Below are 125,000 nucleotides of genomic sequence, written 5' to 3' on the forward strand. Positions count from 1 at the left end.
TCATTATCCTAACCCCCCCTTCCCTACCAAAATATATGCATGGGATGGAAGGGGTACAGAAAGAGGGATGGCTAACAATAATAATAATAATAATAATAATAATAATGATAATAATAGAACTTCCATATTCTGTCCACCATAATGCGTGTACTCTAATCTGATAAGGACGCCCAACCCCTTGCAGCTCAAGTGATGATCAGGTGTAGTCAAATTGGAGGGTTGTTATGACTAGTAATCATGGAGACTCATTTCTACTTTATAACTAAGGCTCGTTGAATTTCATGCAACCATAAGTTAGTATTTAATGTGTAAGAGTTATTTAGCTGCCTAATGAAAAGAAACCGGGGATAGTAACAAGTCAACAGTACAGTACCCTACCACGAACTAATATTTTATCTGGTAAAGGCTAACAGTGAGGGTACAGATTGAATGTTTAGTGCTACGTAATGATGAGGATGTGTGTGTGTGTGTGTGTGTGTGTGTGCAACCTCTGAGGATGTTATTCTTGTTTACGTAACGCGAGACTCTTGTGGACGTAGCTTCTTTTTTTAGGCACGTCGGCGGGCGGCATCCTGTGGGATAACCCGATGGCGTTGAAAGACCATCAACCCTCTCACACACGCTTTTAAATCATACTAGTGTTACAGGCTTACTTTTAGATTATTTACGAATCAGTTTAGTACCAAGTTCAAAAGGATACCGCGGTCAAGCAGCTCCCAGAATGAAGTCGTAAAAATTTTCCCGGTATCCTACGGCAGGGAATCCCACACAAGTACGTCTGGCAGCGCGGAATGTAAACACTGGCTGTCCGGTGGTGTGATGAAGAGACTCCCATATTTTCAAACTTTTTTTTTTTTTCTGAACATGTTTTTATTCTGCACAGAGGCTATATGGGGGAGTTCCAATAATACGAGCTCCTAAATTTTAATATCACTATCTCAGGAAGTTTTTATTGTTGGTCATGGAGATTTGTCAAACTTTAGTGGTTAGATAAAACCTTCATTAATGGCTTTACTTCACTATTAGAGGTCGTTAATGAAGCTGAATAAAGTCCTTTGCTGTTGGCATACTTAAATGAAATAAATCGTGCTGATGGGGTTACATGGTTCGTAAAAGAAGAGGTGCTAAAAAGGAAATAAACAAGGAACTAATATGAATGAGAAAGGAAGGAGGGTGTCGAGTAGATGTTAAGGTAAGAAAAAAGTGGAGGAATGACAAGAGAGAGAGAGAGAGAGAGAGAGAGAGAGAGAGGAGAATTATCAGTATGCATGTATGTATATATGTATGTATGTACTGTATGTATGTATGGACGGTTTGCATATGCCTGCGTACACCTTATTCTTGTCATGGTGGACCTTAAGACCTGTTCCTAAGCGATTTATTTTACACCTTGATAATGTCTTGCACAGTAATTAAGTCCTTCTGATATCGACATATTTTGCATTAATATCATAAGAGAGACTATGAAGTTGGAATGCGCAGAATGAGTCGCACAGGACGTGGTGTTACGGAATTTCTTATAAGGATGGGAAAATAAGCTGATGAGTCACTTAAGGTAGAAAAGATGCATTGTTCTTCAAGGTAAGATAATGGGGACGCTCTCTCTCTCTCTCTCTCTCTCTCTCTCTCTCTCTCTTTAATTATGCCATTGTCCTTCAACATTATCCTTTTCCCAACACCTAAACGTCCCAGCTTGTGCCTGTCTGTCTATCTATGTCTGTCTGTCTGTCTATCTATCTGTCTGTCTGTCTATCTATCTGTCTGTCTGTCTGTCTGTCTGTCTGTCTATCTATCTGTCTGTCTCTGTCTGCCTATCTATCTGTCTGTCTGTCTGTCTGTCTGTTTGTCTAATTCAGTCATTTATCCTTTAGTAGTATCGTTTTCCTACCACTTGACTCTGTCTCCCTCTCTCTCTCTCGCTTTTTTTCAGTCGTACTATTATCCTCATTGTATATAATTCCATCCTTGGTGCATTAGAGAGAGAGAGAGAGAGAGAGAGAGAGAGAGAGAGAGAGAGGTCAAGGACAGGCAGAGAAAATGACTATGCCTGAACATGGAAGGCCTACCTTAAGTCAGCAGAAAAATTACGATTGGAGAGAGAGAGAGGGAGAGAGAGAGAGAGAGAGAGACTTAATTAGTGTTGCATACAGGTATACAAGAGTTTACCTGGAAATCCTCACAACTTTTCCGCCTTTGTTGTGTGTAATTTTAATTCACCGGGTCGGTCAGGATCACTTGATGGTCGTGATCGTCAGCTTTTACCCTCCCGGAAGGGAGCTGAGAGCTCATATAGTCCGATCTATGGGCAAGGCTGTGACCTTCACACACGCACACACCAGTCCCCTTGCTCAAGGGGGACAGTAACCACCCACTTCGTCAGTGAAACTTTTCGCAACCTGAGCGAGGTGCGTACTCCCGTCCACCAGTTGGCAAGCGAGAGCGTTACCACTGCACCAGCGAGCGGTGTGTGTGTGTGTGTGTGTGTGTGTGTGTGTGTGGTTGTTACTGTGGGCGGAAATGACGATATTCTCTTTGTTTTATTTGTTGATTTTTATTTTATTTCATTCGTGGCAAGATTTATTATTATTATTATTATTATCCCTGAGGGGATATTCTCCCGCATTTGATCTGATCAGCTAGTCAGGTCAGGTGCGGGTAAGGGGATGGGTCTGTTATGATGTGGCAGGGATAAACCAGTTCTGCTGTCGGGCCCTGCTGTGGATGTTACTGATTGCATTGCGCAGTTGACCCTTGTGCGGTGTGGTGCGGTGAGGATCTGTCCGTTCTCCCCTTTGGGGCTAAGATGCGAATGAATGTGTTTGAATGGATGAGTAAATGGAGAGTGTGTCGTCCTGTCTCGGCTACCTCCCTTTCCTTAGGGGAAGCAGCCTAGATATATAGATATAGACTTCTACTTCTTCTGCTACTACTACTACTGCTGCTACTACTACTACTACTACTACTAATACTACTACTATTATTATTATTATTATTATTATTATTATTATTATTATTATTATTATTATCATTTTATGTTTAAGGTGGGTAGAATATAGGGAAGAATGTTTACAAATTCTCACAGCCATATAAAAAGTCACATTGTAGGCTCCACAGCTTCGTTTTCTGGGCGACTTATAATCCTTATGGCAACTCAACACTTTCCTGCATACAATTTATTTCGTTTTATGATCGGCCTATTGCATCATACAAGAGGATACTCAGGTGTAACGTGTGGGAAAAATCGCTGAGGGAAGAGTGTTACGGAGTCTGCAAATACCACTTGTAAGATGACCCTCCGACTCTTCCGTACGCTAGGCGGGGCTCGATTTAGTGACTATAGGATTAGCAGTTTACCCATCATCACGTCGTCTTTCAATTATCTTTCTTGCCTCCTAAGCGTTCAGTAGAAGTCTCCAACCCTCTTCAAATCTATGTGTTGCTGCTAAGATGACTGAAGTCGTATGGAGATGAAACTGATCGAGGAGTTGAGGAAATTACGTTGAAATCACTCTTCTTGATTCTCCTCCTCCTTCTCTTCCTCTTCTTCTTCTTCGTCGTTTTTTTTTTCTTCTTAAGTGCCATATCTTACCTGTTCTCTTTTACTCTGTCATGTCTAATTATTTCTCTGTTTTCTGAAGGAGTGTGGGTGGCAAAACCTAACACCTTTTGTTTTATATTTAATTTGCATTCTTTTAAAACAAGAATTTCAGTCAAATCAGTCATGGCTCTAGCATCTCCCGGTCGGTTCGTAGGGGTGAGGGGTGGAGGGAGCAGCATATATATATAAAGTGTGTGCGGACGCTGCGAGTCACTCACTAGTGGTGCGAGTGTCTGCCAGGATGGTCGCACTATGGGGGCAGTCGCTGGGACCCGCTCTCTTTCTCCTCGCTTTCTTCATCGCATCTGCTCACGGTATGTGTTTTACTAGTACTTTATTGGCGGGGTACGCATTACACACAGACGGAGAGCTCTGAAATAATGGATGATAATTTTAGAGCGGCAGTGGAAGGACAGTAAGCAGGTACGAGTGTTTGTTGTATTTTTTTTTTTTTTAATGTGCTCGACTCTGGGCATAGGCTTCACAGCCTGCTCCCAAGGCCCAGTAGTCCTCCTACATTCCATACACCTCTACATGTCACCGCTTCGGCGCTAACATCCACCGTCCATGTTGAATACATGCTAGGGCTGTCTCAAACAGGTCTGGTGTACTGGTATTAGCAGGGGTGTTTTCACGACATGTCGGCGGGTCTTCTGGTAGATCGGTAAAATCTGCTTTACATGAAATTCAAATCCCTAAATTGTTCCCTGTCCCAGCGGGGATTTGAACCCAGTCGGGTAAGTGGAAGGACGTAAGTTAAAAATTTGTGGCTGCCTGCATATCGAAATTTGTGTCTGCCTACTTATCATCCCTCCTGCTTTGCATGTGATGGCGGGGTAAACATTATACACATACTCGGAAATCAGGTGAAATAAAATGCTGACGATTTTTGTAGTAAGCTTGAAAGAGAGGAAAGTAAGTATCTGCTGTAAGTGGAAGAAAGGAAAGCAAATATCTGTGACAAGAGAAGGAGGAATTTGTGATGGCGGGGTACACGTTATATACACACACGGAATATTAGTGTAATAAAGCACTGATAGATTTTAGTAATAGCAGGGGAGTAAGGAAGAAAAGTATAGTATATATATGGTTAGCTGAATAAAGGGAAGTGAGATTTTCAGTTACTCATCCTTACTTCTGTTTTACTTGAAGTGACTGGGAGGACCACACACACACACACACACACACACACACACACACAGAAATACCCACACTCTTTTTCTGGTGGTGAAGGTGGATACGTAAATACAGGAACGAAAATTGTGTGACATGAAGGGATGAAATTTTTGTTTGTAGCTGTAGAAGAAAGATGAAGTATTTGTGGTATTCAGAGAGAGAGAGAGAGAGAGAGAGAGAGAGAGAGAGAGAGAGAGAGAGAGAGAATCATTTGCAGTAGCGACCTCGGCCAAACAGATATAGGAAAAAAAGAATGAAAGTAAGAAACAGTGAAAATGATGAAAACTGAACAATAAATGAGAGAAAGAGAATGCAGTATGCGTAAGAGAAAGAGGAGAAAGATAGAAAGTTGGTACAAGTATGAGAAAGACAATGTGGCACCAGAAAAGGAGTGTGCATGTGTGTGTGTGTGTGTGTGTGTGTGTGTTATGACAAGGAGTGAAAATAAAGGGGAGCATGAAAGAAAGTGAGAAACAGGGTGAAAATGATGGATTCTGAGTGAAGTGTTACAAAGAGCGCAGTGTGAGTACCGTCCCCGTCCCGGTCCCTTAGTAACAGTATCATGTCTCATCTCGCATTTAATAACAAGAGCTCTGCATGTAGTTCTTGTGTGTGTGTGTGTGTGTGTGTGTGTGTAGTGGACCTTGTTTGCTTATTCTCCTTTCATTCTCGTGAGTTTTTTTTATCTGTTTATTTACTTGTTTTTGTCCTTGGTTGACTTTTTGCTTATTTTTTCTTTCATACTCGTGTTTTTCTTCTTTGATGTTTGTTCGACGTTTACCTATTCTCCTTTCTTGTATTCTCGTGTTTGTCTTTAGGTTACATTATTTGAGTGTGTGTGTGTGTGTGTGTGTGTGTGTGTGTGTGTGTGTGTGTTTAAAATCTCATTAACTAAAGTACCCTTGTCTTATCACACTAGAGAAGATGCTGACCAGTATCCTATGTGACGCAGGTCCCTTAACACCTTTTCCTAAGCTATTTATTCTACATGACACCCCAGTATTTCCTCTTACTGATTCGAAGTAGGTCAGAAATCGATATAAATAGCACAGAAGAGATGTTATGTTGAGGTATAATATGCAAAATGAATCGCAAAGGAAAAAATGCTAAGAAATATGATTGCTGGCTGATGTTCCTATGAAGCGGTCCACCATCTTCCATTTTGGGAGAGAGAGAGAGAGAGAGAGAGAGAGAGAGAGAGAAATGGGTCCTTGAATTAAAAGTTTACGTGTTGCAATAGCAGGTACTTGATGTTCAGGACTCTCTCTCTCTCTCTCTCTCTCACACACACACACACACACACACACACACACACACACACACACACTGGAAGAAGCTTATTGACACTGACACACGGGTGGGAAAAGTCTCGGAAATATGATACATCCTCTTTTTTTTTTTTTTTTCCTTTTTTTCCCTCCATATTTATCTGCATGACTGGGAATGTACTTTTTTTTGGGGGGACTCCCGGTAATTTTTGGCCTTGTGGAACTGTTTTTGGGGAGTACTGTGTGTGTGTGTGTGTGTGTGTGTGTGTGTGTGTGTGTGTGTGTGTGTGTGTTTTCTCGTTATGTGATCGTATTTTTTTTTGAGTGGATTATTATTATTATTATTATTATTGTTATTGTTATTGTTATTATTATTGTCTATCATCATCATCATCATTATCGCCATATATTACTAGACTACTACTACTACCTCCACCACCACCACCACCACCACCACCACCACTACTACTACTACTACTACTACTACTACTACTACCACCACCACCACCACCACCACCACCATCACCACCACTACTACTGCTACCACTACTACAACTACTGTACTACTACTACCGCCACTGCTACTACTACTACTACTACCACCACCACCACCATCACCACCACTACTACTGCTACCACTACTACAACTACTGTACTACTACTACCTCCACTGCTACTACTACTACTACTACTTCACGTACCATTACAGTGCATATTTCGGATCATCTGTTACGTCATTGTACCCAAGCACCCAACACCTGTCGTGCGTCACGCCATTAACGCGCTTCCTCTTGACTAGCATTCCGTATCTTCTCTCTCTCTCTCTCTCTCTCTCTCTCTCTCTCTCTCTCTATCTCGTGTTCTCACGTCCAGCCTGTAAATTCCAAACTTTCTCTGTATTTTTTCATTTTGCTATCATCTCATTTTACGATCATCTCATTCTACGATCATCTCATTTTACGATCATCTCATTTTACGATCATCTCTTTACGATCATCTCTTTACGATCATCTCTTTACGATCATCTCATTCTACGATCATCTCATTCTACTATCATCTCATTCTACGATCATCTCTTTACGATCATTCATTTTACGATCATCTCTTTACGATCCCCTCTTTCACGATACAATAACACTCTCCTAGGACTCACTCTCAGCTTAATAAAATGGACTTACGTTAGATGGAAGAAGATACCAGTTACATTAGTGCCATCCCGTGAAGGCGTCCCTCTACACACACACACACACACACACACACACACACACACACACACACACACACACACACACACACACACACACAACCAGAGGAAGATGTGTTTAGGGTTTTGGACCCCTTTATGTGTAGCAACTTCCCTTCAGGGATTTTTTTTGTCGTATTACACCTTTGCATTGTCTAATAGGCTTGTAATATCATTCATACATCGACATTTTGTATCAATACCGTACAGTACGATGCTGAGGTATAAGGTATAGAGTGAGGATGTTAAGGTATGGAGTAAATCGCTTAGCAAGAGGTGTTAGGGATTCTCTGTGTAAGGCATAAAGATGAGGTGTAAGGTATACTCTGCATAAATAATGTCAAAAAGGATGTTAACAGGCCATATCCAAGAATAAATCGCTAAGGAGGAGGTGTTAGGGAGTTTTCTTCATACAAGAATCCAAAACTAGGACAAGATCATGAATATTAAAAAATGCTGAGAGAATTGACGTATGTACAGAGAAGGAGATTAGGGATGAGAGAAGCATAGTCTGGTGCTCATTGGTGTGATGTAAAAGCTAAGAAGAATAACAGTCTACGTAAAGAGTTGATGATGATGATGATGATGATGATAATGGAGTAGGAGGAGGAGGAAGAAGAAGAGGAGGAGGAGAAGGATGAGGAAGAGATTAAAGAAGAGGAGGAAGAGGAGAATTCAGAATGGATGAAAATGATCAGGAGAGAAAACAAAAGAAAAAATGAGAGAGAGAGAGAGAGAGAGAGAGAGAGAGAGAGAGAGAGAGAGAGAGAGAGAGAGAGAGCAGCCAAACAAGAATAATGACAGTAGGAAAAGATTGGAGTCATTTTCCAGGCCTGCCCAACACAATACAAGCGGCCGCGTTGAGTTGCCAGCTGGGTAGGTAGAGTCTGATTTTTACTTTGTGTGTTCGTAGGAGGAAGAGGCTAACCCACTTTATTATTATTATTATTATTATTATTATTATTATTATTATTGTGGTAGGTGCGGGCGCTCACCATCCACTCACTCGATGTAGTGCTGCTCTCGGGTGTCTGCCTTTTCCTCTCCTCCATCCTTCTTTCTTTCCATCCTCTTCTGTCTTCCTTTTCTCCATTCCTTCCTTGTCCTTCTGCCAACGGGTAACTTTACACTCCCACTTCTGTCTTTCCTTCATACTTTCCTCTTCCTTCTGCCTGTGGGTGACTCTACACTGAGTGACAAGCCAAATGGTTTCCTGTACACCAGGAAACCATTTACTACACTGGGTGGTAACCATATAACCAAATTTTGGCGCCTGGTGGTTTAGTGGGTAATTATTGCGCTCCAATCGGATTGAGCCGGTGAAGGTTTATATCCAAGGGATGGTTGGGGTTTATTGCTCACGTAATGTCACTCAGGGATGAGTGAGGCTGGTACACTCATCTTAAATATCGAGACCAACTGCCTAGCCCCGGGCTCCTACGCTCTTCATGGGGCAGTGTCGGATTGAATGATGGATGGATGGATGGATTATTATTATTATTATTATTATTATTATTATTATTAGAAGTTATTATTATTTTAGTAGAGGTGGTAGCAAATTGATCACATTTAAATTCTGAATATAAAGGATCGAGCTTATCCCATCTCATTTTATTTTTTTTAGTTTTTAGAGAGAGCGAGAGAGAGAGAGGGGGGGGGGCATTGCACTCTAAAACCGGACTAAACAGCAGACGGAGTTTGCCCAGACGGAGTCGACCTGTGTGCATGTGGCTGGTGAATGGGTGTGCACAGGCGACCTTAGGACAACACACACACACACACACACACAATTTTTCAGGAACAGGGAGGCTTGGGTAGGCGAACTGACAGGATGGGCTTTGCGTGCCAGGGGTGTAAGTATAATTTATTTTTGATGTTACCAGAGGCGTATTTATTTATTTCTTTATTATTATTATTATTATTATTATTATTATTATTATTATCATTATTATTATTACTATTCTTATTATTATTATTATTATTGCTGCGAGAATTAGAAGTAAAGAATGAATGTATATTAATTTTGAAACTTGAAATTACAGTGTCACGTAGCTCAGTAATCAATACATTATAATCCTGTGGCCTAGCATCATATCCACGGCACTTCTTCGTGACTAACACCATATTCTAGTGTTGTTCTCTTGTTACTACTGAGTATTCAAGATGGAGACAGGTCAGTTTTAGGTCAAGTTTGAGTAGAAGGAGTATAGAACTGAAGAGGTTTATGAAGGCCGTATCTAACCCCCTATTTCAATAAGTCTGCCCTTAGCTGAAGAAAATCGTCTGGGTTTTACAAAGAAATAAAACAATAAAGTGAGATGCGTCGTCGGGGTGAAGCTGCAAAAACCTGAGGGAAAAAAGGGTCAGTGAGGCTGCTCTTGTCCACATCTATTTATTTTATTTATTTTCTTGGGGGGGAGGGCAGCGAAATGGCGGGAGACAGGACGACATGGAGGCGATTTGTTTGTGGCCACCTTCAACGGGATTAAGGCGTCTGGCAATAGATAGATAGACATATTGGGAGGGGGCTGCTAGGGAGGATTTGTGTTTATCCTGGTATTTATATTTATTTATGGGGGAGGATTATTAAGCAGGATTTTTATGTGGTTATCTTATCTATTTATATTTATTGGAAGGATTAACAGACAGGATTTATGTGGCTATCTTGTTATTTATGTTGATTTTTGGTGGGGAGGATTATCAGGCAGGATTTATGTGGTTATATCGTTATTTATATTCACTTTGGGGGGGAAAGATTTTCAAGCAGGATTTTTGTGGTTATATGTATCTATTTACTGGGGAGGATTATAAAGCAGGATTTATGTGGCTATCCTGTTATTTATTTTTATTGGAAGGATTATCAAGGAAGATTTTCATGCCTTTCTCACTGTTGTTGCTTTGTCGAATGTGAGATTGAATTTGTGATGTTTTGTCGTACGAGGAAATACTGCCTTGGTTCCAAGTGAGATTTTTTTTCTTAACACGTTTCATTTCTTCGTCCTTCTCTTGGACTAGTTTTTCCTTGCTTTCCTGCACTGAATATAGAGAGATATGTAGATAGACAGGCAGACAGACAGACAGGGGCACATAGATATATAGATAGACAGGCAGACACACATAATTCATAGACAGACAGACATAGATGTACAGATAGACAGACAGACAGACATATAGATATATATACGCATTGCAAAAACAGACATATAGATAGACAAACAGCCACATACATACATAAATACATACAGACATACAAACAAATAGAAACAAAGGGCGGAAAGTTACAAGGACAATATACAGTACTATTTGTGTGTGTGTGTGTGTGTGTGTGTGTGTGTGTGTGTGTGTGTGTGTGTGTGTGTGTGTGTGTGTGTCGCTTGCTTCAAGTGTACCTCTCTCTCTCTCAGCTGGGACAAGGAATGATTTTTTTTTTTCCGGCCTATCGACCATTGGGGCCAAAGCCCCTGGTCATTAAGGCCGTATATATATATATATATATATATATATATATATATATATATATATATATATATATATATATATATATATATATATATATATATATATACACACACATACGTACACACACACGCACCAAGGAATGAGGTTGTCATTTGCATAATATTACGTAAGACTGCGTTGTCGATGAGTAGGGAGGAGGAGAATGTACCTACCTTCTCCTTGTTTTGCTTATATATAATTAGATCTTCTTGTTTATATCAGGGTGATGTGTTGGCAATGTTTCTTGAGCTTTATGGACTTTATTTTATCTATCTCTCTATCTATCTGTATGTCCATCTATCTATCTGTCTGTCTATCTGTCTATTTATCTATTTCTTGGGCTTGGGTAGGTAGGAAAGAGAAAGCGATGTATTTCGTCAATCTTTTATTGTCGGGTATTTTCGTCCTTTTGCAGCTTATTTCCCGTAGCTCAGTGGCAGAAAATGACAAACGGCTCTACATCCTTCCCATAGCACTTGTTCGTGACTAGCATCGTGTTCTGTTAACTTCATGTCGCAGCCCGTTGATAGAAAAGGACAATACTATGGCTGTACATCCTTTCCACAACACTCTTCGTGACTAGCATCATATTCTAGTGTTCATCTATTGTTACGTCTCAGGATTCAAGCGAGAGAGAGAGAGAGAGAGAGAGAGAGAGAGAGAGAGAGAGAGAGAGAGAGAGAGAGAGATTTGGCCAGGTTAAAGTGGACGGAGGCTGGTCAACTTTGCTTTCATCCTTCTCTCTCTCTCTCTCTCTCTCTCTCTCTCTCAAACTGGTCGAAGATGATATCCGGGAACAGGTTTGTGATTTTTTTTTTCCTTTCTTATATAATCTCTAAACTCCATCCCACCCCATTCTTAGGCGGGAAAAGAAGTCTGGATGATGATGATGATGGTGGGGGTGGTGGTGATGATGGTGGTGGTGGTGATGATGATGATGATGGTGGTGGTGGTAATGATGATGGTGATGATGGTAATGATGATGGTGATGATAATGATGATGATGGTAATGATGATGACGATGATTATACATGATGACGGACATGATGAGTGATGATGATGATGATGGGATGAATGGTGATGATGATGATGATGATGATGATGATGATGATGATGATGATGATGGTGGTGATGATGGTGACGATGATGATGATGGTGTTGGTAATGATGGTAGAGATAATGATGGTGGTGATGGTGGTGATGATGATGATGATGATGATGATGATGATGATGATAATGCTGATTTTCTTTTCGCACTGTTTAATTAGGCATGGGAAGGTGGAAGGGAGAATGCATTAAGTTATTTCCAAGTTGTTTTAATTTTACGTTATGCAACCTCTCAAACTCCTACAACTTAATTAAAAAACTTAACTAAAAAAAAATCTGACTAGGTGCAATAACACAATAGAGTTACCCTGAGCATGAGAAGGTCAGAGAAATAGTTTGGCGTGAGAGGAAAAGAAAAAGTGGTTGTAGATATGGATTTGTCTGAAACAAGTTTTTATTACGCAAGGATTATAACTGCATGACTTTTAAAAAGAAGTTCATGGGTAGGTAGGCAAGAGAAAATTGGTCTATTTCAACTGTATTTTTATCCTGCCCTCTACGTATATTTTGAATTCGCCATACAAAGTTAATTATTAAATATTATGACCTAGCAGAAGGCTTATGAGAGTTCCAAAAGCTATATAAATATGAGAGGATAGTGGGTGATGTCTTAGGCTGTTAGTGATTCTCTCTCTCTCTCTCTCTCTCTCTCTCTCTCTCTCTCTCTCTCTTTCTGAGGACTAGTTTTTGTGGCAGAAGGCTTTGTGATTATGTTTTCAAGGGAGTCACTGGAGGAGAATTTATTACGCTGCTTGTCTTGTGCTTGTATTATTATTCTTTTCGGGTCGGTGATGTGTATGCGAGGTTAGTAAGGTAGTTTGCTGGGATAGCGTGGCTGCATAGTAATCAGAGTTCTGTTTTTCCTTTCATTCGTCTTTGTTTTCTTCGTCTTCGTCTTCATCTTCGTCGTCGTCGTCTTCGTCTTCTTCTTCTTCGTCTTCATGTTATAGGTAAGGGAACGTACAGAGCACTGATGGTATGAGAGAGAGAGAGAGAGAGAGAGAGAGAGAGAGAGAGAGAGAGAGAATATACCAAGTTCCTCCGATATAGCATTTATTTCCTTCGTATTCGCAGTCAGACCAGTTTTCGTGTTTTCAATTTTATATACTTTTTTTTTTTTACGATGAGAATTCAGTATTATTGTCTTTTACTTACCCAAAGGACGATGGTAAAATTAGTTTTTTTTTTTTTTTAAACAAAGGACTACATCAGATTTGGGAGGAGGACTGGACCGCAAGTAAACATTATTTGGTCGATTACGCAACGATACTGGGTTTTTTATTTGTACTCTCTCGTTTTTTTATTTGTGTATTATTATTATTATTATTATTATTATTATTATTATTATTATTATTTTTAATATTATTACTGATAGTAGCAGTAGCAGCAGCAGCAGCAGTAGTAGTAGTAGTAGCAGTAGTAGTAGTGGTGGTGGTGGTGGTGGTAGTAGTAGCAGTAGTAGTAGTAATAGTAGTAGTGAAAGACATTGTATAGTAGACAACTCTTGTACAGGCAAGAACAAATGTTCGTTGACACTTCTCTATCGGCTATGGCAATGATGTAAGATGACCTGGATTTGTGACAGCAATATGAAGCACACAGCGAAAGAGCATGAGAAGAAAGAATACTGTTTATTTCCTGGTGAAGATTGGGAAATGCGGAAGGCAGAACTCATGCAGGTGGAAGGCTGTCCTGAAACATTTGCTCATGACTGTGGATTGCGTAAACTGTGAAGGAGGGGAGAAATGGCAGGGTTGTGTTAATGTAGCGTTCCTTACTTGTCCTACTTGCTTATTTGCTTTCCTGGCCTCGGTTCCTGCCCACGCCCATGTGTACGACGTAGAAAGTCTGGGAGGGTGACGGTGTAGGTAGGAAAGGGTGTTGGTGTAGGCGGGGATGGGTGTCGGACCGTCGGTGTAGTTAGGAAAGGGTGTCGGTGTAGTTAGGAAAGGGTGTCGGTGTAGTTAGGAAAGGGTGTCGGTGTAGTTAGGGAAGGGTGTCGGTGTAGTTAGGGAAGGGTGTCGGTGTAGTTAGGGAAGGGTGTCGGTGTAGGTAGGGAAGGGTGTCGGTGTAGTTAGGGGAGGGTGTCGGTGTAGTTAGGGGAGGGTGTCGGTGTAGTTAGGGAAGGGTGTCGGTGTAGTTAAGGAAGGGTGTCGGTGTAGGTAGGGAAGGGTGTCGGTGTAGTTAGGGAAGGGTGTCGGTGTAGTTAGGGAAGGGTGTCGGTGTAGTTAGGGAAGGGTGTCGGTGTAGTTAGGGAAGGGTGTCGGTGTAGTTAGGGAAGGGTGTCGGTGTAGGTAGGGAAGGGTGTCGGTGTAGGTAGGGAAGGGTGTCGGTGTAGGTAGGGAAGGGTGTCGGTGTAGGTAGGGAAGGGTGTCGGTGTAGGTAGGAAAGGGTGTCGGTGTAGGTAGGAAAGGGTGTCGGTGTAGGTGGGGAAGGGTGACGGTGTAGGTAGGGAAGGGTGATGGTGTAGGTAGGAAATGGTGTCGGTATAGGCAGGGAAGGGTGTCGGTGTGGTTGGGGAAGGGAGGTATTGTAGTATCGTATAGTATTTGTAGTTCGTATGGCAAGGGGGACGATTTTCAAACACACTTCTCTCCCTAACTTAGATTTTGATTTTGTAGTTGAAACCCCAGGCTCTTTTGAACATGAACCTTGGTGGACTGCAGGCTGGAGTTTTCTTTCGGCCGTCCACCATCCCCCTTTTGGAGGATAGGGAGGGAGTTGAGTGGCTTTGATGTATCCAGTATATTGATGTAGTCAGGTGCGGAGTAGAAGTAGAGATACGTGGGTGCTGAGGCTAACCTATGCCGCATATCAGCGTCACCAAAAGAAAAAAAAAAAAAAAAAAAAATCACTATTTTCCATTTCCTGAAACTCGATAGACAAAACTGAGTGCACTACTGTCAAAGCGTTTTCTATCTCCCTCTCCAGCGACCAGTTCTTCCCCAGATTTTTATGAGAGAGAGAGAGAGAGAGAGAGGTGAAAGTGTCAGGGGAAGGGGATGAGTCACCAAAAGGGTCAAGGATAAAAAAAAAAGAAAAAAAAATATGGAAGGGAAGGACACGGCCGAAATATGTCAGGTGAGATTGAGTGAAAAAAAAAAAGAAGAAAAGCAAGATGTAGTCAATGATATGGTGGCTTCTACTACTACTACTACTACTACTACTACTACTACTACTACTATTGCTATTATTATTACTACTACTACTACTATGTGTGTGTGTGTGTGTGTGTGTGTGTGTGTGTGTGTGTGTGAAATCCCAGGGTGGAGCAGTCCCAGTGTTTTCTCTGTGACTATACCCTGCTTGTCTATCCTTTGTCATCCTTTCTCTCTCTCTCTCTCTCTCTCTCTCTCTCTCTCTCTCTCTCTCTCTCTTTCTTTCTTTCTTTCTTTTTCTTTCTCTCTCTCTTTCTCTTTCACTGTATTTCCCTTTTTTGTCTTTCTCTTTCTCTGTCTGTCTGTCTGTCTGTCTTTCTCTCTCTCTTCCTCTTTCTTTTTGTTTCTCTCTCTCTTTCCCTTTCTCTTTTTCTGTCTTTCTCTTTCTCTCTCTCTCTCTCTCTCTCCTGCCTGGACTTCGGCATGATGTATAACCATAATCAGTGACAGGAAGCCTCTCCCTAAACGCACTTCCATTTCCCTCCCTCCCTCCCTCCCTTATTCTTCCTTTATTCTCTCTCCCTCCCCTCTCCTTCCCTTTGTTTCCTCCCTCCCTCCCAAACACGCCCTTTTTCTTCCTTCTTTCCTCCACTCCTTATTCTTTCTTTTCTTTCCTTCCCTTCCCTTCCCTTCCCTTTCCTTCCGTTGCTTCCTTCCCCTCGCTCAGCTTCTCCCTCTGTTCTTTTCCCTCCCCTTCTCCCTCCCTCTTCTCTCTCTCTCTCTCTCTCTCTCTCTCTCTCTCCAAACAAGGGTTGTAACCGCATGACTAGACTGCACATAATAGCTCATAATTAAACACACACACACACACACACACACACACACACACACACACACACACACACACACACACACGATATGAGTTTGCAGAGAGAGAGAGAGAGAGATTTGGGGGGGGGGGGACTAACTCAAACACCCACACCCTAAAACGAACACCTTAAGTGCATTCACCCAACACTATCCACTTCAGCCTCACTCCATCCCAATCTCAGTCCTACACAAAAAAAGTTATATATATATATATATATATATATAATGAAAAAAGAAGCACAAACCAAAAGAAAACCAGTAGAAAAGGAAAGAAAAAAAAGAGAATGTTGTGACCTTGAGAAGCTACTGCGCCTGGCGAGACCTGGCAACCACTCGACCTTCACTTGTTTCTAACCCTTCTCCCTAACCCGTATTTATAAACCTATATGACTTGTGTATGTTTTTTTTTTTTTTTAATCTTTTTCCCTTCAGTCATACAACTACTAAAAAAATTCATAGCCAGAATACAATAAATATTCTGGAGAGTACGTGTACAAGGTTGATTTTTGGGGTTTTCACTTCTCTCTCTCTCTCTCTCTCTCTCTCTCTCTCTCTCTCTCTCTCATGGCGCTAGTAATTCTGCTGTCGGGTTATGTAGGCGATCCTCCAACTCCATATCCCCTGAAAGGAGGAGGATGGACTACAGGAAATGGACAACTTCAGGTAACTGGGTTTACGTTCACATCAGAATCCTGGGCCGCGTCAACAAAAACTTTCACTCATACAGCTCGCGAAGACCACAACAATTTTCTTTTTTCGAACTTCCTTCTTCCTTTTCTTTCTTCCTACTTTCCTGTTTTCTTTCTTTTTCTTCCTTCCTTTCTATCTCTCTTACATTCTTTTCTGTGATAAATATTAACTTGCGGATCTTCCTGGTGGTGAAACCTTAATATTCTTTTTAACTAGCTCCCCCGGCGACAAGAACACGCCATGTTGTGTATGTTTAGATAGGATCAAATGAGGGGGTATCCATTTGCCTCTCTCTCTCTCTCTCTCTCTCTTGCTGTACCTAATTATTCTCTCTCTCTCTCTCTCTCTCTCTCTCTCTCTCTCTCTCTTGCTGTACCTAAGTATCCCTTCCTCTCTCTCTCTCTCTCTCTCTCTCTCTCTCTCTCTCTCTCTCTCTCTCTTTCTTGCTGTGCCTAATTATTCCCTTCCTCTCTCTCTCTCTCTCTCTCTCTCTCTCTCTCTCTCTCTCTCGAATCTCTACTGAAATACTATAATCAGTTAAAAAATAAAATAGACAAATAAATAAGTAAATAAATAATGAACGAAAAGGGGCACACACCAGACTGTCCTATCTCAGATTTCTTCGTTTCATTTTTCATTAACGTTATTTTTTTTTTTCGCGTTATTCGTGACATCACACACGAACAGAGACCGAAAACGTGATTGAATGTTTTGTTTTTTCTCTCATTTCTGTTATTGTCAGTGTGTGTGTGTGTGTGTGTGTGTGTGTGTGTGTGTGTGTGTGTGTGTGAGAGAGAGAGAGAGAGAGAGAGAGAGAGAGAGAGTAGCAAATGCAGAATGTAAAAATACGTTATGCAGTGAAGGGATTATGAAACTCATGGGAAGGGGTGTATTTTAGATGGCAAGAGAGGCTTCATTGCATCTCCTCGTGATTTGGTTTGCTTATTACATCTTATGGTAGGTGGAGGGGCCCATCATCCACTTACTTGAAGTAGTGCTACCTACTTTCTCTTCCATGTCTATTATAGTTTGTTCTGAGTCTGTCCTTCTCTCTTCCTAAATCTCCCATCCTTCCTGTCACTATTTGCTAAGTGACTACAGTGAGTGGCAAAGTGAAATGATTGCAACCTGGGAAACCATTTACAGTACAACGCTGGGTGGTACCACGTAACCAAGTAGCCAGGTGGCGTGGAGCCTGTTATGATGCCTCTGTTTGCTGAGTGGGGACGCAAATGCAGCGTCCACCCGAGAACCAAACCTCTAAACAAATTCCCGCGCCTCGCTGTATTGAGGTGCTGTCAGCCGCATGGGAACATCGGTTCACTGCATGGGATGTCCCTGCAGGGGAGGTTGCTTGCCTGTGGTTGTTGTGTACCCCCGATCAGACAGACTGGGGCAGTACAAAACTAACAAAAACAGGAGCAGACTGGTGTCGCATGGAGAATAAATCTCTAATGAAGTGCTAATAAGGCTTCTGTGTCACCAAGATTACGGCTCAAATCTATTGCACTTGCCCAGAGGCAGACGAGACCTAAAAGAAAAAAAATGAAACTGATTATATCTATCTATCTATCTATCTATCATCTATCTATCTATCATCTATCTATCTATCTATCTATCTATGGGAGTGTAAACTCCCATTATAATTCTTTCTCTTTAACTAGACGTTGATTTTCGTCCTTCTGTAACTTATTTTCCGTAGCTCAGTGACAGAATAACAATACTATGGCTCAATATCCTCTCCATAACACTTCTTCGTGACTAGCAACATATTCTAGTGGTACACGGAAGGATAATATAATGCGAGTCACCTTCACAGTTGAGTCAGCGACAAACACACAACACAATCCACGGAAACGCAACGCCTTTATGCAAATTTGTTGATGCATAATTTCAACATATGTCCAGTCACTCCAACTCGAAATGTATTATTATTATTATTATTATTATTATTATTATTATTATTTTTATCATCATCATCATCATCATCATCAGCAGCAGCAGCAGCGGTAGTGGTAGTGGTAGTAGTGGTGGTGGTAGTGGTAATATCATTTTTATTAACGAGCCATTTACAGAAAAAAAATAAATAAATAACGTAGGGAAGTCTTGAACCCTGTCAAATTTCATTTTTTTTTTAAATCTTTTTCAGCATGAGTGTTTTAATCTTAAAGTATACACCCTGTCTTCATGATATACCCAGAATAATGAAGTTTGATGAAGTAAAATCTTTGGAGCCTAATTTGTTACGCACGACTCAGTCACAAGATTTTTAGGCAAATGTTGAGTGTTTTTGCCTTCTGTGTAATTTTTATCAGGGACACGGTTCTTGTGAATAAAATGAAGTCTTCTTCTAAAAAAAAAAAAGAAGAAAAAGAATTATCTGTGGTACTTTATTTCCCGAACTTTCCACAGCGCTATATCTTCTCTATCTATCTGTCTGTTTAACTAGACGCCCTAATCCTGTGAGGGGTGGTCACAAACTAATCGCCTCCATGTCGCTCTAACCCCTGTCATTTCGCAGTCCTCTCCCAACTTTTAACCCCCCTCGTTCCTATACCTATCTGCTCCATCTTTCTATCTCATCCTCGGTCTCCCCCTTCTTCTCCCCCCCTCCACCTCACTCACATACACTCTTCTCGTTAGTTTTCTCACTCTCATCCACCATTCACATTTTCACATTTCTTAAACACCTACACCCCCATCTCTCATATACCTATCTACTCCATCCCTCCATCTCATCCTCGATCCCTCCCTCACTCTCCCTCCTCCCTCCACCTCACTCACATACACTCTTCTCGTCAGTCTCCTCACTCTCATCCACCATTCACATTTCTTAATCGTATTCCGCATCCCGCGTGACATCAGCTATAGCCATAAAGGGTGATGCAGCAAACCGTGTATCAAGCAGGTCTGGTTCTGTCACTGCAACTTTCATCCTCGAATAAGGAAGGTGGAGTGATACACATGGTTATATTATTAATGCTGATTACGTGAAAGTTCAGCTTGCCATTAATGTTTAAGTTATTAACGAAACATGTTAAGGATGGCAAAAGTGCAGAGAGAAAGTTAAACACACACACACACACACACACACACACACACACACACCGCTCGCCGGCTCAGTGGTAACGCTTTCGCCTGGCATCTGTTAAGGCTGGGGTTTGCGCTTGCTTGGGGTCCGAAAAGTTTCACTGACGAAGCGGGTGGGTACTGTCTCCCTTGAGCAAGGGGATGGGTGTGTGCGTGTGTAAAGGTCAAGTCTTTGCCCTTAGATCGGGCTATTTGAGCTCTCAGCTCTCCTTCGTGAGGGTAAAAGCTGATGATCACAACTAACCATCACGTGATCCTGACCGTCCCGGTGAATTACACACACGGGAGCATTTGGGATGGGAGGAGATTCAAAGTTCTACATCCATTACTATATTCCACAGTTTAATTGCAAAATGCTTGACTCGTTACGTCATAGGGGCGATTACGTTTTAAAATGTTTGCCAAGGCTTTTTTTTTTTTTTTTTTTTTTTGCATATTATTATAACTTGTCTGTAAAGCTGAGCTACTTGCATCACTGCCATAATTCCAGCCCAATATCTCGGACAAGGATGGATACCGAGTCTGCAGGAGGGACAAGTTTGCAAAGCCGGATCCCGTTGGTATCAAAACTGCAACTGGTGTACCTGCATGGGAGGAGAGGTAGCGGCTTGCACTTTGCGGGGATGCGTTGGTAAGGGAAACTTTTTTTTTTTTTTTTTTTAATTTCTGTTCTGTTTTGCAACTGATCTCTTCATGTGCCGTCCCATGGTTGTTTTATCAGTATTTGCACCGTTTCATAGTTGTCTGATTTCAGTTTGGTTGTGCAAATAATTATTCTTGTATCAATCCGTTTTGTCTTTATTCCGTCGTGCAAATAATTGCTTTCCTACCGTTCCGTGGTTGTCTGATTGATTGATTGAAATATTTACTGTTGTCAAGGTATACAGAGTACATACACAACAAAAGTAGGTTGTGGGTTTTGCCACACACCTTCTTCAGCAAACTGAAACGTGAACCCAGTGGACATCAGGCTGAAGGTGTTTTAATCCTGCAATCCACCATCCTCCTTTAGGGGGAAAGGGAAGGAACTGAGGGGCGTCTGCATTATCTGGTAGTGGAGTCACCTGCCGGTGCCACCACGTGCAGGCGTCCCCAGCACCTTCGTATCCATGAGATAAGTAAAAGACCACTACTGACAGACCAGGCATAATTGCTAAAGACCACCCCTGACAGACCCGGAAGAAACCTCCTGCGAACCCGGCTCTGTGTGGAGGAAGGATTGTAACACCTGCTGGTGTGAACTCGGCCTGAGTATGTGCACCGGGAAGGACTGTCCAGAGGAGGCGCCGAGTCTGCCTAAGGGCCAAATGTGTAAACCCGGATCACGCTGGTTCTACAACTGCAACTGGTGTAACTGTTTGCGTGGATTCGCCGCTTGTACCCGGCGACTCTGTTCCGAGCATGAGAGTAATGTACCGATTTCCCCTTGTTGTTGTTGTTGTTGTTGTTTTTTTTTAAATGGGTTTTGGGTTTATGTTCGTACGTTTGGGTACTCTTTGTGCGTACCTTTGGGAATTGGGAATTTTATATGGGTTCGTGTGTGTTTGGGTATTATCGATTTTTATGAGTTTATGTGGGATCGTTTGGGTATTGCGAATGTCTTACATTAGTTTTCGGGTTTGTGTGCGTACTTCTTTTTTTAAGGGTTTAAGTGCATACGTTTGGATTTTGTGGATGTTTATATTTGTCTTCGGGTTTATATGCGTACGTGTTTTTTTGTGGGTTTATGTGCCTTCGTTTGGATATTTTGGATGTCATATTCGTTTTGGATTTATATGCGTATGTTGGGTATTTTGGATTTATCGTTTTGTACGTACGTTTGGATATTTTGGATGTTTTATATTCGTTTTGGGTTATTTGTCTCGTTTTGTATTTTTTTTTAGATTTATGTGCGTACGGTTTGATATTGCAAATATTGTTTTATATTTTGAGGTTTGTTTTTTGTGAAGGAAGAAAGATTCAAAGACTAGAAGCCCGCAAGATTATTCTCTCCAAATTCAACACGCGTTCAGTTCGAGATGCCTGGACACATTGCGTAAGACTGAGGGTTATAGGTATAGGGAAATAAACAGAGGAAGACAGTTCCAGAGATGACCTGTTGCATACATGAAGGACTGGGAGTGATGGGAACTCTTGCGATAGACAGAAAAGAGATGAGAGTTTGCTGCTAAACGGGTGCAATCCACCCGCCATAATGGAGGAGGAATGTAGGCAGAAATTCAGAAGAGCAGTGACCACTGAAGCATTGATAGAGACTAAAGATGGGATAGTGCGGTACAGAGGTTGAAGGGAGCCTTGTTGAGAAGAGCTGCATGTGGGGAGCCTACCCTTCCCCCCCCCCCACATGAGAGTTGTACTCTACACAAGGGCGAATGAAACAGTGGTGCCGGGGTAAAGAGGGCACGGGGTAGGTTTAGCACACCTAATCTCTTGGAAGCAGGTTTTGCAAGTGAGATAATATGATCTTCCAAGATATGTTTGTTTTTATTGGGGGGAGTTTATGGGCATACGTTTGAGTATTAAGAGCTTTTGCATTTGGTTTGAATCTATTAGTGTTGCAATTTTTATGCTTAGCAGTGATAAAGTGAACTGAGCATCTCTGTTTCGGGTTTCTGTGCTTGACTCTGGGTGGTGGGCATCTTTATATTGTTTGAGTTGATGTTTGTACGTCTGGGTATTTTGCATCTCTACATTTGTTTCGGGTTCATGAACTTATATTTGCATGATCTGTTTTGGGAGTATGTCCGTGACAGTGGATTGTATTTCGTTTCGATTTTTGTTCGTACAGCTGGGTATTGTCCATATCATGCATTTGGCTTTATGTGCGTACGTGTGATTTTTTTTTTTTTTCCCTCGGTGTTGTGGATCTAAACGTGTCACTTGCATCATACTCGAAACTTATTACAACTCAAAATTTAAGATAGGGAGATGGCACCTTTTGGTCAAGTTAAGACAAAAAGTTTATAAAAACAGCCTGAATAAGATGCTTCTCAAACAGCACCTCAACAGAAAGCCGAAAAAGATAATACGAAAACGGCTCAATCAAGTTTTCGTTGTGCGAGTAGGGGAAGACTCGTATCTCAACAGAGCATATTATACGGTAACTAATTTCTCAAACACCACCTCAACAGCCAAGGAGGAAAGGGACTGTGAAGTTGGCTCCGTTTGGCGGGAAGACTGTAAGATATGCCGGTGCGAAGAGGGCAAGAACACTGTTTGCACCCAGGGTTGTGTGCTGCCGGCGCCGAGTCTGCCTCAGGGCCAGGGGTGCCGGCCGGGATCGATCTGGGAGCAAAACTGCATCAAGTGCCAGTGTTTACCTGAAGGGATACCTACCTGCCTGACAGATAATAGATGCAGAGAGAATGGTATTGTGCTGTTGTACGGCTGTATTAAGTGGTATTGCTGTGTTGTATGGCCGTGTTATGTGGTATTGCTGTTGCATGGCTGTATTAAGTGGTACTGTTGTTGAATGGCTGTATTAAGTGGTATTGTTGTGTTGTATGGCTGTATTAAGTGGTATTGCTGAGTTGTATGGCTGTATTAAGTGGTATGGCTGTGTTGTATGGCTGTATTAAATGGTACTGGTGTGTTGTATGGCTGTATTAAATGGTACTGCTGTGTTGTATGGCTGTATTAAGTGGTATTGCTGTGTTGTATGGCTGTATTAAGTGGTATTGCTGTGTTGTATGGCTGTATTAAATGGTACTGCTGTGCTGTATGGCTGTATTAAATGGTACTGCTGTGTTGTATGGCTGTATTAAGTGGTATTGCTGTGTTGTATGGCTGTATTAAGTGGTGTTATGGTGTTGTATGGCTGTATTAAGTGATACCGTGTTGTTGTATGGCTGTATTAAATGGTGTTCTGGTGTTGTATGGCTGTATTAAATGATGATGTGGTGTTGTATGGTTGTATTAAGTGGTATTGCCGTGTTATATGGCTGTATTAAATGGTATTGTTGTTGTATGGCTGTATTAAGTGGTATTGTTGTTGTATGGTTGTATTAAGTAGTACTGCTGTGTTGTATGGCTGTATTAAGTGATATTGCTGTGTTGTATGGCTGTATTAAGTGGTATTGCTGTGCTGTATGGCTGTATTAAGTGGTATTGCTGTGCTGTATGGCTGTATTAAGTGGTATTGCTGTGCTGTATGGCTGTATTAAGTGGTATTGCTGTGCTGTATGGCTGTATTAAGTGGTATTGTTGTGTTCTATGGCTGTATTAAGTGGTAATGTTGTTATATGGCTGTATTAAGTGGTATTGTTGTTATATGGCTGTATTAAGTGGTACTGTGTTGTTGTATGGCTGTATTAAGTGGTATTGCTGTGTTGTATGGCTGTATGAAGTGGTAATGGAGTGGTGTATGGCTGTATTAAGTGGTATTGCAGTGTTGCATGTCTGTATTAAGTGGTATTGCAGTCCTGTATGGCTGCATTGCAGTGTTGTATGGCTGAATTAGGTGGTATTGCTGTATTATATGGCTGTATTTAGTGGTATTGCCGTGTTGTATGACTGTATTAAGTGGTACTGCTGTGTTGTATGACTGTATTAAGTGGTATTGTGGTGTTCCATGGCTGTATTAAATGGTCTTGTGGTGTTGTATGGGTGTATTAAGTGTTGTTGTGTTGCTGTATGGCTGCATTAAGTGGTAATGTGGTGTTGTATGGCTGTATTAAGTGGTATTGCTGTGTAGTATGGCTGTATTAAGTGGTATCGCAGTGTTGTATAGTTGTATTAAGTGGTATTGTGTTGTATGGCTGTATTAAGTGGTATTGCTGTGTAGTATGGCTGTATTAAGTGGTATCGCAGTGTTGTATAGTTGTATTAAGTGGTATTGTGTTGTATGGCTGTATTAAATGGTATTGTGGTGTCTTATAGCTGTATTAAGTGGTATTGCCATATTGTATGGCTGTATTAAGTGGTATTGCCATATTGTATGGCTGTATTAAGTGGTATTGCCATGTTGTATGGCTGTATTAAGGTATTGCTGTGTTGTATGGGTGTATTAAGTGGTATTGCCGTGTTGTATGACTATTAAGTGGTACTGCTATGTTGTATGACTGTATTAAGTGATATTGTGGTGTTCCATGGCTGTATTAAATGATGCTGTGGTGTTGTATGGCTGTATTAAGTGGAATTGCTGTGTTGTATGACTGTATTATGTGGTATTGATGTGTTGTATAGCTGTATTAAGTGGTACTGCTGTGTTGTATGGCTGTATTAAGTGGTATTGCCGTGTTGTATGGCTGTATTAAGTGGTGTTATGGTGTTGTATGGCTGTATTAAGTGGTATTGCCGTGTTGTATGGCTATATTAAATGGTGTTGTGGTGTTGTATGGCTGTATTAAGTGGTATTGCCGTGTTGTATGGCTATATTAAATGGTGTTGTGGTGTTGTATGGCTGTATTAAGTGGTATTGCCATGTTGTGTGGCTGTATTAAGTGGTATGGCTGTTGTATGGCCATATTAAGTGGTGTTATGGTGTTGTATGGCTATATTAAGTGGTACTGTGTTATATGGCTGTATTAAGTGGTATTGCTGTGTTGTATGGCTGTATTAAGTGGTATTGCCGTGTTGTATGGCTGTATTAAGTGGTATTGTTGTGTTATATGGCTGTATTAAGTGGTACTGCTGTGTTGTATGGCTGTATTAGGTGGCATTGCTGTGTTGTATGGCTGTATCAAGTGGTATTGTGGTGTCGTATGGTTGTATTGAAGAGTGTTGTGGTGTTGTATGAGTGTATATAGTGGTATTGTTGTTGTTTGGCTGTATTAAGTGGTATTGCCGTGTTGTATGGCTGTATTAAGTAGTGTTGTGTTGTATGGCTGTATTTAGTGGTGTTATGGTGTTGTATGGCTGTATTTAGTGGTGTTATGGTGTTGTATGGCTGTATTAAGTGGTGTTATGGTGTTGTATGGCTGTATTAAGTGGTATTGCTGTGTTGTTTGGCTGTATTTAGTGGTGTTATCGTGTTGTTTGGCTGTAATATATGGTGTTTGTTGTATGGCTGTATTAAGTGGTATTGTGTTGTATGGCTGTATTAAGTGGTCTTGTGTTGTATGGCTGTATTAAGTGGTATTGCCGTGTTGCATGACTGCATTAAGTGGTATTGTGGTGTTGTATGAATGTATTAAGTAGTATTGTTGTTGTATGGCTGTATTAAATGGTGTTGTGGTGTTGTATGGCTGTATTTAGTGGTGTTGTGGTGTTGTATGGCTATATTAAATGGTGTTGTGGTGTTGTATGGCTGTATTAAGTGGTATTGTGGTGTTGTATGGCTGTAATTAATGGTGTTTGTTGTATGGCTGTATTAAGTGGTACTGCTGTGGTGTATGGCTGTATTAAATAGTGTTATGGTGTTGTATTGCTGTATTAAGTGGCATTGTGATGTTGTATGGCTGTATTAAATGATGTTGTATGGCTGTATTAAGTAGTGGTGTTGTGTTGTATGGCTGTATTAAGTGGTATTGTGGTGTTGTATTGCTGTTTTTACAGTTCTTCATTCTTCTTTCCTACCCTTATAGTTTACCTTAATTTTATTCAGCTCTCCCTCCCATTTACCTCTCTCTCTCTCTCTCTCTCTCTCTCTCTCTCTCTCTCTCTCGCTCTCTCTCTCTCTCTCTCTCGCTCTCTCTCAGCACACCATTCTTCCAGGCGATATGGATAAGACTTTCTGCTCTCCCGAGGCGGTGTGGCGAGAAGCGTGCAATACGTGCTGGTGCAACCTGGGGAAAATCGCATGTACAGACGAGGAATGCAGTAAGTTATCATCATCATCATCACCATCAGCAGAAGCAGCAGCATTTTCGACGTCTTCATTATCATCTTCATCATTTTCCTTATTTCTAGCATCACCACCATCATCGTCATCGTCATCACTGTCAACGTTTATCATTATTTTCTGCATTACCATCGTCGCCATCAGTTATCGTCGTCATATGTCAGTCTTTTCATAAAACCTCTCTCTCTCTCTCTGCATGTTTCCTCTATCCAGTTGTCATCGACTCGTCTTGCTCATATGCCCTGCACCACATGCTCAACACGAAATGAACATTCTTCCACATTGGTAATATACAGCATATCCTTTAAAACTAAATAATGCAACTTAAAAAGTATATATTTAATCCCAAATTAACGACATGAGGCATATCTTCACTTGTTTATGTCAGGCAATTCAATTAATTGAGGTAATATACTTTATAGCGGGGTTTAGCGCGCGAAAACTACAGCCAACACGTGCTTATCCAAGGCACGTGGGCGTTGTAAACACAATGAAGATATTTCATTTCGGCTCGTTTTAAATTGTAGCATATATATCCATTTAGCGAGAGGCTAAATATTCTAGAGATTTAACTGATATTTCTGATGCATATGAACAATATATTTTGGATGATAAAGTGTTAGCTGAGAGCAAGGCTCCTGCCGCCTGCGGAATATATCGGAAGCGACACGATGAATCAGTGGAGAAAGGGGGTATAGGACAGATATGCATTTTGATATCAACTTTCTTAGTGACAGACAGCTCGTTTATAAAGTATGTGCTGTGTGGTAATAATAATAAGTTATATGTAGAGAGAAAGAGAGAGGTGAAAAGATTAGTAAGGGAAAGATGAGAGTGGATGAGGAATTTGGAGTGTAATGTGGAGGGACTCTTAAGAAAATGTTCTGGAAAGAGGTAAACAGATTTAGACAAGGTGGTAGTGAAGTTAATCGGGGAGTGAAAGATAAAAATAGTAGATTACTTGTGGAGAAGGGAGAAAAAGTGAGCAGATGGAGAGAACACTTTAATGAATTGTTGAACATAGAGAATGAAAGTAATGCGAGTTTTAAGTGGCTGGGGAATGGCAGGAAGAAGGAGGGATGTGAGAAGAGAGGAAGAAATCAGTAGGATGGAAGTTGTAGAAGCATTGAAGAAAGTCAAAATGGGGAAAGCCCCAGTAATTGATGGAGTGTGTGGTGAAATGCAGTAGTAGAATGGATGTGGAAGATGTGCAGGTTGGCCTGGGAGGAAGGTAAAGTCCCAGAGGGATGGAAATCAGGTATAATTATTCCCTTGTACAAAGGAAAAGGGGAAAAAGAAGTTTGTGGTAATCATTGGCGCATTTGTCTTCTTAGTCTAATAGGAAAAGTATATGGTAGGATACTTACTGACAGAGTTAGGGAAATAACAGAGGAATTAGTTGGAGAAGAACAGGGAGGTTTTGGGAAGGGAAGAGGTTGTGTAGGTCAGATATTCATTCTTAGATCTTTAGTGGAAAAGTTTCTAGAGAAGGGAAAGATGTAGTATGTGGCCTTCATGGATTTGAAGAAAGCATATGACAGGGTGGATAGACAAGAACTGTGGAAAGTATTAAGAATATATGGAGTAGATGGAAAGTTGTTGAATGCTGTGAAGAGTACCGATATGTATGAGGGGGCTAAAACTGCAGTGCATGTGGATAGTGAACAGAGTGAATTTTTCTATTTGAAGGTTGGGTTGAAACAGGGATATGTCATGTCTCGATGGTTGTTCAGTCTGTACATGGATGAGGTTATAAAAGAGACACAAGGCAGGACAGTGGATGTTGGAGCAGCTGTAATGAGAGAGGGCAGTGTTTGGAAACTCCCTGTACCTTTGTTTTCAGATGATACACTGTTGTTAAGTGAAGATGAAGGGAGCTGCAAGGCTTGGTGGATGAATTTGGGAGAGTGTATAAGGAATGGAATCCAAATGTGAATGTAGGGAAGAGTAAAGTGATGGTCTTTAAGAGAGGTGAAGTCAGTGAATGTACAGTGAGGTTGGATGAGGAGGAAATGGAAACGGTGAGTGTGTTTAAGTAGTTGGGTAGTGTGATGAGTAAGGATGGAATTTGGAGGGTGAAGTACTTGAAAGGGTACAACAAGGAAGAAAGGTTGCTGGTTCCTTGAAAGCAGTGATACGAAGCAGGGAAATGAGCATGGAAGTGAAAAAGTTACTACATGACAGTATTGTGATACCAACTCTAATGTATGGAAATGAAGCTTAGACATTGTTGGAAAGACACAAGTCAAGAGTGAGAACAGTGGAAATGAGTTATTTGAGAGGAGCATGTGGAGTCACATGGAGAGACAGACTGACAAATGAGGATGTGAAGGAGCATTGTGGTGTGGATGTGGATATGGTAGGAAGCATTAGGAGAAACACACTGAGGTGGTTTGGACATGTGGAGAGGATGGAGAGTGAGAGACTGACCAGGAGAGTGTATGTTAGTGAGGTGAAGGGGGAGAGAGGGAGGGGGAGGCCAAGGATGAGATGGAGGGATGGAGTGGAGAGGAGTGTATGTGAGTGAGGTGGAGGGGGAGAGAGGGAGGTGGAGGCCAAGGATGAGATGTAGGGATGGAGCGGGGAGGTATTTGAGGGAGGGGGGGGTGTGAGCTGCGAGCAGGGCAGTGAAATGGAAGGGGACAGGGTGACGTGGAGGTGATTTGTTTGTGGCCACCTCATATGGGATTAAGGCGTCTGGCAATAGATAGACAGATTGATAGACATTTGTCTTCTAGCATAATAGTAAAAGTATATGGTAGGATACTTGTTGAGAGAGTTAGGGAAAGAACCGAGGAATTAGCTGGAGAAGAACAGGGAGGTTTTAGGAAAGGAAGAGGTTGTGTAGATCAGATAATAATTCTTCGGTCTTCAGTGGAAAAGTGTGTTGAGAGGGGAAAGAAGTTGTATGCAGCCTTCATGGATTTGAAGAAAGTATATGACAGGGTGGATAGACATGAAATGTTGAAAATACTGAGAAAATATGGGTAAATGAGTCAGGGAGATTGTGTAAGAAACGGAATCTAAAGGTGAATGTAGGGAAGAGTAAAGTTATGGTCTTTGAGAGAAATGAAGTCACAATATGTACAGTGAGGATGGATGATGAGGAAATGGAAAATATACATGCCTTTAAGTACTTGGGTAGTGTGATGAGTAAGGATGGAAGTTTGGAGGGTGCAGTGCTTGAAAGGGTACAAGAAGGAAGAAAGGTTGTTGGTTCTTTGAAAGCAGTGATAAGAAACAGGGAAGTGAGTATGGAAGTAAAAAAGTTGCTGCATGAAAGTATTGTCATACCAGCTCTAACGTATGGAAGTGAAGCTTGAACCTTGTTGGAAGGACACAAGTCAAGAGAGCAGTGGAAATGAGTTATTTGAGAGGAGCATGTGGAGTTACATGGAGAGACAGACTGGCCAAGGAGGAAGTGAGGGAGCATTGTGGCGTGGATGTGGATGTGATACAATGCTTTAGGAGAAATACATTGAGGTGGTTTGGCCATGTGGGGAGGATAGAGAGTGAAAGAGTAATGAGAAGAGTGTATGTGAATGAGGTGGACCGGGGGAGAGGGAGGGGGAGGCCAAGGTTGAGATGGAGGGATGGAGTAGAGACATATGTGAGAGAAGAGGATGTAAGCTGGGCAGTGAAACGGCAGGGGGCAGGGTGACATGAAGGTGGTTTGTTTGTGGCCATCCCTTCTGGGATTAAGGCGTCTGGCAATAGATATATAAACAGACATTTGGCTATTTGGAAATAAAGGTGTAATTGGTAGAGGTGTAACTTAGGCTACTTGTGGTAGCAATGGTCTTTGAGTTACTACATGTAAGCAGTTCAGTTGTGAATTAATGCTTATAATATACCATAAGCAGAAATATATTCAAATTTACCTTCTCAAACTGGTAAAAATCGCAGAAGCCACAAATGCAAATAAAAGGCTCCAATATCACCACACTTCTTGACAGTTTTCAGCAACTGTTGGGGGATGATTAGCTGGTTTTGCACTTGGTTTAGCTTCCACCGTATAGAAAACATCAGCTGTACAATGGTCAACCTTTGTCTAGAGATTCCTTAAGAGGGAGCATGGTGTCATTTTTTATGTATTAATCTAACTGGAGCTAAATTGGCAGAGCAACTTTGTAATTTAGAGTTAAACATAAATCTGTCTATCTATTGCCAGACACTCTAATCCCATCCAGTAGTAAATATTCTGTAATTGGCTGTGGACTTGATTGTAATAAAACATGTCACTATAGGCAACTTAATGATTTATTGTATGATTTGCTCCTGGAATGGCTTACCTTCACTTGGTATCATGCACTATTAGTAAGCAACCCTCATCTTTCTCACTATCCTCTGAAAGGAGGATGTTGGACAACAGGAAATAGGTAACTTCAGCCTGCAGTCCACCAGGTTCACACCCTGATGAGGTAGAGGTCATAGCAACAGCTGCATAATTTTAAACTGTGTACAGTAACCTCTCAACTAACGTGAGTTTAAACATCGCGTTTTCATTTTAACACGAGCAAATGTTTAAGGAGATATATTTAACTAACAAGGGTTTCTCGATTTAACGCGACTTTACACATACGTGATTTTTCATATTAGCCTCGCGCGCCTTGGACAGTCCCGAGCTGATAGACCGTCTCGGGGACAGTTTGATTTATTCAGTTGGAAAAAAATATATATTGTATCTGTTTCATTATGGTAAATTAAGTCTTTACATATCAGGACAGCAGAGCAAGGAGGGACAATAGAGCAAGGAAGGGGAGCAGCGGGAGGTGGGGGAGGGCTGGAGGTGGGGGAGCGGGGTGATGAGGGACAGCAGCAAACAATGAGTGATACATTGATGAAGTGATGCTGTGTGTTGTTATTGTTTGTGACCTACTTACCAAGATTAAAATGTTGCTTTTACTGTATGGTTTCTATGACCTGCTAATGCATTAATAATGTTGAGGACCTTTCACAATGCCGTGAAAGAAGTAAAATTGAAAGAAAATCCACATAAAAAAAGAAAACAGTATTGTACGTGTTTAGAGAGAAGTAAACAATGCTTTGGCCCAACTAGGGCCGAAGTTTAGAGTAGGGCTTTTAAGTTTAGAGTAGGATAACTTCCCAAATGGGTAGACTTTCCCAGAGCCCAGGAACGTAACCCCCAATATTACCATTGTTTCTTATGGGAAAATTATTTTAAATAATGCATTTTTAGATAATGCGACCTCTCCAGGAACATAACCCATGCGTTATATGAGAAGTTGCTGTATTTTAAATCTACTTGTAAATTCTCCAATGTAACACTTACTTATGTGAATTCCATAGAGGATCGTGGCCCACTGTCGAACCAGCCAGAGTTTGTCACTTGTTTGCCGTACTCATACTGGCATCAAGGCTGTACCTGGTGCTCGTGTCACCAGCCAGGAGTTCCCCATTGCATCAGCATCTCCCAGTGTTCCTCTACAGGTTTGGATTGGACTGGGGTGTGATTATGTTGTTGTTGTCTGTTTCTGGTTATAATTGGATAGTTGTTTTCATGTTGGTGTCTGGTTGTGCCTAATATCAGTCATTTTCATGTTGTTCTGCCCCTGCTTGTTAATGAACAGATGTTTTCATGTTGTTGCTCTTGTCTGTTTTGGGGTATTATCTGGCAGCTATACCACGTTGAGTACACCGCTTCCCGTCCGATCAGCGAAGTTAAGCAACGTTGGGTCTGGGTGACCGCCTGGGAACACCAGATGCTGTTGGCATAATGTTCTCCCTACGTGTCAAGTGGGGTTGGTGGAGGATTAGTGCCCCTTCCTGTAAAACAATTAACTCTAAGCCCTTGGCCACCCCGTTTGTGATACATGGCGTCTGGCAATGAATGAATGAATGAATGTTTTCCTGATGTTTTTTTTGTCTGTTTCAGCCAAGTATCTGTCATTTTCATGTTCTGTCGTCTGTTTCTGCTTATTATGGACAGTTGTTTTCATGCTTTATTGTCTTTCTGCCTATTATTGGACAGTTGTTTTCATGTATTATTGTCTTTCTTCTTATCAGACAGTTGTTTTCGTATTTTATTGTTTTTCTGCTTATTATCAGACAATTGTTTTCTTGTTTTAATGTCTTTCTGCTTATTATCAGACAGTTATTATTTTGTTTTATTGTCTCTGCTTATTATATGTTAGTTGTTTTCATGTTGTTGTTGGTTTTCCGTTACTGGCAGTGAATTGTTTTCATGATTTTGTTTGTCATTAGTTATTTTAATTTGGGAGTTTTTTTTGTGTAGTTTGTAGCCAATAGCCACAAAGTGTTTTTAAGCAGTTGTCTGTATCTAATGTCAGGGATTTTTTTCCTTTTTATTGGAGTATTATGTTGTTATTGTTGGTGTCTTAGTATTGTGTTGGTATTGTTCTCTTGTTTTACTATATTGTGTAGGCTAGTACAATACTGACCTGCAACTCTACTATAATTGGTTTGTTTTCACATGACAAAGACCTCTCAGCTTAGTTGATAGCAGATCGTCATATTAGAGGATTCATTTGATTAGTAACCAAGGAGACTCATTCCAACCTCATAATTAAGGCTCATCGAGTCTCATGAAGCTGTGACTTGGTATTCAGTTTGTGACCGTAGCCCACTTCCTTCATACAGAAACAAATCAACTATGGTTTTGATAATGCAAGACCTCATAATACATTTTTGATGAATAATAACTTATAAATACTTATGTTTTGCACTGGAATAATTTTCCTATGAAATATACATACAGTTCAGGATCAGCAGGGTGGTCCATAACATCCTTTTACATTCTGACACATGATTTCTTGGGTGTTATGGGGACAACTGAGTCAGCATTATCATTGTCTATCATGCATTAATTTCCAGTTCACACTGCCACACCCACACACAGACCAGCAGAATGAGCCATACCCAATACATTTAAGAGACTGCCAGCCGAGTTTCTGTTGGCGTACTGTTTGTGGACCATTCTGTACTTATCCACTTTTTATACAAATCCATGTACAATTTTAATCATGGCTTAACAGGGCCCGGTGTTGACCGTTGTTATGGTGAACACCCTGTTTGGACGAAGGGTTGTCATGTCTGTACCTGCCTCAATAGTGAGCCTGTTTGTAATATTGGTATCTGTGGTGAGTACCATCTGTTTTCACCCTTTTATTTTATACACGTTGAGCTTTGTTCCATTTTGTTTTTATGAGGGTAACTGCATGGAAAGAAGAGTGTAAGTGGTGTGTGTGTGTGTGTGTGTGTGTGTGTGTGTGTGTGTGTGTGTGTGTATTTACCTAATTTTATTTATCTGATTGTGATATACAGGAGATGAGCGACGTTCGTGGGGTCCCGTCTCTTTCTCAGTAAGTCAAATTTTGCTTTAAACTCGTTTATGTTTTTAGACTGGACAATCTCTTTGTCCAGGCTGTTCCACAGGTCTGTGCATCTATAAGGAAAACTATATTTCTTGATATCCTTCAAGCAGCTTGGCTTCTTCAGCTTCATTCCGTATCCTCTTGTTGCTCTCTTATCTCATACAAACAGATCTTCTCTGTCAATTTTATTTACTCCCATCATGGTCCTAAACTCTGCAATTATGTCACCCCTCTCTCTCCTTTTCCCTTAGGAAGGCAGATCCAAGTTTTCCAGCCTCACTCTGTACGACAGATCTGCCAGACTGGGGACCATCTTGGTCGCTGTTCTTTGTATTCTCTCAATCTTGTTTATATCTTTCTTTTTGTGTGGGGACCACACTACTGCTGCATATTCTAACCTGGGGCAGATCATGGCCACTATCAATTTTTTCCTCATCTCCTCATCCATGTAATGAAATGCCACTCTTATGTTAGTCAAGTGTTTATACGTCTCTCTAACTGTCTTGTTAATATGTTTTTCAGGTGACAAACTATCCTGGACCAGCACTCCTAAATCTTTCTCTTCTCTCACTTTTGTGATTGGTTCATTATCCATCAAATAATTCAGTGATGGCCTATTGGTACTTTTACCCATTTCCAATTTTTTACATTTTCTTTGTGTTGAATATAATTTCCCACTTCCATCTCCAATCATGTATCCTGTACAGATCCTCCTGCAGCAATTTACAGTCCTCCTCAATCTCTACCTTCCTCAAGATCTTTGCATCATCAGCAAACAGACTTGCATAGCTGTTCACTCTATATACCATATCGTTTATGTAAATCAGGAACATTACTGGCCCCAACACCGAGCCCTGTGGGACTCCATTTGTTACTTCCCTCCATCCAGACATCTTGTCCTTTATTACTGTCCTCATCTGTCTGTCTCTCAAAAAGTCTCTCATCCATTCCAGGAGGTTTCCCTTCAGTCCTCCTGTATGCTTTCATTTCCACATTAGTCTCTTACGGGGTACCTTGTTGAAGACCTTCTTCAAATCTAAATGCACACAGTCCACCCAACCGTCTCTCTCCCATAGCACATCAATCACTCTTGAGTAAAAGCTGAACCAGTTGGAAACACACGATCTTCCACTTATGAATTCAAACTGACTTTCAGCCAAAATAGTCATCTCTTCCAGATATTTTATCCATCTATCTTTCAGGATTCTCTCGCACAATTTTGCGACCGTGCTGGTTAGGGATACTGGTCTGTGATTCAGGGGTTCTTCCTTGTTTCCTCCCATATAAATTGGTACCACATTTGCCCTTTTCCATTCCCGGGCATTTTCCCCTCTTCCAGAGAACACACAATTAAACTGTGAATCTTATCTGTCAGTTGTTCTCTGCATTCTTTCAGTACCCAATTAGAGATTCCATCTGGTCCTGGGGCTTTCCTCACATCTTGAGTTTCCAGTAATTATACACTTCCAGCACTTCCACATTTATATCTTTTATCACTACATTTCTAGTCACTCCCTCCCCCTCCACAAACTCCCTTTCATTAGTGAAAACCGATTGGAAACATTTGTTCTTTATTTCAGCTTGCATTGTCTCATCTTTATAGACCTCTCCCTCTACTTTCAGTTTGGCGATTCCTTCCTTTTGTTTTAATTTGACATTGACAAATCTATAAAACAATTTGGGTTCATCCTTACATTTGTCTGTTTCACCTTTTTCAAAGTTCCTTTCTTCCTCTCTCTGTATTCTTGTATATTCATTTCTAGTTCTTTTATATTCATCCTTTGTTCTGCTCTTACCTCTCTTTCTCCAGTTGTTCCATGTTGTGTACCTCTCTTTTTTGCTATCATACACCTTCTATCATACACTTTCTATTGAACCACTCCTTTTGTGTGTGTGTGTATTTACCTATTTGTAGTATACAGGAATTGAGCAATGCTCGTGTTGTCCTGTCTCCATATCCACATTTATCAAGTCTACCTTTACACACATGAATGTTTTTCTCATACACCACCTCTTTGTCTAAGTCGTTCCAAATATTTAAGTATTTACCTAATATACCTAATTGTGATATACACGAAATGTACTATGCTCGTGGGTTTCCGTCGCTGTTTCTCAATAAGTCGAATTTAACTTTAAACTCGTTTAAGTTTTTAGACTGGACGATCTCTTTGTCCAGGCTATTCCATAAGTCTATACTTCTGTAAGGAAAGCTATATTTCTTGATATCCTTCAAGCAGCTTGACTTTTTCAATTTCATTCCATGTCCTCTTGTTGCTCTCTTATCCCATACAAACAGATCTTCTTTGTCAATTTTATCTACTCCCACCATGGTCATGAACACCGCAATCATGTCTCCCCTCTTTCTCCTTTCCTCTAACGAAGGCAAATCCAGTTTTTCCAGCCTCTCTCTGTATGACAGGTCTGTCAGACTGGGGACCATCTTGGTTGCTGTTCTTTGTATTCTCTCAATCTTGTTTATATCTTTCTTTTTGTGTGGGGACCACACTACTGCTGCATATTCTAACCTGGGGCGGATCATGGCCACTATCAATTTTTTCATCATTTCCTCATCCATATAATGAAATGCTACTCTTATGTTAGTCAAGAGCTTATAAGTCTCTCCAACTATCTTGTTAATGTGCTTTTGTGGTGACAAACTATCTTGGACCAGCACTCCCAAATCTTTCTCTTCTCTCCTTTTTGTGATTAATTCATTACCCAAAAAGTAATTCAGTGATGGTCTCCTGGTACTTTTACCCATTTCCAATATTTTACATTTCTTTACATTAAATATCATTTCCCACGTCCGGCTCCAATTGTGTATCCTATCCATCCTACAGTATTTTACAATCCTCCTCAACCTCTATCTTCCTCAAGATCTTTACATCATCAGCAAACAGACTTGCATAACTGTTCACTCCATCTACCATATCATTTACGTAAATCAGGAACATTACTGGCGCCAACACTGAGTCTTGAGGGACTCCACTTGTTACTTCCCTCCATCCAGACATCTTTTCCTTTATTACTGTCCTCATTTGTCTGTCTCTCAAAAAGTCTCTCATCCATTCCAGAAGTTTCCCCTTTAGTCCTCCTATATATTCTAGTTTCCACATTAGTCTCTTATGAGGTACCTTGTCAAAGGCCTTCTCTAAGTCTAAGTACACACAATCCACCCAACCATCTCTCTCCTGTACCACATCAATCGCTCTTGAGTAAAAGCTCAACAAGTTTGAAACACATGACCTTCCACTTTTGAATCCAAACTGACATTCAGCCAAAATATTCATCTCTTCCAGATATTTTATCCATCTGTCTTTCAGGATTCTCTCACACAATTTTGCGACCATGCTGGTTAGAGACACTGGTCTATAATTCAGGGGTTCTTCCCTGTTTCCTCCCTTGTAAATTGGTACCACATTTGCCCTCTTCCATTCTTTTGGCACTTTCCCTTCTTCCAGTGAGCATACAATTAAACTGTGAATTTTATCCGCCAGTTGTTCTCTGCTTTCCTTCAGTACCCAATTAGAAATTCCATCAGGTCCTGGGGCTTTCTTTACATCTTGAGTTTCCAGTAATTTATACACTTCCTGTACCTCCACTTTTATATCTTTCATCACCGGAACATTTCTAATCACTCCGTCCCCTTCCACAAGCTCCTTTTCTTTAGTGAAAACTGACTGGAAATGTTTGTTCATTATTTCTGCTTGCATTGCCGCATCCTTAAAGACCTCTCCTTCTACTTTCAGCTTGGTGATTCCTTCCTTTTGTTTCAGTTTGCCATTAACAAATCTGTAAAACAGTTTGGGTTCATCCTTGCATTTGTCAGTTATACCTTTTTCAAAATTCCTTTCTTCTTCTCTACGTATTCTTGTGTATTCATTTCTTGTTCTTTTATATTCTTCCTTTGTTCTGTCGTTACCTCTCTTTCTCCAATTGTTCCACGCCTTATCTCTCTCTGTTTTTGCTATCATACACCTTCTATTAAACCACTCCTTTTTCCTGTTTTCTTTCCCTCTTACTCTTGGTACAAATTTTTCCACTCCCAAAGTATAGAGGTCTAGAAAGATATCCCACTTCCTCTGTATCTCTCTTGTTTCTCTGAATTTTCTCCAATCCGCATTTTCAAAAAAGTTTCTCAATCCTGTAAAATTTGCTTTGCCAAAGTTGTATCTTCCCTGTCTATGAAGCTCGTCTCTTGGCTCGAATTTTCCTATTAACATCTGGAACTCAATGACCACGTGATCACTTTTTCCCAAAGGACAGAGATATTCCAATGATTCTATTACATCGGGTTCTTTGATGAACAGTAAATCTATCCTTGCTGGTGTGTCCTCACCTCGAAACCGTGTCTCTTCTTTGACCCATTGCGTCATCACATTATTCATTATTATATTTAATAACATAGTTCCCCACGAATCCTGTGTGTGTGTGTGTGTGTGTGTGTGTAACAAGTTTAAGGTTACAGTCGCAGTTTATTATTAATAGTATAAAAATCAGGTTGAGTAGATTTGGGTAAAGACTTTGGCCAATCTGCACTTGCATTTATTCTCACCAGTGTTGCTGTTTTACATACATATCCCTTCCCTCTCCAAGTTGTCTTTAAAGCATAAATTGAGTATTGTTAACTGGAGAAGAGTATCAAGAATTTACAATTGTTTAGGTGAAATAACATTAACTTGGGCAATGTTAGCACCTGCAAGTTATCATTGAAGCTTAAACTAAGTAATATTAACTGAAATTTTTCAAGAAATGAGAATGGTTAAAGTGAAATAGCCTCAACTCTGACACTGGTAAGCAAAAAGTACCTGTTAATATGTGGTAGTGGAAGTATTATGACCATATTTTTAAAGCTTGAGCTGATGGAAGTATAAGCAAACCCCATATTTATTGATGGTCACCTATGGAGCACCTGTACCTGTTAGATGTCATCAGCTGGCAGCTCACATTTGAGGGTATTAAGCAATGATATGCAGAAGATGCAGAAGTAAGATGTGTTCTGTTATAATCACAAGCTTCAGAAATTAGTATAAAAAAATCTGGGGGATAGTTCACTCTCTCATGCTGTTTTAATACATTAGAAAACTTAGATCTGAAAGTCTGATTTCCGGATACCTCTGCTTTTCAGAATACTGTTTTTTTCCTATGATAAGGGGTGCTGAGATTATCTTGTGACACAGTCATCGATTGTTTTATTTATTTATTTATTTATTTTTTACTTGTATAGTAAGAGATAATAGATTAATTACTAAAGGTACAGGACAGTACTTCACTGAATCTGCTGTTAACGGTACTGCAAGATATCTTCCAATTATTTTCTTTTAGTTATCATTACTATTCTACATTCAAGACTTTTTCATTTTCATTAAAGCTTCTGAACCCAAGTATTTAGGATTGGAGAGTTTGTACTGTATCATGGCCCTTAACACCATTCATCCAATGATGTGTATGATTTTATTATTGGTAGCACCAGACAATTTTATTCAGCTTTGGAGAAGATTTTGAAGTGGAGTTGGATGTAACCTTCAATAACGTTTTCACATCTAAAGGTTTGTCCTAGGTTTAGTAAAGTTGTCTGGTGGTAGCAAGAATAAAACAGGGAAGTATGTCATTGGCTTGAAGGGGTTAAATACAGGAAAAAGGCCTGATGACCCAACAGGCTTATATTCACTTATTTTTTTTGCAACCTCAGAAATGGAAGAGCCACCAGTCATGCCACCACGAGTACCTGGCGGATAATGTGCCATCAGGATCATAACTGGATGGCCATATGTTTGGAGGAATTACACTTGCATTTGGAAAGGTTATTTGTGGTTTGTTGTTTTGATCCCAGGCAGCCATTTGTGAATGTGAGCCTGGTAGGCTGCAGGTTGAAGTTGCCCTTTCACTCCTGTCCACCATCCTGCTTTTGAGGGATAGGGAAATAGTTGAGGGATGTTTGTGCAGCATTACAGCAGTGTCACCAAATGAATGGATCTCTCCAGCACAAGAAGAATTGTTTTATTGGAGAGATAAAGCAGTTTCGGAGTTACTCGGAATGTCTCCATTTATGTTCTATTTCCCCAGTGAACAACTTCCAAATGTGGATATAACGTGGCCAAATATTTTGGATCATAACTGGTTGATGACTTGCTTGTTTGTGGTGTAAGGTATGGAAAAATGTATATAGTAGTTACCAAACTTTGTGAAGAACTGTTAGTCAACCCTGTGGACAGAATGTTGGATAAGACTTAATGTGTTGGATCATAACTGGATAATTGGATATTTCTCGTGCAGTGAAGGGTACGGAAGAATCTGTACCAGCTTATGAAGAATTATTCCTTAACGTTGTGGACAGATTTTTTTTTTTTTTTTTTCATGTGCTCGACTCTGGGCATAGGCTTCACAGCCTGCTCCCAAGGCCCAGTAGTCCTCCTACACACCATACACCTCTACATGTCACCACTTCGGCTCTAACACCCACCGTCCATATTGAATACATACTAGGGCTGTCTCATACAGGACTGGTGTAATGGTATTAGCGGGGGGTTTGCTTTCATATTCTTGCAGTGCTGTTGTACAGGAAAGATTGTCTTTTTTTTTTTTTTTTTTTTTTTTTTTTTTAACATTTGAGATATAAGTAATATCCTCGTGGTGCCAGCATTCAATAGAAATGTCATAGTAAATCTAGGGAGACCTAGTAATGAATTACTGATTAGATAATGGCAGTCATTATGAAGTACATAAATGTTTGATTAACTGCTGCAATTGTGTTTAGCATGTTTTCATAATTTTTCTGTTACACATTTTTTGTCCATTTATTATCGGCATTCAGTTGGATCATTTTTAACAAGTTGTGCAGTATTTTTCATCATTTTTCTTGATGCAGACTATAGACTGTCCACTGATACCTTTGTTATTAGATTGTAATTGGATCTTTTTCAATGAGTTGTACAGTAATTATGCTTTCACAGGAACTGCAACATTAAGTATTGTACAGCCAACTTACGAATTATTTGAAGTGTAACCTTTTTATTTCACTTGTTTGGTTCATAAATACTGTTGCTGCTGTTGGATGTGAACCTGCTGAACAGCAGGCTAAAGTTGCCCTTCTACTGCAGTCCACTATCCTCATTTTGTGGGGAAGGATAGGGAGAGAGTTAAGGAGCATTTGTATAACTAAACATCAGACCCACCCTGTTATCCTGTACCACTTTGCGAAGGTATCTCTCCCCTGGATCATACCATAAGTATTGCTGCTGTAGGTATTTGATTTGTAAGTACTGCAGCTCTAACGACTCCATGTATGATTGTTTCTCTCGTGCAGTATTTGTATGTTCTGTCAGTGTTCCTTGGCACTGATGTGTTCTAATATTGATAAAGTGTGTGTGTGATAGGTCCATAGAAGATGTTACAGTATGATTTTTGTTCTGTTTATTGGTGTTGCTGTTTTAGTTGTTCTGTTGTATGATGTTCCAGTCTCTGTTGTTCTGTTCATTTTGTGTTCTTGCCTTTGTGTTTATTGGTGGTACAGTCTTGTCTTTCTGTTTGTGTCAGTTGTGGTTGTTCTGTATAATGGTGAGTGTACTGAATATTAATAGAAAAGAAAAATAAATAGATAGGACTGAAATACAGAAAATAATGAATATATGTACTAAGTATTTACAGGAAGAAAGAAGATATTATATGAGTGAAAAAAAAGAAAAAGAAAATGAGTGTTCTGAGTGTTTATGGGAAGAGACTTTTTTTTTTTTTAATACATCTGAATTATGGAAAGAAAGGAGTGTACTGATTAAGATTGGTTTATTATCTGATCATGATCATGTGACATGATTTGAATTTCATTAAAGCAGACATAACTATCTTCAACCAGACCCATTGATATGTTATAAAAATATCCTTTCTAATACAGTACCATTACGCCAGTCCAACATATGACGGCTGTAGCATGTATTCAGTATAAAGAGCGAATATTAGCATGGAAATTGTGACATGCGATAGGGTGTGGGATGCAGGAAGACTACTGGGCCTCCAGGAATGGGTGCTCAAGTCGGTGACCAGAGATGGACACACAAAAAAACCTACATCACCAATAATACCTCTCTTCTCGTGCCCTTCCCACCTACCCTGCCTTTCTCTCCACTTTATCTCCACTGCTTTCATCACTATACGTGCTTGCCAGTTTTATCTGTTCATGCCTGAAGAGAATTTAAGCCTGGGAACAATTAGTATCAGTTTACAGTAAATATTACTACTGTAAGTGTGTTTAATTCATTCAGCAGGTAGAAAAACTTTCAGTCTTCTTGCCCTATCATCTGTTACAATAAACAGAAGCTAGAAGTACCTGGACCACCTAGTACTGTAAGGCTTCCATTGTGTGTGAGGGATGTTTCAAAACCTCAAAATTTTCCATATATGTGGTGGTGCTGGAGAGGGTTGCCCTCATGTGGTGAGACTGACATAACTGGGTGGTGGAGCCGCGTGATTATACAAACGTTCCCCAACTCCTTTCCTGTCCCCCCAGAAGGAGGATGGTGGGCTGTAGGATAGGTGCAACTTCAGTCAGTAGACCACTGGGTTTACTTTCAGATGTGCCTAGTTTGCTACTACTACTACTACTATACTGCTACAGCTACTACAGTACCCTAGCGTCCAACACGGTAATATTGTCATGCACAGGTCCCGTGTTGGACCAAAAACGTGTTGGACAAACAACAGAGCTTATGGGGAAAAATGAATTATGTCAGCAACCCTAGGAAAAGTCACCCTAAATACCTACCATATACATATACATATACTGGTACTATTGTCATTATAATAAATGGTACTGTACTATGAATGATAACTAACCTTTTAGGATAGTGTTGGTGGGCTTGCTGGCCTTGGCGATGTCCACATTCCTCTCTCCTTTCTTCTTCCTCTCAATGATTTCTAGCTTGGTGGCCTGAGAGAGGTGCTGCCGCTTCTTGGGGTTCTCAGAAGGCTTCCAGGGTATTGTGAACAGGGTAAAATGCAGTAGCAAGGGCAGAAAATGCAGCAAGAAAAAAGCACCTTCCAATGCGAATTATGCAACTGAGTGGCGCTGTGGCGGGAGAAATTTAAACAAAACCTCACATGAGAGCAGAAGCGTTTTTAATTGGGCAACATCACGATCAAGTCACGATAGCGGGCAGGGGAGACAACTTGATCAGAAGTTTTGATTGGCTGTCAGCATCACAGGAACGTCCAGTATGACCATGTTGGACCGGGGGTGATTGTGCTAGAGGCGAACTCTGCGGATTTTGCCCACTTCTCGGAGCTCCGTCCGTGTTGTGCTAATGCACCCATGTTACAGTAAGTAATCGTATTAAATCGTACTAATTTTTTGCTCTCCGTGCTGGACGCGAATCATGCTGGACAAATGCATGTTGGACGCAAGGGTACTGTACTACTACTACTGCTACTACTGTGCTACTATTGTACTACTACTGTACTACTACCGTATTACTACAACTACTACTATTGCTACAATTCACCTCCATCCATTGGGGAATCATATTGTGAAGATCTGCTACTACTACTACTACTACTACTGTACTAGTAATGTATTACTACTGCTGCTACTACTACTACTACTACTACTGTACTAGTAATGTATTACTACTGGTACTACAACTACTACTACTACTACTACTGTACTCATGTAAGTTGTAGCCACTGTAAAAAGGGAGTAAATGGAAATTTTAAGTATAACAAGTCCTCAGTATAATTCATCCTTTTTTATGCACTTTCTTGCTGCAGTATTAAGTCCCTACAAAAATAAATACTTTTGCCTTTAAAGCTGATTTGGCAGTTTCACCCAATTTACAGTATTGGTTGTTTGGGAAAACCTCTAACATTTTGTGTGTTGGTAAAATTTTCACTGGCAATATTTCTGAATAAACTTAAATGTGACACATAACAAGAACACAATATATTCCCTTTTGATGGGTCTATTGCTTTTGTGATTTCATATTTCTAGATCCTACCCACACAATTTATTTTGAATAGGCACTATGGTTAGGACAGTGATGATGATGATAAGGAGGAGGAGGGTGATGATAGTGATGCAAATGAGGAGATGGAGGGCGTTGATGATGATGATGATGATGATGATGATGATGATGATGATGATTGGGATGAGGAAGAGGAGGAGATGGAGGGTGTTGATGATGATGGTGAAGAGGAAGAGGAAGTGGAGGGGGTTGATGATGATGATGATGATGAGGAAGAGGAGGAGGAGGTGGAGGGTGTTGATGATGATGATGATGATGAAGAGGAGGAGGAGGAAAGTAATGATGGTGATGTTTATGATGATGATGACAATGATGAACATCAGCCTCATGTTTTACATAATGGATGAAGCTTCTGGCTACGATCCTGCCAGAATTAGACACTTCAACAGCTCTTTACCATAGAATTAATTCATTCAGGCCTAGCATCATATTCAGTTCAAGCCTAGCACCATATTTTAGCATTATTGTCTTGTTATAGCTTGGCATTCAAGTTGGAAACATGACAATTTTATGTGTAGTTAAAATGAACAGAATATAGGGCCACAAGATGCCTGGCTCTCCATGCACCTCATTGAGTATTGACTGTGCATAGCCTGCATGCCAGAAAACAAAGCACATCTGTAGTGAAGTAGGAAGGTCTGATACACATTACTTTCATAATGGGTTTCACAAATACTTATTAAAATGTAAGGTCTTTCTTATATGGTGATGGACTTTGTGCATGTATTAAGTTGTGGCTTTGATTTCTTTGTTACTGTTCTGAGTAACTAATAAAATATTCTTTGGCTCTGTGATATACTACTGCCTTATCTAAAACCTTATCAGTAATTTATCCAAGCATCCCCCTATTCAACTTGGTTTATTCTACTCTTGTATTCAATGTTGATGTGCAGCTAACAGGTATGTCCCTCTTTTCTTTCTGTAAAGATGACATATTTCATATATGTAAGTTTCCTTCTTCAAACGTGACTACTTATCAGTCTTCCTTTTGAGGGTTTAACCCTGTGAATCTGGTGATGTATTTTATTTGGTTTATTCTTGCTGTATTTAAGAGATTTTATTGAAGGTAGAAGTATGTGTGTTGGAGAAGAGTATAATGAAGGCTGCAGTTGACCTTACCAACTTGAAAAGTCTTACCTAAGGTGAGTGAAATCATCTGTATGTTGTAGCAAGAACAGTGCAAGAACAGAATAGAAAATATATCACAAGGAGTTACTAATGCCCATTGTTTCATAGACTCCATCCTACCTCGTTTTCCTATGTGATAACTTCAATTTCCAAGAGGTGACTGGATGTTTGCTGATCAGGCATGGTCATCAAGGTAAGTAGGCTGGTCATCTACCCTTAAATGTAGTAGATTATGGTAGCCCTAGCCTTGCACCCTTAAACCTCAAAGAAAGTAATATAAGATTAGTTGTTATTATTTTATTTATTTATATTTCGTATTACAGTACTTTTTTTTATTTTTTGATTATGCTGACTTTCCCCTTACTACTTTTTTATTATGCTGACTTTCCCCTTACTACAGTTCATATAAAAGTGGGAGGTGGGTGGGGAGTTGGCACATATTTTTCCTACCAGTGGACCTGACCTTCAGTTTGATTTACTCTCTACTTCCTGTTCCTTTATATAACCAGAGTAAAGCTATCGGGGCCAGGAAGGATTGTGGCTTATATACTGTGGTTTGAATTCTAGAGGCAACCCAAGGTTTTCCTGTCATATAAAATGTTACCATCTGGGGCACGGTTTGGCCTCCTACTCATAAATATTCTAGACTGTAGTAGCCTAACCTCAGGCTCCTACACTCTGCAGAGGCCAGTATGGGCTAGACTAGTACTGTTATATATTTATTATATTTTAATGTTGATTCCCCCTCCCCTTTTTTTTTCTGTTTGTCTTAGTTACTTGTTACTTTCCATTCAGGGTCTTTTGTCAAAACACTGCAGATGACCTTAGCAGTTGATGGGGCAAATATTTCTCATTCAGTAACTTCAGTAACTTTTCATGTTAAACTCTGGGGTACCATAGTACTGTAGCATCCCGTCCCGACCAGTTTATATTGTATAACGCACATCCGTATTGTCCATGTATGTGCAGTCTTTGTTGGTACTGTGGTAATAGTAGTTACTGCCCCTGGCTTATCTGAACATGAACCTGGTGGACTAGAGGGTGAAACTGCCTTTTTCCACAGTCCACCATTCTCCATTTGGGAGATAAGGAGGGGACTGAAGGATGTTGTATAACCGGGCAGTCCCTCCCCGGTACTGTCAGCAGTGTACTAAAAGGATATAAACAGCTCAATAGTGATGTGTAATAGGCAAGATACAGCACTAAGGAATAGGTACAAGGAATGCAGACCTTGTAGTCTGAACTATTCATTTTCACTTCCAGCTTTGGCCAGATGTAAGGAAGGATCAACGTGGAACAATGGTTGCAACACCTGTCAATGTGTTGATGGCCATGTCTTGTGTACTTTGGAGTACTGTGGTGAGTACAGTTGCTGGTGCTGTACTTATAAACCCTTCTAAGCATAATGCCATTAATCTGATGATCAGTTTTCAGTTTGTTCTTGCCGTCTACAAATGATTATGTTCAACTTTGGAGAGACTTCAGACTGGAGGAGTTAGAGATAATCTTAATTAACCCCTTCACTAGGAGATCCTTCAAGTTGAGAAAAGAATTGTCTTGTGGTAACAAGAAAAGGTTTTAGAACGTTAAGTTGCATATACAGTAAGATTGCGTATGTACTGTTTTTTTTTGTTTGTTTTTTTTACACATTTCTGGGTCCTCCTCCCACCAAGACAATAAACTTATCCAGCTGGTTGAGTTGATTTTTTTTTTTTTTTCTTCATATATTCTGTCTAAAGGTACAGGGTACTATACTGTGTTCGACATACAGTGTACTTGTGTGTGTTTTTTTTAATGATTTATGAATAATTTTGTATCAGTGTGTATGTGCATAGTATTGTTTATTCATTATTACTTAGGCTGTTTCAGCAACAGTTAGAACTAATGGAGAGTCTTTTTCAATGGACTGCCTTTCTCCCATAATCTGTCCATTTGAATGAGGGTTTATTATATTATTATTTCCATTGCAGAGCGTGAGTGCGAAGATGGTTCAGAATGGATGGAGGATTGCAACACCTGCTATTGCATCGATGGCAGGAAATCGTGCACAGAGATAGCATGTGCGGGTAGGTAGTGGTGTCATGGATTGAACATATTCCCTTCACTTTTAGAACATATTTAAAAGTTTATTCTTGTTATTACCAGATTTTTCAAACAGTGGTGTTAGATATAGCTTTCATTTACCCCTTCACTGAAAGAGGTTTCCCCAAAGCTTAGTAAAATTGTGTGGAAGTAGCAAGAATAAGGAAATAGATACAGCCATCATTTACCCCTTCATTAAAAGAACTGAATAAAATCATCTAGAGGTAGCAAGAATAAGTTGATAAAAGACATCACTGAACTGAGGGGTCAGAAGTATGTCAGGGATGTGTCCCAAAATGTTGCAGCATTTTCCATACAAGTCTGCCAGTTCAAGAGGAGGCAAGCATGAAACCATCCCCTTACAGTATGTGTGGGTGGTAAAGAAAGGTAGTATTAAAGTGCAGTGAAGAGGTATATAGTAACTAATAACAATCACACCCAGGAGGACGAACGAAGCGTGAGGCAGTCCCCATACCTGTTGGCGATGATGAGAGGGAGTGTGAAGATGGTGCCAAGTGGCGGCGTGACTGTAACAGGTGCATGTGTACAGCCAACGGACTGGCTGCATGCACCAGGAAACTGTGTCCCCCTGGTGAGTGTAGCCTGAATGAAATGCTTCACTCTGAGGATATATTACTTTAATTTTGCAAACTCAGGATGGTTTTGTTCATTCCATCATGGTGGTCAGACCATGGGTACCAAGAGGCTGTGTCCTGTCAGTGAGTCAAGCCAGAATTCATCCATTACAGCAGATGGGTCATTCTTCTACTGTGTGTTGCCTCACTGATCCGTGGCCACGTTATTGTTAGTGTGGGACATTGTAATATTGTGGCATCAGTATAATTTGGCATTCTAGTAATACAAATATCTGAACTTCCCTCCCTGTCCCACAAAAAGAGGTTATAAGTTGCGGGCATCTTTAGCCTACAGTCTGCCGGGTTCGCATTTGCAGAAGCTTGGGTCAAAAACAACAGCATTACAGTGTCTACATTCTTAAACATGAGAGGGTGAAGGCTTATGCAGTTTTAAGCTTTCAGTATCATAATGTCGGCTATAGAAGTACTGCGGGATGATTTTAGGAATGACCATTATTTGCTTACATTAGTGGGTGGTCAAATGATTTTTATATTGGTGCAGTTTGTGTACTATATTATTATGTTAATTTTGAGTGTGAATGTGGAGGATAGAGCACCTACAGATAGAGCTAAGAAGACTTGAGATGAGGTCCTACAGAATGACTTCAGGGTTACAGAACTGAACAGGGGTGCTGCCATAGCTTATGCAGCATGGACAGCAGCCATGTGGTGAAGAAGGTTGGCATAATCAAGCACGTATATTCAATCATAAGTATGGGTGCACACATCATGCAAAACAATCTGACAACACAGACAATGGATGTTGGAATATCCTAGATGATTCAACCCCATGTAGATTAACTTGTTTTAAATGAGGATGTCATATAGGCCTACTTTATATTACAGCACTTGCATGGCATCTCCTAGTAAGTACTGTTATGATATGCACATTCAGTCGGTAATATATTTATCATCCAGGAACATAACAGGCTGTATTGATCATTTTGGATATTAATGAACTCCAGGGTGATACTTTTGATTGACTCTATAAAGCCTCTCAGAATTAATAAAAAGTAAATAAATAAATAACTACAATAAATGAATTTTGCATGTGTTAACTGCATTATTGTTTGTTGACTTCCACTGCAGGATTTTCACAACAAGCAGCAGCGTCAGGAGTTCCTGAATGTGAAGGCCATGCCTCATTTAAGATTGACTGCAACTGGTGCACCTGTTTTAATGGAAGCGCCATCTGCACCGCCATGGGCTGTATCTATGGTTAGTACAGCATTCTAAAGTACTGTATGCCTGTAATAGCTCTGTTGTAAAATATTATGCAGCAGGTCATTGGTGTAAGTTGCTTACTATATTGTACTTTGATGATGATTATGATGGTGTTTTTTTTTTTTTCTTTTACAATTAAATTCATGGCAAGCAACAGAAAAATTTCCTATAAAATTGCATAGCTACATGTATTGCTGAATTGAAAGTTCCCTCGATTTTCTGTACCAGGTATTTTAAAAAATTATATTGTGTAATACTGTACAGACCAAGCAGACCCACATCCGTCATTAAGCAACTGCCCCATATGTCTACTTCCCATTTATATATGTCACTTGCCTTCCTAATAAGTCATATCAAAGAGAATCATCAAAGTGTGGGAAACATACAAGCCTCTCTCATTGTTGGATTGTCAGCTAGCAGGGGTAAATGAGAAGTAGAAGAGGTGAAACATCAGTCAAATATTTGTAGCTACTTTTAACCCCTTCATTATGGTGATGTCTTTTCTGCTTTATTCATGCTATATGCAGGCAGTCTAATTCAGTTCAGATGGAATTTTTTTAAAACTGGAACTGTTAGATATACAGTATCTTTTATCAGCCCCTTCAATAAGAGAATTTGGAGGGTCTGCTGTATATTACTTTGAAACATATAATTTGTGACATTTTCTTTTTAACTTCCTTTCAACATAGCTAAGACTTACCAGAGTATGAAAAAAAGACCAAAATATTAGTTAGATAAATGACCTTCTGGTCATAATGAAGCGATGCACGACCATGAGGGCCATAATGTATCTATCTATCTATCTATTGCCAGACGCCTCAATCCCGTTTGGGGTGGCCACAAACAAATCGCCTCCAAGTCGCCCTGTCCCCCGCCATTTCACTGCCCTGCTCCCAACTCACACCCCCCTCTCTCATATACCTCTCCACCCCATCCCTCCATCTCATCCTCGGCCTCCCCCTCCCTCTTCCCCCCTCTACCTCACTCACATACACTCTCTTTGTCAGTCTTTCACCCTCCATCCTCTCCACATGGCCAAACCACCTCAGTGTGTTCCTCATAATGCTTCATATCACATCCACATCCACACCGCAACGCTCCTTTATATCCTCATTCGTCAGCCTGTCTCTCCACGTGACTCCACAGGCTCCTCTTAAAATGTAGATTATTGCAAAAGTCTGTGGGGGTGAAGCATCGTCTGCTCAAAATAATCAGGAGTGACTGACTGACCGAATGGTTTACTGAAAGAGATTAGCACACAATCACCTATGCCAACAACACAGCATACACTCTTTGAGAACCTTGTGGGAAAGCCCGGTCTCAGCCTTGGCCTTCCTAAGGGACTCGGGGCTGTTCGGCCAGACTGCCTAGGGAACAACTACTACTACTACTACAGCTTGTCTTGTTTTACCTCCCGTCATGTGCAAGGACCTGAGGTTAGGCTACTGTTTTCCAGTACTGTTTATTTGAGGGTAGATGACCAGCCACCACTCTGACTGGGGCATTCTAACCACTGTACCTTCAGATGCCTTGTGATCAAGTTGAAGAAAAATATTTCATGCGAGAAATTTCTTTACAGATTACCCCGATCCAGTTGTGACCAGGACACGAGTTAGAGTGGAGGCAGAATGCACGGCTGGGTCAAGGTGGCGGCAGGGTTGTAACTGGTGCAGGTGTAGGAATGGAGTTGGAACTTGTACCAGGATGGGATGTCAGCCTAGTGAGTATAACAGTGTAATGCATCACACTGTACGGTACTGTATAGTACAGCCATATTTTGTAGTTTTTAGTTCAGCCTCCTGTGAGGATTTATTATACATTAGAAGTCTGAAAAAATTTTAAATCTAATGCATATTCATTTTCACTAATTGAATAAACAATGTTTCAGACTATGATGAGACATCTGAGCCGGAGTGTGAGGGAACATCACGGTGGAGGAAGGACTGTAACTGGTGCAACTGTGTGGAGGGCCGTGGTGTCTGCACTGCCAGAGCCTGCATTAACCGTTAGTGTCACAACTACACTCTTATATATCCTACACATCCTTTCCTTTATTTTTAATGCAGTGCATTCAGTACTTCAGTGCTGTAAGGTCTTGTAACATTTCATCTAAATGATAAGTGTACAGGACTTCTCTCATTTACCTATGTTGGTAATTAAATGTTACAGTTTCTAATATTAAAATAAAAATGTCAGAATATATATAAAAAGTTTTTACTTAGTGTTTCCATTGTTTGTTTGCAGGTGAGGATTTCCCACAGCGCCCAGCAGTTCAGGTGACTGGTGTTGTGAGAGAGGAGGAGTGCACAGAAGGGTCACGTTGGCGGCAGAGTTGTAACTGGTGCACATGTAGAAATGGTGTTGGCACTTGTACAAAGAAGGCCTGTCTGCCCAGTGAGTCAACAGTGCTTTAACAGCGATAAATAATGTAATGTGTTGCGTGTACTGTAATGTTTTGTACTTCTCAGCTAACCTTGTTGTTTAAGTGTTTTCACATCTTTTTAAAAATGTTAATGTTGCAGATTATGACGAGACGTCTGAGCCAGAGTGTGAGGGAACGTCACGGTGGAAGAAGGACTGTAATTGGTGCAACTGTGTGGAGGGTCGTGGTGTGTGCACTGCTAGAGCCTGCTTTGATCGTGAGTGTCATAGTTACAGTCTTTTGTATGGTTTATGCATCTAACTATTGTCTGACTCAATCATGGGGTTGTATCATATCGTATCGTATTGTTTACAAAGGCTCCAACATGCATGCATACTTTGGTCTTGGTCACCTAATGACAATTTTCCATGCTACTCAGTCTCTAGCAGCCTCCCTATTCAGTCCTTTATCCTTGAGGTCACACAGTGTGACCTCATCCCAGGTCTTTTTTGGCCAGTCTCTCGAAATCCTACCCTCGATGTTCACACTTTTCACTTTCCTCACCCAGTTGTCATCCTTAGTCCTCTCCCAGTGCACAATCCATCTCAGTCTGCCCCTCGTCATCACAGCACTACTAACATTCCCAAACATATATTGGCCCTACACAATATCCTGTATTTTCTAGACACAACAGCTCCCCTCATTACTTCAGTAATCTCATTCCTTTCCAATGTTCACTTATTCTTTCAGCCATCCAGCTTTCATTGTGTTTTTCCATCATATAGCCATATCCTCTGAAAGTGTTTCTCTCTTTATCACCCCTACCACCACACTACATTAACATCAACACAGCATTCCTCACAGTCCCTCATATTTGTCTGCCAGACCTACTCTTGTGCATGTTTCCCCACCAGATTGTTAGAATGCCACTCCATATTAGGTGGCAAGCAAAAGTTTGCCAACAATCATCAGTGAGAATTGTGTCCTGCCTTACATATTTCCCATTCCTAACCAGGTATCAGAGAGTATCTTGCATAGTCTTACTCTTTTGTTGTGTGCTTCATACTGCGACCATCATCATCATTGTCGTCATCATAATTGTCATCCTAATCTCTCCCATTTGAGGCTGAGGTGACGTATGGTGTAGAAAGCAAGGAAAAAGAAACCATAATAGAGGGAGAACTATCAACAGCATGCCCAGTTATATGAGCCAGACACTCATTCACTCACTGTGTAACCCCCTAGACTCTCAGGTCTAAATCACATTCCTAACCATCCACATACATTTTTTTTTTTTTTTCTGTGCACTTCACATTGCCTGCCAGATTGAAGGAATTTGTTGACTGTCAAGGAAAAAGAGGTGTGTCAAGCCCTTGTCCAGTGTTCCTCTTTACATAATTCATCCACTTTTCATACAAATGTTTATTTATGTAAATGTATGTTAGGTGAATACTGGTATATATTGGTACCATGTATCCTGAAGGGACTGGAGTTCTTGTTATGAAGAAAAGTGGTTTAGAAAACAGTGTATTTGAAGATGGGGATACATAAGCCAAGCATCAAGGTAGAGGAGAGTGACAGTATAGTAGAATGTGTTTTAACTGGTTACTCTGTTTTCAGGTGGGAATCACCCTCAGCTTCCAACAGTAGAGGTGAGAGAGGCAGATTGCACTGAAGGGTCACGGTGGCGGCAGAGTTGTAACTGGTGCTCGTGTAACAATGGTGTTGGTGTTTGTACACAGAGAGCATGTTTACCTAGTAAGTCAACAGCATTGGAAAATGTACAGTAATGTGTCCACTGCATATAATGTACTGTACAGTATTCTTTTGTAATTCTAGTTTTACTTGGAGGAAGTTATGTTAAACATTTAAGATTTTAAAATACTTTAAAATCTTTATTGCAGACTATGATGAGACATCTGAGCCGGAGTGTGAGGGAACATCACGGTGGAGGAAGGACTGTAACTGGTGCAACTGTGTGGAGGGCCGTGGTATCTGCACTGCCAGAGCCTGCATTAACCGTTAGTGTCACAACTACACTCTTATATATCCTACACATCCTTTCCTTTATTTTTAATGCAGTGCATTCAGTACATCAGTGCTGTAAAGTCTTGTAATATTTCATCTCAGTGATAAGTGTGTGGGAATCCTCTCCTGTACCTATGTTGGCAATTAAATGTTACAGCTGCTGATATTAAAATAAAAATGTCAGTATGTATATATATATACATGAGGTGTATGCAGAGATGCTTAAATGTAGTGCATAGAATGGAATGAAGTGCTTGTTGGAGATATGTAAGAAGGCATGGATGAGTGAAACTGTCCCTGCAGAGTGGAAAAAGGCTGTGATTGTACCCCTGTACAAAAATAAAGGTGAACGAAGTGAGTGCAAGAATTATCGTGGCATAAGCTTACTGAGTGTGGTATGGAAGGTATATGGAAGAATTATTATTGAGAAAGTAAGAGAGATATCAGAAGTCCTAGTGAGTGATGAACAGGGTGGCTTTAGGGGTGGCAGAGGATGTGTGGACCAAATATTTGCAGTGAGACAGATAGTAGAGAGGGCTTGTGAGAAGGGCCATAAAGTGTTTATGGCATTCATGGATCTGGAAAATGCACATGACAAAGTGGACAGGGAAGGATTGTGGAAAGTTTTGCACATGTATGGTGTAGAGGGTAAGCTGCTAGGTGCCATTGAGAGTTTTTATGATGGTAGTGAAGCATGTGTCATGGTTAATTGACATCTAAGTGAATGGTTCACGATCAGTATGGGCGTGCGACAAGGTTGTGTGATGTCCCCATGGTTGTTCAGTGTATATATGGATGGGATAACGAGAGAAGTGAAAACACGTGTAATGGAGAGAGGGATGGCATTGGTAATGAATGGTGATGGATGGAATATCTCAAAATTTGTTGTATGCTGATGATGTAGTACTGCTTGCAAGTACCGGACAAGAACTTGATAGGCTAGTGCAGAGTTTTGCTGATGTCTGTAAGCATCGTTCCTTGAGAGTAAATGTAGAAAGGAGTAAAGTGATGGTTATTGAGGGAGAAGGTGACTCCCAGTGCAATGTAACAGTGAATGGAGAGAGACTGGAATTGGTGAGAGAGTTCAAATACCTGGGTACAGTGATAGAAAAGAGAGGAAAATGTGCAAAAGAAGTTGAAAGCAGAGTGACACAAGGAAGAAAAGTATCTGGTGGAATGAAGGCCTTGATAAAAAACAGAGGTTTAAGTGTTGCAACTGCACGAGGCTTACATGAAGGAGTGTTAGTGCCAACTTTAACATATGGATGTGAGACTATGGTGTGGCATAAAAATGAAAAGTCAAGAGTAAGAGCAGAGGAGATGGGACTGCTGAGGAATGTATGTGGAGTACAGAGGGTGGATAGGATACGAAATAATGTGATTTGTGAAAGATGCGGAGTGAGGAAGTCAGTGGACACCAGAATTGAAGAGAGTGTACTGAGATGGTATGGTCATGTGGAGAGAATGGATAACAATAGAGTGGTGAAGAAGGTATATCTGAATGAATTCGAAGGAGGGAGGAGGCGAGGTAGGCCAAGGAGAAGGTGGAGAGATATGGTGGATGAATGTGTGAGGAAGAGAGGTTTGGAAGTCGGGGAGGCTAGGGAACTGACAGGTGATCGAGCTGGCTGGATGAATTTTGTGAGGAGAAGTGCATGATCAGGGATTTTTGGCACCCTTTTTTAACATAGCAGCGTCTGGATTGACTCTGTCGGATACGATTATGTGAAGGTACAGAATGTGGTTTTTGGTGTATCCGATATACAGTAGAACCTCTTTGGTCCGGACCCCTTTAATCCAGATTTCTGTTAATTCGGACAAAATTTAAAAATAATAAGCTCCAAAAATATGTTGAAAGTAATTCTAAAGTCATTTTCAGTATTGGCGCGGAAAGCGATCATCATTCGTTTAGTCTTGGATCACGCAAGGTTGCAACATGGGCGCCTGTTTAAACACACGCTAGCATTCGTTCCATCAACTAGTTCACCAACCATTTATATTTGTACGTGGTGTTTTAAAAGTTAATCCTCCTTACCATGCCCCTTAATGCAAGTGTAGCTTCTGCAATGAATAAAGATGTTAAAAGGAGGAGTTTGCTTACACAAAAATGGGTCAGAATATTCTGCAGTGTTTAATGATTACTGTAGGTTATTTTTTGTACTTAAATGTGCTTTACTTGTACATCAAACATTAGCTTCTTGCCCATATGGGCGTTTTCAATATGCCAAAGATAACAATGTATTTTTTGCCTACATAAGTTTTATTTTTATTCCAAATATTACAGTTAATTAATTAATTTATTTTTTTGCCTACACGGGCCATAGTCACTTACTACAATTTAAAATGTAGGCTAGTTTCTTGTCATGGCCTTACCTGTAAATTATGCAATACAAAACTATCATACATGATTAGTTTGGTTATTTTAGTATCCTTTCATCTTTTGCAGTTACCTAGGGTTGATATATGCCACATATGTTAATAATAAACAAACATACCATATGTAGATAGTTTTTGGTATGAACTGGAGATTACCCTGATGGTCCGGACAATCTGCTAATTCGGACAACCCTTCCCCTCATATAGTCCGAATGAGAGAGGTTCTACTGTATATATATATATATATATATATATATATATATATATATAAAGTTTTTACTTAGTGTTTCCATTGTTTGTTTGCAGGTGAGGATTTCCCACAGCGCCCGGCAGTTCAGGTGACTGGTGTGGTGAGAGAGGAGTGCACAGAAGGGTCACGTTGGCGGCAGAGTTGTAACTGGTGCACATGTAGAAATGGTGTTGGCACTTGTACAAAGAAGGCCTGTCTGCCCAGTGAGTCAACAGTGCTTTAACAGCGATGAATAATGTAATGTGTTGCGTGTACTGTAATGTTTTGTACTTCTCAGCTAACCTTGTTGTTTAAGTGTTTTCACATCTTTTTAAAAATGTTAATGTTGCAGATTATGACGAGACGTCTGAGCCAGAGTGTGAGGGAATGTCACGGTGGAAGAAGGACTGTAATTGGTGCAACTGTGTGGAGGGTCGTGGTGTCTGCACTGCCAGAGCCTGCATTAACCGTTAGTGTCACAACTACACTCTTATATATCCTACACATCCTTTCCTTTATTTTTAATGCAGTGCATTCAGTACTTCAGTGCTGTAAGGTCTTGTAACATTTCATCTAAATGATAAGTGTACAGGACTTCTCTCATTTACCTATGTTGGTAATTAAATGTTACAGTTTCTAATATTAAAATAAAAATGTCAGAATATATATATAAAGTTTTTACTTAGTGTTTCCATTGTTTGTTTGCAGGTGAGGATTTCCCACAGCGCCCAGCAGTTCAGGTGACTGGTGTTGTGAGAGAGGAGGAGTGCACAGAAGGGTCACGTTGGCGGCAGAGTTGTAACTGGTGCACATGTAGAAATGGTGTTGGCACTTGTACAAAGAAGGCCTGTCTGCCCAGTGAGTCAACAGTGCTTTAACAGCGATGAATAATGTAATGTGTTGCGTGTACTGTAATGTTTTGTACTTCTCAGCTAACTTTGTTGTTTAAGTGTTTTCACATCTTTTTAAAAATGTTAATGTTGCAGATTATGACGAGACGTCTGAGCCAGAGTGTGAGGGAACGTCACGGTGGAAGAAGGACTGTAATTGGTGCAACTGTGTGGAGGGTCGTGGTGTGTGCACTGCTAGAGCCTGCTTTGATCGTGAGTGTCATAGTTTCAGTCTTTTGTTTGGTTTATGCATCTAACTATTGTCTGACTCAGTCATATGAGGGGTTGTATCATATCGTATTGTATTGTTTATAAAGGCTCCAACATGCATGCATACTTTGGTCTTGGTCACCTAATGACAATTTTCCATGCTACTCAGTCTCTAGCAGCCTCCTTATTCAGTCCCTTATCCTTGAGGTCACATTATGCGACCTCATCCCAGGTCTTTGTTGGCCAGTCTCTCGAAATCCTACCCTTGATGTTCACACTTTTCACTTTCCTCACCCATTTGTCATCCTTAGTCCTCTCCCAGTGCACAATCCATCTCACTCTGCCCCTCCTCATCACAGCACCACAAACATTCCCCAGACATATTTTGGCCCTACACAATATCCTGTATTTTCTAGACACAACAGCTCCCCTCGTAACATCTGTAACCCCATTCTTTTACAGTGTTCACTTATTCTTTCAGCCATCCAGCTCTCATTGTGTTTTTCCATCATGTAGCCATATGCTCTGAAAGTATTTCTTTTTATCACCCCCCCCCTACCACCACCACCACACTACATTAACTTCCACACAGCATTCTTCATAGTCCCTCATATTTGTCTGCCAGACCTACTCTTGTGCATGTTTCCCCTCCAGATCGTTAGAATGCCACTCCATATTAGGTGGCAAGCAAAAGTTTGCCAACAATCCTCAGTGAGAATTGTGTCCTGCCTTCCATATTTCTCATTCCTAACCAGGTATCAGAGAGTATCTTGCATAGTCTTACTCTTTTGGTGTGTGCTTCATACTGCTACCATCATCATCATTGTCGTCATCATAATTGTCATCCTAATCTCTCCCATTTGAGGCTGAGGTGACGTATGGTGTAGAAAGCAAGGAAAAAGAAACCATAATAGAGGGAGAACTGTCATCAGCATGCCCAGTTATATGAGCCAGACACTCATTCACTCACTGTGTAACCCCCTAGACTCTCAGGTCTACATCACTTTCATAACCATCCACATACATTTTTTTTTTCTGTGCACTTCACATTGCCTGCCAGATTGAAGGAATTTGTTGACTGTCAAGGAAAAGAGGTGTGTCTAGCCCTTGTCCTGTGTTCCTCCTTACATACCGATAATTCATTCTCTTTTCATACAAATGTTTATTTATGTAAATGTATGTTAGGTGAATACCGGTATATATTGGTACCATGTATCCTGAAGGGACTGGAGTCCTTGTTATGAAGAAAAGTGGTTTAGAAAACAGTGTATTTGAAGATGGGGATACATAAGCCAAGCATCAAGGTAGAGGAGAGTGACAGTATAGTAGAATGTGTTTTAACTGGTTACTCTGTTTTCAGGTGGGAATCACCCTCAGCTTCCAACAGTAGAGGTGAGAGAGGCAGATTGCACTGAAGGGTCACGGTGGCGGCAGAGTTGTAACTGGTGCTCGTGTAACAATGGTGTTGGTGTTTGTACACAGAGAGCATGTTTACCTAGTAAGTCAACAGCATTGGAAAATGTACAGTATGTGTCCACTGCATATAATGTACTGTACAGTATTCTTTTGTAATTCTAGTTTTACTTGGAGGAAGTTATGTTAAACATTTAAGATTTTAAAATACTTTAAAATCTTTATTGCAGACTATGATGAGACATCTGAGCCGGAGTGTGAGGGAACATCACGGTGGAGGAAGGACTGTAACTGGTGCAACTGTGTGGAGGGCCGTGGTATCTGCACTGCCAGAGCCTGCATTAACCGTTAGTGTCACAACTACACTCTTATATATCCTACACATCCTTTCCTTTATTTTTAATGCAGTGCATTCAGTACATCAGTGCTGTAAAGTCTTGTAATATTTCATCTCAGTGATAAGTGTGTGGGAATCCTCTCCTGTACCTATGTTGGTAATTAAATGTTACAGCTGCTGATATTAAAATAAAAAAGTCAGAGTATATATAAAGTTTTTACTTAGTGTTTCCATTGTTTGTTTGCAGGTGAGGATTTCCCACAGCGTCCAGCGGTTCAGGTGACTGGTGTTGTGAGAGAGGAGGAGTGCACAGAAGGGTCACGTTGGCGGCAGAGTTGTAACTGGTGCACGTGTAGAAATGGTGTTGGCACTTGTACAAAGAAGGCCTGTCTGCCTAGTGAGTATACTAATGTAATGTATTAAATATTTACTGCACAATCCAGTATTACAGTGTTTTATAGTTCTGAGCCTGCCTCCAATGGATATTTACTAAACTTTAACTTTTTTAATAATTTAAACCTAATACAATTTCATTTTTATTAACCTTGCCTTAAATGTCAAGACTGAGTAGCCCAACTCCAAGCCCCTATTCTACCATTTATACAGAGCAAACTGTGACTTGATAATGAATGATCAGTGGATTATGTAATGGAATGTTTAAAGACCCACATAGCCACCAGACTCATGGGTTGTGTCAGTGTTCTACATCATTTGCTCATAGTATGCTGGACCTTGTTCTGAATAGTGGCTAGTGCAGTAATTAGCCCATTCAATCCACTGATCTGTTTTTTTTAAATATTCTTGCCACCACCAAACAGTTTTATTTAGTTAAACCAAACCTCTGATGGTAAAGGGGTTAATGAAAGCTTTATCTAACTACTCCAGTTTGAAAATACTCTCCTAAGCTGAAGGTAACAAGAATATAATGAAAAATGCAACATTGGAGTGAAGGAGATAATTTAGCAACTTTCATTCTGCTTTTACACCACAATCCAGTGATGTCTTTATATTTCACTTTTACTATCTGCAGATAAGTTTATTCATATAGGTTTAGGAGATTAGTTTTTACTTGGAGGGGTTAGGTATAGCCTTCATTAACCCCCTCACTGCTTGGGATCTCTCCAGAGCTTAACAAAATTACCCGGGAGTGGCAAGAAAATGGGAAAATATTGTACATCATTGGATTCAAGGGGGATAATGGTTTGATTGATGTTTCAGACTATGATGTGACGTCTGAGCCAGAGTGTGAAGGAATGTCACGATGGAAGAAGGACTGTAACTGGTGCAACTGTGTGGAGGGCCGTGGTATCTGCACTACCAGAGCCTGCTTTAATCGTTAGTACAGTTGTGTGTAGTGCTTGACAGGTTTTATATTAGTTAGTTGTGATATGGGATTGGCTTTCTTTTTTTTTCTTTTTTTAAATACAATATCTCATTATTGTCTCTTTTAAAAGACAAAAAATAAAACACTGGACATTTTATGAGGGTACAGTCCTTTAAATGGAAATGCTTTATTGTAGAAGAGATAGTATTAAATGATATGCTGTTGCTTTGTTTCGTAAACCCTTTAACCGCGGGCATTGTTTTGCCCCGACTGGCCTCTCCTGCGGGGGTTCCAGCCAAAATGTAAACAAACTTTAAACCTTTATAACTCTGCACAGAATAAATCTAGAGCGAAAATTAAGGTACCATTAGAAAGTACTAACCTTCGGCTTTGCAATGATGTAGGTTTCATAATTTCGTTGACTATCACTGGATGGGCAGTGCCATTAGAAGTGAGCGATCTAAAATCACTATTTTTCGCTCACACATCATTACCAAATGCCAACCTCATTCTGATAATAATACTATAAACATATATGAACACTGCACATACGATAAACACCCACTCTGTGTTCACTGAGGCAGGTAAAAGGCACTGTAATTGCCCGCACTTCACTGCCACATCAGCGGTGTTGTAATCACAATTTTTCGCTCACACACCATTACCAAATGCCAACCTCATTCTGATAATAATACTATAAACATATATAAACACTGCACATACGATAAACACCCACTCTGTGTTCACTGAGGCAGGTAAAAGGCACTGTAATTGCCTGCACTTCACTGCCACATCAGCGGTGTTGTAATCACTATTTTTTGCTTACACACCATTACCAAATGCCAACCTCATTCTGATAATAATATTATAAACATATATGAACACTGCACATATGATAAACACCCACTCTGTGTTCACTGAGGCAGGTAAAAGGCACTGTAATTGCCCGCACTTCACTGCCACATCAGCGGTGTTGTCACTCACACAGCTGGACAGATACTGATGCGTGTTTGGTCACGGGTGGGGTGGGGGGCTGGGGGGGTGGGAGGTGGGGGCCCGGGGGATGGGAGGAGGGAGGTGGGGGTCGGCTGGAGTGAAAGAACTTAATAGCTACTCTCCCTTGAAACAATTGGCGCATGGAAAAAACGCGCGGTATTCAAAATATTCACAAACATTCGAGAATGACACCCGCGGTTTGGTCCAGTTTTTGCAATGTCATTCTGGGATGACACCCGCGGTTAAAGGGTTAATAAAGGCTCTAACATGCTTGCAAGTGTTGGTCTTGGTTGCCTAATGGCAGCTGTTCACACTGCTTGATCTGTAGGAGCCTCTCTATTCAGTCCCTTATCCCTGAGATCATCCTGTTTGCTTATATTTAACCCCTACACCTCGGTCATGTTTACCAATGTTTCGCGTGTGCCGCGGGGTTATTCGGGCTCCGACCAACTCTCAAAAAATATTTGCCAAAAATCAGTTATTAGTCCTAGAATATTAAAATGCTTATGGCACATACCTTCAGCTTTCTCCTGGAATGTTTGTTGAGCCTTTGTCAGTTACCGTAGGACTTGTGGAGACCTCTGAAGTTGGGTAACGAAGTCTCCACTTTACACCTCCCGACAACCCGTAATATGATTACCACAGCCAGATATTAACACTATAAAGACTACTCTATGATTTTCAAGTAGTTTGGGATCCATACTCCAAAAAAAAAAAACACTGTGAAAGCAATGAAAATTACGAGCGCGTCTTACCGTCGCACTTGCGCTAGTTCGCTCTTGGTACTCTGTCATTTATTATTCATAAAACCCCTCACACTTTATATTTCTATTACTATATAACACTTATATATATCTACAGTCTTTATCTATAAGTTTCCTTCAGTAGTATTAGTTTATTGTCACTGTAGGGATTCAATTTCTTTCAGTAAAATACGTAGCATTCTCTTTCTCGTCCTGTATACTAGCAATGAGAGTGAATGTCACTTTCAATTTCACTCTCATAACTCATAGTATTCAGACATGCCAGAGTGAAACTTTCACTTTCATTACTCCTAGGGTATATACTCGTATTCTTATAATACTACTCGTTTACATTTCTATTTACGTTCTCTAGTTTATTTACGTTATTCACATTTCTATTTTATTTACACTGTGTTATGCACTGTCACTTGAAGTAACTTATAAAACTATTTTCCACTGTTCACTTATATTTACATTCATTACTTTCACTTGCTGTTTACACATTATTTACAATTCCACTTGCACTGTTTTTCTCAATAGAAAGATCGTAGTCACTCTTTTATCAATTGTCAGCCCTTTACCTCTTTCCACACGAGGTTTAGTAGGGGATAAAGGTCACAGGGCCCTTTGCATGGGGGTGAAAAGGCCCTGAAGCTAGCAAGCGCGAACAGACGTACCCCCACACTGGAAGATGAGAGTGAACTGATAAGAGTGGGCCGGGGTGGTGGCCTACCTAGGGAAATCAGTACTGCCAATGTTTAGCCTCATGACACAGCTAATTTTAGGAGTGAAATGATTGGCAGGAAATCTAGACAATACATTATAAATTAGGTAGTTCTAGGTGAATGTAAATATCACTTAGGCTTCTCCCTTCCCTCCCTATATGTATATTTATTACGAAAATAGATTATATGGCATATTTCAAGGGGAAATAAACAGCGAAAATTAGCGAACAAGTGCACGTGAGGTGTTGTCAGGTGATAATTAGCCAATTCCAGGTGTATGGCACTCTCACTTACCTTATTTCTTTCTTGTATATATTATTTGGTATAAGAATAGGGCATAGGGCTTATTTCAATGGATGAAATCAGTGAAAAATTCCAGGGAAGATTTACTTAGCATAGCACGGCCGGGCAGGCGAGAGGATCGGGTAATGGAGGGGGGGTAGGGAGGGGAGTCAAGTACAGGGAGAAATGGCTAAATTGTCAACAATGGATGGGAGTACAGATGAGATTAGGAGTGCTGACTAGTGTTGGACATTGGCAGTACTGATAGATGATACAAGCCCCCACTTGGAAGCCCGGGTGAATTCAAAATAACACAGAATCACAAAAGCAACGCCTCGCGGTATGATCCCTTGCTCCCAAGCGTCACAAAAGTGACTCCCCGCGGTTAAGGGGTTAATAATGTGTTTATGTATATTTGTACTGTGCCTTGCTGGTAATTGAAAGTTATATTTGATTATGGTTTTGGCATTGATTATTACTCTTTCGAAGGTGTGTCTGTGAGGTGGGGTCGGGATTTTGGAGGTTTGAATGTTAAGTGAGTGTGTGTGTTGCCCATTTCATTGGGCATGCTGTTGATTAGCTCTCCTAATTCATGATTTTTTTTTTTTCTCTCTCTCTCTCGATCCAACCTCACCTCCCTCTTCCATGTGTGTGAAAGGGAAAAAGAAGCAGAATGATGACGATGATGATGACGATGATGATGATGATGATGATGATGATGACAGTGATGGTGATGATGATGATGATGATAATGAGACAGTGATGAGGATGACACTGATAACAATGACAGTGATGATGATGTTGATGTTGATGAAAATTATGTTATTGTCTCAGTCCCTAATTTCCACAATGTTCACAGGTGACAGGTTCCCACAGCTGCCAAGTGTACAAGAGCCAGAGTGCGCAGAGGGGTCCCGCTGGAGGAAAAACTGTAATTGGTGCAAGTGTACCAATGGGGTTGGAGTATGTACCAAAACACTGTGTCTGCCCGGTAGGTTGCTCATAAATTTTCTAGTTAATCTTCTTATTCTTGGACCATCCCTAGTACAGTAATATTATTTTTTTCTAGTTAATCCTCTCATAATTTTCTAGTTAATCGCTAGTACAGCCGTCATAATTATTTTAGTTAATCATCTCATACTTGGAGCATTTCTGGTACATTCATCCTAATTTTTTAGTTTAATTCATTCATACTTGGAGCATCTCTAGTACATTCATCCAAATTTTTCTCTTTAATCCATTCATACTTGGAGCATATCTAGTACAGTCATCATAATTTTTCCAGTTAATCCTCTCACTTGGAAGATCTCTAGTACAGGCAGTAGAGCTTAAAGTTTGGAATGTGTGCCAGCAAAATGCTACTTTAAATTAAACAAATTTAAAGTGAGAAGTGATTGGGAGTTAAAAGCAGGGGAAAAAATCAAGGCAACTTTATAATGAATCACAGGCAACTCTGAGTGAAGAAAAATGTTGATTTTAATAATGAAACAGATGTAAATGATGCAACTTTAAATGAGAATGTTAATTTATTGGGACCTCTACTGATGAAGCATATTTAAGTGAAAGAGCTTTAAATGAGAACTAAATGTTTTCTTTTGATGGAACTTTAAATGAGAATGTTAATTTATTCAGAGCTCTAATAATGAAGCATATTTAAGTGAAGGAGCTTTAAATGAGAACTAAATGTTTTCTTTTGATGGAACTTTAAATGAGAATGTTCATTTATTCAGAGCTCTAATAATGAAGCATATTCAAGTGAAGGAGCTTTAAATGAGAACTAAATGTTTTCTTTTGATGGAACTTTAAATGAGAATGTTCATTTATTCAGAGCTCTAATAATGAAGCATATTCAAGTGAAGGAGCTTTAAATGAGAACTAAATGTTTTCTTTTGATGGAACTTTAAATGAGAATGTTCATTTATTCAGAGCTCTGATAATGAAGCATATTTAAGTAAAGGAGCTTTAAATGAAAACTAAATGTTTTCTTTTGTGTAGGATCTGATGATACAACAGAACCAGTTTGCGAGGGAGCAGCACGATGGAAGGATGACTGCAACTGGTGTGACTGTGTTGATGGCCAAGCAGTCTGCACTGAGATTGCCTGTATAGAGGGTCAGTACCTTTATATTTGTCTGTGAGGTGGAGCCAGGATTCCAGGGGCATGAATGGTGACTGAATGAGTGTCTAGCCTATTTCCCTGTTTCACTACCAGCACAAAATACAACAACGAGGGCCTGTTTTGAAAGTCAGTACCTGTATATTTGTCTGTAAGGTGGAGCCAGGAATCCAGGGGTTTGAATGATGAGTGAATGAGTGTCTAGCTCACAATAGCTTTTTCTCTTTGGGAGGTATTATCAGGATTACAGGGTTTTAATGATGAGTGAATGAGTGTCTGGTCCATTTGACTGGATGTACTTTTGGTAGTTAAATGCAAGAAACTATCAGAGGCTACACTTTCATATGGAAAAGCCTGTATCTCATTTTGTTAAATCATTGAAATACAGTTACATATTTTAGAGCTAATACGATCGTGTGAATCCCCTGTACTGTACAGTTTATCATTATGGAAGAGGTAGTATGTTGTTACCCATGCCATCTGTAGTTCACTTATTTTAACTAGGCAGAGATTTTCATCCTTTTGTTGCTTATCATCCACAGTTCAGTGACAGAATAAAAGAATAGCTTTACAACCTTTTCATAGCTTTTCTTCATGACTAGCACCATATTCTAGTATTTATCTCTTGTTATTACTCAGCATTCAAGATGGAGAGATGGCAGTTATACAGTTAATTAAAGTGAACAGAATACAGTATAGAATGTACTCCTAATAGATACATAACATACAAGGAAATGGTAAGTAGGGGATGTTATGAAATTGCCTGTGCTGCATGATGTGTAGTCCTGTATTCTACCCCCCTCCACCTCTTCCCCCTCAGAGCCGGTACTACCTACGAGGGAGGATGCAACCTGTACAGAGGGGTCTTCTTGGCGGGAAGAGTGCAACTGGTGCCACTGTCTTGACGGGTTTGGGGCATGCACGCTCAAGGGATGTTTGCCAGGTACAGTATGGCATTCATATTTTGCTTTTTCTATCAGTTTTTTATTTCCTCTCTGTAATGCAGCTCCCCACATTACAGCTCACTTACTTACTATTAACCCCTAGGGTACAAGTTCTCCAGCCTTGACTACCTCCCACGACACAAAAAGAGGCCCATTTTTTGACTTTCTCAAAAGTTAAATATTTTATGCCTGATTTATAGAGCTTGAATTTACACACCTGAAAACGGAAACCCCATCTTTCTAGACCCAATAGTTACCGAGCTATGGCCCATCAAAGTTGATAATAGTTACTCGTCACAGCCCTGGCAATAAAGAAAATACGTCGCTCGCACCTGTTTTCTTCACAAAAATACGTACAAAAATCACCAAAATCGTTTTTGTGTGTGTGTGTGTGTGTGTGTGTGTGTGTGTGTGTGTGTGTGTGTGTGTGTGTGTATAGATGTTATAAACCATTGCAATGTGCTTAAAAAAAATAAAATGGTGACAAACCCCTGCAATAAATATGATAAATAGTAAAAATTATCCTCCCCTCCTCTCCTCTCCCCATACCTCCAATCCCCTCTCTCCCCGTCCCTTCTGTTCCCTCCCCTCCTCTCCCCTCCCCCTTTCCCCTCCCTCCTCCCCCTTTCCCCTCCCCCCTCCCCCTTTCCCCTCACCCCCTCCCCCTTTCCTCTCCCCCCTAAGCTGTCAAATTTAGCTAGGGAAAATGGTCATGAAACCCTGCAAGAAATATATGATAAATAGTAAAAATTATCCTCCCCTCCTCTCCCCTCCCCATACCTCCAGTCCCCTCCCTCCCTTTCCCTTCCCTCCCCTCCTCTCTCCTCCCTTTCCCTCCCCTCCCCTTGCCTAATCTCCCCTCCCCCCTTTCCCCTCTCTCCTCCCCTCCCTTCGCCTAACCTCCCCTCCCCCCTGCCCTCCCCTCTGAGCTGTCAAATCTAGCTAGGGAAAATAAAATGTCTTTTTCAGGTGGGTTTCGAATAAAGACAACTAAAATAACTGTGGTGTGTATATCTGTATGCAGATACAAATAAATTACAGGTAATGATTCAAAAACATGCGCCATAAAGCGTAAAAAAATATGCAAATTATTCGAGGCCGGGGAGGTAAAGATACTTTGTGCTAGGGGGTGGGGGTGGGAGTGGGGGTGGGAGGTGGTAAGGCCAGGAGGGGTGTATGGGAATGGAGGGATGGGAGGAGACCACCACCAGACACAAAGGAAAGGCCCCAGTGGAGTACAGGGACATGGAGGGAGGGTAGGGGGGAAATACCCTCCCCCCAGATGACTTGGGGGGGGACATGGGGGGGATGCATGAGGAGTGTGTGGGAGGAGTGGTGGTGGTGGGAGGTAGGGTAGTAACAAGGTAGTGGGGTAAAGGGATGTGGTGAGAGGGAGGTGGGGGGTACACCCCCCACTACCTGGGTAGGGGCCTGGGTCTCCCCTCTGGTGTGTCCAACACTTGGTTCTGATTGGTTAAAAGCCATCTGCATCACAGCCGGGATGGAGCCAGCTGCCGCCAGTTTTTTGTGGATGTTGCATGATCGGCGTTGCTCGTCCTTTTAAGAAATTGCGCAAAAACCTCGATCGATGAGATTAGGACTTTAGGGGTTAAACATTGGTACAGCAGGGAGACCAAGGATGAGATGGAGAGGTGAAGTGAAGAGATATATGGGTAAGGAGTGAGTGAATTGGAGGGAGGGCAGCTAAATGGGAAAGAACAGGGTGATGTTGAGACGATTTCTTTGTGACCACCCCTTATGGAACTAAGGTGTTTAGCAGTAGATACATAAATGGATAGACAGACAGTAGAGCCTCATTTTTTCCGTTTCTACTAAACAATCCACTCTGGCCTCATTATACTGCAGCCCCCCACACCACAGTACACATACAGTAAACTCTCATTTATCTTGTGTAATTCAGCCAAGTCCTGTGCCAAATAACTTGAAATGTCAGATATTGCATAATACTCCCTACCTGCTCAGTATTCGGCATAGAGCCAGATACTGTGTTACCATCTGTCACGACTCTCTGTCCCAGGGATGTCAAACTCTAAACCTTTTCAAGGGCTAATTCTTAATTTAGTTATGGTCTCGAGGGCCAGCAAAGCTATATACCTGTACGTATTTGCAAGAGCCGTAAAGACAGTCAAACAGGCAGAGAGAGAGAGAGAGAGAGCGAGAGAGAGCCAGCTTAGAAGGAAGAGAAACTGATGCTTTACATTTTTTTACATTTTTAAAATTTACAGTGCTCGAAAACAAATTAAGAATATCACGAACCTGAACCTGAACAAGTGGTGGCATAGCCTACAGTAGTGAAGCCTGACACAATGTGGTGGTTACCGGCTTTGACATTTCCCTCCTTTATTTCAAAGGTACACCTCAATTCTGCATATATTTAGTCATAGTTTGATTAATTGAGTTATTAAAAGATGAAGTATAACCCACAATTTCGCTAGAGGTTTAATCAGTGTAGTGCTGGCATACACCATTTCTCCATGTCATTCGTGACAATTAAAACGTTTGGGCCTGGCAGCTCATGCCTCCAGATACCAGCAACAGCTACGTCTTTGGTTTTAAACGGATTCGTGATATTTACTGGTATTTGCAAAAAGTTCCCTCCCCCCCAAAAGAAAAGCAATATTTCTAGCAGTTTTAATTGAAATCAAATAACAGTATAACCATTATGAATAAAAGGTAATTTATGAATTTTCTCTCTTAGCAATGTTATATTTTCATTCATAAGTTATAGTTTCATGGATGGATAAATCTTATTGTCATCATGCGGGCCACTTATGACCATCCCGAGGGCCACATTTGGCCTGCGGGCCATGAGTTTAACACCCCTGCTCTGTCCTAAAAAATATTCCAGTGAGTAAAAAATGAAAATTGACCTTAAAACACAATAATGATATAATACAGTAATACAGTGCCGGTTGGCTACCATTTATGGGCCAGCTGATACACAGCGATGCCGAATATTGCATAGAACCACTGATTATGTCCCGTTTTGGCACCGGATATTGCATAAAATCACCCAATATTGCTTTAATAGAGCTGAGTCAGCAGTGCCGGATATTGTGTTGGGCCGGATATTGTCTGTCTATCTATCTATTGCCAGATGCCTCAATCCCACACCGGGTGGCCACAAACAGATCGCCTCCACGTCACCCTGTCCCCCGCCATTCCATCATTTCACTGCCCTGCTCCCAACTCATATACCCCTCTCTCATATACCTCTCCACTCCATCCCTCCATCTCATCCTTGGTCTCCCTGTCCCTCTCCCCCCCTCCACCTCACTCACATACACTCTCCTTATCAGTCTCTCACCCTCCATCCTCTCCACATGGACAAACCACCACAGTGTGTTCCTCCTAACACTTCCTATCACATCCACATCCACACCACAATGCTCCTTTATATCCTCATTTGTCACCCTGTCTCTCCATGTGACTCCACAGGCTCCTCTTAAATAACTCATTTCCACTGCTCTCACTCTTGACTTGTGTCCTTGCAACAACGTCCAAGCTTGAAATCCATACATTAGAGTTGGTATCACAATACTGTCATGTAGTAGCTTTTTCACTTCCATGCTCACTTCCCTGTTTCTTATCACTGCTTTCAAGCAACCAGCAACTTTTCTTCTTTGCTGTACCCTTTCAAGCACTTCACCCTCCAAACTTTCATCCTTACTCATCACACTCCCCAAGTACTTAAACGTACTCACATTTTCCATTTCCTCACCATCCAACCTCACTGTACATTCACTGACTTCACCTCTCTCAAAGACCATCACTTTACTCTTCCCTACATTCACCTTTAGATTCCGTTTCTTACACACTCTCCCAAACTCATCCACCAAGCCTTGCAGCTCCCCTTCGTCTTCACTTAACAACACAGTATCATCTGCAAACAACAGTACAGGGAGTTTCCAAACACTACCCTCTCTCACTAGGGCCACTCCAGCATCCATTGTCCTACCTTGTATCTCTTTTATTACCCTATCCATGCACAGATTGAACAGCCATGGAGACATGACACATCCCTGTTTCAACCCAACCTTCAAAGAGAAAAATTCACTCAGTTCACCATCCACACGCACTGCAGCCTTAGCACCATCATAACTACTCTTCACAGCATTCAGCTTTCCATCTTCTCCATATATTCTTAATACTTTCCACAATCCTTATCTATCCACCCTGTCATATGCTTTCTCCAAATCCATGAAGGCCGCATACAACTTCTTTCCCTTCTTTAGAAACTTTTCCACTAAAGACCTAAGAATGAATATCTGTTCTACACAACCTCTTCCCTTCCTAAAGCCTCTCTGTTCATCTCCAACTAATTCCTCTGTTATTTCCCTAACTCTGTCAATAAGTATCCTACCATACACTTTTCCTATTACACTTTTCCTATGATTACCCTTATGATTACCGGATATTGTGGTGATGGATAATTGAGAGTTTACTTTACTCACCTACTAGACTAGACTTTGGTACAGTAAACCCTCAGGTGTTTACATTTTCTAACACACAGCTTACTATGTCCTTAGTGTAATGCAGCCCCTGACACCACACCACACTTACTCACCTGTTAAGCATTGATATGTCTCATTTTTATTCGCATTTTCTAACAAACAGTGCACTCTGCTGTCGCTGTACTGCAGCCCCCGACACCACAGTACATTTACTCTCTTGTTAAACATTGGTACATCAAGGTTTCATTTTTATTTGCTTTTTGCAACAAAGAGTGGCCTCTGCCCGCACTTTAATGTAGCCCCACACACCACAACACACTTACCTGTGGCATCTCAGTATCATAGCACAGATAGTCCTTCAATATGACCTTGCATAACCCTTTGGATCTGAGTAACATTTGTTTTAGTATATTTTGCCTCCACCAGATGAGTTTATTCAACATAGGAATGGCCTTTCATGTTGGTGGCATTTAATTAAGGCTGTATCTGATCCCTCCAGTTCAGAAAGTATGTCCCTTATTTGAATAAAACCATCAGGAGATGGGGGAATATAATAAAAACAACATCCCCAGGTTCAGTGACTTAAGTGATCAGTACAACAGTTAGCTTAGTGTTGGGCCCTGCTGCACTCAGGGATTGTCAGGATCACCACTTACTTTTTTTCTTCTGCAGGTTATAAAACAGATGAACCAGAGTGTATTGGTGCTTCACAGTGGAAGCAAGATTGCAACTGGTGCCAATGTATCAACGGGCTGGCGGTGTGCACAAAGAAGCAGTGTCCCGTTCCTGGTAAGTAAGCTTGTGTTGTGCCTGTTGTGTGTTTTATTTATATATGTTCTAACTCAGTGATGCTTTTATTTTTCAGAGCAAAACTTGATGCTGGATCTTTCCATAGTGATGTCTTATATTTTTCAATGAAGAAACTGGTGTTTCCCTGTTTACATCTCTTTTCCTAAGCATGAGTTGATGGTCTCCTTTTAATATGTTTTATTTTTCTAAGCAAAACATTGTGTTTCCCCTTTATTCATTCACTCACTCATCATGTAATCCAGTGTTGCCTCATGAGGAGTGTAGGAACCCAGGGCCAGCCAAGTTGATCCTGACATTTAAGATGAAAGTGACCAGCCTCACTCATTCCTGAGTGGCATTACATGAACAATAAACCTCAACTGCTCCTTGGATATAATCCTGCGCTGGCTCAATATGATTGGAGAGCCATAATAGCCCATTAAACCACCAGGCACCATAATTTGGGTATATGGTTACCACCCAGTGTAATGGTTTCCTGGTGTACAGGAAACCATCTGGCTTGTCACTTAGTGTCGAGTCACCAGTAGACAGAAGGAAGAGGAGAGAATGAAGGAAAGAAAGACAGAAGAGGAAGGATGAAAAGAAGGAAGGAAGAAAGAAAAGGGCAGGCACCCGAAAGCAGCACCACATCAAGTGAGTGGATGGTGAGCACCCCCAACAACCTGTTCCATTATTTACATCTTTTATTTTTCTTAGTAAGAGTTAGTGCTTCCCTACTTACAACTTCTGGTTTTCAAAGCAAAAAAAAGCTGGTGCTTTCCTTTTTTACATCTTTTATTTTCTAAGCAAAAATGGAGCTCCCCCATTTGTAACATGTCAGATTACTGTAATTCAATCTGATAAATAATGTGAAGTGTAAAAAAAAATGCCAAAGTGATATACATGAATATGGTTGTGCATGTGCGGTGAAAGTCAGGATTCTGGGGCTTGAATGGTGAGTGAATGACAGTGTGGCTCATTTATCTGATGGTGCTCTTACTTAGTTCTCCCTTTATCATATTACCTCTTTCTTTGTTGCATAGAAAGCAGACTTAAAACCAAAATGATGATAGAAATAAAGAATACATTGTTTGTATATTTTTCTTCAGGGTGGAGTTTGTGTAAGGAAGAGTCAGCGTGGCAGATGATGATGATGATGATGATGATGATGATGATGATGACGACAATGGATTAGAATGAACAGGTCACATCTCTGTCTCCATTTCAGAGTGTGTGCCAGGAAGGGATGATAATGATGATGATGATGATGATGATAAATGACAATAAACAAATAATATCTCCATCTTCAGGTCAAAGTGTATGTGAGGAAAGGGCGACATGGCGGTCTGACTGTAACCTGTGTCAATGCACCAATGGCCATGAGGTGTGCACAAAGCACCTTTGTCCCACACCAGATCTGCCCACACAGTGCTCACTCCCTCCCACTGAACAGTCTGACATTCAGTGCACAGGCTTCTTCCGCAAGTGGACATTTGAACAGTTGAGTCATCATGTTTCTGTAAGTGCTGGAGAGGGATGCCTTCACACAGTGGCTTCACTAATACTCCTTTTCCTCTAACTTGGCCTAAAATTGTTGTCCCTCTGTCATGAATGCTGAGCTGTAACAATAGAATATCACTACAATATGATGCTAGTCATGAAGAAGTGCTGTGGAAAGGATGGGTAACCATAGCATTGCCTATTTTTGCCACCTGTCTCCATGAAATAAGCTGCAAAAAGAAAAAAAGGTGGGCCATGTTTAGGTGAAAGCTCTACAGTACAGTCCAGTTGTTCAGATATCTCTCAGCATCCTCCCTGTTCCCCAAAAGAAACATGGTGGACTGAAGGGGAAGGGTTTATGTCCAGATGAGCCTGGTATAATGACAAAAATAACAACAGCCTGTTCATTACCGTGATATCTTTTTATTTTATTCTTGCTACATCCAGATCATTGGTTCAACTCAGGAGAGTGCTATAGTAGTGGAAGGATTAATGGAAGCTCTGTCTAAGCTCTCCTGTTAAAAAAAAATGAATAAAATAATCTTCATACAGACAGACAAAATATAATAAAAGAAAAATCACCATATTGAAAGGATTAATAGCCGGAGCATTTTATTAGTCTTCTTTAGCACATGAAACTTTAAATACTTTAGATCAGTTATACTTTGAATCTTAATGTTGAACTTCCTATGTGCACCATCTAAGAATTGGTCTGTTTAGTATTTGTTTAACATGGAGAAACAGACAAACAAGCAAGCTCAGGAACATTGTGGTGTGGTGGATATGCTGGAAACTGTTAAGGAGAAGTTCTGTGAGATGATTTGGCTATGTGGAAAGAATGGGAGAATGACTCGGAGGGCATATGTTAATGAGGGGGAGAGGGAGACTGAGGATGAGGTGGAGGGATGGATAGAGAGACATTTGAATGTGGATGCGGTGTGAAATGGAGGCTCCAAGTGTAACCTGATGGTGGAACACAGGATGACATGGAAGTAGTCTTTTTATGGTCACTTCCCCCCCACTCATTCCCCAACCTCTGGATTAAGGCATCAGGGTATAGATAGCTAGATAGATAGGCAGATAAATAGGCAGATGGTTTGATAGATAGACAGATAGATAGATAGATAGGTTTTCTCCTTTATCATATATAACTAGTATTGTTAATTTCCATCAATGTTCAGATCAAGTGGTGGTTGTCGAGAGATAGTGTATGGTGGGTGTGGTGGTACGGCGAACCTGTACAACACCCAGGAAGAATGTGAGAAGGCATGCCCAAGACCCAAGGCCGCCAGGACCATTGCGCAAGTTGCAGGTTTGCATCCTTATTTGTGTTTATCATCATCATCATCATCACTATCATCATTATCAGTATCATCATCATCATCATCATCATCATCATCATCATCATCATCATCATCATCATCATCATTGTCATTGTCATCATCATATTAACTTAATGATACCCCTCACATAAACACTAGGAGTACAGTACCTAACTATGTCCCTCTGACTTTACAGCTTCACCACAAAACCGCGACCACTGCTACAAAACTCCAGAGGCGGGTCCGTGTTTCGGCAACTTTGCCCGCTACGCCTTTCAGCCCTCCACTGGAAGATGCATAGAGTTCCTGTATGGAGGCTGTCAGGGCAACAACAACAGGTTTGAGACGGAGGAGGAGTGTCTGAGTGTGTGTGGTGAAAGTCTGCCAACCAGGACAGCAGAGGAGCATGGTGGGTTGAGAGTAGTGTTGCCAGTTTTAGTGTTTTTTCCACTAGTTCCAGAGATACTAGCCTCCATCTAGTGGCAATTTTTAACAACTAATGGCAAGAGAGCTAACAGTTTTCTATAGATTTCTACAAAGTTTTAATGCTAACCCTGTGATTAAAGCCCTTCCCTAGCAATTTTCTGGAGATACAGTATTTGCAATTAGTGACATTCTAGCAGTTTTTGAAAGCCAGTTTAGTTATATCTGTGGCTTTGGAGTTGGCAGACCTAGTTGAGAGGTCTACTAACCCCACCCATTTATTTTTTTTTTTTTATAACCTTATCCTGCCCCAGATTTTCATCCTTTGGGTGCCTATTTTGCCGAGTTCAGTGGCAGAATAAGACAGGACTACAGCACTACATCCATTAATTGGCACTTCATGACTAGCATCATATATAGTGTTGATAACTGTCGTAAGTCGGCATTCAAGATGAGAATAGGGCAGTTTTAGGCAAAGTTTGAGTAAAAATGGTGTAATGATATTTTTTATTTTGTTCTTGGTACCTCCAGACAATTTTATTCAACTTTGGTAGGATCAGTCCATCTTCTTGGCCTACCTTGCCTCCCTGCACCTTCAAACTCATATTTATTTATTTTCAATGCTCTTAAATCAAATGTCCTTCCCTCAGGCTCTGCAGTGAGTGTTGGTAGCGAGTGTGAGCGTCATAGTTGTCCTTGGGAGCGCTGGGGTCACTACCTGGCTCAACAGTGTCTACCAGTGTACCGAGATGAATGTTGCCCGTCATCTTTCACTTGTCGTAAGTTTGAATGACTGTGGTGGCGATGATAAAGACTGTAGTAATGTTGATGGTGGTGGTAATGGGGATGCTGATATTGACAGGAATAGTAATGATAATGAAGGTGATGATAATGATGATGATGATGATAGTGATCATAATGACAGTAATTCATGATGAAAATGACAGTGATGATGGTGTTGATAGTGACAGTGATGATGACAGTGATAACAATAATACAATATTAATGACAGTGATACTGACAGTGATGACACTAACACTTATGCTAATGATGATAACTCTCTCCCTGGCCTCAGCTCCACGTGACAGTGTGGACCATAGCCAGTGCCACTACAAGGGGAAGGATTACAACCTTGGAGACATGGTACCTGTGGAGGAGCCGTGTTCAGCATCATGCACATGTGCTCGAGCCTTCGTACCCAATGCACCGTGAGTTGATCTTCCACCTGGACTTTTGTACCCAGTGATTTTTTTTTTTTTTTCCTCACGTAATGCTACTTAGGGATGAATGAGGCTGGTCACTCTCATCTTAAATGTCAGAACCCACTTGCCTAACCCTGGGCTCCAATGCTTCTCTTATGGCAACAATGGATTAGATGATGAAGTAATGAATGATTTTTTTTTTTCTTTTTTTTTTTTTCACATAATGCCAATTAACTGGTCGTCGGGTTTTAACCCTTCAGTCTGGTGATGTACTGTATTTCTCATTTTTCATTTTGTTAAAAATCTCAGAGTTACTTTATTCATCAGAGGATGGACTGTTTGAACAGGAGGAGATAAATGGAATCTTCATTAACCCCATTATTGCAGGATGCCTGTCCTAAGCCAAATAAAATTGTCAGTTGGTAGGAAGAATAGATTTATAAAGATGTTACATGACTGAAAGGGTTAAATATACAAGTTTAAGGTATCATAACCTCATGCCTTTACACCTCAAAGGAAGTAATATGGGATTAGTTGTTCCTGCTGCCTTTCTTCAGCCTGGTGATGCTCAGACTCAGCAAAGACAAATTTGGGTCCAGACACTAAGGAACAAAACAGAGTCCTGACTCTTTAGTCATACAAGCACAGTAACGCTTCCTCAAACCACGTAATGCACAACATTCGCCTCTGTTTTTCTACCCTGACTTAGTTTGTTTTACTGTCTGTGTTAGAGTTATATAACCCTATAATTACTGTGTTGATTATGCATTTCGGTGGTTCGTGTTGCCATCAGAGGGAAAAGTCTTACACCTGCTAGTATGTTCAGTGATCTCTAAATGTAAATATAAAGAAAGTTCATGTATTACTGAAGAATATTTACTGCTTATGAGTGAACTGGTAGGTCACATGTATTGAAGCAGCTAATGGAGGGGACTGGAGAATTTGATAAGGAAGATGATAATGATGATGGTAATGATGACAGTGATGGTAATGATGATGACAATGATGAGGATGACTGTGTGTTTCAGGCCTCAGGTGCGATGTGCCAATGTAGAATGTCCGAGCCTCTTCAATCCCGTGCACCCTGGGTGTCGCCTTATCTACAAGTTAGATCTCTGCTGTGAGGTGGATCAGGAGTGTGGTGAGTTAACGTCTAGTACTTGGCTCCTATTGGTCATATGGTTAGAGTGTCATACAGTTATTTTACTCTGACTTGTCCTAAAATTTCCATCTCTCCATCTTGAACACAGAGATATAGCAAGAGATTAATAGTAGAGTAGAGTATGGTGTTAGTCATGAAGAGTTGCTGTGGCTTGGATGTACAGCTGTGTCACTGTCTTTTTCTGCCACTAAGGTATGTGAAGTAAGCTATGAAAGGCTGAAAATCTAGGCCAAGTTTAAGTGAAAGAACTATAGTTGGAGTGACTGCCTTGCTTATGTTTGATACCCAAGAGGTGGCTAGAGGCTTTTCAATCATATAACGCCACGAGGGAAAGTACAGTAGGCTGATCATCTTCCCTTAAATATACTGAACTATAGTTGCTGCCTGTACCCTGTCCTTGGGTCCCTACTCCTCAAAGTGGGTAATAAAGGATTGACTGTTACTGAAGTTTTAAAGTGCATTTTTCCAACCTGATGAAGATTGCTAACCCCTTTCACTGTAGTTGATGACCAAGCGGAGTCAGATTGAAGATTTGATTTGATTAATGCACTTTAACATTACATAAGTCCCTATTCCCTTCTGGGTGATTAGATGGCCAGATGTAGTCAGACTGGAAGATCAGTTTGGCATGTAACCAAGGAGATTAATTTCTATCTCTTAAATAAGGCTTGTTGACTTCCACTCAACCACAGTTTCAGAGTCAAATTATCAGACTGGATCAGTACCATCAAGGTAAATCAAACCAACTACACCATAAGCAATTCATGGCCATTGTCAACACATTTCTCTTATTTTCTTAGTCATATTTTGGTTTAATTAACCTTTCCATCCAGTGATATACTCTGTACTGTAGCTACTTTATACTGTTGTTTCCAGACCATTATATTCATTATAGAATGGACTTTCTGAATTAGAGGGATTAGATACAACCTACATCAACCCCTTCAGTTCAAGGTGTCTCCTAAAAGAGTAATAAAATCTAGTGGAGGTAACAAGAGTCTTATGAGCACCTCATCTTTAGGAATGTATCTTGTATACATCCTCTGATCTGTAGTGCGGTATCATAACAGAATACCTTATATCCTCACAGTTGACCCAGAGTTGGAACTTGAACCACGTGCAGCAGTGTGTACGTACAACAACAAGACATACCAGGAAGGTGACCGCATCTATTTTGATGACCATCCATGCCGCAAGTGTGTGTGTCAGCCGGGCTTCACTGGACCCTACGGACCTGGTTGTGGTGATATAGACTGTGGCTGGGATTTCAGGCTAGTGTGGAATCTATTTAGAAAGCCTTCTTTATACAGGGCATCCCATGAAACAAATGCCAGACTTCAGGATGTTATTCTTGTACTGATTTTGAGTGAGAAATGCTTTATCAACATGGGACATTTCTCAACCATTACAGTCCTACGGTTACTGATGACCATATGGGTGAAAATGGTCTCCTTCATGATTAACCCAAGAGCATCATGATTTTTTATCTCCATAATGTTTGAGAATTGTACTCCTGAAGATGGAGCATTTGTTACTCAAAATTAGCTTATGAATCGCCCCATAAATATTGGGATATGTTTCATGGGACACCTTGGGGGCAATACCAAAAATATACAGATTTTTCCATACAATGGGATTTCTGTCTTCTTTTCTTTTTTTTCTTTATTTCATTATTATTGTTAAATTTTTTTGTTTTCAAAGAAAAAGAAACCAAATGCTAGACAGAGAGATACTTTTACTAATGGCTCACGTGTGATATTGCAGGTTCTCTTCACGGTACGCATCTGGCTGCACCCCCATTTTCTTCGAGGACAAGTGCTGTCCCATTGACTGGATTTGCCGTGAGTAAAGCAGTGGACTCGAGTTTTGGTGTTGTGGGTATTGGGAAAAGTTGATTCGATCACCAGTCTGTGCCATAATAATTGTATATTATTATTTTCATTTCATTCATCATCTGTTATTACTATTATTATTATTATACGCTCCTCATGGGGCAACGTAGGATTGGATGATGGATGGATGGATTATTATTATTATTATTATTATTATTATTATTATTATTATTATTATTATTACTACTACTACTGCAGTATTGTTGTTATGGCTGTTATAATATGATACTATTTTTATTATTGCATACTGGATCTTAAGTCAAGTTATACTTTTCTCTTGAGCATCATAGCATACAGTAAAGTCTCAGTATTGGCATGAATTAGGTGCTGGGTTTGGCATTGTGGAGAGAATGGAAAATGAAAAACAGACTAGGAGAGTGTATGTGTGTGTGTGAGGTGGATGAGGGGAGGATGAGATGAAGATATTGGGTTGAGAAGTATATGAGAGAGGAGTGTGTGAAATTGAAGGAAAGTAGGCTGATCACAGACGATGGAGTGATGTGGAGGTAATTTGTTAATGGCCATCCTGTCTTGGATAAAGGCATCTGACTGTGGATAGATAAACAGATTTATAATAATATGTATGTTCATTCTTTCCTTGTCCTTCTGCCTACGGGTGACTTTACACTCCCTCTTCTGTCTTTCTTTCCTTCATTCTTTCCACTTTCTTCAGCCTGTGGGTGACTCTACACTGACTGACAAGCCAAATGGTTTCCTGTGCACCAGGAAATCATTTACTACGCTGGGTGGTAACCATATAACCAAATTTTGGCGCCTGGTGGTTTAGTGGGCAATTATTGTGCTCCAATCTAATTGAGCCGGTGAAGGTTTATATCTAAGGAGTGGTTGGGGTTGATTGCTCATATAATGCCACTCAGGGATGAGTGAGGCTGGTCACTCTCATCTTAAATGTCGGGACCAACTGCCTAGCCCCGGGCTCCTACACTCCTCATGGGGCAATGTAGGATTGGATGATGATGATGATGATGTTCATTTTCCACTCATATGGTAGTGGTTATCTGCTTTTCCTTCCACAGCTGGAGACAGTCGCATTGAAAGTGCACCAGTGGATCAACAAGCACAGGCTACTATAGGAGGTGCTGCAGGTGAGGCAGTGTGACCATGCTTGCTAGATGACATACAGCCATACTGTGTCCAGCTTAGAAACTTTGTAGCACCTCTTCTTTAATTGTGTATTTTGTATACACCTTACCATTCTCCTGTATATACTGTACTTTTGTCATTTTTATATCTTAACAGACTGCATAAAAAACATACAAGAATATAGTCATGCACCAAATACACATGGAAAATAAGCTGGTAAGAAGTATAAGAAAGTTTCCTTATCCAGAGAAAATACATCCCTTTGTGCAAACCACAGTAAAGACAAAAAAGGGATATACCTGTTAAAAGCAGTGAAAGCATAAGGATACGAGAATGCAAGAAAAAGAAGATAATGCAGAGGCTGATAGGTCTGTGCTTTGAAACTCTTGTCAAATGTTACCAGACTGCTAAAAGGCAAGGATAGTAACTGTGACCAGAGCTAATGTAACCTAACCAGTGCCAACCTAACTTAATATTTGCAACAGCTGATGTCCCAACGTGTTCCTTGGGAGATGTGGAGGTACCTGTTGGAGCAAGTGTACCAACAACAGCGTGCGAATTGACCTGTCGGTGCATTACCCCGCCCTCCCTCACCTGTGTTCAGCACAGGTCGTGTGAGCTTGCTGAACAGAAAACTGTAGGTAAGTCAGCTCATGGTTAATGAGTGAGTTTTTATGGACAGGTTGGTAGAATGTGTCAGGAAGGAAATGCTGTTGTGTTTATGTCTGTGTATTTATAGGACTGATTGTCTATTACTGCACAAAACAATGCAGTATTTCTGTTCTTTCAAAAAGCTTATCCTCTTACATTGTCTGTACTTATCATACTATAATCCTTCTTTACATTTTCCTAATGCCACACTGAGTGCCACATTACTACTGATTTTTACAGTGGCTGCCCTACCTGCCCATGTACCCCTAACCCTTTCTTTATTCCTCCTTGGCAGTCTGTGAATCTCCCACGATGCTTTTGTATCCCTGATCTTTTCTATAATTCTCCCTGGCAGTGTGTGAATCTCCTCCCGAGTGCCCCAGTGAATGCCAGATTATTGCCGATGTTTCCACTGGCTGCCCAACCTGTTCTTGTGCTGCCACTATCTTCTCCTGCCCAGTCATCACCTGTGCCTCAAACTGCAAGCCAGACCTAGACCTCCACACTGGCTGCCAAATATGCAATTGTGACTGCCAGTATGATGCATTTGGTATGCCACAATGTCCAACTGACTGTGCAGTGCAAATTACTGTGGATAACTCAACTGGGTGTGATGTTTGTGACTGTATTCCATCCACTGGTCAAGTTGCACAGGGAAGATCGGCTGACTGTCCCAAGGATCATACAGGGAGAGCACCGTGCCCCATGGACTGTGCCGTCATCAGATATACAGATGATGTCACAGGGTGTGAAGTATGCAAATGTGATCCCAGTAATCCACGTACCCCTTGGGACCCTCCTCCTCAAATCTGCCCCCGCAAGGACCCCATGGGACGACCCCCGTGTCCCGCTGACTGTGCTGTCACCGTAATCATAAATGAAGAGACCGGCTGTGAGGAATGCGTGTGTGACCCAAACAATCCAGGAAGTCCCTTTGGACCTCTTCAAGTAAGAAATGATAACTGCCCCAAAGACCACGAGGGAAAGCCTCCATGCCCAATGGACTGTGGGATAATTATTCGCTTTGACGAAGAGACGGGGTGCGAGGTGTGTGAGTGTGATCCCAATGATCACTCCACCCCCTGGGGCCCACCTCATCCCCCAGTGCCACGAGCCGACTGCCCCCAGGGACCCGACGGGAGAGCTCCATGTCCAATGGATTGCGGCATCATCAGGTATATTGATCAGCAGACAGGCTGTGAGGTATGCAAGTGTGATCCTAATAACCCAGGCAATCCATTTATAGGATAAAATGTAAGTTCATTTTGCATACTGAAAATGTGGTCCTCTCCTTCACACTGATGATATGCTTTTCATTATACAGTACTGTATTCTTGTGATTTTCAGACAATTATGTTTAATTAAGGAGAAACTTTTCAGATTGGAGGAGGTAGATAAACTGAAAATGCTGTTCATCCTTTCACATTGGTGACATGTTTTCATTATGTTTGCGTGATCTTCAGACAGTTTTATGTAGTTCAAGGAGATAAACTTCAAACAGGAGAGGTTAGATATAGCCTGCATCAACCTCTTCTGTGTGAGAAATTCTTCTGTTTCAATAAAATCTTCTGGGGGTAGGAAGAATAAGATTAAAAATATGCTATCGAATGCAAGGAGTTACAATTCCATGAACTATTACATTTTTTTGTTTTATGTATTTCCTAAAATGCATTCATGTTTGGTGCAGTAAAACCTTAACATGGTGCCACTCATGTTCATCTTTTTCCATATTTTTGCCTTGTTAATGTTAACTCTTTGAAGCAGATTAAAACTGTCTTGAGATAGCAAGGACAAATTGTAAACAATCTCATTTTAGTGAAAGGCTTTTTAAAAAATACTGTACTTTTATTTTATTTTAATCTTGCTCCCTCTTGATTATTTTATGCAGCTTTGGAGCTAGACCCATAGGGACTGGATTAAGTCTTCACCAACTTCATTACATGAAAGGTTCTCTTAGACTGAATCAACTCATCTGACATTAACTAGAAGGAAATGAAAAGCATATCCTTATGTTGAGAGAGTTAAGGAGTGTTATTTATAAGAATACAGTAATTAAGAGTGGTGCCTTACAAGTATTTTGGTTTGGTTTGTGGTCATGAGTGTGTAGTACAGTATATTTTAAAATTACAGTTCAAATCAGAGTCCAGTAGTTTGTGAGAGATGGCAGGGATTTAGGATATAGTACAGTCACCATCCAGTGAGCTATTTGAAGGAAACAATGTTCTGTTTAAAGAATGCTTCCTGAAAATGTAGTTTGTTTTTATTTTAAGGTATTCCGCTTAGTGGTTTCAGTGTTAAGTGGCCAATCAGTTTACACCTATATATTTTTCACAGGAAGTTACTCAGGAAAATCACTCTGAATTTGATTTTTTTTTTCTGTTAACCCTTAAAATGTATACAGTATATAAAGATTTTTTTTTTTTTAACCTCTAAGTCATCAGTCAAAAGTACAGTATTATCATGTTCCCTGGTGATGTGGCACTTATTTTTCACTTAAAGATCATTCTGTCTCATTTCAAAGTTGTTTTTAGAGGATTTTTTTTTTTTCCTGTGTGCTTTTAATCCCCAAGTTGTGGATAAAAAACATGTCACTTAAATTTGTTTCACATCAAGCATCCTTTTAAGCAGGATACGGTACATCATAAACCTCCAGGTAGGGATGGACTGTAGATTAGTCTTGAGCATCATGGGGTATTGGGTAATTTTGTGTGGGTTTTGAATGTTCATATTTCCTAAAATAAAGTTTCTGTAAAAATGGATGTATTTTATTCCATCTCCAAAGTATCAGATGGAATAAAGTTCTTGTTGATGGTCTATAGTCAGGCTTTAAACTTGAAGAGGGTGGTACAAGTTGCTGCCATTCTCATCCTGTTTTCTGTTATCCAGCTGTCTCCTCCACGTCCTTCATTCAAATGGCATTCCACCCCATTCCTCCACTTCATTCTCAGTCTTCCCCTTCTCCTCCTCCTTTCTATCTTTATGCACAATAATTCATGTACATTACACTTGCAGGCCATTCTTTTTGTCTCCATTCTCTCCATATGGCTAAACCATCCCATTTTCCAGCATATCCACATCAACACCACAGTCTATTTACAGTCAGATCCCAGATTTCAGAGGGGGTGGCCACAAATGGATTGCCTCCATGTCACCCTGTCCTCCCATATCAGGTACCACACCTGTATCTATCTATCTATCTATTGCCAGATGCCTTAATCATGTAAGGGATGACCATAAACAAATCGCCTCCATGTCACCCTGTCCCCTGCCATTTCACTGCCCTGCTCCTGGCTCACACCCCCATCCCTCATATACCTCTCCACTCCATCCCTCCATCTCATCCTTGGTCTCCCCCTCCCTCTACCCCCCTCCACCTCACTCACATACACTCTCCTCATCAGTCACTTGCCCTCCATCCTCTCCACATGTCCAAACCACCTCAGTGTGTTTCTCCTAACGTTTCCTATCACATCCACATCCACACCACAACGCTCCTTCACTTCCTCATTTTACAGTCTCTCTCCATGTGGCTCCACATGCTCCTCTCAGATAACTAATTTCCACTGCTCTCACTCTTGACTTCTGTCCCTCCAACAAGGTCCAAGCTTCACTTCCATATGTTAGAGTTGGTATCACAATACTGTCATGTAGTAGCTTTTTCACTGCCATGCTCACTTCTCTGTTTCTTATCACTGCTTTCAAGGAACCAGCAACCTTTCTTCCCTGTTGCACCCTTTCAAGGACTTCCCCCTCTAAACTTCCATCCTTACTCATCACACTACCCAAGTACTTAAACATACTCACATTTTCCACTTCCTCCTCATCCAACCTCACTGTACATTTACTGACTTCATTTCTCTCGAAAACCATAACTTTACTCTTCCCTACATTCACCTTTAGATTCCATTTCTTACACTATCTCCCAAACTCATTCACCAAGCCTTGCAGCTCCCCTTCGTCTTCACTTAACAACACAGTATCATCTGCAAACAACAGTACAGGTAGTTTCTAAACACTGCCCTCTCTCACTAGGGCCACTCCAGCATCACTGCCCTACCTTGTATCTCTTTTATAACCCCATCCATATACAGATTGAACAACCATGGAGATGACGCATCCTTGTTTCTATCCAACCTTCAAATAGAAAAATTCACTCAGTTCACTATCCACACACACTGCAGCCTTAGCACCCTCATATATACTCTTCACGGCCTTCAACAACTTCTCATCCACTCCATATATTCTTAATACACTCCACAATCCTTGTCTATCCACCATGTCATATGCTTTCTCCAAATCCATGAAGGCTGCATACAACTTTTTTCCCTTCTCTAGAAACTTTTCCACTAAAGATCTAAGAATGAATATCTGATCTACCAAACTTCTTCCCTTCCTAAAACCTCCCTGTTCTTCTCCAACTAATTCCTCTGTTATTTCCGTAACTCACTCAATAAGTATCCTACCATATGCTTTTCCTGTTCCACTAAGAAGACAAATGCCCCTATGATTGCCACACACTTCTTTTTCCCCTTTTCCTTTGTGTAGGGGAATAATTATACCTGACTTCCAGTCCTCTGGGACTCTTCCTTACTCCCAGGCCGATCTGCACATTTTCTACATCCATTCTACTACTATCTCTCCCCCATGCTTCAGCATTTCACCACACACTCCATCAATTCCTGGCGCTTTCCCCATTTTAACTTTCTTCATTGCTTCCACAACTTCCATCCTACTGATTGCTTCCTCTCTTCTCACATCCCTCCTTCTCCCAGCCATTCCCCAGCCACTTATACTTGCATTACTATCATTCTCTATGTTCAATAATTCCTTGAAGTGTTCCCTCCATCTGCTCACTTTTTCTTCCTTCTTCACTAGTAATCTGCCATTTTTATTTTTCACTCCCCAGCTAACTTCTTTGGCACCCTGTCTAACTTTCTTTACCTCTTTCCAGAACAATTTCTTACATTCCCTCCACATTACACTCAAGTTCCTTCTAAATTCGCCATCAACTCTCTTCTTACTCTCTCTTCCTAATCTTTTCACCTCTCTCTTCCTCTCTACATATAACTCTCTCTTCCTAATCTTTTCACCTCTCTCTTCCTCTCTACATATAACTCTCTCTTCCGTCTCTCAACTTCTTCCACGTCTGTTTCTCATCCACTCACTACATGCTTTCTTCTTTTGTGCCACAGCCTCTCACCGCTTCAGTCCTCCATGCTGTTCCCTGCACCCCTGTTCGTCATCTCTTCACCCCACACACCACCTCACACGCTGCACAGATATCTTCTGTGAATATCTTGCACACACCTTCCACATCCCCTATCTGCTTTAATCTGTATTTCCCCAATCGCTCTTCCACTTCCCTCCCCTCTAGTGGACTGCATGAAAATGGCCACTTCAGCCTAGCACCCCCAGAAATACTTGGTAGAGGATTTACATTGTGTGGAGACCTCTGTTGAGTGCATAGTGGACTGTTGCTCTCTCAAGCTGAATAAAATCTGATAGTGGCTAGAGTAAAAAAACTGTCCTCGGGCTGAAGGGATTGACATATGGTTAGGTTCTGGTTAAGCGAGAACTAAACTACGTCGACAAAGGAAGAATGGACTGAATTGGGTTACTGCTTTCTTTTTACACGTCATCAAAGTTTCTACCTAATTTGGCCGGTCTGGTCGAATTGGCTTATGGCAATCCATAACGTAAGAAACAACACACGTACAGTACTGTAATTGAAGAAGTTACTAGTTTTGATTGGGAATGAATGGTTCTTTCTTGAGTTTTGCTTTTTCTCCAAAGTTAAATAGGCCTATACAATATTCTTGAACTATGCAAGCGTTAATTAATATGTAAATATATTTCAAATATAGAACAAAATTAGCTGGAAAAGCAGTCATCAGCCATATGCGAAATTTGATTGGTTGGCGATCATATGATGCTCATTTCCCTAGCCAATCAGACGCCGTGTTGTCACGGGACCACGCGCGTTTTTGTCGTGAAGGGAATATAAGAATTATAGTGGCATTTTGGAAGATACCAGCGCCTGACAAGAGTAACGGTGAAGACAGTGGTGCAAGAAGTTAGTGAAGAGAGGAAGGGAATCGACTGAAGATAGCATCTAAGCATTCACCTCCGTAAGGTAAGTAGAAACATCAAGTTCTGTTTTTAATACAGCCGATAGCTTGTTTACAGGCCTATACCAGTTACAGGCAACATTTTTAGAGTACTGTTGCTTCTGAGGGTCTGTGATAGAAGGTGGCTAGTTTTAAGCAGATAAAACAATCCGTATTTATCAACAGACATAGCCTGTGTTTTGGAAATGTTGTTCATCCAGACTTCACGGTATCTCTTATCTAGTAGTATGTCTCATCTTTTCAGCATTTCCTTCACTGTTTTGACTTAATAAATCTGGTCGTTTTTTTTATTATTTTTTATAATCTAGTTTCTCCGGACTTCACCTTCGCCATTAAATCTCACTATGCTGGACATTTAAAGTGGTAAACAGTTTGCGTGGTATTGCTTTCCATACATTTAAATTTTTCTGCGAATATCAGCCCACAGTTGTTTTGGACACGATCGTGTAATATCTCCGTTATATTATATTTGCGACAGAGGTGTAAGAAATTTCTGAAGGTGTTATAAGGAATTGTGAGGTAGTTTATACGTAAAATAACCAAGACGAATTTGAGTGTACCGAAACTGAAATTTACCGACGATTGTTTACACGGTCGGTATTTACCCTACGATCTGTGTGTGTGTGTGTGTGTGTGTGTGTGTGTGTTGGTCGTGTTATGCTGAGTGTTTTTAGGCCGACTCCTCGTACTAAAAACACTATAGTCGTTCTATTTTATGAAGGCAGTTTGGGTGGGGCGCTCTGGGACCTCACTCTGTTAGCTCTGTTGTCACATCGTCGCCACACACGTGCTCTCTCTCTCTCTCTCTCTCTCTCTCTCTCTCTCATATTTATATTAACTACTACTAATTTTATTTTCTTTATTTTCTCCCTTGTTTTCGACTTTTTTTTCCACACCACCCCTGAGGTAAAAGTGTATAGGTGCGTTTTTTTTTTTTTATAGCTTCCATGGCAGGAGACTGACCGAGTATGACCCACTCACGCAGGGCTGTCCCTCGTGTCACCACCTGACACCGTCGCAAAAGCAACTCTGACAAGTCGTATGAGGTTTATACTATACTATAGCTTTTTTTTATTGAATTACATCTATACAGAGTGTTTAAAATTCATTTATAAGTGGTTACTCGCTTAAAATAGGAGAGTGAGAGAGAGAGAGAGGTGAACACAAATAATTACACGTGTGTCGGCGGCGATGTGACAACAGAGCTAACAGTGTGAGGCCCCAAATCGCACCACCCAAACTGCCTTCATAAAATAGAACGACTGTAGCTACTGAGCGGGGTCCTTTTTCCGGACCGGAAGTAATGCACTAACAAAGGAACAGGACATAAAAACTAGGCAGTCCACCTTTAACACATCTATTACCTTAATTCTAACACCGTGACAATATTACATAAAATGATATTCTGGACAGAGGATACAGATATACAAAGTTACGTTAATACAACACGGGATATTCACACACACTATAATTACCTTTACAATGGGTTAAGGGTCCACAAGTGAATGAGACTAACTTTCATTAAAGTCCAAAAGGTCTTAGTGTACTGGTGCAATCGAGATGTCTGGGCTTGATGAGCCGGGGAAGGATTACTACTATAAAAGAACAAGGGGAGAAGATCACTATAATTTACTGTTTGGACTCGGCGCGGCAACTCTCGCCCGCGCGTGCACTGGTAAGGGGGACTCCTCTAGTCTGGGCTGGGGAATAACACTAGTTTCACGGGCCCAGAACTTATAGTCTCTATCAAGGGAAAGTATTTACGGACACTTATAGGTGGAATCCCTCTGGTTCACTTTGTCACTGTATCACTATCTCTGTCTCACTGCAGGAAGGGAAAATCACTAATCTTGCCCGATTTTCTGGGGCGATATCACTCTGTCACTATAAGGGGACCTCCGGGGGCTCTACCCGTGGCGGGAATCACCGTACCCGCTGGGGGGAGACTCGACCCGGGTCCGATCCACTGAGGCATTGCAGGGAGACCCTCTTGCCTGGGGTCTCGACCTGTTGTAGGTCCTCACTCTGGTCACGGTGCAGGGAGACCCTCTTGCCTGGGGTCTCGACCTGTTGTAGGCCCTCGCTCTGGTCACGGTATAGGAAGGCCTGCCTATGTTGGCCCTAGGGACTGGGGCCAAACAGGTGAAGCAGACGTGTCCGGCGTCGGAGGGTCTGCGGCAGGGGGAGGTCGGCGTTGGTAGGCTGCTGGGCTCGCCTGGGGTCCGAAGGCTGTGGAGGTCTGCCAGGGGACGCGCCGTCAGGTGTGGGCTGCGGCCTCGTCTCCTGCTGGTACCTGGGGAAGACAAGAATTTCCCGGGGGTGGGAGGTAGGTCCCGACTGGGACCGGGCCTCTGCTCGGGTGACACTTTCGGGGCAACTCTCCCGGGTGGTGTCCAGCTACTCCTGCAGGAGTTGGCTGACTTTAGAGGACACACGGAGGCCGTGGTCTCTCTTGTACTCAGGGAGGGTAGCACAGAGGCGACTCTCTCTCTTGTCTTCAATATTGCCGTGGCACCAGGTTGATCGGTCCTGGGACCCACTTGTGGCTTTGTGCAAGGGGCTCTTACCCTTGGGGTGGCTAGGGGTGTTGGCCCCGTATAGTCCACTATTGGGCCTCCTGCCCTGTTTGTTATAGAGGGTGCTTCTCCCTCGTTAAAGGACCTCCTGTCCTGGTCGTGGCAGAAGGTATTTCTCCCTTGTGGCTCACGGTGGCAGAGGGTACTAGCCCCTCGTGGCTCACCAGGGTTATTGCGGCAGAGGATGGTACTTCCTCGTGGCTCGCGGTGGCAGCAGGTGTAAACACCTCGTGGCTTACCTAGGGACCTCCTGCCCTGTTGGGGTGAAGCTGTGGTCGTCACCACAAAACTACTAGGGACTGATGTTATATCAGTCCCACCCCACTGCTGTCGATGGTCAACCCGCCACGTAAGTTGTTGCGGATCTAGGCTCACCTGGTGTTGAGGTAGTTGCGGGAAGAAGGGGCACAGGTCAGTGGTGGTTGGATGACCCTCTTGTCCCGGGTCACTAACCTGACCGTTATCTCCTCCTCGGGTGGTGGGGTGGTGGTGGCCCGGTGGTGGTGTGGGGGGTGGCGGGGCGGAAGGTCCGGTCGCCGGCATTTTACCACCGTCGCTCATGAAAAAGTCACGACCCCGTGACTGTAGGTGGTAGGTGATGGTGGTGGGTGTCCTGTTGACTGGGGTGAGGTGCTGCAGGAGGTTGATCCAGTGGTTGGTCATTGTGGTCGGTTCGTGGGCTGGGTTGACGAAAAGTCGGATGGAGGATGGGTGGTTTGTGTAGTGTAGGCGGCGAAGAAGCTGGGACGTCTGTCGGATTCTGATGGGCGGCTGGCCGTGAGATAGCCACTGGACGCGGGTGATTTTCATGCTGGTGGTTGGTGTTTGGTGAGGCGGCTGTAGCTGAATGCTGGCTATGGTTGGCGGGTCGGTGCTTTTATGGGGGATGGGTCTGTGGGTAGGGGATTTGACTTTGGGGAATTGGGACTTGGGGTTTTTCCATCGTGCTTGGCGGAGAGGGAGAGTGATGGGGGAGGTGTTTGGGGTAGGGGGTTTTTGTGGTGGTGTGTGGTGGGTTGGTTGGTTACTGTGGGGTGGTGTAGGTGTATATCTGGGTGGTGGGCGTGAAAGGCGTCCTGATCTAGTAGTGGTGGTGGTGAGGGTGGGTGTGGGTGGTGAGGGTGGTTGAGCACTTGGTGGTGGTGAGGGTGTGCGGGTGTTGGGGGGTGAGGTGGGTGGCCAGGTTGTGTAGCGGGTATAGTGAGCATGGTCGCTGGATAGGGCGGGCGCGTTTGCTTGGGTGGTTCTGGGCGTGGTGCGGGCGCAGGTGGGCGAAGGTGGAGGAGTATGGTTTGAGGAGGTAGTGGTTTGGGGTGGTGGAGAGGCAGGGGATGGAGGGGGTGTGGTGTGAGGGGTGGTGTGGGAATGGGTGGTGGAGTGTGGTGTGGGCGTTGTTGAGTATGTGGTGGTGCCGGGTGGTGGTGGTGGTGTAGGCGGTGGTTGAGGTGAGTCAGGATCCGGGGTGGCGAGGGGTGGTGTGGTTGTAGGTGAGGTGCTGGGTGGGGGTGGTGGTGAGGGCAGCGGTTGAGGTGAGTCAAGATCTGGGGTGGTGGGGGGTGGTGTGGTGGTAGGTGAGGTACTGAGTGGGGGTGAGAAGTAGTAGGCGTATGAGTGTGGGGGGTAATTCCCGGAAACGTCATCGTGGCCAGGTGGTCGGGCAGAGGTGCTGGGCGTGCGGGTGCGGGGGTGGTTATTGTTGGGTGGGTGAAAAGGTCGCACGTGGCGGTTGCGATACGTGCGCTGCTGGCTGTGTTGATTGATGATGACTTGATACGAGTTGGGGACTTGAGTTATGGTGAAGGGTCCAATGAATCGTGGTGCAATTTTATTTGGGGTAGGGAGTTGGGCGATGACAACGGATCGGCCGGTTTTGTAGGGGTTGGTGTGGTTGGTATCGGGTGTAAGGTCTTGTTGTGTTTGTAGGTGGTGGAGGCGGCGTTTGAGATGGTGGAGAGGGTCGGTGGGGGAGGGTGGGGAGGGTGGCTGGAGGTGGTGGCGGAGCAGGAGGAGGAGCGGGGTTTCCCCGAATACTCGCTCGTGTGGTGTTATGCCGTCTTCTCGCGGCATGTGTTCAAGCCCCATTGAACTACTTTGACGTGAGCAGGCCAGTCTTCATTTCCTGTTTGTGTGATGCGAGTGCGGACTTGATTGAGGAGGGAGCAATGGCTTCTTTCACAGATGCTGTTGCCTTGTGGCCAGTAGGGGGATGAGTGGGAGATGTGGAATCCGAATATTTTAGCTAATTCCTGCCAAACCTTTCCGGTGAATTCTGGTGCATTGTCGGAGTGTAATGCCTGGGGAATGCCAAAGTATGGAAACACGTGGCGAGTCAGAGCATCAGCGACAGATACTGCACTGTGGTCTTTAGCAGGACAAGCTATGATGAATTTTGAATAGACGTCAACGAAGGTGATTATATATTTATATCCTGCTTTGGGGGTGAGTGGTCCGATGACGTCAAGGGATAGCAGTTGCCAGGGTTTTGTTGCCGTTAGTTTTCCGGATGGGCCTGGTGTGTGGGTGATATCCTTTCCTAACGCACAGGCTCGGCAGGATTGCACGATGGTTTTGGCGATGGTGGTGGGGTTCGGTGTCCAGTATATGTCGTTGAACACTTGGGTGAGTTTCTTGGTGCCCAAGTGGATACCGTTGTCGGCATGGAGGTGGAGCATGGTGTCATGGGTGGTTGTGGGGCCCAGGACTATGTGGCCGTTAGGGTCAAACAAGTGTTCGCCATGCAGGTGGAGCTTGCTGAAAATATTCGGCGGAATCCAGGTAGGGCGTTGGTTGTCTTGCCACATCTTAATCAGGTCGGGTTCTGGCGAGATGGCATTGATGGATAGTCTTCATAGGGCGTCGGTGTTCGTGTGGAGTTTGCCTGGACGATACGATATTTCAAAATCGTATTCTTCTAAGGTTTCGCGCCATCTAGTGAGCTGGGCGTTCGTGGTGTTGGATTGGCGCAACCACTGTAGGGATTGGTGATCCGTGATGATGATCACATGGGTGCCTGATATGTATGAGCGAAAGTACTCAAGTGACCATATTATCCCTAGGCATTAACGTTTGGTGGCTGCGTAATTCTTTTCCGCCGAGTTCAGGGTGCGGCTGGCACAGGTGATGATGTGTTCGTGGCCGTCCTGTACTTGTGCAAGGACTGCCCCTATTGCGTGGAGTGAGACGTCTGTGTACAGGTGGAATGGTAGGTTGTAGTCCGGGAAGGTGACGACTGGGGCGGAGGTGAGTTTGGCTTTGAGGGTGGTGAATGCAATGTGCCGGGGTTCAGTCCAGGCGAAGGGTTCTCCTTTTTTTGTAAGATCGTGCAAGGGTTTTGCGATGTTCGCGAAACCTTTCACGAAGCGCCGATAATAGGAGGTTAGTCCTAGGAAGGCCCTGGTTTCGTGCACGTCGCGGGGTGGTGGAATGTCGGCGATTGCACGTAGCTTGTCGGGGTTGGGGGAGATGCCCTCTGCGTTGATCAGGTGTCCGAGAAAGGAGACTGATCTTTCAGCTAGCACACATTTGGTTGGTTTTAGCTTCAATCCGGCCTGTCGTATGCGCTGGAATACCTGTTTGAGGCGGTGGAGGTGGTCGGCCCAGGTATGGCTGAAAACAATTATATCATCCAGGTAGGCTAAGCAGGTTTCCCAGGTGAGTCTGCTCAGCACAGATTCCATCAGGCGGGAGAATGTCACAGGGGCGTTGCAGAGTCCGAAGGGAAGGACGTTGAATTCGTAGTGCTTCCCGTTTGATGTTGAAAAGGCGGTTTTGTGTTTGTCGTCAGGGTGAACTGGAACCTGTCAATAGCCTGATTGCAGGTCTAAGGTAGAGAACCAGGTAGATCCATGTAGGGAATCTGGAGAGTCGTCGATCCTGGGTAGTGGCGTAGCGTCTTTGATGGTAACGTCATTTACTTTGCGGTAATCGACGCAAAACCGCATGGTTCCGTCCTTTTTTCGCACGAGTACTACAGGTGATGACCATGGGCTGGTGGAGTTTGATATGACACCGGCATCTAGTATTGCTTGAACCTGCCGGTCTTCTTCTGCCCGTTGTTTAGGATTTTTTCTGCGAGATGGTTGGCGAATGGGAGGTCCTGTAGTGTGAATTTCGTGGCTTAGGTAGGTGGTATGGCCGAGATCAGTTGGGCCAACGGAGAATAAGTCCTGGAAGTCCAGGAGTAGTTGGTGGAGGCTGTTTGACTGGGCAGGGGAGAGATGTGGTGGTATGTTGGGGAGGGTGGGGTGATTGGGGGGTGGTGTTGAACATGGTTCTGCCTCTTCTGTGTCACTGATGATGAGACCTCGAGGCAGGGTTAAAGGTGTTGTGGCGAGATTGGCAATACGTATTTGGTGGGCGTGGGGAGGGAGGAAAGTGGGGGAGACTAGGCAGGATGATAGGGGTACGGTGGGGATGGACGGTGAAAAAAGGACTGATGTACTTGAGGGTCTGGTGAGTGTAACCCATGCTTCGTGGTGGGGTGGAATGGTAACGGTAGAGGCAATAGTGGCAGGGAATGAGGGATTCTGTGATGGGAAGGGTGGAGTGGGGGGTGGTGGTGGAAGGGAATTAATTGAGGCATTTGGGGAGTTTAGACTTGGTTTACATGTACAGGTGGGCTGGAAAGGGAGTGTGTGGTGGTGTGTTGTGTGTGTGGGTGGTGTGGGGGTGGTGGTGGTGTATTTTTTTCCTTTGTTTTTTCTTTCCTTGTCGGTGGATGCTTGGTTAGGTTGGGCTGGACCGAAGTGGAGGCAACGTTGATAGCAGTCAATGGTCGCGTGGAGTTTTTGAAGCAGGTCCAGGCCAAGGTAACCATCATATTGGTTACAGGAGGAGTCAAAAATGATGAATGGATGGTCGGTGGAGACTCGTTGGTGGGTGGTAGTTTGTAAGGCCCTGGTTTCCCCACGGATGGGTAGGGGGCCATCCCCGGCGTCTACGAGGTTGGCTGAAGTGGGGAGAAGTGGGCCGAATGCTGAGATATGGTGGGAGTAAAAGTGGGAGTAGAGAGAAGACCTAGCTGCTCCCGTATCCACCAATAATCTTGTCTTGAACCCGTTCAGCCATATCTTGTTGTAGACTGGGGGTTTGTAGCTATTTGAGGTGGCCCCCGCCCCCGTGGGGAGGTGCGGGGACGGGCCTAAAAATCCATCTGCTGAGGATGGGGGTAGTCGTCGTGCTCGTCGTCTTCCGGTCCTTGGTAGAGCAGTGGTGGTATGTCGTCCTCTTGGGCGTCGTCATCAAGGGAGGAAACTTTCCTACAGCTTTGTTGGGGATTCTTTCGCCGATTCGCCTTGAGTTGTTCCCTTATGTCATGAAGGGGGCAGGTGCGGCTGCAAGCCATGAACTCCCAAGGGTTTATACTGATCAAGTTCCCTTGTTCCCTGGGGTTGTGGCGCTTCCTGTGCAGGAAAGCCCTGGGTACTGCGGGAGGCGGGTCTGCAGGCGATTGGTGAGGCAGCGGCTTGGGTTTTGGTGGTGGGTTGTGGTTTGTGGGGAACTTTGTCACTGCGTGAAGCGGTTGTGGTGTGGGATGGGCGGCGAGAAGACGCCTGACGAGCTGCAGGTCTTGATCCATATTTCCTGAGGGATCATATATGGAGAAGTGTTCCCTGACTATGCTCGGGAGGATCCTCAGCAGGGCGTTGAAGGTATGAGTGTCCCGAGTATTTACTTTAGCTTCGGGATAAGCGGCAGTGACGAGGCTCCGAGCCTGGGTGAAAGTATCATCCAGGTTACCGTCATAGGTGAGGGCGTCGAGTTGCGAGAGTGCGACAACTCTGCCCATGCAAGGCATAAAAGCCTGTTTCACTATCTGAGTGAACTGGTCCCATAACAGTTCTGGGACTATTTTGGGTGCAACATTTGTGATAATTTTTCCCAGATTCGGTAGTGTGACTGCAATTTTCTCCTTATCTGAGTCAAACCCTATGTCTAAAAGGGGTTTGATCATGTCCAAATAAACATCCATGTCACATTGGTCCGGGTTGAATTTTGGTAATTGAATGTGCGGTTTAGCTGCCATTGTGCAAGTTTCCTTTTACGTTCCTCCGTGCGTTACTCGGATCCAGAACCACCGCTTGCCACCAGTGTTATGCTGAGTGTTTTTAGGCCGACTCCTCGTACTAAAAACACTAGCTACTGAGCGGGGTCCTTTTTCCGGACCGGAAGTAATGCACTAACAAAGGAACAGGACATAAAAACTAGGCAGTCCACCTTTAACACATCTATTACCTTAATTCTAACACCGTGACAATATTACATAAAATGATATTCTGGACAGAGGATACAGATATACAAAGTTACGTTAATACAACACGGGATATTCACACACACTATAATTATCTTTACAATGGGTTAAGGGTCCACAAGTGAATGAGACTAACTTTCATTAAAGTCCAAAAGGTCTTAGTGTACTGGTGCAATCGAGATGTCTGGGCTTGATGAGCCGGGGAAGGATTACTACTATAAAAGAACAAGGGGAGAAGATCACTATAATTTACTGTTTGGACTCGGCGCGGCAACTCTCGCCCGCGCGTGCACTGGTAAGGGGGACTCCTCTAGTCTGGGCTGGGGAATAACACTAGTTTCACGGGCCCAGAACTTATAGTCTCTATCAAGGGAAAGTATTTACGGACACTTATAGGTGGAATCCCTCTGGTTCACTTTGTCACTGTATCACTATCTCTGTCTCACTGCAGGAAGGGAAAATCACTAATCTTGCCCGATTTTCTGGGGCGATATCACTCTGTCACTATAAGGGGACCTCCGGGGGCTCTACCCGTGGCGGGAATCACCGTACCCGCTGGGGGGAGACTCGACCCGGGTCCGATCCACTGAGGCATTGCAGGGAGACCCTCTTGCCTGGGGTCTCGACCTGTTGTAGGTCCTCACTCTGGTCACGGTGCAGGGAGACCCTCTTGCCTGGGGTCTCGACCTGTTGTAGGCCCTCGCTCTGGTCACGGTATAGGAAGGCCTGCCTATGTTGGCCCTAGGGACTGGGGCCAAACAGGTGAAGCAGACGTGTCCGGCGTCGGAGGGTCTGCGGCAGGGGGAGGTCGGCGTTGGTAGGCTGCTGGGCTCGCCTGGGGGTCCGAAGGCTGTGGAGGTCTGCCAGGGGACGCGCCGTCAGGTGTGGGCTGCGGCCTCGTCTCCTGCTGGTACCTGGGGAAGACAAGAATTTCCCGGGGGTGGGAGGTAGGTCCCGACTGGGACCGGGCCTCTGCTCGGGTGACACTTTCGGGGCAACTCTCCCGGGTGGTGTCCAGCTACTCCTGCAGGAGTTGGCTGACTTTAGAGGACACACGGAGGCCGTGGTCTCTCTTGTACTCAGGGAGGGTAGCACAGAGGCGACTCTCTCTCTTGTCTTCAATATTGCCGTGGCACCAGGTTGATCGGTCCTGGGACCCACTTGTGGCTTTGTGCAAGGGGCTCTTACCCTTGGGGTGGCTAGGGGTGTTGGCCCCGTATAGTCCACTATTGGGCCTCCTGCCCTGTTTGTTATAGAGGGTGCTTCTCCCTCGTTAAAGGACCTCCTGTCCTGGTCGTGGCAGAGGGTATTTCTCCCTTGTGGCTCACGGTGGCAGAGGGTACTAGCCCCTCGTGGCTCACCAGGGTTATTGCGGCAGAGGATGGTACTTCCTCGTGGCTCGCGGTGGCAGCAGGTGTAAACACCTCGTGGCTTACCTAGGGACCTCCTGCCCTGTTGGGGTGAAGCTGTGGTCGTCACCACAAAACTACTAGGGACTGATGTTATATCAGTCCCACCCCACTGCTGTCGATGGTCAACCCGCCACGTAAGTTGTTGCGGATCTAGGCTCACCTGGTGTTGAGGTAGTTGCGGGAAGAAGGGGCACAGGTCAGTGGTGGTTGGATGACCCTCTTGTCCCGGGTCACTAACCTGACCGTTATCTCCTCCTCGGGTGGTGGGGTGGTGGTGGCCCGGTGGTGGTGTGGGGGGTGGCGGGGCGGAAGGTCTGGTCGCGGGCATTTTAGGTCGATTTGTTTATTCTCATATTACGTCGTCATTTATATATCTTCTGCCCCCTCCCCCCATCTAAACAAGGATTATCATTACGTTGACAAAATTCAAAAAATAAAAAAATTTTGATAAACGTGTGGAGACTTGTTTATCGTAGGCTTCGGTTATGATTAGATGGGATTTTCAAAGGTATATAAAATGTGTTCTTTGTCTTAACTCAGATTATTATTATTATTATGCAGGATGGATAAAATACCCGCCGCCGCCAGACCACTCACCCCGCCACCCCCCACACCACCACCAAGCCACCACCACTCCCCCACCCCAGGAAGACACCACGGCGGGGTTAGTGACCCAGGACAAGAGGGTCACCAGGACACCTCTGTCCAGAGCCCCTCTTCCCCGCAACTGTCACAACACCAGGTGAGCGGGAAGAGGCAACGACCCTACAGGCGGGCCAGCCTGCAGCAGGTTCAGGGTGGGGCTGATCCAGAATCAGTCCCAGGCAACACCGCAGTACGGCCACCGTACGCACTGGGGAAGGAGCGGTCACTGTACGCCCTTCAGTTGTTTCCCCCTGTGACACCGCCATCACGGCCACCGTACATGAAGGGGGAGGGAGTGGCCACCGTACGCCCCTCAGTCACAGCCACCTCTGGGGACGGCCTCGGAGTGTTAGTTATTGAACACACCCCGACTGGCAGAGAGAGGAATAGTGGAACCGCGATCACGGCCACCGTACGTGACGGGGAGGGAGTGGCCATCGTACGCCCCTCATCCACTATTACCTCTATAATGCTGTGTTTTTAAGGCGACTTCTCGTCGTAAAAACACTAGCTACTGTAGCGGGGTCCTCTTTCTAGACCGGAAGTAAAGCACTAACAAAGGAACAGGACATAAAAACCAGGCAGTATACCGTAACACATCTATTACCTAGATCCTACTCGTAACAATACACATAGAATGATATTTAAGATACAGGGACACAGAGATACAGAGTTAACACTTGGCTTCACAGAATAATCATACGCACTACAATGATCACACAGGGAGATTGCGAGTGTACGCACTACAATGATCACACAGGGAGATTGCGAGTGTTCTTTAATAGGGTTCTTATGTCACTTGGAGGTAATATATAAATGGGGTTGTTCACTTTAAGAATACACAAGGTTGGGAGTCTGGTTTAGGGATATTACTATAAAAGAGGTAGGGTGCGGATAGCGACGCTCGACACTGTCACCTTGTCACGGAGACACGTACACTTAACTTTTGACTCGCCCACGCCCCTACCTCGAGACTCACAGAAAACTCCCTGGTTCCTTAATATGGGGAGGGACTAAGATAATTCACAAAGTTCACTTTCTGCCCTGGGAACACTAAGTTCTGGTGGGCCACTGTTTACTATATTTTCTTGGGTAGTCACTGTCACTGTTTTCCTGTTTCCTGGGTATTGTCACTGTTAGTTACACTTTAGGGTACAGGGAGGCTCTCCCGTCTGGGGGCCTCGACCTGAGAGGCGGCCCTCGTCTTAGGGCCGCGCCGGTGGGGTGCAGGGAGGCCCTTTGGTCTGGGGGCCTCGACCTGATAGGTGGCCCTCAGGACTGGGGCCGAACAGCCGGAGTAATCAGGCCTGTTTCTTCCGACTCCGGGGAGTGAGGGAGCCTGGATCACCTTCGTTGTGGGTTGTGGAGTCGAGCCTGGGCGTCCTGGGACTGCGGGTACCAAGAGGGAGATGCGCCGTCAGGACTGGACTGCGGCAGCGTCTCCTACGGGGCTCCGGCAGGAACAAGGAACTCCCGGGTGTGGGCGGTAAGTCCGATATCGGGCCTTGCCACCACTCTAGTGTCTCCTCCGGGGCTATATTCCCGGATGGCGACGAAGGGCTCCCCGAAGGGAAAGAGGCTGGAGGAGGACTCACGTTGCCCGTGGTCTCTCGGGTGTGTCTGGAGGCCGGAGCCGGGGGTCTCTTTCCCCTATTACACACTTTGGCTGTAGCCGTGAACTTGCCCGGCGTACGGGGGACACCTATAGGGTGATCGGGGTCACCCTTTCGCCGCGGCTCGGGACCGCCGGCGTGGTGTTGCTCCCATAGTAGGAGACAAGCCGGAGGGAGGGGCACAGAGGCCACACTCTCTCCAATACAGACTGAACCTACCTTCAGGGAATTCTCTACCCTGGTAACGTGCCCCAGCGGGAGCCGAGTGTCTACCCGTACAAAAGACAACTACCGGGCGAACTGGTTCGCCTGCATGCTGCGGCTGGGGACCGTCCATGGGGTGTCGCTTCCGTAATAGGGAAGTGCTGCATGTACGGTAGCAGGGGCTCTTTACCCTGATCCGTATTCTGGCCATAGCCGAGAGCCAATCACCTCCCATAGGAACATCTGCCAGGCAACCGGGGTTGCCCGCTCGCTGCGGCTGGGGACCGTCCACGGGATGTTGCTCCTGAGGGGGAGAACAGCAGGAGAGGGATGCACTAAGGCAACTCTCTGTCCCTTGTGTGTTAAGGCCGGAGCCTGGGGTCGCCTTCCCCTTTACACACTCTATTAGGCCGTAGCCTAGGTTCGTCTTTCTCTTTTTACTTTTTGTTAGGCCGTAGCCTTGGGCCTCCTGCCCTAGAGGGTGTAACAAAGCCGTCAATACGGTGTTACCTGGGACTGATTTTATTTCAGTCCCACCCCTATTCTGTCGATCACTGCTCCGCCCGCACAGTAGTTCACTTCCCCTGATCACCTGGGGTTGGGGCACTTGCGGGGAATAGGGACCCAGGGCCGTGATGCCCTGATGACCCTCTTGCCCGGGGTCACTAATCCCACCGTTGTGTCCTCCTGGGGTGGTGGTGCGGTGGCGGCCCGGTGGTGGTGTGGGGGGTGGTGAGGTGGGAGGTCCGGCGGCGGGCACAGCGGGCATTTTAACCTCGTACGGGAGTAACGACTCAGTTACTTCCCGAAGGGCAGGCAGGCCAACGGCTATGGCCTTAGTGCGTGCAAGGGTAAGCAGACCCTCGGCTACAGCCTCAGCACGTACCGGAGAGGGCGCTGCCTCTGTGCACCCCTCTCCTGCCTTTTCCTCCTGTGGGAGTAACACCGCGTTCACGGCCACGGTACGTGACAGGGAAGGAGCGGCCACCGTATGCCCTTCAGTTACTTCCCAGCAGGTGGGCAGGCCCACAGCTATGGCCTTAGTGCGTGAAAGGGTAAGTAGACCCTCGGCTATGGCCTCAGCACACACCGGAGAGGGCGCTGCCCCTGTGCACCCCTCTCCTGCCTTTTCCTCCTTCGGGAGCAGCACCGCGTTCACGGCCACCGTACGTGATGGGAAGGAGCAGCCACCGTACGCCCTTCAGCTGCGAGCCCTAGGAGTCACGAAACCGCGTTCATGGCCACTGTACGTGACGGGGAGGGAGTGGCCACTGTACGCCCCTCATTCGTGACTCCGAAGGCTCTCCCGGAGCAGGAGGTCCCTTGTGCTGCCGACCCCTTTCCTCTCGGCTGCATGGGATGCCCTTTGTCTCCCCACAGGAGCAATTCCCCGGAGGTGCTGGCGGAGTGGTGGCATGGTCCAGTCCAAGCCATACCACTTACCCTTGGGAGTCCCTGTCCCTGACGGACACCCATTGGAGGTGACACCGCAGTTCACCCCTGACGACGCTTCTTCCTGTAGGCGGCCGCAGTCCCCAGACTCCCAGGTCTGGCCAGCAGTCCCCAGGCCCAGACAACCCAGGCTCCCTCTCTCCTCGGAGCCAGAGGCGCCAGGCCTGCCTCCTGCAGCTGTTCAGCCCCAGTCCCAAGGGCCATCCCACAGGTCGAGGCCCCCAGAACGGAGGACCTCCCTGCACCCCATCGGCGCGGCCCCAGTGCGAGGGCCGCCTCTCAGGTCGAGGCCTCCAGATCGGAGGGCCTCCCTGCAACCCAACGACGACTACCAGTGACACCCCTACAGACAGTGCGCTGCCCCCTTCAGGAGGGCTCCCCGTAGGGCCGCTCTCTCACGTCCAGAACACACAGCAGGCGACACCCAAAGAAAATACGGGTACGTAGTGACATTAATAAGGTTAACATAGTGAACAATCTACACAGTAGTGTACAGTGAGGAAGAACAGAATAAGGCCCGAATGATATATAAATGAATATAGACATATTCAGTGCACAGTGACCCGATACCTGGCGGAACAGAAAAGACCATATATAGGAGGGCGTAAAGAAAACGTGGTTAGAGCAGGTGCGTGCGGGGTTCATCAGAAACTTGAGACCCACTGCTACTGTGCCTAAGTAACTCCCACGAGTGACACGACCTGCATTCTACCCACTTATGGTAATATTCATTCCCCCCACTCCTGGTCATGTCCTCCCCTAGTGAAACGAACTCAGTAAATAAAACGCCAACTCTGCCAAAGTATATTATTCGGGTACTGTAATATTAGTACTAAATATTCCTGTACAAGTGAAGAGTGACTTACTGTGTGTGTAATCTTACCCAATGTATTAAAGGCTAATCCTGTGTTTCCTGTCTTTACACATATCCAACATCTCTTTGTGTACATTGTCACGGTGTCAGAGTTAAGGTAATAGATGTGTTAAGGTGTACTGCCTGGTTTTTATGTTTTGTTCCTTTGTGGGTGCTTTACTTCCGGTCCGGAAAGAGGACCCCGGTCAGTTGCTGGTGTTCTTAGGACGAGAGGTCGGACTAAAAACACCCAGCATAACACTGGTGGCCAGCGGTGGTTCTGGATCTGAATAAAGCACGGAGGAACGATAAAAGGAAACTTGCACAATGGCAGCCAAACCTCACATCCAATTGCCGAAATTCAACCCGGAGCAATATGACATAGATGTTTATTTGATTATGGTCAAACCCCTTTTAGATATCGGGTTCGACTCTGACAGAGAAAAGATAGCCGTCACTGTACCTAGCCTGGGAAAAATAATCGCCACTGTCGCAACAAAAGTCGTCCCAGAACTAACATGGGAGCAATGCGCCCAAATTGTAAAGCAGGCTGTTATGCCTTCTATGGGCAGAGTCGTCGCTCTCTCTCAGCTCGACGCTCTTGCCTACGATGGTAACTTGGGCGACACTTTCATCCAGGCACGGTGCCTCGTCACCTCCGCTTATCCCGACGCAACCACAAATACTCGGGATTTGCACACCTTCAATGCTCTGCTGAGAATTCTCCCTAGCACAGTCAGGGAGCATTTCACCATTTACGATCCATTGGGGAATATGGATCAAGACCTACAACTTGTCTGATGCCTTCTCGCCGCCCGTCCCACACTGCAGCCTATACACGCGGTGAGCAAATTCCCCACCATCAAAACTCCACCACCAAAAATCACACCACCGCCCCACCCACCCACCATGGACCCGTCTCCAACGATTCCCAGGGCGCACCCACAGAGAAGGCGCCCCAATCCCAGGGACCAGGGCAACCTTATCTATATTAATCCCTGGGAATTCACGGCCTGCAGTCGCACCTGCCCCCTGCACGACATTAGGGAGCAACTCAAAGCAAATAGATGCAGAGCCCTTACTCAGGGGCGCAGGAAGGTATCCTCTCTGGAGGACGACACCCAGGAAGACGATGCCCCGCCCACAGTCTACCCGGGACCAGACGACGAGGAGCATGACGACCACATCACCACTCAGCAGATGGATTTTTAGGCCCGCCCCCGCACCTCCCCATGGTGGCGGGGGCCACCTCACATTACTACAGACCCCCAGTCTATGACCAAATTCGCCTGAACGGGGTCAAGGCTAGACTACTGGTGGACACGGGAGCTGCCAGGTCATGCCTGTACTCTCATTTCTACTCCCGTCACACTTCCGCTTTTGGCCCCCTTCTCCCCACCTCAGCCAACCTCGTAGACGCGGGGGATGGCCATCTGCCTATCCGTGGGGAAACCTGGGCCCTTCAGACCAACACCTATCAACAGGTCTCCACCACTCACCCTTTCATCATTTTTGGCTCCACATGCCATCAGTATGACGGATACCTAGGGCTGGACCTCCTTCAGAAACTCCGCACCAAGATCGACTGTTATCAACGCCACCTTCACTTCAGTCCAGCCCCCCCCCTCACAAAAAAAAAAAAAGGAAACACAAAAACAAACATACAACAAAACAACCCCAACACCACCACCACCACCCACAAACCCCACACACATACACACCCTCCCCTAACACACACGTCCCCCAACACCTCTGCACATGCAACACCACCCCAACCTCACCCAACACACCACTCCCCCACTTCCCCCCCCATCCACCCCCCCACCTATACCAACCACCTCCCCATCTTTTCCCGCCTCGATCGCCTCCACCGTCACCATCCCGCCCCATCACCAAGCTTGGGTGGAAGTAAACAGACCCTCCAGTACCTCCGTCCTTGTTTTCCCCATCTCTACCTACCGGACCGCTCTCCTCCTGTCTAGTATCCCCCACCTTCCTCCTCCCCCAGGCCCGAGCGATCCGTATCGCTAACCTCGCCACAACGCCACTAACACTACCTAGAGGACTCATCATTGGCGACACGGAGGAAGCCGAGCCATGCCATGCACCACCTTCTCACCACCCAACCCTCCCGGACCTACCCGCGCACCTATCCCCTTCCCAAACCAACAGCCTCCGACAGTTACTCCTGGACTTCCAGGACCTATTCTCGTCTGGCCCAACAGACCTCGGCCACACCACTTACCTCAGTCACGAGTTACACACGACCGGACCACCCATTTGCCAACCATCTCGCCGCAAAAATCCTAAGCAGCGAGCAGAGGAAGACCAGCAGGTCCAGGACATGCTTGATGCCAGCGTTATCTCCAATTCCACCAGCCCGTGGTCCTCCCCCATCATACTCATGAGAAAAAAAGATGGAACCATGTGATTCTGTGTTGATTAATGCAGAGTAAACGATGTCACCATCAAGGACGCCACACCCCTACCCCGAATCGACGACTCCCTCGACTCCCTGCACGGCTCCACTTGGTTCTCTACCCTCGACCTGCAATCGGGGTACTGGCAGGTTCTCGTTCACCCAGATGACAAGCAAAAGACCACCTTCTCGACCTCAAATGGGAAACACTATGAATTCAATGTCCTCCCATTCGGACTCTGTAATGCCCCAGCCACGTTCTCCTGTCTGATGGAATCCGTACTAGGTGGCTTAACCTGGGAAATCTCCCTGGCCTACCTAGACGATGTCATCGTCTTTAGCCACACCTGGGCCGACCACCTCCACTGCCTCAAACAGGTGTTCCTATGTATCCGCCAGGCAGGCCTCAAACTCAAGCCAACAAAATGCGTCCTAGCCAAACGATCCGTCTCCTTCCTAGGGCACGTGATTGGAGCCGAGGGCATCTCACCTGACCCTGACAAACTGCATGCCATCGCCGAAATCCCTCCACCACGAGACGTCCACGGAACCCGGGCCTTCCTAGGCCTTACGTCGTACCACTGACGGTTCGTAAAAGGGTTTGTGGACATAGCCACACCACTACATGAACTGACAAAAAAGAGCAAACCATTTGTCTGGACCGAAACCAGAAAGACCACATTCAACGACCTCAAATCCAAACTGATTTCAGCACCTGTTATCGCTTTCCCAGACTACAACCTTCCTTTCCGTCTGTATACTGACGTTTCCCTCATAGCCATGGGGGCTGTCTTCACGCAAGTACAAAACGGGCCCGAGCACATCATCGCCTGTGTCAGCCGCACCCTGAATCAAGCTGAGCGAAATTACACGGCCACCAAACGCGAGTGCCTCTGTATAATCTGGGCTCTAGAGTACTTCCATTCCTACATATCCGGCACCCACGTAGTCATCATCACAGACCACCAATCACTACAATGGCCACGCCAGTCCATTACTAGCAATGCCCAACTCATTTGATGGCGGGAAACTCTCAAAGAATTCGATTTTGAAATCTCATACCGCCCAGGCAAGCTCCACACTAACGCCGACACCCTCTCCCATCTCCCCATCAATGCCGTCTGCCCAAAACCAGACCTGATTCAAATGTGGAAAGACAAGCAGCGCCCTACCTGGATCCTGCCACGCACATTCGCCAGGTTACACCTCCACGGCGACCACCTGTATGACGCAGACGGCCACATCGTCCTCGACCCCACCTTGGCTCATGACGCTATGATACACCTCCACGCCAACAACGGCATCCACCTCGGCACCAAAAAGCTTTTACAGGCGTTCTCTGACATGTACTGGACAGCCAACCCATCCACCATCGCTAACAACATCATCGAAACATACCGCTCCTGTGCTTTAGGGAAAGATATCACGCACACCCCCGGCCCCTCAGGCAAATTAACTGCACAGAAACCGTGGCAGCTGCTTTCCCTCGACGTCGTCTGCCCTCTCACACCAAAAGCAGGATACAGATATATCATCACGTTCGTTGACATCTACTCAAAATTCATCATCGCTTGCCCTGCCAAAGACCACAATGCCGTAGCAGTTGCCGACGCCCTGGTCCGCCACGTCTTCCCTTACTTCGGCATCCCACAAGCCCTACACTCGGATAATGCCCCTTAATTCACAGGAAAAGTCTGGGAAGAACTGGCCAAAATACTCGGCTACCGAATCTCCCACTCATCCCCCTACTGGCCCCAAGGTAACAGCGTATGCGAGAGGAATCATCGGTCCCTCCTAAATCAAGTCAGGACCAGAATCCTGCAGACAGGCAATGACGATTGGCCAGCCCATGTCAAAATTGTTCAGTGGGGGCTTAATACCTGCCCACGAGACGACGGCGTAACCCCCCATGAGCGAGTATTCGGGGAATCCCCACTCCTTCTACCCCTCCGCCACCACCTACACCCTCCAACCCCTCCTTCCTCTACCGACCCCCTCCACCACCTCAAACGACGCCTCCACCACCTCCAATCCCAACAAGACCTTGCACCGGACACCAACCCCTCCAACCCCTACAAGCCGGGCAACTCAGTGGCTGTTGCACACCTACCCATCCCCACCAAAACTTCCCCCATTGTTTGATGGCCCCTTCAAATCATCAGGATCCCTAACCCTTACCAGGTCGTCATAGACCACCACAGACAACTGCACACCTACCGAAATCGTCACGTGTGCCCCTTCCACCCTCCAACAATGACCACCCCCACACCTTCGCGTCCCGCACCTCTCCACGCACACCTGACCCAGTGGTGTCATCTCAGAGTTACCCTCCCGACTCCTACTGCTACTCCTTCTCACCACCACCCTCCACATCCCCCACGAGCACGCCGCCTCTCACTTCACCCACCCCCACCTCCCCAACCCCCCACGACGACACCAACCTCCAACCCCACAACCCCTCCCCTGACCATTCCACAACTAACCCTCTCTCTCTACCACCAGATCCTGCACCACCGCCCTCACCGCCCACGACGCAACCTCCACCACACCAACTTAGCCGACCAACGCCCGACACCACCACGCCACCCTCACCCATCGCAGACCACCCACACAACCACCAAAGCACCACCCCACCCACTACACCACCTTCCAACCCACCACGTGCAACCACTCCACCATGTGAACCCGCAGCCAGCCCACCTACACCCCCCTTACCCCACGACCATTCTCACTACACACGACACACCGCAGCCCCTCCCGCTACCTCACCCGTCCCCGGCCATACACCCTCACCACCACGTGCTCGCCCACCTTCACCACCACCACCACCACCACCACCACCAGATCGGGACGCCTTTCACGCCCACCCTCCAGGTACACCCCAACCCCACCCCACCCCACCCACAAGACCCCCCACTCCCCACCTCAACCCACCCCCACCCCAAACACCGCCCCCATCACCCTACACCTCCACCAGGCAAAATGGAATCTCCCCAAATCCCAATTCCCCAAAGCACAATGCTCCTCCCACCCACCCAAGCCTCATAAAAACCCCACACTCCCCTCACTCACCAGCATCCGACTCCTGCCTCCGCACCAAGCACAACCACCCGAGATGAGCATTGAACGGATCCACTGGCAGCCCCATGACCGCTCACAGGTCAGGCTCAGGGGAACACACCAGCTTCTCCAGATCCTCTGCCAGACCGACCGCCCATCCTCCCTTCTGCTTACCCTCAACCCACACTGAGAGCCGAACCCCACCACCCTCCGCTGGACCAACTTCCTCCGACAGCTCACCCTGGCCCACCAAACATCCACCACCACAACATACCACCTCCAGTCACGGGGCCGTGACTTTTTCGACACGGAGGGTTGTAAAATACCCGCCGCCTCCAGACCACTCACCCCGCCACCCCCCACCCCAGCACCAAGCCACCACCACACCACCACCCCAGGAAGACACCACGGTGGGGTTAGTGACCCAGGACAAGAGGGTCACCAGGACACCTCTGTCCAGAGCCCCTCTTCCCCGCAACTGTCACAACACCAGGTGAGTGGGAAGAGGCAACGACCCTGCAGGCAGGCCAGCCTGCAGCAGGTTCAGGGTGGGGCTGATCCAGAGTCAGTCCTAGGCAACACCACGGTACGGCCACCGTACGTAACGGGGAAGGAGCGGTCACTGTACGCCCTTCAGTTGTTTCCCCCTGTGACACTGCCATCACGGCCACCATACGTGAAGGGGGAGGGAGTGGTCACCGTACGCCCCTCAGTCACAGCCGCCTCTGGGGACGGCCTCGGAGCGTTAGTTATTGAACGCGCCCCGACTGGCAGAGAGAGGAATAGTGGAACCGCGATCACGGCCACCGTACGTGATGGGGAGGGAGTGGCCATCATATGCCCCTCATCCACTGTTACCTCCTACGGGAGTAATGACTCAGTTACTTCCCGAAGGGCAGGTAGGCCCACGGCTACGGCCTTAGTGCGTGCAAGGGTAAGCAGACCCTTGGCTACGGCCTCAGCATGTACCGGAGAGGGCACTGCCTCTGTGCACCCCTCTCCTGCCTTTTCCTCCTGTGGGAGTAACACTGCGTTCACGGCCACGGTACATGACGGGGAAGGAGCGGCCACCATACTCTCTTCAGTTACTTCCCAGCAGGTGGGCAGGCACATGGCTACGGCCTTAGTGCTTGAAAGGGTAAGTAGACCTTCGGCTACAGCCTTAGTGCATGAAAGGGTAAGTAGACCCTCGGCTACGGCCTCAGCACGCACCGGAGAGGGAGCTGCCCCTGTGCACCCCTCTCCTGCCTTTTCCTTCTTCGGGAGCAGCACCGCGTTCACGGCCACCGTACGTGACGGGGAAGGAGCGGCCACCATACGCCCTACAGCTGCGAGCCCTTTGAGTCACGAAACCGCGTTCACGGCCACCGTACGTGACGGGGAGGGAGTGGCCACTGTACGCCCCTCATTCGTGACTCCAAAGGCTCTCCCGGAGCAGGAGGTCCCTTGTGCTGCCGACCTCTTTCCTCTCGGCTGTGTGAGACGCCCTTTGTCTCCCCACAGGAGCAATTCCCCGGAGGTGCTGGGGAGTGGTGGCATGGCCCAATACAAGCCCTGCCACTTACCCCTGGGAGATCCCTGTCGCTGACGGACACCCGACAGAGGCGACGCCGCAGTTCACCCCTGACGGCGCTTCTTCCTGTAGGTGGCCACAGTCCCTGGACTCCCAGGTCTGGCCAGCAGTCCCCAGGCCCAGACAACCCAGGCTCCCTCTCTCCTCGGAGCCAGAGGCACCAGGCCCACCTCCTGCAGCTGTTCAGCCCCAGTCCTGAGGGACACCCCACAGGTCGAGGCCCCCAGACCGGAGGGCCTCCCTGCACCCCAACGACGACTACCAGTGATGCCCCTACAGACAGTGCGCTGCCCCCTTCAGGAGGGCTCCCCGTAGGGCCCATCTCTCACGCCCAGGACGCGCAGCAGGTGATACCCAAAGAAAATACGGGTACGTAGTGACATTAATAAGGTTAACATAGTGAACAATCTACACAGTAGTGTACAGTGAGAAAGAACAGAATAAGGCCCGAATGATATATAAATGAATATAGACATATTCAGTGCACAGTGACCCGATACCTGGCAGAACAGAAAAGACCATATATAGGAGGACGTAAAGAAAACGTGGGTTAGAGCAGGTGCGTGCGGGGTTCATCAGAAACTTGTGACCCAGTGCTACTGTGCCTAAGTAACTCCCGCGAGTGACGCGACCTGCATTCTACCCACTTATGGTAATATTCATTCCCCCCACTCCTGGTCATGTCCTCCCCTAGTGAAACGAACTCAGTAAATAAAACGCCAACTCTGCCAAAGTATATTATTCGGGTACTGTAATATTAGTACTAAATATTCCTGTACAAGTGAAGAGTGACTTACTGTGTGTGTAATCTTACCCAATGTATTAAAGGCTAATCCTGTGTTTCCTGTCTTTACACATATCCAACATCTCTTTGTGTACATTGTCACGGTGTCAGAGTTAAGGCAATAGATGTGTTAAGGTGTACTGCCTGGTTTTTATGTTTTGTTCCTTTGTGGGTGCTTTACTTTCGGTCCGGAAAGAGGACCCCGGTCAGTTGCTGGTGTTCTTAGGACGAGAGGTCGGACTAAAAACACCCAGCATAACAATGGACAGCGAGGGTAGAATTTTTTTATATCTTTGTTTTTTTCGTCAAAAAAAAAAAAAAAAAACGTAAAGTTCCTGGTTACAAGACAGAAAATTGTCAGCTCGCATTTATTTATTTACTTAATGGAAGGATAAAGAAAGAAAAGACTAGAAACTTTCCGTGTCTGCATTTCTTCCCGCAAAAACACATCCAGATTACAACAAAATCATTGTAAGAAACTCTGAGAATCCCACACAGGCGTCGCAATACCACCTTCTTAGCAATTTATTATATCATTTACATCTTGATATACCTATATCTGTATCTGTCTATCTATCTATCTATCTGTATTTATTGGCGATAGAGTTTTCGTCTGTAACATATAGCTGAATGTGGATATGTGTGATATGCAGAATGAATAGCTGAGGAAAGGGTGCTACGAAGCCCCACTGTGCTGCATAGAATACGGACCATAGAAGTGACTCCCCAAATGGATTTCTATAGCAGTACAGTTAGGTTCATACTTCACTCCGATGATGTGTTTTCAGTTGTAGTAGTAATAGTAATAGTAGTAGTAGTAGTACCGGTAGTAGTAAAATAATAATAATAATCAATCAATCAATCATTTCCTGTGGCACCCCACGGGATGCATAGGGCCTCAATGAACTCTCTCCACCAATATTTGTCTCTTGCCATCTTCAGGTCCCACCAACACTCCTCTCCTGCTTCTTTTTTCATTGTCCTCAACCAGGTTTCCCTCGGCCTACCTCTACCTCTTCTTCCTCTAGCAGTCCACTCTGGCACATCCTGTATTAAACAACCTTCTTTTCCGTATATGTGCCCCAGCCACTTCCAGCGAGACAGTCTCACATATTCATTAACTGGTTCCACTCCCGTAATATCCCTTACTCTTGCATTTGTAACTCTGTCTTGCCACTTTACCCCAAGAATCCTTCTCAGTATTTTATTCTCAAATCCTAATACTTTCTGATCTGTTGCAATTGTACTGTACCATGACTCATGCCCGTAAATTAAAATTGGTCTAGCCATGGACTTGTAAATTTTCACTTTAGTATGTACCGAAAGCATATTATTATTCCAAACAGATTTCAACATTCCAACAGCTCGCCAAGCCTGTCTAATCCTCTCCTCAATTTCATTGTTTAATGATCCATTAGATGATACAATCGTTCCCAGATATTTAAAGTTTTCTACATTCTTCACCACATTATTCCCAATTACACAATCGATTTGGTTCTCCTCGTTCATATTAATAATTTCAGTCTTTCCACAATTTATTACCAATCCCACTTTTTCTCCTTCCTCCACCAGACAATCAAGCACCCTCTGCATCTCGTAAATACTTCCGCAGATCAGTACAATATCATCAGCATAGTCCAAATCCATCAGCTTCTTATTTTCTTTCCAGTTAATTCCTGCACCTGTTCTCTTTACAGCCATTTTCATAACATAATCCATAACCAAAACAAACAACAATGGCGAAAGAACTCCTCCTTGAATCACTCCTGACCTAACATGAAATGGATCACTCAAAGAACCACCCACCATTACCTTACAAAAAGTACCTTCATGCAGGCTTCTAATAATATTTACAAACTTTTCTGGTATACCATAGAATCTCATAATTTTCAACATAGCTCCACGTGAAACACTATCAAACGCCTTTTCAAAATCCACAAAACACATCCTAAGTGGCATTTTCATCTCATTACCTTGTTGCATTAGATACCTTACAATAAAAATCTGATCATTACAACCTCGACCCTTTCTAAATCCCGCTTGTTCTTCTCTTAAAATTTTATCAATTACTGGCTCTATTCTGTTCAACAAGATTTTGGAAAAGACTTTTGCAACTACAGGTGTCAAAGTTATCCCCCTCCAATTCCCACACACACTTAAATCTCCCCTTTTTAGTATTTTTATAATCACTTCATTTTTCCACTCTTCTGGAATTCCACCATTATCCCAAGCCACATTAAAAAGTTTCAAAAGCGCATTCATCAATTCGTCATTTTCCACCTTAAGCATTTCAGGGAATATTCCATGCTCACCTGGGGCCTTAAAATTCTTTAACTCCTTTATAGATTTTGCTACCTCTTCCAAAGTTATATCCCCTGTTTCTATCTGCAAATCTCTCTCGGCTGGCAAAATGTCCTCTTCAGCTGGGATTGGTCTATTTAGAACAGATTCAAAGTGCTCTTTCCACCTTCCTTTTATATCCAAATCTTTAGTCATCAAATTACCATTTCTATCTCGTACAGGTATTTCCTTCCTTCCTTCTCTTTCAGTCCCAGTTAACTCCTTTATGGCCTGATACGCTGCTCTTGTGCTCTGACCGTCATTTTTACTTAATTTAATTTCTGTCTCTGTCGCCTTTTCATCATATAGTCTCCTCTTATCACGTCTAACGAGTATTTTTACTTCAGAATGTAAACTCCAGTACTTTGCTCTAAGTACTTCAACTACCTGGCCATCAACATGTTGTTCTTCACTTCTTAACTTAGCCTCTTTCCTTTTCTGAATTGCGTTCCATGTTTCATCTGACATCCACTTTTTCCTTCTCGCTTTTCCCTTTTTCTTAATAGTAACCTTAGCACTCTCATGCAAAACCTCTTGTACCTCTCTCCACATTTGATTAATATCATTGTCTTCAGATTCCATCAAAGTCTGCAGGACTAGAATCCTGTTTCTACATTCCCACCGAAACTTTTCCCTCGTGCTCTCATCACCTCTCAGCTCATCCAAATCATAATTATTACCTCCTGTACAATTACCATTAACGTTTCTCTTAAGTTTTATTTTAATCTTTGACACAACAAGTTGATGATCACTACCTATATCTGCCCCCCTCCTTACGCAAACATCTTGCAAATAACTCCTATGCCTTCTGCTAATTGCAATGTGGTCATTCTGGTTACAGTATTTACCACATGGTGAAATCCAAGTAGTCGTATGTATGTTTCTATGCTCAAAGATAGTTCCACCAATTATAAGGTCATTTGCCAAACAAAAGCTTCCAAGTCGCACCCCATTTTCGTTTCTTATACCAACACCCTCCTTACCCAGACAATCTTCAAAGCCATCCCTACTACTGCCAACAATCGCATTAAAATCACCAATGCAAACTAACACATCATGTCTTGCCACTCTATTCACTACATCCTGCAGCTTTTCATAAAAGTCATCCTTCATTTCATCAGCAGCCTCATTTGTCGGAGCGTACCCTACAACCATACTGATATTACCATGGTCAGATTTTAAACGAGCATAAAGCAAGCGCTCATTAACTGGTTCAAACTCACATACTGCCTTACAAGCATCTCTACTCAGCAGTAAGCCTACTCCTTGGTAATGATTTCCATCAGTCCTACCAGAAACCATCATAGTAATACCATCTTCCAAATTCATTTTATCAACTCCAAGCAACCTCGTTTCCGTAAGAGCACAAATATCCATCTTGTATTCCTTGAACACTGAAATAAGTTCTTCCATTTTACCAGCCTAATTGAGAGTTCGAACATTCCAGTTTCCTACTCTTAAGGTTCTTTTTGGATGTATGAACTTATTTTTACACCGTGGGATTCTTAGCACCCCCTGCCCACTTAAGGGCTGCACGGAACTGAGGGCCATTGCTTCGTCACCAGAGTTCATAAAGATTTCTTAGGCAGTAAAATATTTTACCCTGGAGCCAATGCCAGTGACTCGCAGGAACCAGACAGTGGAGAGAGGAAATTAACTAAATGAAAGTAAAATGCAGAGGGTTTGGACAGACAAAGTACAAGGGAAAGAAAGAGAGCAAAAAGAATGTAGATAAAAGTGTCCCTTTTAGTCGCCTCTTACGACAAGCAGGGAATATGAAACATGAACCCGGTGGACTGCAGGCTTAAGCTGATATGCAGTCCACCATCCTTCTTTCAGGGGACAGGGCAGTAGCTGAGGGCCGATTGTATAACCGGGCAGTTGAGCGACCCGGCTACATCTGTGCCACCGCGTGAAGGCGCCCCTCTCCAGCACCCACTTTGCCAGACCCAGACGGTTTTCCTCAGCTTAGGAGGAGTTGGAGAGTCATCTTTAACCCTATCAGAACTCTAGAGGGACACCTTCACGTGGTGGCACTGATATAACCGGGCGGGGGAGCTGCCTGGCTATACAAACGTCCCTCGACTTCCTCTCCGTCCCCGGCAAAGGAAGATGATGGACTGCAGGAGAGGGGTAACTTTTCAGCCTGCAGTCCACTGAGTTCACCTTCAGGTCAGCCTGGGACTATAGCCACTACTGCTATTATTGTATTGCTCTTCTAAACCGAATGGAATCGTTTGAAAGTGTGTGAAATTGGAATGAAATAGAGAAATGTGTCGTCGGGTGGAAGGGATTGATGGTTTTGTGAGGGATGTTTTAGGTGTGTGTAATTCACCGGGTCGGTCAGGATCCCTTGATGGTCGTGATCGTCAGCTTTTACCCTCCCGGAAGGGAGCTGAGAGCTCATATAGTCCGATTTAAGGGCAAGGCTGTGACCTTCACACACGCACACACCCGTCCCCTTGCTCAAGGGGGACAGTAACCACCCACTTCGTCAGTGAAACTTTTCGCAACCTGAGCGAGGCGCGAACTCCCGTCCACCAGTTGGCAAGCGGGAACGTTACCACTGCACCAGCGAGTGTGTGTGTGTGTGTGTGTGTGTGTGTGTGTGTGTGCGCGCGCGCGCTTCACCCAGAGAATCTTCCTTCGCCTTTAATCCCACCTCCACACACCATCAACACCACTACATAAGGTTGAAGTAGGAGTTATGGGACGGGAAAGTGTGATAAGCTGGAGTAAAAAAAAAAAAAAAGAAGAAAGAAAAGAAAAGAAAGAAAAAGAAAAAAGTAGTACTGCATCTTGCCCAATGGAGGGAACGTTAACCCTTTCAGGCCGAGTACGTCCCTTCAAATCCCTTCAATCTTGTGACGTGATAGCAAGGATTGAAATAAGATGGGCTTGTCCTGAAAGCGGTTAGAGACAGCACAGGGTGGGGGGGGGGGGCGGGAATAAGAACAGTAACAACAACAGCCATCATTGTTATGCTGGGTGTTTTTAGGTCGACTTCTCGTCCTAAGAACACCAGCGACTGAGCGGGGTCCTCTTTCCGGACCGGAAGTAAAGCACCCACAAAGGAACAGGACATAAAAACCAGGCAGTACACCTTAACACATCTATTGCCTTAATTTCTACACCGTTACAATATAACACAGAGTGGTATTGGATATACAGTAGACAGGGACACAGAGTTAGCCGTTAACACCAAGATTCACAGTTACACTTGAGACACAGTATTATACATGTACACTTATGTTATTAATTATAATATTGCGATACTCTTGTTTCGTCTTTAGGCAGAATTCTCATTATATATATTTAGGCCGATGCACTGGGAATGAACAAGGCCAAGAGTCAGTGGAGCGAATACTACTATAACTAGACAGGGTACGGATCGCGACACTTGATGTAGTCACTTAGTCGCGGCAGCACTTATACACAGACTTTTGATTCTCCCGCGCACCCTAGTCTCAGTTCATAGTTACTATAAGTTCTCTTATTTGGGACTCAGGCTATTTTCTATTCTGCCGGGTATCGGGCTCTTATAGGTTAATGGTAACTTTCACTGGTATTATGCTGGCCCTCACTTTGTCACTGTTCACTGTTATTTTCCTCCTGGATTGTTCTCAGTACAAGGGGCGTCACTATTTACCCGTGTGTCCTGGGTATAAATCACTCTGGTGTACGGGCGTGCGGGGAAGACCCTAGGGGGAGCCTTCCTGTAGAGGGCAATACACTGCCTGCAGGAGAGTCACTGCCCGGGTCCTGGTCGTCGGTGGAGTACAGGGAGGCCCTCCTGTCTGGGGGCCTCGACCTGAGAGGAGGCCCTCGTACTGGAGCCTCGTTGGTGGGGTGCAGGGAGGCCCTCCGGTCTGGGGGCCTCGACCTGAGAGGTGGCCCTCGGGACTGGGGCCAAACAGCTGTAGGAGGCGGGCCTGTTGCCTCTGGCTCCGTGGGGAGAGTGAGCCTGGGTTGCCCTCACCTGGAGGCTGGTGGTCGGGCCTGGGGGTCCTAGGACTGTGGTCCCCTGTAGGGGGAGGCGCCGACAGGGGTGAACTGCTGCACCGTCTCCGTTGGGTGTCCGGCAGGAGCAGGGATCTCCCAGGGGTAGGAGGTAGGGCCTGGATCGGGCCTTGCCACCACTCTGGCAACACCGGGGCAACACTCCCGGATGGTGACAAAGGGCGTCCCACTCAGCCAAGAGGGAAGGGGTCAGCCACGCAAGGGACTTCCTGCGTCGAGAGTGCTCTCAGAGCCACGAATGAAGGGCGTACAGTGGCCGCTCCTACCCCGTCACGTACAGTGGCCGTGAACGCGGTTCTGTGACTCCTAGGGCACACAGCTGAAGGGCGTACAGTGGCCGCTCCTTCCCCCGCATGTACAGTGGCCGTGCTGGCGGTGCTGCTCCCACAGGAGGAAAAGGCAGGAGAAGGGTACACGGAGTCCGTGCCCTCTCCAGTATGTACTGAGGCTGTAGTCTTGGGTCTGCTTACCCTGGTACGTACTGCGGCCGTAACCTTGAGCTTACCCGCCCTATGAGAAGCAACTGAAGGGCGTACAGTGGCCGCTCCTTCCACGTCACGTACAGTGGCCGTCGACGCGGTGTTGCTCCCGTAGGAGAGAAAAGCAGGAGAGGGGTGCACAGAGGCTGCGCCCTCTCCAGTACTTACTGAGGCCGTAGCTGAGAGCCTGTCTACCCTGGAACGTACTTTGGCCGTAGCTGGTAGCTTATCTACCCTTAGAGAAGCAACTGAAGGGCGTACAGTGGCCGCACCTTCCCCGTCATGTACAGTGGCCGTCGACGCGGTGTTGCTCTCGTAGGAGAGAAAAGCAGGAGAGGGGTGCATAGAGGCCGCGCCCTCTCCAGTACACACTGAGGCCGTAGCCGAGGGTCTGCTTACCCTGGTGTGTACTTCGGCCGTAGCCGTGAACCTGCCTGCCCTTTGGGAAGCAACTGAAGGGCGTACAGTGGCCGTCGACGCGGTGTTGCTCCCGTAGGAGAGAACAGCAGGAGAGGGGTGCACAGAGGCAGCGCCCTCTCCGGTACACACTGAGGTCGTAGCCGAGGGTCCCCTTACCCTGGTGTGTACTTCTGGCCTTAGCCTTGGGCCTCCTGCCCTTGGGGTGGTAACTGAAAGGCGTACAGTGGCTGCTCCTTCCCCGTCACGTACAGTGGCCGTCAACGCGGTGTTTCCTGGGACTGAATCTTGTTCAGTTCCACCCCGATTCTGGTGACGGCTGTCCTGCTCGCAAGGTCGTTGCCTCTTTCCGCTCACCTGGTCTTGAGGTAGTTGCTGGGAAAAAGGACTCAGGACAGTAGTGTCCCGGTGCCCCTCTTGTACTGGGTCACTAGCCCCACCGTTGTGTCCTCCTGGGGGGGGGGTGTGGTAGCGGCTCGGTGGTGGGGTGGGGGGTGGCGGGGTGGGTAGTCCGGCGGCGGGTATTTTAATCATCATCGTCATCATCATCATCATCATCTTTATCTTCATCTTCATCATCATCATTATCATCATCATCATCATTTATTCATCGTCTTCAGAGGGTAATAGGAGAGGCTATGAACCCAGCCATGAGTTAACGATCCTTCCCAAGGTGACTAGGATAAATCATGAAGATAAACAGTATGAGAGAGAGAGAGAGAGAGAGAGAGAGAGAGAGAGAGAGAGAGAGAGAGAGAGCCATCACAGTGGTGTACACAATGTAAAAAATATATATTGCCGCAACAAACTGGATAGGAAGAGAATCTGCTCACGTCCTGATTCCGATGTTAATTTTTCCCCCCTTTCGAGTGGATTATCGTAATGATCTTTAAAAAGAAAAAAAAAACGAAATAAAATGTAAATAATCGTGCCGCAACAGTGTGGAGAGGAAGAGAATCTGCTCAAGTCCTGATTCCGATGCTAATTTGTTTTCGCCTTTGAGTGGATTGGCGGGAAAGGGCTGAGGGTGACCCAAGAACGCCGCTATGTTGTCCCTCCTTTCTCCCTTTCCCTCCTTCTTCGCAGATTCAAACTTTCCGTCTTGTCATTTACAAACTTTTAGCATACTTTTTGAGCTGATGGAAGTGTTTTGGGAGTATAGAAATCCTTGAACTTTGTCCCATCTTGAAATTTAGGGAAAGGCTGATGAGAGAAAATGGTTGTGCATCTGCTTCTCAAGGAATGGAGACGCTGTTGTTAATTTCCTGGATAATTGAGTTTTTTTTTTTTTTTTTATCATATCCTACAGATTTGTCCTATTTTGATTTTGGCAAATGTTCGTAGAGAAATTTATTATTATTATTATTATTATTATTATTATTTTATGGCCGGTGGGGCGCTCACCAACCACTCACTCGATGTAGTGGCAGGAAGTGGAGTGTCATGTGTATTTATATATTTAATTTTTTACTGCAAAAGGGGTGGATAATCTCAGTGTTTATATTATTAATTTGTTGCGAGTAGAATATTTTATCCATTTAGTTGTTACATATTTAGGATATTACGAGAGGGGTAGCTTATTTTGGTAGATAGATAGACAGATATTTAGATAGATAGTTAGATGGATGGATAGATTGATAGATGGATGGATGAATAGATAGATACCTTAGATAGATAGATAGATGGATGGATGGATGGATTGAAAGATAGATAGGTGGATGGATGAATAGATAGATACCGGTACCTTAGATAGATAGACGAATGGATATATGGATGGATGGATGAACTGATGTCATAGATAGATGGATGGATGAATAGATTGGTACCTTACATGGAGAGATGGATGGATGGAAGGATGACTGGAGAGATACCGTAGATAGATAGATGGATGAATGGATAGATGGACTGATAGGTAGATCGACAGATAGATAGGTAGATAGATAGATTAAAGTCAGCAAGAGAAAAATAGTGGAGATACCGGTAGTTAGGTAGGTAGCTGTATAGGTGGGTAAATACACCGAGATAGATAAACTGGTAGATTGATAGATACGTAGATAGATAGATAGATAAAACGAGAGGGGGAAATTATCACTTTTTTTTTTTATTGCGAGAGGAGGCTTCACATATTTTATTTATTTATTTATTTATTAACTTATTTAATTTGCACCCAGCCCGCCATGGCGCCCGGTGGTTTAGTGGGTCAGGGGAATTGAAGCCTTTGTTTGTTTGTTTTTTCGGCGCATCGATTCGAACCCCATAATTCGTGGCATTTTCTACACCTTCAATGCGGCATTTATTACTCTTGTTATTATTATTATTATTATTATTATTATTATTGTTGTTGTTGTTGTTGCTGTTCTTGTTATTGTTATTATTATCATTAGTATTATTATTACTAGTATTATTATCATCATTATTGCTGTTGTTGTTGTTGTTGTAATTCCTTAACCCCCTCCATACTGTGATTTTCTACTTTTTTTTTTTTTTTTTGTGTCCGACTCTGGACATAGGCATCACAGTCTGCTCTCAAAGCCCAGCAGTCCTCCTACATACCATACACCTCTACATGTCACCACTTCGGCGCTAACACCCACCGTCCATATTGAATACATGCTAGGGTTGTCTCATACAGGACTGGTGTATTGGTATTAGCGGGGGCATTTTTACGACATGTCGGCGGGTCTTGTGGTAGATCAGTAAAGTCTGTTTTTATTAAATTCAAATCCTTAAACTGTTCTCTGCCTCAGCGGGGATTTGAACCTGGGTCCGGTAGGACTGCAGGCCACCTCTCTACCGACTGAGCCACCGCCTCCCCCTTAACCCATTCAGCACGATGATTTTCCCCCAATCCCTACCCCTTCAGTACGTTACTCCTTCGTTATTAAGTTGGAGAGAGAGAGAGAGAGAGAGAGAGAGAGAGAGAGAGAGAGAATCATCTGAAAGCTTTTAGGAAATATTACATATAAAAAATCCACATTAATTTTATTCATATTTTATTCTTAATCAAGTTTACATATTTATTTCAGAGTTCCATAACCTGACAAGCCAAGAAAAAATTATGTATATACCCTACACATGATCAAATTAAAAAAAAAAATCAAAAAAGTGTATCGTAATTTTTTCCCAGGTCAGAAAATAACGAAAAAAAAAAAAAATTTCCCCAGGTCAAAAAAAAAAATTAATAAACAAATAAATAAAACTCGTACTTTTTCCCAGGTTAAAAAAAAAATCGAAAAAACTCGTAATTCTATCCCACCTAAAAAAAAAAAAAAATCGTATTTTTCTCCAATGAAAATGCTCGTAATTTTTTTTTTCCTAGCTAAAAAAATCGAAAAACTCGTTATTATGATTTTTCCCCACATTTTCCTATCTCTTTTTTTTTTGGGGGGAGGAGGGGTATATTGGAACGAGAGAGAGAGAGAGAGAGAGAGAGAGAGAGAGAGAGAGAGCCAGCCACAACAAGGAAAATATATACCGGTATAGGGGTTTGCTACGAGAGGTAGGAGAGTGTGGGAAGTGTGAGGTGATGGGTTTTTAATAGTTTGGGCTTGAATTTGGTGTTTATTTCCATTTTCTGTTGTCTGGTTATACTTATAATAATAATAATAATAATAGTAATAATGATAATAATAATAATAAGTGTGACGTACATTCCCAGTTTCATTTCTTTGTAATTGATCTAACAGCTTACCTAACCCAAGCTGCCCTAACTTAACCAAACCAGGTAATTTAACCCAAAACAATTAACCAGACTGACCTAAGGGGCGAGAGTGTCCGAAATTGCAGTAACACCTCTAATTAGGCTAAAACAGGTCAACCACTCCTTATTAGTACTTGATAATTGCCCCCTGCAGCCCTTGTGTAATTATCTGACCCCAATCCGTCTTGGAACTGCCCAATTAAGTCGTAATCACCGCATTTGGTCATTAGTGAAGTAGGCCTTGTGGTGATATGGGTGTGGTGGGTGTGGTGAGATGTGTGTGTGTGTGTGAGAGAGAGAGAGAGAGAGAGAGAGAGAGAGAGAGAGGCTTATTTTGATTAGTTTTCTTCATTCTCTTTCTTAGCATTTCCTTAGCACGTCTTTTTTCAGTCATGCTTCCTCCAGACGATTTTGTTCAGCTTAAAATACACGCCTCGGACTCAAGGAGCAAAGGAAGCCTGTGTCTAACCCCTTCTGCTAGAAATGTCTCTCCAGGGGTTAGCAAAAATCGTCTAAAGATAGCAAGAAAGAAAAAAGTTATTGGAGTGAAGTGGTTGATTTAGAATTCGGTTAGATAAGTTAGGCTGGATTTAGATTAGCTTAGATTATTTTAGGTTGGGTTCATGTTAGTTAGATTTTAAGTTAGTTTTTTTTAGGTTGGGTTCATGTTAAAGTTAGATTTGCTTAGGTTGGGTTCGTGTTAGATTAGATTTTAAGTTGGATTTGGTTGGCTGGGTTCATTTTAGTTAGATTTTAAGTTAGATTTGGTTGGACTGGGTTCATGTTAGATTTTAAGTTAGATTTTTTAGGTTGGGTTCATGTTAAAGTTAGATTTGGTTAGGTTGGGGTCGTGATAGATTAGATTTTAAGTTAGATTTGGTTGGCTGGGTTCATTTTAGTTAGATTTTAAGTTAGATTTGGTTGGGCTGGGTTCATTTTAGTTAGATTTTAAGTTAGATTTGGTTGGGCTGGGTTCATTTTAGTTAGATTTTAAGTTAGATTTGGTTGGGCTGGGTTCATTTTAGTTAGATTTTAAGTTAGATTTGGTTGGGCTGGGTTCATTTTAGTTAGATTTTAAGTTAGATTTGGTTGGGCTGGGTTCATTTTAGTTAGATTTTAAGTTAGATTTGGTTAGGCTGGGTTCATGTTAGATTTTAAGTTAGATTTTTTAGGTTGGGTTCATGTTGGATTTGATTTTAAGTTAGTTTTGTCTTAGGTTAGGTTCATGTTATATTAGATTTTAAGTTAGATTTGGTTAGGCTGGGTTAATGTTAGTTAGATTTTAAGTTACATTTGGTCAGGCTAGGTTCATGTTAGATTTTAAGTTAGATTTGGTTAAGCTGGGTTCAGGTTAGTTAGGTTAGTTAGGTTGGGTTAGATATGTTCAGACGGTTCATGTTAGGGTAGAGTAATATTAGGTTAGATTGGATTAGGCTGGGTTCACTTAAGTCTGGCTCTAGCTTGCTTTGGCTCGAAAATCTTTAGCTAGAAAATGTTTAGATGTTAAGTTAGATTTCAAATAAGTTAGACTAGACTGATTTTGCTTGTTGACAGGTTTGGTTACATACATACTAGGAATACACGTGAAAATTAATTTTAAAAAATCAATTATATTTAGCATATTTCCAAAACTAGCATCTTTAATAAAATAATTTAACGATAAAAAGTAATACTGCATCTAAATTATCGGCTTCTCTTATCAGGAATACATTTTATCAGAATTAATAACTACACTTTTTATGTATGCTTATGACAAATGTGTAGTGATAATTTGTCTTCTCCATTTATTAGCAAATGGATACTATTTATTTCATTATTTTATCATTTCATTTATTTTTTATTAATAGGAATACACTTTCATTATTATTATTATTATTATTATTATTATTATTATTATTATATCATTTTATATATCATTACGTCTTTCCATAGATTATTTTCTAAGACTTCCGTCTCACAAAATACTCCTTAACGTTAACGAAAATAATATATAGGCCTATGTTAAATTTTCTTATACATATTAGTAGGAATAAATTTTCAGGGTATGATCGAAGCTTTATGTAATGATCAGTATACTTGAGAACATCTGCGTTTAAATTAATATGGGTTTTCAGAATCTAACGGCACTTTCCACATATTTTCAACACTGCTTATTATGTCACTTGTAGGCCCTGTTCTCCCGGGTTTAGGAAGCTTCTTATCGCCTCTTCCTTAGCGATTTATCTGAAGGAAAGAACAGGCCTTAAACAAGAAATGAAGAAAAAAATGTGTGAAACTTTTAACTGTTTTTGCGTCGTACATCCACTGCCACCGCGCTGAGTACACACACAAGTACACACACACGCGCACACACATACGGTACTACTCTGTGTGTGTGTGTGTGTGTGTGTGTGTGTGTGTGTGTGTGTGTGTGTGTGTGTGTGTGTGTGTGTGTTTACTGATTTATTTACTTGAAGAAATGCTTAATATTAATGACTGTACTTCGCGTCTTCGTTCACTCCTCACCGCCTCCTCACCCACGTCTGAAAGAAATTGGAAGAAAGTGGTGAGATATGAAATATATTTGACATTGTGAATAATAGTAGCAGTAGTAGTGGTAGTAGTAGTAGTAGTAGTAGTAGTAGTAGTAGTAATAATAATAATAATAATAACCGTAACTATTATCATTATCATCGTTATCATCATAAAGACCATTTGTTTCATACTTTATCAAAATTGGTGATTATTTTTTGCAGGGAAGAATGGGCCAAAGGTTAGAAACTCGCAAAACAGTACCCCCAAATTAAATGAATAATGAATAAATAAATAAATAAATAAATAATAAGGAAATAAAATGAAAGAGGGAAAAATTCAAGATCTTTTCATTTCGAGACGTTTGGACACATTGCACTTAAAACACTGGAGGTCATAGGCAGAGGGAAATACAGACAAGATGGGTATATTGTCATCAATATTAATTATCAGTGTCATTCATTATCATCTAATAATCTTTACTGTTATACCTGAGTGTTAATTAGTAGAGAAACTATACACAGGTTATCATCATTACTGTTATGCCTGACGTAATTACTAGATAAGGTATACATAGGTTAATTACTAGATAAGGTGTAGATTGGATGGTGCTGGTGACGTAATTAACCTCTAATGACCCGACTTACTGCCAGCATGGAGAGGTCATGGTTGTTGTTGTTGTTGTTGGCGGGGGTAACATCAGATCCCATATCGTCGTAGCGGCCGGAACTCCTGCAGGAAATAAATAAATAAATAAATAAGTAAATAAATGGCGTACTGAACTATATTAACCAGCCATACCCCCAAAAATAAATCACTAAGGAACAGGTACCAGGGAGAGTACGACTTCTGCCCGCCTCACCTCTTGATGCGTCGGTCGGTGTAGTCGTCCTCGTAGTAGTAGTCGTCCTGGGAGTCGTGCTTGGTGGTGTGGGTGAGAGGCTTGGGGTAAGGGGGGAGGGGGAGGTAGGGGGAGGCTGGGGGCAGGTCTTCAATAGTAGCACTGTTCACACCGCCTTCATCAGCTGCCTTCTTGTTCACGCCATACCTGAACAAGTGAAGGAATGTGGTTGGTGGTTTGGTGATGGTGGGGACACACACACACACACACACACACACACACACACACACACACACACACACACACACACACACACACACACACACACACACACACACACACACACACACACACACACACACACACACACACACACACACACACACACACACACACACACACACACACACACACACACACACACACACACACACACACACACACACACACACACACACACACACACACACACACACACACACACACACACACACACACACACACACACACACACACACACACACACACACACACACACACACACACACACACACACACACACACACACACACACACACACACACACACACACACACACACACACACACACACACACACACACACACACACACACACACACACACACACACACACACACACACACACACACACACACACACACACACACACACACACACACACACACACACACACACACACACACACACACACACACACACACACACACACACACACACACACACACACACACACACAGAGTCAATGTAGAGAGAGAGAAAGAAACAAAACAAATCTCGCACTCACCTGGGCCACACCAACTCCTCCATCCCATCTCCTTCCACCAGCTGCCTGAGTCTCCTTCCGGCCGCTTGGGGACGCGAATCCGAGGAGAAAGCCTGAAGGAGGGTGTCTAGGAGGGGGCGGGGGGGCAGGAGGGGGGCTGAGACGGAGGGTTGGCGGTGAGAGGTGGGCGGGAGGGGTGGAAGTGACCCCCTCTTGCCGTGAGCTGAAATAGATAAATAAATAGATAATGGATGGATGGATGGATAGGTAGACAGATAGATAGGTAGATAGATGGATGGATGGATGGATAGATGGTCGGACGGACGGACGGATGGATGGATGGATGGTCAGACGGACGGACGGACGGATGGATGGATGGATGGATGGATAGATGAATGTTTAGATTGATAGATTGACGGATGGGTTGACATAGTTACATAAAGACTGATTGATTTATATATAGATGGATAGATACATTGATAGGTAGGTAGATAAATAGATAGACAAATAAATTAATGAAGAGTAACATTTGGATAGTGATGCAGTGACGAAGTATGTGGATGAGAGC

General features: G+C 43.5%; 1 protein-coding gene across 1 annotated transcript; it reads left to right on the forward strand.

The window, feature by feature from the left end:
• The first annotated feature begins 3,854 nt into the window (after positions 1 to 3,854).
• LOC145392141 (uncharacterized) lies at positions 3,855 to 83,150 on the forward strand. The gene is made up of 33 exons (XM_080266592.1): positions 3,855 to 3,912; positions 46,886 to 46,981; positions 47,440 to 47,589; positions 48,722 to 48,850; positions 50,436 to 50,576; positions 50,745 to 50,861; positions 51,101 to 51,250; positions 51,379 to 51,495; positions 52,839 to 52,976; positions 53,123 to 53,239; positions 55,929 to 56,075; positions 56,204 to 56,320; positions 56,560 to 56,709; positions 56,838 to 56,954; positions 58,312 to 58,449; positions 58,595 to 58,711; positions 58,949 to 59,098; positions 59,920 to 60,036; positions 63,631 to 63,762; positions 64,767 to 64,883; positions 65,708 to 65,830; positions 70,979 to 71,095; positions 72,406 to 72,595; positions 73,777 to 73,907; positions 74,114 to 74,326; positions 74,991 to 75,119; positions 75,416 to 75,548; positions 76,571 to 76,683; positions 77,795 to 77,975; positions 78,469 to 78,545; positions 79,634 to 79,702; positions 80,186 to 80,341; positions 80,707 to 83,150. Exons 2-33 carry the CDS (start codon positions 46,915 to 46,917, stop codon positions 81,600 to 81,602), a joined length of 4,956 nt encoding a protein of 1,651 aa, XP_080122718.1. The 5' UTR covers positions 3,855 to 3,912; positions 46,886 to 46,914; the 3' UTR covers positions 81,603 to 83,150.
• The last annotated feature ends 41,850 nt before the right edge of the window (positions 83,151 to 125,000 follow it).

Source organism: Coenobita brevimanus, chromosome 21, assembly GCF_032717465.1.
Source record: "Coenobita brevimanus isolate Jiangsu-jjx chromosome 21, ASM3271746v2, whole genome shotgun sequence".
Lineage (NCBI taxonomy): Eukaryota > Metazoa > Arthropoda > Malacostraca > Decapoda > Coenobitidae > Coenobita > Coenobita brevimanus.

What these genes read in the sequence shown, in the direction of transcription:
- LOC145392141 (XM_080266592.1), top strand. Translation starts at nt 46,915, where the DNA reads ATGGAGGATTGCAACACCTGCTATTGCATCGATGGCAGGAAATCGTGC. An exon ending in TGCCAGAGCCTGCATTAACC is followed by an intron (nt 56,321 to 56,559) that starts GTTAGTGTCACA and finishes GTTTGTTTGCAG; the next exon opens with GTGAGGATTTCCCACAGCGC. An exon ending in GACCATTGCGCAAGTTGCAG is followed by an intron (nt 73,908 to 74,113) that starts GTTTGCATCCTT and finishes CTGACTTTACAG; the next exon opens with CTTCACCACAAAACCGCGAC.